This window comes from Sylvia atricapilla, chromosome 3 (assembly GCF_009819655.1).
Source record: "Sylvia atricapilla isolate bSylAtr1 chromosome 3, bSylAtr1.pri, whole genome shotgun sequence".
NCBI classification, from domain to species: domain Eukaryota; kingdom Metazoa; phylum Chordata; class Aves; order Passeriformes; family Sylviidae; genus Sylvia; species Sylvia atricapilla.
Window position 1 is genome coordinate 1,173,801 of NC_089142.1, and position 140,861 is coordinate 1,314,661.

A 140,861-nucleotide genomic window follows, 5' to 3' on the forward strand; every position below is an offset into this window, starting at 1 on the left:
AAAACAAACTATACAAAAATTACTCTTAATATTAACAGAATACTAAAATATAACTTAACTCAGACCTAAATATATTAAATTACTCCAGTTAACAATCCACTTCTATTTTGTGACAGTAGGTCTTTTTCCCGTAGCGTAATAGGTTTCTGCACAACGAAAGAATAAATGATTGCTGCTTTTCTTTCGGGTCATTTGCTTGTGATCATGCACCTGCTTTGCAGACGTCCAGTGGTTTCCACACCTCCGCTTCTGAGTCCAGGAAACCTGTAACTTTGATTGATTTGTTGTCATAAATCCAACTGTGAGTCAGCTGTTGCTGAACATTTCAAGTATTAGAGAGTGCAGTAACAGAGGCGGCTGGTCCGGCACAGTTCGTGTTGTGCCGCAACACAACTCGAGGGGCTCGTGGGAGGGGGCTGCACTGCCCATCTCACCCTCTCTGCTTTGTTCATCGTTATAAATGCATATTATAAAGCTGGCTTTTTGCAAGATTTGTGCTATATGATTAATAACTTTGTGGTAAGGATGGAAGTTTTTATTTCTGCTGTTAGTGAAGAAAATTAGGGATAGTGGTAGTAGTGATAGAGTATGCTTCAACTGTCTGTTTGGCTGGGATAACCTCCAGTGAAAATGTAAAGAAGACTCTGCTATTGATACACCAACTATCAGCATCTCCCATCTGAAGAAAGCGCGGACCAAGGCCCAAGCTGGAGGTGACAATGAAGACACAGCCAAGAAACACGCAGCTCTAAAAAGGTGGACCCAAGGAGGGGCCATGCAAAAGAGTTCCTGGAATATGGAAACTAGTTTATGGAAAAATATGAATATTCAACAAATTGTAACAATAAAAAGGATATTTAAAGAAAATATCTGAAATAGCAGGTGTGGACTTGGCTAAATGCCAAGTCACCCAACCAACCGTACTTTGCTTCTTTTCTATCTCCTAATTGTCTTATCTTCTATTAAACCTATTTCTTAAAATTTACATAGAAAGTGAACCTTGTTTTTCACATTCATGCAGCACGAGTCCAGTACTGTTCCCCTCACTGTTCTCCAGAATTTCGTGGGGTCCTCTGTCTACGGGCAAAGCCTCCAAAAGTTTAGGGGATCCTTTAGCATCTGAGGTTGTCCCCACCTCTGGCTGGGTATCCATCAGTGATCGTTTAAGTGGCAGTGACTCTGCGGACACTGGTGGGACGGAGGGAGCCTTACCCCTTCCCCCTCTCTCTGTCGTGGGGGCTCAGTGTAACTGGGGTGGTTCTGTGCTTCACTTCTGTTGGTAATCGATTCATAGACTACTCTGCATACTGGGAGAACTTTTGCAGCCTTGCTGCTCATGAGAGTGGCTTTATTATAAAGCCTTAGGCTGTTGGAATCCCACAGAAATGGATTGAAATGCACTTCTGCATCTGCCTTTGGAAATTTTTCCTGTACCCAGCCTAGGGGAACTCTCAATTGGTCTTTTGAGACGCAGACCAGGTGATTTTTAATCATGGACCTTAGCTTGTCCATTGCTTCTTTCTGTGTCTTGGACATCACACTTCCCATATTTACACTCTGGATTAACCCTGAAGGAGTAGTTTAAAAAGTTCCTACCTGACTTTACTGCCAGTTTCTTTCCCGTGGTCTCTGGTGTTCCCCTAGCTGACCTGCAGACATGGGTTCCTGGATCCGAGCTGTTTCTTCTCCCCAAGGATCATTTTCACCTTTTTTTCCAGCTTTTCTGCTGCCAGCTTTTCCCTGACTTGGCACTAGCAGGTGTTTTTCCTCACACGAGAGGAAACAGTTGTTACAGTTCCGCCTGCTTTATCTTGGCCAAGGTCAAGATGAGAGACACAGGAAATGTAGAGTTGAGTTCAGTGTTGGTTGTTTATTTTATCTTATCTACTTACAGTATTTACAGTGTGAGCTCCAACTTGCCAGCTAGAGAAACAAGACAAAATGGAGAGTTTCTAACTCTTACCAAGGTTATTTAAGAGATAATTACCCAATACCAAAGTGATACCTATATTATTTATGTTTTTGACCCAATAGCGACCATCTAAGGTTTGCAATGCAGACATTTTTCACCCAATTAGAGAAAGCCACCCAGATTCATGAAGAAGATGGAAGAAGGTGAAGAACAACTTGGACAACACCCCAAATCTTCCATCGTGGCTTACACACATTACTATATACCAAAAACCCCAAACCCAAGTTTCCACTCTGTGCGATCACACACCATCACTGTAACTACACACCCACAACCCCTCTGCTATCACACAATCTCGGAAGCCTGTTCCAAGGCTTCAAGTCAAATGTGGTGTCAGCGTGAGGGTCAGCACCCCTCAGCTCAGAAAGCCTGAAATTTTCAGCTTCCAGGGTTCCAACACCTTGGGGTGATTTGCCTGGTGGCCAAGCCTGAGCCCAAGGGCCAGGGCCAAGGCAGCACTCCAAGCACCCCTTGGATCAGCTGCTGTGGGACAAGAAGGGACAGTGCTCCAAAGGCAGTTTTCCTGCAGCAAGGAGGTGTCCTGCTTGGAGAAAGGGCAGTGGGACCTGAGGCCAGCTCCATGCTGGCTGCAAGCTGGGCTGCTTGGCTTTTGGGCACCATCCTTCCTTCTCTCCCTGACTGCAGCCTCCTGGATCAACTGAGGCCGTTCTCCCAGCAGGAGCTGTTGTGCCCCTGGGCTCAGGAAAGCAGTGACAGGACTGTCCTGGGGCTCAGGCAGTGCTTTCACTCCCTGTCTGGGAGATGCTGTGTCTGTGTCCAGGGCAGCCACTCCTGCTCAGGTGCCTGGGGCTGCTGCCCTTCCCTCCAGCCCTCAGCCCCGGCAGGAGCTGCTCCTGTCTTTGGCCTCTCTGCTGAGCAAAAGCCTTTGGAATGCCCCACGTGGAGAATCCAGTCTGCTGTGTCTGCTTTGGGTTCAGGGGAGCCACAGCTGGGGGTGACCTGAGCTCTGTGTGCTGCAGACAGGCAGGGGACAGGGGGGTGGCACTGGGACAGGGGCTGTGGCAGCAGAGCTTCTACTCTGTTCAGGGTCTCTGCTCCAGGAGGGGCTTCACTGTTTGCAGGGACAGCAGAGAGGGCAGGGAGCCCCAAACCACAACATCCAGGGAAACCAATGTCAGTGGCAGGTGCTGAGGGAGGCAGCACTGGGAACCAAGGCTGGCCTGTCACACACACAGAGGGCTGAGAAGGTTGATCCCAGCCAGGTTCTGTGCTCTGGAGCTGCTCAGCTGGGGACCTGTGGGACAAATGGGAATGGGCCCAAACTGTGCCCAGCCCAGCCCTGGCCAAGCAGAGCCAGAGGCAGTGACAGGAGCCAGAGCTGGGCCGTGTGAGCTTGTGCTGCAAGGGCTGAGTGCCAGGGACTGGGGGCAGCTGGGCTGGGAGGGGATTTGGGCTGGCTCCTGGAGCCACACTGGGAGTGGAGGTGCCAAGAGTGCCAACTCTTGGGCACAGTGAGATCACTGTGCTGCTACTGGAGTGGAGGAGTCCCAGTTATGTGTTTAGGCTTACCTGAAGTGGTGCACTTCAATAAATCCCAGAGTCCAACTAGTGCTTTCAGGGTCCTGAGTACGTTTGCTAGAATGGCTGATGAAAGAGATGAAGGACAAGTCTTTGTGTGGCACTCAAAGAGCTTTCCATTGAGTCTCAAAGAGATTCCAGAGACAAAGACAACTTCGGGCTGAAGGGACAGGGTGAAATAGTGGGAAGAAGGGGCGGATCTAAAGGTCAAGGGCCAATGAGAACAGGCAAAAGTGGTGCAGAGGCGGGGCAGCCAACCGGGGGAACCAATAGGGTAACAAGGGCTGGAGCACTGCAGCAAACCAGGGCCAATAGGGATCAGGAGAGGGGAGAACATTCTAGAGAGCATGCAAATAAGGTAAATGGGGGTTGATCTGGGGTGAACAGGGGTGACATCAACTACATGGACCAATGGTGTTTCAAACGTGGATGTGTCCCTGCAGGGGCCCGTGGAAGGGAGGCTCCTCTCACCCTAACCTCGCAGTGGTGTCTCTCCTTGCCTGTTCCTGCCTCTCCAGGGCTGAGGCGTTACTGTCCTAGCAGGAGCAGCCCCACGAAGATGGGAGCAGTCCCAGGAGGGTGGAAGCAGCCCTGGGAAGGTGGGAGCAGTCCCGGGAAGGTGGGAGCAGCCCCAAGACACTGGGGGCAGTCCCAGGAAGGTGGGTGCGGCCCTCGCCACCGGCACCCGGTGCGCTGCCAAAACCTATTGTCAGTAGCAATCCCTTAATTCCATTACACCTACCGCTGCAATCCGCTTAGGGGAAGCTGTGGAGAGGCTGAGATAGGAGGAGGCACAGCTTAAATACACCTAGGCTTTATCCCAGCGGGGAAGCACACGGCCCAGGGCACAGCAGAGGCTGCAGGGCTCCTGGGCTCTGCTCAGGGTTTGCCACCAGCCTGCAGCCTCCTGCACTGCTCTTGGGACAGCTTCACCCGCTTACCCTGCCACTGCTGTCACCTGTCCCCCCCAGGCTGCTCTGAGGTTCCCCAGCCCAGCTGCTGCCCCACATCCTGCAGATGTGTTCTGAGGGCTGGAGCCCCTCTGCTTTGGAGCCAGGCTGGGAGAGCTGAGGATGTGCAGCCTGGAGAAGAGAAGGATCTGCAGAGCCCCTTCCAGGGCCTAAAGGGGCTCCAGGAGAGCTGCAGAGGGACTGGGGACAAGGGCTGCAGGGATAGGACACAGGGAACGGCTTCCCAGTGCCAGAGGGCAGGGCTGGATGGGATCTGGGGCAGGAATTGTTCCCTGGCAGGGTGGGCAGGGCTGGCACAGGGTGCCCAGAGCAGCTGTGGCTGCCCCTGGATCCCTGGCAGTGCCCAAGGCCAGGCTGGACAGAGCTTGGAGCAACCTGGGATAGTGGAAGGCATCCCTGCCCATGGAATGAGGTGGTCTTGAGTGTCTCTTTCCGCCCAAATCACCCTGTTACTTGAATCCATCTCTGCCTGCTGCCCTCCAGCCCATTTCCTGCTCCACCTTTCCCTCTTCACCACGTTCAGCAGAAAAAAAAGAGAAACACCAGTAAAAGGTGTGGAAAATTTTATTCTTTACTGAACTTTATTAGTTTTCTGTTTGGCTTAAACACAATAAATATTTCAGCAGTAGCATTGAACAGACTGGAATTCACACCCACTGCAGTACCTCAACCCCCAGACTCTGGATTCTGGGAAAGCCATCGGGGCCCCTGGGATCACAGCACCTCGAGGTGGGTCACTGCCAGCATCAGCGTCCCCTTTAGCCCAAGAGACAGGAGCAGGGCTGTGTCCCTGCTGGCTGGGTGGGATGGGGGCAGATCTCGAGGTCTCCAACCAGCTCTGACCAAACGGGCTCCAATAGCTGCTATGGGATGAGGTGATTGGTGCCTTGGAGGGTGAGCAGGGAATTACCCTGAGAACTTCTGCTCCTGGGGCAGGCACGGCCCAACCACTTTCTTGGAGACCAGCCCGGGGACTTCTCCACCCACACCTGGATGGGCCTGAGGGCCTCTTCCACAAGCAAAGAGGTAAGCATAGCTCCCATTTTCATCATGGAATCACTGGAGTTGGAAAAGCTCTCTGAGCCCATCAAGTCCAACTATTCCATCACAACCAAGGCCAAAATGTTGTCTCATGTCCCCATGTGCCACATCCACAGGGCTTTTAAATCCCTCCAAGGATAGGGACTCCACCCCTGCCCTCAGCAGCTGTGCCAGGGCTGGACAAACCTTTCCATAAAGGAATTGTTCCCAATATCCAACCTAAACCTGCCCTGGCACAGCTTGAGGCCATTTCCACTTGTCCTGTCCTTGTCCCACCAAGAGCAGCCTCCGTGTCACCTCAGCCACTGCTTTGACATAGCTCAGAGGTAGAGGAGAGCAAAACCAGGAGGAGCCAAGGCTGGTTTCCCAAAAGCACCCCTTCCCTGGGGAGTTTCCAGCTCTATCAGAAGGAGGAATGGATGCTCTCGGAGGAGAAGAGTTTAGGGGCCTCACTGGAGCTGAGAGCAAACCAGCTCTGACTCCCAGCTGCAGATCCTTGACGGACCAGGAGGTGACACCAGACGAGCTCTATTTAAGGAGCTTAAAGATGTTCCCTTAAAGATGTTCCCAGAGCCTCGGGAGCTCCCACTTCCAGTACCTTGCTCCCGGCTATGGCAAAGCCTTGGGGCAGATGGATGATGGTTACAAGGAGAAGCAGTTGCCAAACCCCAACATGATCAACCAGGGGCTGCAGGAGAGCTGGAGAGATCCTGGAGAGACAGGACACAGAGAGTGGCTTCCCACTGCCAGGACTGGATGGGATTTTGGAAAGGAATTGTTCCCTGGGAGGGAGGGGAGGCCCTGACCCAGGGTGCCCAGAGAAGCTGTGGCTGCCCTTGGATACCTGGAAATGTCCCAGGCTTGGAGCAACCTGACCTAACGCTATCCCTGGAAGAGACACCACAGATCAGAGGAGCCAGGACTTGCCCTCTCCATCTGCAGGAGCACATTCCATGGGAAGGACAGAGCCCAGCCAGTGACCACCAGCATGGAACATCCCCCTCAGGGGCTGTTACCCTGGAACACTTTAATTCTTAAGACCTAAACCCATGGTGGGCAATAGAAGGGTTGGTTCTCAGCTGCCATACAAGGTTTGGTCTCTGTTTCTATTCCCCACTCAGAATCCAGGAGCAGAAATCACTGGATTTCTTAAGAGCCCAAGGGGAACCCCCCTTCCCAGAATTTGCCAGGGCACTGGGATAGGCTCTGTTCCATCCCTGTCCTCACCACGGACAAGCCAGCTCAAAGCCCAGCACTGATTTAAGGAGATTTTTTCTACCTTCAAGGTGCAATAAATTAAGGCACCAAAGAGCCAGAACTCCCCCAAAATAAAGCCTGTGCAGAGGAAGCAGTTCCAGTTTTGGAGAGGGATATTTTTCCTACACACCAAGACTTAAGCTCAGACAACTCCTCCCAGCCTTAGCAGCATCCCAGTCCTCAGGGGCCAGTGATGCCCATGGGAAGAGACAGGACAAGGCAAGTGCCAGGTTTGGGAGCCCAGAGTTCAGCTGAAAGCCTGAGAGAACAGCTCAATTCTTCCCTGGTTGGGCAAACACAAAACTAGACAGAAAATCATCCAACATCCACATTTTTCAGCGTTGCCAGCCCAGCTCTGCTACCTGAACAAGTCCCACAGGAAGCAGTGTCCCAGCTGAAGATTCCCTCTAATTCCTGTGCGAGCAGGACTTAAATTTATCTCCGTAATTCTATTTCATGAAATAGCAGGAGTCAAAAACTCAGGTGCAGCCCAAGTCATTTGTCCATGGAGGTGGTGGTTTGTTTTTTTTTTTTTTGCTGTACAACATCAGTAAAATGTATTGGAGGAAGCTACTTTATTAAATAAACTCCGAGAACCATCGGCCCCCTCTCCCAGCCCTGCTGCAGGCATATGGACACATGAGCACACGGAGATCTGGGGCCTCCCACGACAGATGGCAGCCCTGGGAAGGGCCCAGGTTGCTCCTCACAGGCTGTATCATGACCAGGGGCTGAACCAAGCAACCCACAAACTCACGAGCACAATCTCAGGGCTTCCAGCTCCTTGTCGGCATGACAGTGATTCCAATTTCCAAAAGGAAAAGCATTAAATAGCAGTTACACATCGAACGTTTCCCAGAGCAGGAAGAGGCTTCCCCTGCAGAAGGAAATTGCTCTGACCAAGCTGTGATGCCCCACGTTGCAAAACAGTGTCTTTGAAGGACTTTGTTCCCATGGTAGTTCCACCTGCACAATCGGCTGTGCTTGTTCGCTTCCGGATGCAGCCTTTCCAGAGCCTGGCTTTAAGCTACACTCTTCATTCAAGCACAGGTCTTCATTGAATCAAGCCAGCAGGAAAGAAAATCAGCATTCAGTCTTCACCACCCCACTCGAACTCAATTATAAAAAAACAAATTAAAAAATAAAATCAACGCAAACACATCTCTGACAAGTGGACAGTAAACAAAGAGATGCCTGGATGAGACACGCGGGTGCTGGGGACAAAGAGAAGGAGATCTGGAAAGGTTCCCACCCCTGGGAGCATCCTGAAGGTGCACACATGACCAACATGGGGCTTCAGGTGCTTCTCCTAGCAGTGGAATTGCAGTTGGGAAGGGCCAGGCTGTTCCTGGCTATGAAGAAGGGGCTCAGGAAGCAGGAAAGGACCCACGGAGCGAACCCACAACAGCAAATCCATGCTGGTAGGAATGGGGAGAATTGGCTCTGTAGTCTCAGCCACCTTCCACAGCCCAGACCCCATTCCCAGACTGGGAACATACATGGACACACAGGAACATGTCAAGATGTGGTCCCAGGTACCACACAATGTGCAGAAGCCACATTCTCATTCTCATAGGAAATTAAGCCCTGATTTTCCAAGCCCCGATTAGGATTGAACTACAAAGTTTTGAGTGTCTTGTCTTTTTTCCACCCTGCAAAAAAAAAAAAAAAAAAAAGACAAAAAAAGACAAAAAAAAAAAAAAAAAAAAGACAACAAAGGTGCTAGCAAGAGTTTGCCCAAAAGCAGGAAGGCAGGACAGAATGTGGGAGAACTGCCACCATCTGCTCCCAAAGTACCAGCCCAGCACAGGGGCTGTCCAGACAGCAGGACTGGGGACAGCCAGGAACTACCCCGACCACCAGGATGTCTCCCTGCCCTTGGAGGAATCAGTTGTGTTGGTTTTGGTGTCAGGCCAAGGTGCTTTGCTCAGGTCAAGCATTTGCATCCCCAAGCAGCTTTCCCTGAGCAAGGGCCGGAGTCAGAGGCTTCTCTGGGAACATTCAGCTGGTCTAAGGTACAGTAACTGCGACCTGAAAGGCTCCTCCTCCTCCAGCTCCACCCAAAACCCGAAGCTTGCAGGGATGGAAGAGCAGCAGGAGCCGCTCCGGCCCAGCCCCGCCCCGGCTGCAGCGGATCCCGCGTGTCCTTGGCCCTGTCCAGAGGATAGTTTGGATCTGTGGTGATGGCTGAAGTATTTACAGGTATTTGCAGCAGGTATTTACAGTCCTTCTGCAGCCCGCAGGCCGATTTTCTCCTCCTCTGCTCCCAGTCAGTCCGGAGTGGGCTTCCGTAGGGAGAAGGGTCGGATGTTGAAGTGCCTGCTCAGCTGGCTCACCTGGGGACAAGGCAGACATGGGATCGGGTTATCCCGGATCCCGGGGGTTATCCCACATCATGGGGGGTTATCCTGGCTCCCAGGCATGAGCAGTACAGCAGGTAGAGCCACAGACCTGCTCCCTGTTCCCACTAAGCCTCTGCTACTCACTATCCCCACCCTGCTCCTGCCCGCAGCCCATCTCCTGCCCAGCCCCATCCCTGTCCCTGTTCCCAGGCACTGGCTCTACTCGGAGCAGCCCTGCTCCATTCACAAACTTCCCAAGTAACAGCCTGGTCTCTCTGGGAGTGGCCTCACCCTCTATTCTTACCCTCCACAGGGGCAGAAGTTGGGAATGCTGAGCCCAGGCCTGCAGGATTTTACCCTCTTCCTTTATTATTTTGTTCAAATTAATTTGATCACCTCAGATATCTATATAAAATACTCCTGAATCCATTCAAAGTGGGAGCTGGATAATTTACTTCCTGCAAAAGGAGGCTGAGCTTGACAAGGTCAGGGCAGAGGCTTTATTCCTAATCATTCTTCCCAAATTCAGAGCAGTTTGGGGATTATGCCCCAATCCCAAAGCCTTTAAAAGCTCTTCAGCTCAAAGTGACTTTCCTCCTGGAAGAGGAGCTGGCACAGATGGGCCCTTGGAAAGTCAGAGGAAGGGAAAGAGGGAGCAGAGAGCAGCAGAGCACTGGGAATCTCCTGGGAGGGGATGGACAGGAGGATTACACCACCTGCTCAGCCCCATCTCCAACTGTGATTCCAAGACCAAGTCTATTTAAGCCTCTTAGTAATTCAAATCCTTCTTGCACAGAAGCCTCATTACACTAATTGGAAAGACAAGGCAACCTGGCTATTACTCTTTGCCTGTAATTACAGTTGGGACTTGACTCCATAGGCTCTGGGGTGGAACTGGGGCTCCCAGGGGGCTTCCCAAGGAGCGTGTCCCCACTTCAGCTGGGACATGTGGCCCCTTGTCCTCCTCCCTCTGCTCCCCGGGCATTCCCAGCAGGACTCTGGGCTTCTCCAAGTTTGTTCTCCCTGTTAATCAAAACTCAGGGAGCCAGGTAGAGCATGAGGAAGAAACCAATCCCTGGATCTCTGCACAGCCCTTGCAGCACGGGAGGCCCTGGAGCTGCTGTGTTCCCACTTTCCCCAGCAGGAAAATCCCAACTCCAGCCTTGGAGACCTCAGTGGGAGATTTAGAGCCCCTTCCAGGGCCTAAAGGGGCTGCAGGAGAGCTGGTGAGGGACTGGGGACAAGGGCTGCAGGGACAGGACACAGGGAATGGCTTCCCAGTGCCCAGGGCAGGGCTGGATGGGATCTGGGGCAGGAATTGTTCCCTGGCAGGGTGGGCAGGGCTGGCACAGGGTGCCCAGAGCAGCTGGGGCTGCCCCTGGATCCCTGGCAGTGCCCAAGGCCAGGCTGGACACTGGGGTTGGAGCCCCTGGGACAGTGGGAGGTGACCCTGCCATGGCAGGGGTGACACTGGATGAGCTTCCAGGTCCCTCCCAACCCAAACTACTGTGCTTGGTTTCCAACTCAGTGAAACACCCCGGGGGAAGGATAGCCCCTGTCACATCCTCTGCAGTTCCTTTCAATCCCGTGCAACCTTCCCAAGCCTCTCAGGAGGAATCCAGCCCCAAATTCCACAGGCTCACAGAACCATTCCCAGCAACATTCCCGGTTTTACACAGAGCATTCCCTGCCCCAACCAGCAGCACTCCCAGTTGTCAGCCCAGCCCAGGAGCTGTCACCTACCACGACCACTCCGTAGTGGATGTGTGCCAGGGTGAGGAAGGCGGTCAGCAGGTACAGCAGGAGCGTTTCACTGCCAGGAGCCAGCCCGGACACCACCAGGAGCAGCACGGCCGCGATGGGGAGCAGCATCCAGTTGAGGGGCTGGCACCGTGTGCTGCTCATCTGGCACACGATCAGCTGGCACTGAGGGGACAGGGACAGAGCCTGAGCCCGGTGTGGGTTCTGGGAGCCACAGCTGTTTGTCCCCAGAGCAGAGGGGATGGTCACTGGTGTGATCTGTGGCACTGTCCCCTGTGCTGGCACTGCTGGGACACCTCCAGTTCTGGGGACAGCTCTGGGCCCCTCCTGACAAGAGATACCTGCAGGGGCTGGGAAGGGACTGGGGCCCCAGGAGAGGCTGAGGAGCTGGGAAAGGGGCTGAGGCTGGAGAAAAGGAGCTCAGGAGGGACCTTGTGGCTCTGCACAACTCCCTGCCAGGAGGGGACAGCCAGGGGGGGTCGGGCTCTGCTCCCAGGGCACAGGGACGGGATAAGGGGAGATGGCCTCAGGATGAGCAAGGGCAGGCTCAGCTTGGACACTGGGGGAATTTCTTCCTGGAAATGGTTGTTAAACATTGGAAAAGGCCCACAGCAGTGGTGGAGTCTCATTCCTGGAGGGATTTAAAAACCCTCTGAATGTGGCACCTGGGGACACGGAGCAGGGATGACCTTGGCAGTGCTGGGGGACAGTTTGACTCAGTGGTCTCAGAGGCCTTTTCCTACCTTAACAATCCCATGGTTCTACCACTGTGCAGCTAAATTAAATTTTGACCAAAACATTTAGTCCTCCCATTTAGAGCTTATCCCCAAAAGGAGGCAGGAACTCCTTTCCCATCAGCACTTTGCTGCTCACAGCACATGTGAAAACTCAGTTTAAACAATTCTCCAGCTCCTCAAGCGTAAAGCAGAAGCTCTTACAGAGATGTTGGCGAAGGCTGTTCCAACCATGAAATAGAAGAGCCTGGGCTGGACCTCCAGGATGTCAGTAGGGGACAGGAAGATCCATGTGGTGCACAGCAGGAACAGCAACACCGGGGACACGAGGGGCAGCAGGATTTCGTACGCAGAGTGGTGCTTCAAGGTGTTATTTTTATAGGCCCTGAAACCAAATAAATGAAGAAACATGGAATTACTGAGAAATCCCTGGTGCTGCCTGCAGTAAGTACCTGAAGGGGCTCCAGGAGAGCTGAAGAGGGACTGGAGTGATAGGACGAGGGAGGATGATTTCCCACTGCCAGAGGGCAGGGATAGATGGCGTACTGGGAAGGAATTCCTGGCTGTGAGGGTGGGCAGGCCCTGGCACAGGGTGCCCAGAGAAGCTGTGGCTGGCCCTGGATTCCTGGAAGAGTCCAAGGCCAAGCTGGACACTGGGGCTTGGAGGAACCTGGGATAGGGAAAGTGTACCTGCCCGTGGTAGGGGGTGGCACAGGAGGAGTTTTCACGTCCCTTCCCACCCAAACCCTCCTGGGATTCTACAAACTCACTTGTAGAAGTTGTACAGGCTCATGGGCAGGGTCACAGTGAGGGCACAGGCTGGAAGAGAAAAGTGCCACATTAATGCCCCAGGGCAGAGGAGACACCCCATGCACCCTGAACAGAGACTTTGGCTGGGCTCTACTTTAATTTCCCTGCACCAAAAATAGCTCCGAGGGTGCCCCAGGAATAGCTCAGCACATTTGGAAGTAGCTACTCCCAAGTCTGGCCCAAGAGCTGTAATTAAAAGTTAAAGTCTGCTGTAAGTTGAAGAGATTTCCATTTGAAAGGGCTGCATTAAGGAGCTCGGTTTTGTGCTTTAAACAGTGACAAAGCTTAATTATAATACAACTCTAGTGAGACAGGAGTGCACACTCCTCAAATGACACGGCTGGGCACAAGAGCTTTCACAAGAAAGGCAACTTGCTGTTTCTCTGGCTGTGTGCAAACATTTCCAGTGGCCCACACTGCCAAAAAGCTGTCATTTAACTGGATAAATAATACAGAGCACTCAAATAACTGAAAACTCCTGACCTCAATCAGAACCATCAATACTATCCGTGATATTCCAGCACAACTCCACCCCTGTTTATCCAGCAGGTGTGTGAACAGAGCTGGAAAGATTCCTGCTTTAATAACCCAGCTCCTCTCCCCCGTGTGGGAATTGGGCTCAATTTCTCATATAGGGAAAAGCACATTCATTATTCATGTTAGGTCACCGAGCTGTCAAAGGAAAGCTGGGAACATCCACCCGATAAAAGTGCAAGAAGTAGATTTAACACACCAATTAACTCAAAATTAAGCAATTACAAAGAACACCTGAAGGGACACAGAAAATAAACTGAGCAGAACTTGTGAATTAGGAAAATGGCACTGAACAACATCAGCTCAGCTCTGCCTTTCTCAGTGCCTTATTTTGACTGACCACAGGAGAGCGAGGCTGAGCCTTTATTTTAATTTGATGATGATGATAATGATGACGATGCAATGTTCAGGTGGGTGGATGGAGGGCAGGATCCCCAAACAGCAGAGCTCCCACCCACCTCCATGGCTGCAAACTCCCTCCCACGCAGTGTTTGGGTTCAGGATGAGCGGGAGCCCCAGAGCACCAGAACAATAGTGTCTTGATCCCCCCAAACCAGCCCAAGGCTGGGGAGGCTCCAGTGAGAGCCAGGTCCCATCACCCCCTGCACATTGGGCTTTATCCCCTGAAAACTCTGGGTTTATCACACTGGTTTTATCCCCAGGCTCTCACTGAAGACAAACTAAGCTTCCCTGGAGCGAAGTCAGCCCAGGCAGAGCAGAGTTAAGTCCTCGGAAACAACTCTGCAGGAGACAACCCTGTTTTGAAATCCTGGGAAAGGTTCTCAGGCAGTGAGAACACCCTCAATTAGTCACTTCAACAACAGCCCGGGGCAGCAAACAGAGCAGTGTTAGCAGGTCATTAGCAGGGGGTTTGGGAAAAAGGTGCAGTTTAAAAGACAGGCTTCAACATGGAGTTTCTTACCAATAATCATTGCAGTGAATAGGTCTCTATATAAGAAATTAAACAGGAAAGGTGCATACCAGGCCTCAACTCCCACAAAGGCTGTCACTATGTAGACAATTGAAATGGTCTGAAAGAAAGCACGGGACAAGAAGGGGTGAGAAATGTGATGGGCAAGTCTGGCAGCACCTGGGCTGGCAGCACCATGCACGTGCCAGGCAGCTCCAGGGAACAGCAGCTCGAAGCTATGACACGTTCTGTCCTACCCACCAGCAGGAAAGAGAAAAAATAAAACAAATCCACAAATATCCCACGTTACCAGGCATAGGAAAGGTGAGCTGCTGAGCAGGGATTGGATTGAGAAGTGCCTGTCCCCTGTGCTGGCACTGCTGGGACACCTCCAGTGCTGGGGACAGCTCTGGGCCCCTCCTGACAAGAGACACCTGCAGGGCCTGGGCAAGGGACTGGAGCCCCAGGAGAGGCTGAGGGAGCTGGAAAGGGGCTGAGCCTGGAGAAAAGGAGCTCAGGAGGGACCTTGTGGCTCTGCACAACTCCCTGCCAGGAGGGGACAGCCAGGGGGGCTCGGGCTCTGCTCCCAGGGCACAGGGACAGGACAAGGGGAGATGGCCTCAGGCTGGGCCAGGGCAGGCTCAGGGTGGACAGCAGCAGGAATTTCCCCATGGAAAGGCTGCTCAGGCCTTGGGAGGGGCTGCCCAGGGAGGTGGTGAAGTCACATCCCTGCAGGAATATAAAAAACACGTGGAAATGGCACTTGGGGACACGGGCCAGTGATGGCCTTGGCAGTGCCAAGTGCCTCTGCGACTTGATGGTCCAACTTCAGTGATTCCATGAGAAGATGACCAGGAGCTGCAGGAGAGATGCCCTGGCCTAGCCTTGAACTCTCGAGCTGACCAAAGCACAGGTTTTACACCATTTGCAGTGACCCTGGAGGGGTCATCCAGGGACTTTTCCTTGTCCATCTGCTGCTGGATTACAGGGGGAAGCTCACCAGGGCTATTTCAGCTTTAATAGTCCCCTGAAGCTGGGTGGAACACTCTGCTCTGCCCTTCTCCAGCAGGCAGCTCAAAGACCTGGGTTAAGCAACATTTTGGGAGAAATTACCAGAATACAGTCGGGGACCAGGTCTAGTCTCCTTTTAGTAGGAGAGGGGACTATTCCAATTAATGCAGCATGAATTGAACTCTCCTCCCAACTCAGCATCTGACAAGCCAGAAGATAAATTAATGGACGTAAGACAGTAAGTTATAAGGAAGAAGGTTTTTCACAATAGGAGTAGTTTCCCAGAGAAGCTGTGGCTCCCCCATCCCTGGAAGTGTCCAAGGCCAGGCTGGACAAAGCTTGGAGCAATCTGGGCTGGAGGAAGGCACTGCCAGCAATCCAGGTGAGCTGCCTCATCCCCAGGGCCCAGTTCTCTTCAGGAAGAGCTTCCTGCAGAGGATTCCTTGAGGAGGGATGGACACACCAACAACTCCAAGAGGTCCATCAGTGTGAACACCCACTGCCCAGGGACTGTGGTCTGGAGGGCCATCTCCCCAGGAATCTTTGCTCCACGAACAACAATTAACAAGCCAATCACCTCTGCTGAATTTTTTGACCCAGATCCTGGTGGTGCCAAAAGGCATCCCAAACTTCCAGGCTTCAATTTACCCACGCTGCAGGGAACCATGTAGGGAACTACGTAAAGCAACAATTCCAGTGGGCAAAACATGCAGGAATTAGGGAGAGGAGAGCCAGTGTCCATCCTTCAAGCCTTGTTTGTCACAGAGAGTCCATCTCCATGGGCTCATTCCATGATTTACAAGGCTTTGGATCCGCAGCAGAACACCCCTCAGCGGGGCAGCAGGTTCTCAGGGCGTGCACTTACCACCTGGCTGACGTCATATCCCCAGGGCAGGAAGAGAATCCCTGTGTTATACTTCTCCCAGTGGGAGAGGATGAAGGAGAACAAGACCACCCAGAGCAGGAGGTAGAGGACGAAGACGCTGACGCCGGTGGAACCCCGGCCAAAGGTGGAGTACACAGTGACCACAAAGTACACGCAGGCCCAGCTGTCCAGGCCGTGGTCAAAGAGCTCTCCCAGGGGTGTGCTGGAGTTGGTCCGGCGGGCCTGCTTCCCATCAACGCCGTCTGGGAAAAGGGAAAGGATCATGGAGCTGTCCTGCACCTTCCACACAAAGCAATGGGTCAGGGGACAGCAGCTTTCCCGACCTCCACCTTCCAGCAAGGAGTGGGCTTCCCACCCCCTGCTCTACGGGAGGCTGAAAAATGTAATAGTCTGATGAGGTTGTATTTATTTCCTTGTATTGCCTTTATATTCCTTAAAGCAGCCTCTTCCTCTGCCTAAAGGAGGTCCAAGGGAGCTGGAGAGGAACTTGGGACAAGGGCCTGGAGAGACAGGACAATAGGGAATGGCTTCAAACTGGAAAAGGGGAAATTTGGGTGGGATATTGGGAAGGAATTCTTGGCTGTGAGGGTGAGGAGGCCCTGGCACAGGCTGGCCAGAGAAGCTGTGGCTACTCCTGGATCCCTGGAAGTGTCCAAGGCCAGGCTGCATGGGGGTTGGAGGAACCTGGGATAGTGGAAGGTGTCCCTGCCTATAGCACGGGGTAGAACTAGAGGATTTTGCAGGTACTTTCCAATAAAACTATTCTGGGATTCTCTGATTATTTAAAGCAGACCCAAGACAGAGTTTCGCAGTTCATCTCAAAGTCAGTTCCAGTATCCTCCTTTCCCATCAGATGCTCTGGGACAACTTCCTTGTCTCCACATTGCAAAGCAGCTCCCAGAAACTGCTCCTGGCAAGAGCAGGGAATCTAACTCTTCCTGTGGGCTCAGAGAGGGGACAACACAACCACAGCATGAGTGGGTGACGCTGAAAACTCTTACCTAACGTGTAGGCCATGAAGTTGAGGAGCCCCACCACGATCCACACGCCATTTGGTACGTGCTGGTGATCAGGAGCTGCAGGGATCAGACAGACCCGAGTCAGGACTGCTCAGGATGTGCTTCCAGAGGATTTATTCTGGCCCAAGAGGCACAGCCACAGGGACTCAAACAGAGAATCCGGGATGTGAGCTTTGTGGGATGTGATGGCAGAGCTGCCCCCACAACAGCTCATAAAACCAGGTCAGTGAGGACTCTGCCTTCCAGCATATATTTGTCCTTTGTTCCCAGCTCTCCAAAACCATGGGATCTGAGACCTGGGGCCAGTTCTGCAGTGCCACTGCAGGCCATGGAATTGCGTGGAGAGGACACTCCTCCCCGTCACTCGTCACTCGCTCACAGAGCATCAAGTGGAGCCCCTTTGATGTGGCAACTCCCTGCCCCCGCAGGAACATGCCAGGATTCCCCGCCCAGTCTCCAGTCCCATCCTGCCAATGGAAACCGAGCTCTTCCCTAATAGCACCTCCACCTCCTCCAGCACGGCTTTGGCAGTGAGCCAGCAGAGCTCAGGGAACCCAAAGAGGCACTGGAGAAAGGGCAGCAAGAGGCATGGATCCTTGGCAGCAGGAGGGCACAAGGAGGTCTCCTGGGGGGAACAGTGATCCAGTGAAACGCCACCTGTTTCCTCAGGGCAGCAGGATCGTGCCTTTCCAGAGCAAAAGGGAGGGAGGGCATCACGTCTGCAAAGCCATCCGAGGGGGAGGGAAGGCACAAAATTCTGGAGGCCTCACCAGCCCCAGGAAAAGTTCTCTTCCCAAGCAGGACATGCAAAACACCTATGTGAAAGGGTACCGAGCAAAGAGCTTCTCCATCCTTCCAAAGCATATTTTTGAGAGGCTGGGAGAGTTGAAGATGTCCAGCCTGGAGAAGAGAAGGCTTCAGGGAGCTCTTAGAGCCCTTTACAGGGCCTAAAGAGGCTCCAGGAGTGCTGAAGAGGGACTGAGGACAAGGGGTAATGGCTTCCCACTGCCAGAATGCAGGGTTAGCTGGGACACTGGGGCTTGGAGCATCCTGGGATAGCACCCAGGAAGGTGTCCCTGCCTCTGGTGGGGGTGGGACTGGATGGGCTTTAAGATCCCTTCAACCCAAACCATACTGGGATTCCATGATTCTGGATGTCTGATGTCCTGGGGGGTTTCACCTTGAGCTGCTGGCAGCTTTTGTTCTCATAGCTCATGGACCATAACAGCCCAAATCCTGGCCAACAGCCACGGTGCCACCCCAGCCCTCAACAGTCTTGTCTACCAATAAGGGCAACCCCAAAAAAAACAGGATTTCTGCCACGTAACTGTGTTTTGATGATGGGTCCAGTTTAGAAGAACTACACAAACTCTCCTGAGCAACCTAAACCAGACCTGGCAGGGTCTAAGGGAGAGAAAAACATTGGGAAGAAGATCCCAAGAATTATCACACTGCATTAATCCTTTCCCTGGGACTCCTCCACGTGCAAAGGGACAGAACTGAACCACTGGATTCACAGACAGATGAACACGGGGACTGTTAAAAAGTTTAAAGCTGTGAATGGTGAAGCTCAGAAAGAGGATTTGTCCTTGTTAGTCTGATGTGGTGGTGGTTTTGCCAAGAGGGGAATGAGCTGGGATGTGAAAAACAAGGCTCTACCTGCTGTTTTCAGGGGAGCAGCACTTCCTAACATTTTCTTACTAGATTTTCAAACAAGGGCACTGGGTTGTTTGCTCTGCAGGCAGAGCCAATTCCAACCCATGATTCTGGCTGTTTCCTCCTCTCTCTCCTGCCTGCTGCCAGCCAGAAGCACCTTTCCCTGGCAGCTGGAGGGAAGGTGTCACACCCAAAGAAGGCCGTGTCAAAAAGCCCAGCAAGTTCAATCCCCTCCTCTGTCCCAGTCACTTTGGGAAGGCCCAGACCCAGGGGCCTCACCAACGAGCACTGGAATTCCCAGCAGAGGAGGTGACAGATTTCCCACCTGACCAGGAACATGCAGCCTTACCAGAAGCATAAAAGTCAGGGTCGAAGTATGCCATGAGGAAGAAGTTGAAGACAAGCAGCAGGAAGCCAGAAAACGTTATCAAATTTGGGGCCAGCCAGGTAGGGAAGATCTATGGGAAAGCAGCAAAAGAACAGATGAACTCATTAAAACATGGACTGAGGAGCTGCTCCAGCCACGGCTGCACCGTCTGGGTGTTAGACAACACTGCCAGGAGCACCCGGAGCATCCCAGGGCAGCAGGAAGCGTTGGGCTGGGATGCAGGCATTCAGGGATTCAGGGCAGGCTGCAGGCAGCCTCTCACTCATTAGTGGCACCACAAACGAAGCAGCTGATGGTGTTACAGAGGTGAGCTGGGCTGTGCTGTCCTGCTCAGGGCGGGATAGGGACTCACCTTCACGACGGCATTCCAGAAGGGATGCATGACATACAGGGACAGGGGGTTGCTGTCCACGGCGCTGTACTGGGAAAGGGAAACAAAACCCAACAGTTAGGGAGGGCTCCAGCAACCCGCAGGAAAAGCCCGAGATCTGGAACCTTCTGAGCCCCATCCTGTGTGGAGCCCCCACAGGACTCCTGATGTAACCCCCATCGATCCTCCATCCTTTGGAAATAGCAATTCCAGCTCTCTGAGTGGACACGGGCAAGGAGCAAGATGCTGATCCTTTCAGCTGCTTCCAACTGCTCTGCCCCACCTGGATGAGGAGAAATGCTGTGGATCCTATCCCACAACAGTGCCATCTGTCACCTGCTCTGCTGTGACCCCTTTGTCCCCTTGCTGGTCCCAATCTCCTTCCCCGCTTCCAGCAGTGGGACTGGGAGCCCTTGAGCAGGATGGGTCTCAGAGGGCCCCTCTCCATAGAGGAGCTGAGATTTCACCAGAGGCAGCTTAGGGAATGGGGAGGGAGAGCTCTTCTTACCCCTCATCCCATCACTTTTACAACATTTCAGGTGCTCAGGGTGTTGTTTGTGGTGGGGGAAATAAAAACAGAAATAGAAATCAAAGATTTAGACAAGGCATGAAACAACTTCCAGCTAGAAAGTTAAAATTTGACATAATTTGGCTCTCAAGAGCAGCACGAGCTGTTATCTGCTCTCACAAACCCTTCTAAACTTAGATTACCCTGGCTAAAGTCCTCTTCTCCCAGGAACACTTTGATAAGGATCCCAAGAACAATGCCATAGGCTACCAAACTCCTGGGCTCACACGCTCGGTGCTGGGCTGGGCAGGAGGTGCTGCTCACCCACCTGCTTGGGACAACACCCCCAGCTCCAGCACAGGCATCTGCCCGAGTCCAATCCCAACCAGAGAATCCCAAAGCAGTTTGGGTGGGAAGGGACCTTACAGAAACTCCAGTGCCACGCCTGGCATGGCAGGGACACCTCCCATTGTCCCAGGCTGCTCCAACCCCAGTGTCCAGCCTGGCCTTGGGCACTGCCAGGGATCCAGGGGCAGCCCCAGCTGCTCAGGGCACCCTGTGCCAGGGCCTCCCTAGCCTCTCAGGGAACAATTCCTTCCCAATACACCACCCAAATTCCCTTTCTTCACTTCGAAGCCATTCCCTGTGTCCTGACCCTCCAGCCCTTGTCCCCAGTCCCTCTGCAGCTCTCCTGGAGCCCCTTTAGGCTCTGCAAGGGACTCTGAGCTCTCCCTGGAGCCTTCTCCTCTCCAGGTGAACACCCCCAGCTCTCCCAGCCTGGCTCCAGAGGGGCTCCAGCCCTGGAGCATCTCTGTGGCCTCCTCTGGACTCATTCCAACAGGTACCAAATTTGGTTTGGTTGGTAAAAGGAAACCCCTCAGCAGGAGCAGCTCTATGTGTCCCCTCCAAGGCCACGGCCTTGAACCAGCCCCTGTAACTGCACCTCTGGATTGCTCCAACCTGTTCCTCTCCTTGTCTGCATACTCCACTTTTCCCTGAAAGCAGACAAGTGGTGGGAAAGAGCAAAGCAACTCCCTCCAAGACAGGCACCAAGACCAAGAAGACACACCAGGTCTTGCTGGGGTCCCATCTTACAGCATTTGTTCCCACCTAGGTGAATCCCATCCTTGGCAAGGAATTCTGTACCCTCTCCCAGCCCTTCCCTGTCCTCTCTGTGCAGGGTCAGTCCATCTCCCTGGGGTCCAGCCCCAGAGGTTGCATCCCCACACCAGCAAAGCCACAGGAGCTGCAGAACAAGAAGCAAGAAACCCCAAAGCCGTATGGAGGCGACTCTAAGCCGCAAGAAATTTCTATCTCAGCTTAATGCAATTTTGGGGGGCAGAATTCCAAATACTTTGCAAGATAATAGGATTTGAAGCAGCAGTTAGGGGAGGAGGAGAGACTGATTTAATCTCATTATCCCCAAAAGAGCCTGGAACAAGAAAACAGATGCAAGGCTTGGAGCAAGGCAGGGGAAGGGCTCCAGAGCCTCCGTGCCCGTGCTTGGAAGGCACCTCAGGGAAGTTTGACCAGGCTCATGGCTTGGGAAGTTTTCCTCTCTCCCTGCAAGGACTGGTGATAATAGTCAATAAACAGCTTTTCTTCATGGCACGTTCCCACCTTGCTTGCAGAACTCAAAGACCTGGGAAGAGCCATTTCTCTGCAGAGGTTTGCTGGTACAACCACGGAATCATGGAATATCCTGGGTTGGAAGGGACCCACATGGATCATGGAGCCCAACTGCTGTCCCTGCACAGACCCCCAACAATCCCACCCTGGCATCCCTGGCAGCACTGTCCAAGTATTCCTGGAGCCCTGGCAGCCTCGGGGCCGTGCCCATTCCCTGGGGAGCCTGGGCAGTGCCCAGCACCCTCTGGGGGAAGAACCTTCCCCAAAACCCAACCTAAACCTCCCTGACACAGCTCCAGTGGTTCCCTTGGGTCCTATCCCTGTCGCAGAGAGCAGAGATCAGAGCTGCCCCTCAGGAGGAAGTTGTTGACATCCATGACTTCTCCTTTCAGCCTCTTCTCCAGCTAAACTAGCCAAGTGCCCTCAGCTGCAACTTGTGTGGCCCCTCCAGACCCTCCCCCATGTCTGTGCCCCTTTGGATGCTCTCCCACAGCTTGAGATCCTTCCTATGCCCCCCAGCTCCTGCCAGGCTGCAGACAGGACACTTCTGTATGTGCTGAGCAAGGCCAGCCATGCTGTGCCCACTCTGGGGACACCCTGGGCCACAAGGACAGAACCAGGGCTGGCTCTTGTGCAGGGTTGGCTGTCACCCTTGGGGACAGTGCTCCTGCCAGCCAGGACACAACTGCCTGCCCAGGACAGCTGCTCCCAGAATACCAATGAGTTGCCAGGCATCTTCAGGGACAGATCCCTCCAGCTGCTTTTCTTTGTCGGGGTCTTCCTTACAAACATTACTGAAGTTGTTCCTTCCACCTCCCCACTTGTGAAGCCACAAACCCAGCAGTGTTTGAGCCTGGCACTGGCTCCATCATTCCCTCACTTCATCCTCTGGAAATCAGTGTCACCTTCTGCACTTTGGATCCCCACACACTGGTCTAGCGACTCACATCCCTCTGTTAGTCGTTCTTCTATCACGACCAAAGATTGCCACCAACCTGGACTTTGGATTTCTGCCCCTTTTTCAGGGAAAGAAGGTTAAAGGGAAAAGGCAAGTGCCCAGAAGGAATTTCATACACCTCAGTGTATCCTTCCCAAAGCAGCCAGGCACTTGTAAAGGGCTCTGCTCTAAAATAGCTCCGCGTTTACAGACACAGCTTCTCACAGCTGCAGGGAGGAGCCAATCCAGCCCAGACAGCTCCCTCCAGATTGGGGTCAGAACTCCTCAGGGGAAAGAGCAAAACCAGCAGCAACAATCTTATCACTGGCACCACACAGGATCCTCCTGTCCACGCCAGGATGGCTCCAGGGAGCCACAGGCACCCCAAGAGCTGGGGATGGGCTTGGTGGCTGTGGTACCATCACAGACAAGCTGGCTGGCATCATTATGAGATTTACAGACACAAATGGCTTGTATGGCTTCAACCCAACATTAATTGTGCAACCAGGACCTCTGGGAGATCCAATTATGTGTCTGAAGAGGAAAAAACATACAGATTTATAGCCCAGATTCTACTAATGCTCTTCCTGTCCTGGAAAAAAACAATTCCGCTTTGAAGTAATCTGGTTACCTGGAACCAGCAGCAGACTAAGCACTGCCACAGAATCCTGGAGTCTCCTGAGCTGAGAGGGACCCACATGGGTCATCAAGTCCAGCTCCTGGCCCTGCAGAGGACGTGCCAAAAATCCCACCATGTGCCTGGTGAGATCCACACCACCACCACTGCCTGGGCCCAGCGGTGTTGGGGTGTGACACCCAGGTTTGCTGTGCTCTGGTGACACCTGTGCTGAGGACAGCAAACAAGATGGATGTGCACATCCCACCTTGTTTTCACAGGTGCTCCAGGCAGGATCAGGGCACTCAGCAGACCAGCTCCAGCAAATCCTCGAGGCTGTTTCCTACAAATCTCCTTAAACATGGAGAGGGTACAAAGCTAAGAACCTGCTCCCCTCAGGCTTAACATAAGTCAGGAGGCAGAAAGCTCAACCAATCCCAGCAAATGGAAGTGAGTAGAGCCGTGCCAGGAAAAACAAGGCACATTTGCCCTATGCCCACCCTTGGCCAGTGCGTGAGGAGTCACCTCGCCCTGCAATGGTACTGATTAACTCGAGTCCTGTTTGTCTTTTCCAAGGTCACTTCTCAGCTGGCACCAGAAGGGAGCATGTTGGCACTGGAGAGCTGCACCCACCACATGAGCCCATGGGTTTGGCTCCCACCAGGAAGCTGCAGGAAGGATGTGGAATGTCCTGGCTGTGTGTCCCAGCTGCAACTTCAGTGTGTCCCTCCTCCTATCTGGGTTAGACATCCAGCAATGAAAGATGCTCCAAAACGCAGCATAAAGTCACAGAATCCCTGAGGTTGGAAAAGCCCTCTCTGAACATCGAGTCCAACTATCCCCTGGCACCACCAAGGCCACCATTGTCCTGTGTTCCCAAGTGACATATCCACAGGGCTTTTAAATTGCTCCAGGGATGGAGACTTCACCACTGCCCTGGGCAGCTGTGCCAGGGATGGACAGTCCTTTCCAGGGAGGAATTGTTCCCAATATCCAACCTGAACCTGGCTCTGGCACAGCTTGAGGACATTCCCTATCCTCCTGTTCCTGTTCCTCTGGAGCAGAGCCAGACCCCCCCTGGCTGTCCCCTCCTGTCAGGGAGTTGTGCAGAGCCACAGGGTCCCCCCTGAGGCTCCTTTTCTCCAGGCTCAGCCCCTTTCCCAGCTCCTCAGCCTCTCCTGGGGCTCCACTCCCTTGTCCAGCTCCATTCCCTGCCCTGGACATGCTCCAGCCCTCTCTTGTTGGGAGAAGCTCAGGACTGAACACTTGCAGGGTCCCAGCAAGGCCAAAGCCATTCCTCAATAAGGAACTGCCACAGTGAGCAGAAGCCTCCCTCCTGCTTCCCCAATCCCCACAGCACATGCTGATTCACTGGGAAAACCATATTCCTGCCCTGCCAACACACTGATATTCACAGCCTTGTTTCTCAGACACCAGCTGGGAGATTCATGGAATTCTAGATTGCTCTGGATTGAATGGACCTTAAAGCCCATTCAGTGCTACTCCCTGCCATGGGCAGGGACACCTCCTGCTATCCCAAGTCCCTCCAAGCCCTGTCCAACCTGGGCTGGAACACCTCCAGGGATGGAACAGCCACAGCTTCTCTGGCCAAGGTGTGCCAGAGCCTCACCACCCTCACAGGGCAGAATCCAGGGCAGTCTCTCTCTCCAGCACAGCAGCTCCAGGTGGGACACTCAGCAGACTGTGGCTCTGTCCTGGCATGGAATCACCCACCCCAGAGTGGGACGGAGCTGGGATTTGGCCCCACCGCCGTGGTGCCAAGTCCTGACCCCATGCCATTGTTGTGTTGGTGCAGAAGAAGTTGTTTCCCCTCAGATACATAATGTGGAGCAACACTTGATGTTGATGGGAGACTTTGGCAAGCAACCTGCCAATTCCAGCTGCATCCAGGAGCTCCCCCTCTTTGGGAGCATCAGATATCCATGAATATGGGTCACCAGAGCTTCTGCTAGAGTGTGAGGTGGTCAGCTGCACAGGGGGGCACAGATGGTGAGCTGGGAATGATGAACCTTCAGGGATGCAGTTAGGAGAGGATCAGTCAGCAATGAACCTCTGGAGTGGTAATTGAGGGATCAGAGGGGTGATCCGGGGGAGTGGGGAGAAAAGGCAGAGTCAAAAATGCAGGAACAGCAAACTTGTTACAATAACACTGAGACAGCTAGAAGAATTTCCTATATTGCCAGAGCTGGTTTGGGTTTCAAAAAATAGGGGCAACACACTTGAGAGGGGGATCAGACCAGCTCTGTGTGCCCAAGGAGAACAGCAGAGACCCGGAGAGCAAGGCAGCGACAACAGAGAAGGCAACAGTCTCTCACCACCCCCAAACTTTCACACCCCTGTGCTCTCCCCAAGGGCATATCCCAAAACCTGCTTCCTGCAGAGTCAGTGAGCTGCTCCAGGTAGGGATGCCCCTCACAGAGGCCACGAGCCTCTGCAGAGATCAAACACTGGCAAAACCTCAGTCCCTCTGGAGAAGTGGATTTGATCCAAACCCACCAACCATGAGAACAGGACAGGGGGAATGGCCTTGAGCTGAAGGAGGGTGGGTTTAGATTAGACCTTAGGAAGGAATTATTCCCTTTGAGGGTGGGGAGGCCCAGAGAAGCTGTGGCTGCCTCTGGATCCCTGGAAGTGTTCCAGGTCAGGCTGGACAGAGCTTGGAGCAACCAGGGATAGTGGATGGTGTCCCTGCCCCTGGCAGGGGGTTGGAATTAAATGATCTTTGAGTCACTTCACATCCAAACCAGTCTAGGATTCTGTGATAATGCACAAGTCAGTGGAAGAAAAGAGAATTTCTTACAATCTCTAGAAAAAGAAAGAAAGTTGAACTTTTCCTTTCAAGGAAGCCACAAAGCCACACACATCAGGAGATGATTCCAGGTAAAGCAAGGCACTGCCAGGAAAGAGGGGCAATGCCACCCCCAAGTTTCAACAGAGCCTTTGTGAAGGGCACAAATAAAATCTTTTCTTCCAAAGCACATTTCTGCCTCTCTCTCAAACCCACACTTAACATCCAGCTTTTTGCAAGACGTGAAGCAGAGTGAGTCAGGTCACTGACACAAACCCTTGTAATGTGGCCACTTTTGGAGCCAGCCACGGGAAGTGATACTTGAATTTCCACAATGCACTCCCAGTCCTCCTCCAAACCCTCTGGACAGCCAAAGACTTGCTGCTCATTAGCAACGGGTAACTTTTCTGATGGAATTCCCAGCAGCCAAGACTCAACAGACACTGATAAACATTGCAGCAAACTTTCAGTGCAATTAAAGAGCCCCAAGATGGGCTGACAAGCAGCCCACGCTCTGTTTAAGTGACGGCTTTGCACACCTTGCAACACTCAAGGCACGAGCTGGGACCCAGCTCTGCTTTGCATGCCAAGGAGAGAGGCTTTTCCAGCACATGAAAAAGCCAGACAGCCAAAGGCACCAGCAGGCTTAGCACTGTCACCACTTCAGCTCCTCCTTCCTCTCCACAGGCCTGTGGCTGCTCATCGTGGCACCTCTGTGCCCACACTGACAGCTGGGATTGGGAATACAGCTTCCTGCTGCTCCACTGTGCTCACATCCATGAGAAAGGCACCTGCTTTCAGCAGATGTTCCCAGCCACCAGCTGGGAACAGCAACCTCCTGCTTCAGGTGGCCTCAAGGATGCAGGATGTGTGCAGCAGGCAGATGGGCACAGCAGGAATTGTCCTTCCCCTGCACCACAAGCGAAGAACCCAGAGGGCTCCTACTGTGGGACAGGACAAGGAATCCAGGAAGATGGACAGGACCTGGCTGTGTGTGCTGACACCTGAAAACCTCCCATCTTGTGCTGATCCCCCAGTGTGGGCAGCAGGAAGGAAGGATTATGCCCCTGTGCTCAGGTGAGACCCCACCTGCAGGGCTGCCCCAGCCCTGGGGACAACAGCACAAGGAGCTGGAGCTGCTGGAGAGAGAACAGAGGAATCCACGGAGCTGCTCCAGGGCTGGAGCCCCTCTGGAGCCAGGCTGGGAGAGTTGGGGGTGCTCACCTGGTGAGGAGAAGGCTCCAGGGAGAGCTCAGAGCCCCTGGCAGGGCCTAAAGGGGCTCCAGGAGAGCTGCAGAGGGACTGGGGACAAGAGATGGAGGGAGAGGCAAGGTGGAATGGTTTTCCATGCCAGAGGGCAGGGCTAGATGGGATACTGGGAAGGAATTGTTCCCTGGGAGGGTGGGGAGGCCCTGGCACAGGGTGCCCAGAGAAGCTGTGGCTGTTCCATCCCTGGAAGCGTCCAGGGAAGGTGTCACAGCCCATACAGCCACAAGCTGCCTGTCCCTGGGTAAGCCACTGCCTCATACAAAGACCCACAGAGGTTTGAAGTTCCTCCTGGAAACCCTGCAGAATCCCCAAGAGACTGAAGTTGCAGTAGATCCTGACCACAAAGAGCTTCATCACCACTACTGTGTGGTTAAAACGAGTGAGTTTGGGAATCCCCGACCAAAACATGGTTCAATACCTTTGACACCCTGTAGAGCAAAGGCCAGTGCTCAGAAACCAGCAGCACTTCAGCAGCAATTTCAGGGTTGCTCTAAATGAAGAGATGTAAACACAAGCCAGAGCAAGTCCCAGGAGTGGCACCAGCTCATCACTCATGAAAACCTTCCAGCACGTCAGAAGTGTCTCTAGAAAGCAGCATAAATCCCTTGCCCTCATCTCTTCACTTAGCTGAGGGGAGAAGCTCAGCCAAGGCTCGTGAGCTGAATCGCTCCCAGTTAATCCGTAAGCATTGCTGCTGTCTCCTCCAGCCATGGCACTTTTCACACCACAAGAGCTGCAAGGGACACACTAAGCTGGGCACTGCTTCAAAGCCCTGAATTTAATCACAGAAAAGGAGAAGAAAGAAGAAAAACACCTCTAACTTGGAAATCGCAGAGTCTAGAAGGTGCTCAGCGAGTGCTAGGCAGCACCTGGGGAAGCTACATGTGTTTAAAGACACACACCCGGCTGTCTCAGAGCAATTAAAAGAGCCCTTGGGGAAGGAGTTAAGTGATTCCAGAGCTGGGCTCAAAGGCTTCTTCTCATTATTCCTGCTAAGGAAAAGCAGAGCTGGCAGGCTGGAGGGAGGCACTGGCCTTCAGTCGCTGTGCCCTTGAGCCTCACAGCCACAGCCCAGCAGCAAAATGCTTCCCTTCCTGCTTCCCTTGCTCCCAGTGGTCTGAGCTGCCACTGGTGTTTCTGAACACCCTGCAGAGATCTCTTCGGGGCTCCTGTTTGCAGAGCAGCCTAGAGAATCCTGCCAGGAGCAGCTTCCAGCCATCTGCTTCCTGTGGCGCAGCATCTGCAGCCCTGCTCCGAGTGGCACTCCAAGTCTGGAGCCAATGGCATTTCTGGTGGAGGGGCAGAGCACCTTCTTCTTCAGGGCACAGATGGGACCAGCAGCAGGGTTCCCACCTGGAAGAAGGGTGCAGAAAAGGGAAGAGAGCATCCAGAAGGAAAACGCTTTCCACAATGAAAGGCAATCCCTGAAGCCTGACCCATGGGTGCATTCAGTGCCCCAGGTCTCCAAGCTCTCCTGTGAACGTCCTTTCCATCTAACTCTGGAAAAGAGCAATAGAGTTGTTTTCCTGTAAGAAAACCCTTGAAGAACTTGAATAATCAAATGTGGGAAGGAGTTTATAAAGATGGGCCCTGCCAATCATATGGATCAGAGGCCCATTTGCTGTTTCCTCACTTGTGATTCCCACCAACCAAATGGGTGTAGTATCCATTCTTATCCCTCCTTAGAGTGTCAGCTCTAATAAACAGCATTTCAAAGGGCACCTGTAGGTCCATTAAGGCCACCACCAGCTCCTGCTCAGACACATGGACACAGAATAGAAGGGTTTGAGGGTTTTTGGAGCAGTGGCTTTGCTATATAAGGTCCTTCTCAAGCCTCATTTGAGTTTCCTCTTGCTCAGCTCACACTGGTTGCAGAAGCTTCTGGGGTGAGCCACCAGCCTGGTTCCACCTTTGGACTCAAACACGACACATGTCATCACCTTCCCTCTCCATTCCTCCTCCTGTGCCTCAGGAAAGGAGTGGCATTCCCACCTCCTCCTTTGCTGGCATTTGCCCCAGACCAAGATCCCTGAGGATAAGATCCCAGGAACGCCTGAGACCCATGTGGCATCATGACAAAGCCTTGTGCTTGCACACAGCTCACACAGGGAGGAAACCAGGGCAGACAGAGCCTCCTGCACAACACTTGTCACACAGGTACATTCCCTGCTCCTACAGGACCTGGATCAAAGAGTTACACACGGATCACAGCCCCAAGAATAGTCATCAGTGGCTCCATCACACCAGAGACACCAGCAGAGGACAGGATCTCTCAAGGTAGAGCTGGACAGCACAGAATCACAAGCAGTTCAAACAAGGGTGGGTGAGAAAAAGGCTGCAGAGAAGGCAAGGCATGTGACTGGAATACAGAGAGACAGGGACAAACCATCAGAGCTGGCTGCAACTGCCAAGGACACATAAAGCTGCAGAGCTGTGTTCTCACTTAGAATCATCAAATCCCAGAATGTCTTGGGTGGGAAGGAACCTTAAAGCCCACCCACTGCCACCCCCTGCCATGGGCAGGGACACCTCCCACTGTCCCAGGTGCTCCAAGCCCCATCCAGCCTGGCCTTGGGCACTGCCAGGGATCCAGGGGCAGCCACAGCTGCTCTGGGCACCCTGTGCCAGCCCTACCCACCCTGCCAGGGAATAATTCCTGCCCAAAATCCCATCCAGCCCTGCCCTGGGCACTGGGAAGCCATTCCCTGTGTCCTATCCCTCCAGACCCATGTCCAAAATCCCTCTCCAGCAGAGGAAGCAAAGCACAACAGACATCTCTGTGAACACTCCCCAGGGCCCCATTTCCCCACTCCCACATTTCCACAAGGAGGTTGCCCAGAAGCTGGCCACAAGGCCATCTGCACAGAGTTGGTAAGAACCTGACCTCCAGACTCCAACTGCACGTTTGCACCCAGAAATAGCAGTGCCTGGCTGCAGCTTTCTTGGCAGGGGACACCCCACACCTGACAGTAACAGAGCACTGGGCTTTGGCAGAGGACATTGAACACCCGACCAGAGCAGGGTGCCTGGATTGCTTTTCCCTTGCCGTGTGGACACACAAATCCTGCTCCACAGCCTCAAAACAAGCACTGGAGGTTGGATATTGAGTCCTGCAGCCTGCCAGGACCAGCCATCCCATGCCCCAGGCTGACAAGTCACAAGTGCTGGAGCAGACACCCCTGGCATTTGTCCGGCCTCAGGGGAAGCCTCAGCAGCTGCCAGGCACGGCTGGCACATGTCACCTGCAGAGCATGGATTTGGTCCCTCCCTTCCCAGCCCAGCTCACCCTGTCTCCAGAGGGACATTTCCTACACCCAAAGAATTCCCTGCAGCAGGAGTGTTACAGGCACAGAAGCCCAGCATCACTGAGGTTGGAAAAGCCCTCCCAGACCATCGAGTCCAACCTGTGACTGATGTCCACCTTGCCACCAGCCCAGAGCACTGAGGGCCACTTCCAGGCCTTCCTGGGAAACCTCCAGGGATGAGACTCCACTACCTCCTTGGGCAGCCCCTCCCAAGGCCTGAGCACCCTTTCCATAGAGAAATTCCTGCTGCTGTCCAAGCTGAGCCTGCCCTGGCCCAGCCTGAGGCCATTTCCCCTTGTCCTGTCCCTGTTCCCTGGGAGCAGAGCCCGACCCCCCCTGGCTGTCCCCTCCTGTCCCACGGGGCTTGGTGCAACCTGGGATAGTAGAAGGTGTCCCTGCCCATGGCAGGGGGTGGCACTGGATGAGCTTTAAGGTCCACTCCAGCCCTATTTGTGAGTCTGACAAGGTAACCCAGCTTTGGGAGCTGCAAAGGGCAGAGAACGTCAAGCCTCAGTGCCTAAATCAAGGCTGGAATACGTGACCCAGTACCGAGATTTGTGCTGGATCAGCCACTTTCCCAGAACTAAAATAGCCAGGAACAAAGCTCCCCAAGGAAACAAGACATGGAGGAAGCAAGGAAGGCAGCAGGGCAGAGACACCAGGAGTAGGGCACAGATGGTCCTCCTGGAGCATGAAGTGAAACCATCCATTCCTGTCGAAGCCTCGATGGACTCAGTAAAAGCACAGGCTCTGGGGCAAAGCTCCTCCTGTCCTGGGGACACAGCTCCATCAGAGCCCTGCTCCCACATCCCAGCCCTGTGGTCCCAAAGCAAGGCCAGGGATCACCCCACCAGTGCCTAAGTGGGGACAGCAAGCAGCTGATGCTTTTTGTGCTGTGTGCGACCTTCCTCCTCACCCCGGGTGCCTTTCAGGGCTCTGCTCCCAGATTTAACTGCAGCAGCATTTCTGTCAGAGGTGTCTTCAGGAAACAACCTGGGAGCAGTTTTGGTTCCTGCCACACAATCCAGAAGAGTGTTTAAGCTGGAGCCTCCCCTTGTCCCTGCATAGGTGCTGAGAGGGACAGCAGCAACCCCACCAATTCCTCCAGCACCACAGGGAACAGGCTGAACATCCAACAGTCTCCCTCTTGGAGCAAAAGAATTCTCTTTGCAGGAGCCAAACCAGTCCTTTTGGGAGGCCTGGCTCACAGCTCAATGTTTTATTACCTTTCTCCAGCCCCCACACAAACCCACGGCCGTTCATGGCCTTTCCAAACACGCAGAGATTTTCTTGATGAATCCCCACACACACAGCCTTCCAGGGAATCTCGTGCACATTCTTCCAAGTCACCTTCCCAAGTCCATTTCTCTCCACATCACCAGGGTGCCAGAGGAGTGTGAGCAAGCCCTGGCCACCCTGACCCCCACAGACGGCTCCAGAAGGAGCTTTGGTCCCTGAAGGCCTCAGACTTGTCCTGATTGTCCCACACTCTTAAATATGACACCCCATGAGCCGTCCTGGAAGGACTACTGGAACATGGGCCCACATGATGGGGCCCACAACAAGAGCAATGCAAAGCAGGTGAGGTGAAGCCTTTTTACTTCACTGACGGTGTGGGAGAAGAAACAAATATGGGAAACATCCTCCTCTCCACATAAACACAGGATTCCAGCATTCCCCCGTGTTAAGGAAGTAGCCGACTTTGGCCCAAAATCAGCCTCTGGGGATTTAAATGCCAGAGCAGAGCCTGTTGGCACTTCCTTCCAAGGTTCCCAGCGCTTTGAACAGGACACAGCTTGGCATGAGGAGATGGGAACAACGTGGGTTGCATGGCTGTGACTGCATGAAGCACTCACAGGGCAGGAGCACAGCGGTCCTGAGCTCCATGGAGGCAGTTCCTGGCATGGCCCTGCTCCTGAGACACTCACAGCACTCTCTGCAGTTCTTTCATGGTGGGGACAGCCCCAGAGCTCGCTGTGTGCAGGGACAGGTCACCACTGCCTCCCTGGACCGCAGCCCAGGAGGAGGAGAAGCTCCCAGTCACACCTTGATCATTCCAGCACGGGGGTCCCATCTCACACACAGTCCCACCTTCACCACACTGGTCCTCGCTGCACCCACAGCCCCTCAAATCCCAGCTCTCACTCACTGCAATTCCTCTGACACAAAACCCTGAGTCTCTCTGCAGCTCTCCAACCCACAAATCCAGGGTCTCACTGTAGGCATCCCCTCAAACCTTGTGTTTCCCTGCAACCACGCCAAACCGGGGTCTTACTGCAGAGCTCCCCCCTACCCTGAAACCCCAATGTCTCACTGAAGACTCACCCCAAACCCCAGGTCTCCCTGCAACACCCCGTCCCCGACCTCCAGGTTCCCCTGCAGCCCTCCGCTCACCATCCCAGGTCTCACTGCAGCACCAAACCCCCGTCCCCAAACCCCTGTGTCAGTGCAAACCCACCAAACCCGGGGGCTCCCTGCACCTCCCACCCCTTCCCAACCCGGGTTTAGGGTCTCACCGCAGTCCCCCAAAACCCGGCACATGGCTGCAAACCTCCCTACCCCAAAGCCCCAGATCCCATAGATCCTCCCAAAACTCGGACTGCCCTACAGTTCCCCTTCGCTCCCTTTAAATCTCGGGGCTCACTGCGGCCCCTCCCTCCGCCACAAAGCCCGGGACTCCCTCCACAGCCCGGCTCTCCCTACAGCCCCTCCGAGGATCCCAGCCCGGCCCCCAGGTCCCCCTGGAGCCTTCCCTCCTCCATGCACCCCAACCTCCCCCGGCCGCCCCTCAGCGCCCCCCTCACGGCGCCAGGCCCCGAGCCCGGCCCCCGTCAGCGCCGCTACCTTGTACTTGCTGAAGCCGGCCAGCTGCTCTGGGCTCACGTACTCCATGGCGGCGCTCCCGCTGTTCCCGCCGTTGGCAGCGCTCCCGGCGCTCCCTGTGCCGGTGCCGCTCCCGCTGTTCCCGGGGCTGTTCCCGGCGCCGCTCCCGCTGCCGCCGCATCGGCCCACCCGGCGTGGCCGTGACGTCACCACGCCCCGCCCCGCCGGCATGGCGCCGCCTGGCGGCCGGGAGGGCCGCGCGCATGAGGGGAGCCGGAAAAGCGGGAAAAAAGAGCCCCAAAAACACAACTGGCCCTGCCCGGGGTCAGCGGGCAGCGATTCTCCGTGTCCTGGCAACACAGAGACTGCTAAGAAGTCTCTCTCCGGCCCTCTTGGATCTCCTTTAGGTACCAGAAAAGGACTCAAGGTATCCCTGTACCGTTCTCATCGCCCTAAATCCTCATGGATTCCGTGTGGGAAGAGACCCTAAAGCCCATCCAGTTCCACCCCTTCCCATGGGCAGGGACACCTTCCACTATCCCAAGTTGTTCCAAGTCCCATCCAACCTGGCCTTGGACACTTCCAGGAATGGGGCAGCAACAGCTTCTCTGTGGAGGGAGAGAGAAGAAGGGGAAGAAGAAGAAGAGCAAAAGGAGGAAGGGAAACTAAGAGCAATACTTGTCTTCTCAGAGCTCCCCATCTACCCTTCCATCCCCATCCCAGCTCCTCCCAGCCAGGCACCCCTGTTATGAGTGCTAGGAGACTAGCTCCCTAGTGATATCAGTTTTATTGGGAACAGTCGGGGAAGGGGCTTGTAGGGTGTGCACACACCAGCGCTGCTCCCAAGACATTGCGGAGAAAGAAGATGTCAGCTCTGTGGGCCGGCAGCTCTGCGTCTTCCTTACCCACAGGAGTGCCCCAGGTGACAGCTGCTGGTTTCAGGGTCAGGGTCCCCATGTCACTCCCGGCTCACTTTTAGGGGGACGAAAGTGAGGGATCCTGACTAGAGCTTTGATGTCGTCTGATGTCCCTTCTGGTTAGAAGCGTGACTTCTGCTCTTTACCTGCACGAGGTGTCATGGCTCATTGTTTTTAGGGGTCTCCACTAGACGAATTGCCTCTCCCCTGAGTCCCATGGGAATCTGACATTTGTGTACTAGGTGATGTCATCCTCCTCCTCATGGTCTCCGGTTGTTCACCATCTTGGAGGAGCGGGGAGCAGTGGGGGCCATACCCGAGGGTAAGGGAATTTACACAACAACTCATTCAAACAACAACTCATTATCCTCATAAACCTATAACATTGGAACTTTGTATCAACTTTCTAACAATTTATTCTCTACATCCCAGCCATGTCCCCCTCCTTTGCCAGCCCCGTCTTCTCCAGTGAGTGCAGCAGACAGACCCCACTGGACAGTTCCTGCTCCACTTTACAGTCACACCCCAACACCAGCAGCTCTCCTCGGGACCCTGCAGGGTGTCAGAGACTGGAAAAGGTTCATCAAATTCCTTCATTTTCTGTCTCTTGCCACCAAAGTTCTGTGTAATTCTGACCAATTGAGAATGTCTGGTGGGTATTTCTCCTGTGTGCCAAGCCAAAGTAAAGGAACTTCACTTTAGCCCCTTACATGTAAATAAATGTTCTGGGTGTTACACAGGGTCACCACACCCTTAATCCCAGCTGATGGAGCCTGGGAGAGCTGCAGCGTCCTGGTGTCACTGGAAGGCACCACATCCAAGAATTGTTGAGGTTGGAAAAGGCCTTTAAGCGGCTTGTGCACCTCCCCACAGCAGGACCTGCAAGGAAGGAGGTGCCAGACGATCCCAATGAGGGGGACTTTGGCCAAGGGGGCCTGGCAGAGACAGGGAAAGGTGCAGGGAACAGTCTGGCTGTACTGCAGAGGGAGCTGGGACAGCTGGCACAGGGGAGGGTGGCAGGAGAGGGACCCTGCACCCTCCTGATACCCCAGCCCAGGCCTGAGGCCATCCACCCTTGCTGCACTGGGTCCTCTCCACTGCACACGGTTGTGGCACTGCGTCCTCCCCACTCATTCCAGTAGCTGCACTGGGACATTCCCCACACAGCCCAGGAGGTGACACCAGGGCCAGGGGCACCTCCACTGCCAGTGTGGCTCCAGGAGCCAGCCCAAATCCCCTCCCAGCCCAGCTGTCCCCAGTCCCTGGCACTCAGCCCTTGCAGCACAAGCTCACACGGCCCAGCTCTGGCTCCTGTCACTGCCTCTGGCTCTGCTTGGCCAGGGCTGGGCTGGGCACAGTTTGGGCCCATTCCCATTTGTCCCACAGGTGCCCAGCTGAGCAGCTCCAGAGCACAGAACCTGGCTGGGATCAACCTTCTCAGCCCTCTGTGTGTGTGACAGGCCAGCCTTGGTTCCCAGTGCTGCCTCCCTCAGCACCTGCCACCGACACTGGTTTCCCTGGATGTTGTGGTTTGGGGCTCCCTGCCCTCTCTGCTGTCCCTGCAGACAGTGAAGCCCCTCCTGGAGCAGAGACCCTGAATGGAGCAGAGCCTCTGCTGCCACATCCCATCTCCCAGACCCTTGCCCAGTGTTTTGCCCCTCAGCAGGGTCAGCACAAAAGAAACAGGCACCACCTTAAGGAATACGTGTCATTTACTATAGTGCCAAACTGCCAAGAATTATAAAAAGATGAGCTCAGCAATGCACATAATCATTACTACAAAGATTGCAGACAGTGATTAAGAAAGATACATCACCAATTGACCATCCTCCAGATCAGCTGTGGAGCCCCTGGCACAGTGAAGGACTGGAGAGCCCCTCTCAGGAACTGGGAATTACAGTAACCGTGTGTCCACCTGCAGGCAACGAGGCTTCTGCCTCCATGGTGAGAGCGTCCTGTTCTTATATTGTTCAGTAAACACGGTGACATCACTTCTAGTGCAGGAATATCTGGTTTCATTCTCCTCTTGGGTTCCTCCCAAAGCCTGGCCAGGGCTCAAGGGGGACCAAGGGACTTGATCTTTGATCCTACACCCCCAAACAAGGCCAGACATTGAATTTCATGGTCTTATCTGATTTCTAAATATGGAGAGGTAAATGCACGTTTTACTAATGAGCACATTCATAGATCATATTGCTAATGATGTTTCATTAATGAGCAGATATATTAATAACATGCATAATATTTCCCTAAGAAGCAGATACATGTAACATTTGATTGAAATCTTCATGTTTGACTGGACAGGAATATTTTAGCTGAGGCCCTAATGTTCAGGCCTCAGGCACGGCCTGTTGTTCAGGCCTTGGTAATTCACCCAGTGCCACCCCCCTGTCCCCTGCCTGTCTGCAGCACACAGAGCTCAGGTCACCCCCAGCTGTGGCTCCCCTGAACACAAAGCAGACACAGCAGACTGGATTCTCCACGTGGGGCATTCCAAAGGCTTTTGCTCAGCAGAGAGGCCAAGGGCAGGAGCAGCTCCTGCCGGGGCTGAGGGCTGGAGGGAAGGGCAGCAGCCCCAGGCACCTGAGCAGGAGTGGCTGCCCTGGACAGAGACACAGCACCTCCCAGACAGGGAGTGAAAGCACTGCCTGAGCCCCAGGGCAGTCCTGTCACTGCTTTCCTGAGCCCAGGGGCACAACAGCTCCTGCTGGGAGAACGGCCTCAGCTGATCCAGGAGGCTGCAATCAGGGAGAGAAGGAAGGATGGTGCCCAAAAGCCAAACAGCCCAGCTTGCAGCCAGCATGGAGCTGGCCTCAGGTTCCGCAGCCCTTTCTCCAAGCAGGACACCTCCTTGCTGCAGGAAAACTGCCTTTGGGGCACTGTCCCTTCTTGTCCCACAGCAGCTGATCCAAGGGGTGCTTGGAGTGCTGCCTTGGCCCTGGCCCTTGGGCTCAGGCTTGACCACGGGGCTGATCACCCCAAGGAGGGGGTTTGGTTTGGCTCCAGGACAAAGCAGAGGGAAATGTTCATGGCAAGAAGGCAAGAGGATTCTGGTTTTCTCATGAAGCGAGGGAGTTGCTGAGCGATGGCCACAGTAATGAGCCTTATTTAAACATATTTGGGAGCAATTGGATACTGTTGTCTTCATTATGCTTGAGAGCATCATCGTTGGAACTGCATTTTGTGGAGAGCCTTGATAAATAGCCTTTAGTTCTTCGAAACTGCAAAGCTGCTGTGGTCCTTCCTCCACAAGAAAGTGGCCTAACGCTTGTCCAGCTCGGACAGTGCTTCCTCCTTGGTGATTCTCTGCCACGCCTCAGGGATTTCTCCTCTTCCCTGAAATTTCTTGTCCCACAAAGCTTCCAGCTGTGTCCTGAAATGAGACACAAACCATTTCCAGTACGCCTGCATGGATGAATCAGGAAGAATGTTCCAAGTGGAATAAGGAGGTCCAGCATCCCGGTATCTCTTGTAGGGGATTGATACTTCGTCAGGAATTATGAAACCGCAGTTACTTGCAACAAGGCTGGAACAAATATCAATGCTCAGGTAGTCTGTCCTATGCAAAAACCAACCATTGATACCTTGTGGGCGATGGAAGATTAGCTGATGGTCTCCATCATGTCCCTGGATGGTGTTTGTGCAGACAGCCCCACAGAAGGGACACTGTTCCCAGCACCCCGAAAAATGCTCTGCCAGGATGGTGTGAGGCTGTGTTGAAAATAAGCTCATGTCAGCTTTAGCAAATTCTTTCTTGAGCCTTTCTCTCAGATCATCCAGACTGTCTGCCATAGTGCTGCTCAGGAACTCAATGTCTGTGACCTCCTGGTGCTCGATGCCCTTAAGGTCACTTTTGGGCAAGCTGATCACCTCTGTCAATTCCTTGCAAAATTCATCCAGCCAAAGAGAGATTTTGTCTTCTCTGTCTTTTCTGTCTTTGACAATTTGGGTTGATAAAGAAACAGCTGACAGGATATTTCCATAGAGAAGATCAAGGGAGGTATCTAAAAACTTCTCCAGCCTTCTGTTCCCATCTAAACAGTGACGCTTCACTCGTCTCTCAATGTACCACTGAAAAAACTCTTTTGGAAACAGAAGGTACACCAGGAAATAATCAAAATTTTCTTGTTCTGCCAGGTATCTCAGGATGCAAACTTCCAGATTGGCTCTGCTGCCTCTGAAATCTGGTGATTTGCCCTGCATGTCCTCAGCAATGTCTTTAGCTGTCCTCTCATAGACTGCCCGGCGAAGAGCTGCTTCAATCTTGTCACAAAGGAAAACAGCAAAAGTTGTGATGGAAGTTGCTCCTTGGCAGGAAATCTGGAAGCATTGGAAGAAATCTTCTCTCTTGCTGTTCAGGTACACGACTGGGTCATTTGCCTTTAGAAATGCTTCGTGCATGGCTTTAAACCTCTCTGCTGCCATTTTGCACAGATACAGAGACAAATCGATGCTGTACTCTTTGTTAAAAGTACATTTTGCATTGCTTGGGACAGAGTTAACACCTTCCTGTACTTCATTGAGTATTTCATGGATAAAACTTCGACAGTAATCGCGTTTCTCCTGTTCCTTCTTATCAATATTTGCCTTCACAGTCGCTATAATCTTTTCTGTGATGTGCTGAAATTTGATCACAATACCACTGGATATGATCCAGGAATCAGGCAAATACTGATAATACTTTTTCTTCATGATGTGTTTCTCTTTGTCAAAAGAAAATCCTCTGCCTTTGGGAAATGACCTGATACGTTCAGGGAAACCTGGCTCCCTGAACTGCTCCAGAAGGACATCTTCAGTGTCTGCATCAATATCCACCCGTTCTGGAGGACGAGTAGCACGGGAGACTTCAGTAATCCACTTATTCCAGAGAAGGGTAAAGTTGTCTCTCAGTTCTTTCTCACTGAGGCTCTTCCCTTTCAGACTCACAGCCAGCTCCCTACTCTTTCCCAGGAGCTCATCTTCATATTCCAACTTCCTTGTATCCAGTTTCCTCTGCTCCTTCTGTAGCTCAATAAGATTCTCACATTTCTTTTTTGTTTCAAGGAGAAGAATCTCTTTTAGGTCTTTCAGCTTCAGCTCTGTGCTTGATTTCCATTGCACCAGTGTCTCAGAGTCTTTGTCTTCCCTGAAATACTTTTCCACATCTTTCTCAATGGCATCACTTGTCTCTTGCACGAGCCCTTCCAGGTGTTCTCTGGTGACATTCTGCAAGTCCCCATTCCGAATTCTGTTGTCCAGTCTCATCTGGATGTCTAAGACGTGACTTCTCAGCCTCCAGGTCCACTGACTAAAGGCACTTTCCAGTTTCCTGTAGGCAGCAATCTCCAGGGAATTCTTGAAGCTGAAAACAAAGTTTTCATTCAGCAAAGCATTCCAGAGGTCACCAATCCGATCTTTTAGGCTCGAGAGCCGCAAAATGCTGCGCTGTGACTCCTTGGCAGCCTGGAGGATTTTGCTCTTGAGTTGCTGGACGTTCTGGCTGTAGGTGGGGTTGGGTGGTGCCATTGGGGGGTTTCCTTCCCACAGGTGAGCAAAGTAGTGAATGTGAGTCTTCACATCAAAGCAAATGACATCGCTGAAGGAAGAGACGTCACAGAATTCCTGCTGAGCAGCTACCACAGTAATTTCATCCAGCTTTTCCTGCAAACGCCTTCGTCCTTCCATGTTCTGCTCCTTGGCAGTTGCTTCTCCCACATTTTGGTGGACAAAGAGGCAGCTTGGGGAAAGATTGACTTTCTTCATCCTCAGGAAAGCCTGCACAGCAATCTGGAGAACATCTTGCATTTCTGATGGATTTTCTCCAAAGATATTGATCACAGTCATGTTGCCAACACCAATGACAAAGGTGGCCAGCTCGTTGTCATGGTTCAGGGACTGTTTATTGGCCATCTCAGTGGCACGAAGTCCCTCTGTGTCAACCACCAGCACAAAATCAAAGCCCAGGTCTTGCTGCAGCTCCTGGCCCACTGGGATCAGCTGCATAAAGGCTCCGCGGGTGCATCTCCCCGCGCTGACGTTGAACTGCAGACCAAACATGGCATTCAGCAGGGTGGACTTGCCCGTGCTCTGGATGCCCAGCACCGAGAGCACAAACACTCGTTTGTCCCCCAGCCTCTCAATTAAGCTGTCAAAGATTGCTCCCACCCAGCGCAAGGGCAGGTAAGAAGCGTCCCCATCCATCAGCTCCACAGGATACCCTGAAACCATCAGCTCTGCTGCAATTTCTGGCAGTTTGGAAAACTTGTCATTCTTTGTCTTCATTAATTGCAGAGCTTCATAAATCTGCCCTGCCTCTCTCAGAAGGTGCTCCAGGCCTATGGATGAATTGCTGATTTCATCAGAGAGGGCATCCAAGCGACTCACCAACTCAGCATTCACACTGCTTTTTTCCTTGCTTTTCTTTCTTTCCAAGATTTCTGTCCATAACTCATGATAGTCTCTCCTCAGTTCTTCAAGGCGACCACAGGACAGCTCGTCCATAAAGACCTTCATCCAGTGCAGGAAGTATTTCTTGGTATCTGCTGGCTGGGTCTGGAGAAAGCCAAGGAACGATTTCATCAGTGGCTTGAGAGGGAAAGCTTGATCAAGTTGCTTCCTTCTTATTGCTTTCTTCTCATTTTCAATTTGGCTGCGATGATGCTCAATGCTCTTGTTCCTCTTCTCCTGCAAGCGAGTGAGTTCTTTGTCCTTTTTGCACCACTGGTACCACAGTTTTCCTTGTAGTGGCAGCAGCTGGGATTTGATCTCAGACAGCTTCTCTTTCTTCAGAAGGTCCGCCAGCTCCTTGGCCTTTGCTATGGCTGTCGCACACGCGGGTTGATCTGCATCCACTATGAATCCATGCTGCCGAGCTTCGTCCACACAGGCATCCAGGCTGAAATATGTATTAGACCATTCCAGAAGATTCCTGATAATTTTGGTCAACTGGTCCATCAGTTCCGCTTCATTTCTGTTCTTGATCCCTATTTTTATATTTTTGTTGGCTTGTCCAGCTGCAACATCCTCTTTTTCTGTGAGAAGACAAACAAAAGGTCTTTGTGACTGCAACAGGCCTTGCAGAAGCTCTTTCCCCCTGTTGTCCATGTGCTCCAAGTCAGACACAAGAGCCACGCTGACAGCAGATATCTCCTGCAGGAACTGCAGCTGTGCTCCGTGATCCCTGGCGTCTCCATGCAGGTTACAGAAAGCCACGCAGCACTCAAAGGTGTCATCGGGGCTCCCGCGGGGGCAGTACCAGGCGATCTCCACCACCCCTTCCATCAGCAAACGCTCTCTGGTGCTGCCCCTGCAGTGGCGGTGGAAGAAAGTGTCGTGTTTGCGTCTGCTGAGCAGAGCGTTCAGGAGCTGAGACTTGGAAGAGGAGGCCGAGCTGCCAATGCGGATGAAGGACACGATGGGTGTCTGGGCCTGAAAGATGAGTTTGTTGTTGTAACTCTTTGTTCCAGACTGATTTGCTGACTTCCCTGCCTCTTTCCAGCTCCTTTGAATTTGGCTGAGGGCATAGAGCGGGAACTCGATGTGTGAAGTGCACGGGTTGGGCACCAGCAGAGGCAGCGCCAGTTGGCAGAAGGCCAGCTTGGTTGCAAGGGTCTGTCTCAGGAAGTCATCAGCACAATGGAAAATGGCCATCTGCAGGTCCATGGGGTGCACATGGCCATCCCTGCTTACAGGTTCAGGGGCTGCTTCCGTCAGATTGTCAAAAAACTGTTCAAAGGAGTCTGATTGCTGGTGCTCTTTTTCTGTGGTTTGTGGCACAGGGGCAAGGCCTGGGTTGTTCTCATCCCAGCAAGTCAGGTACCTCACCTGATAATCCACGGTCAACAGCTTTTGCAAGAAGTATAATGGCAGTTCTGTGTCCTTGCTGGGCTGGCTGTCCTGCAGAGATGTCTTGCAGATGGTGTGGAAATCTCCCATCCCCATTTTTCTTGGATAGTGACTTTCCAGTCCAAGGTGCTTGAGCAACTGGAAAAACTTCTCCTTTGGAGGGGCTTCATTGGGTTTTGATTGGCTGCTGTCTGACTTAGATGACTGACTGGGGGGCTCAGGTGTTGGAAAAGTGTCTTCCAGGTCTCTGACTATGTTCTGCATCCTCTGTTTATCCCATTTCTCATCCAAGCATCCACTGATCAGGGAACGCAAATCCCGTTCCAGCCTCTCCCAGTCTGCATCTGCACTGTGCTTTTGGAGGAGATTCTTTATCCGTGGGGACCACAAGCCTTTCATGTGACTTTCCATGAAAACTAAACGCTCCCTCTTCTGCTCAAGGGACAGCTGTTGACTTTCAATTGTCACAGTCAGACCCGTCAGCAGAAGGGAGGCCTCAGCTCTGTCGGCATCTAGCTCCTTCAGGTTCACGTACTCCTCATGTGCCACTTCCGTTTCCTTGGCCATGTACTGAATTTCTGGGTGTCCAAGGAGGTGCTGGAAACTGCTGCTTTCCACCTGGTACCCTGTGCTGGTGGCAATCAAGAGCACCAACAGTTCCATGTCCTTCTGGGCCCGTTCCTGGAGAGACTGGAGTAAGGAATAAATGGCCAGGCTGCTGGTCTGGGTGGCTTCTATCTTTGCTTCATGAACAGCAGAAGCAGAGCTTCCTGGTGCATAGGTGACAGCATGGATGTGCTCCTTCATTTGCTGCAGTGTTTTGATGAGCTCTCCAAGCTCAGAGACTTTGGGAGACTCGGGAAGTGCATGCTCAGTCTGGAAGACCCACTGCATAATGGAGGAAGCCTCAGGGAAGTCCTTGACAGAGTAGATATGAGGATCCAGGAGGCTTCTCAACATTACCTTGATAGAGCTGGTGTTTTCTGGAGGTGACTCCTGGCAGCTGCGCACAGTGCTCACCAGAAAGTCCTGCAGGGCTTTGTCTGACAGGCACACGTTGATCCACACACTGGGGTTCCTGGTTTTTGCATTCAGATGATCTTTTAGCTCCATCAGCATGAGCAGTTTCCCTTCATCCACCGTCACCTCCCAGTTCTTCAGAGTCCCCATGAAATCTCTGGCCTCTTGCACTGCACTTTCTATTTCCTCTCCAAAAATAGTGCCAACGCTCTGATTGGTCAGCTCTTTGTACGCAGTCATGAGGGCTCTGCTCATCTGACCCACGGACTTAAAATCCCTGCTGTGATTTTTCAGGATGACATCCCACACTGGGATCAGCTCAAAGCCACGGTCGATAACGCACCACGTTGTGTTATCTGACACGAGCCCTGTTCTCCACTGAGGAAGAGAAGCTGTGTCTGGGGGGCCCCCTGTGTTGACCATGGAGAGCTGAATTGCTGTATGGGAACTGTCTCCAGCTCTCCCCATGACAGAAGCATTTGAGCTGGATTTGGAGACATCTGTGGCCCCTGCAGCACTGGCCCCGAAGCCACCCCAGCTGGCTCTGACAAAGCTGTTCAGGGCTTCACACGTTTGTTGCTTCATCTCTTCCCTCTGCTCAGTTTGGAATCCTTCTGTCAATGCCTTCCACCAGAATATCCCCCCAAAGTGGAGAGGACCCTGGTTTACGTGGGACCCAAACCTGCTGAAGAACCTCTCACACCTATCCAGCAGGGGGGCCTTGTCTTCCTGAGTGAAGCTCAAGAGCTGCTCCATGTCTTGCAGCTCCTGCAGAGCCGCATCCGAGAGGAGAAGCTGATGCCTTTGGAAGTAGCAGGAGGCCAGAGGGATGTACTGGTACATGGTGCTGCAAAAGTAGCTCTGCTCAGAGCGGGACTGGTGGGTGTCCTGTGACTGTGAGGAGCTGCTGTGATCTACACCAGATCCCAGATTAATTCCCAGGAACGCAGCATTGGCAGAAACGCTCATGCTGAACCCCAGCTGCTCCATGGACTTGATGAAAGTGGATTCTGCTGCAGAGGAGGAGAACTCCTTCTTCTCAAGCAGCGATCCTTGCTCTGGACCAGTGAGCTGGAATCCCTCAGGAACCTTGAGGAGCTGCTCTCGCTTTGCCAGCACATCTTCAGGTCTGCTGGTTCTGTAGATGCCCTGCAGGGCCAGTCCCCCTGACGCCCGCCTCAGCACCTCCGTGTCAGGGATGTTCTCCCTCCTGACTGCTGACAACTCCTGCTGCTCCAGCTGCTTCTGGATGCTTTCTAGCATATCTGCCAAGGGTTTCTCTGGTGGTGGCCAGAACTCTTTGGGAATCTCCATGGCTTGCCACAGAGTCTCTGCTTTCTCCCTCACAGCATCCTGGCTGTGGCTTTGGCTTTTGAGCATTTCTGTCAGATCCTTCAGGGCTTGTTTGGCCACTTCTTGTCTTTGCTTCATCTTCTCCAAGTTTTGGGTTTGCAACTCCTCCCAGGTTTTCTCATCTGTTATTTTCAGGAGTTTCTGGAGTGCCTTTTTCTCCCAGGGCTGCTTTACCTCACACTCCAGCTTGAGGTAGTCTTTATATTCCAGATGTTGCAGGGCTTCTCTGCACTTGATTCCAAGGATTTGTGACACTTTGGGCAGCCAGTATCCAGCATCCAATCCCTCCTCCTGAAATGCCTCTGCCAGGAGCTGTGCCTTTGCCTCTCCCTCCTGTGTGTCCTCCTGTGAAGCCATGTCTGTGGAGGAAGAAAAGAGACTTTCCCTAAGGTGCTGGCAGAGGCCCCAGCCTCCTGGCAGAGGCTCTGCAGCAGCTGCAGCCCTGGGGATTGCTCCCAGCCGGCTGCTGGAGCCCAGCCTGGGATGGCACAAGAGCCAGGCTCTCCTTCCCAGCACACTGGATTGTGCCTGTGGCTTTCCTGTGTGCAGGATCAACCTTGAAGCTGAATGTGTATCCCAGAGACAGCACAGACACAGAAACTCAAATAGATAGACAGACACACACAGACACAGACACAGACAGATACAGAAACACAGGGTACGGGGGACATTTATGGATATGAAAATTCAGAGTTTTAGAAGTATTTATGTATATGAAAATCCAGAATTTTATGACATGTTTTTTAGCAATTCTTTTAAGGCAGAGAAACTACTTGTACTAAAACACATAGGAATGTAGTTGCTAGGCTTGGTTGTTGGGTAAAAGTCATAAAGGGAAAGATGTATGTTACTGAAACTCAGCCAAGCAGGACCTAGGCATTGTGAAAATGTGAGAAAGCAGGGCTTAATGCATTGAGAAGCCAATAAGAACCAGGCACCTGGTTTTGGCCAGGACAAACTGACCTGGGAACTAGCCAAATCCCTACTGTGCTTGCCCAGAAGGAGACGTCAAACAGTGAACACGGTTTGAGGAAGATGCCTCTAACTTCATCAGAAGAGCCCGGCCCACGACCACCAGAGGGGACTGCCAGCTTCAGAAGGATCATTTAGCTCATTTTAATATGAAGTGAGGCTAGGCAGAGCTAGGTGATGAATACTTATAGATGTATTGTGAAACCTAATGCATATGTAATATTTGAAAAGATAATTAGGCAAGGGAAAAACCACTAAGATGTGCACACCTTTGGAGGAATTCTCCCTTGCGCATCCGACGTTGAATAAAGCATTTCCACTTTACAGCTTTCAGAAGCTGTGGAGTCTTTTGCCACAAATCATTTCTGGCAAGCCAGCCAGGAGGCTTGCTCTGCCCGGCTGCCGAAGCGGCAGGGGGGAAAACTTCCTGAGGGGCGTGCCGGGATTTTCCCAGGAGGAACTCTGCTCCTTGGCTTGCTCACTGCTGTGGTAGACAGCAGCCTGCTGGCCCTGTGGACACACAGCATGTTTTAAATGCAGGGAGCCTATAAGTTGTACACTTGGCCAGGGCTGCGAATAAGGGTTTGCCTTGCACATGGCTACGCTGACCCTGTATAGGTAAAGTCTGAGCTTGCAAGCAGCTGCTGGCCGACAGAGCAGCTGTAGCTGACAGAGCGGCTGCCAGCCAGGGAACAGCTGGGAACGGGGATTTGCTGATCGATGAGCAACCGCTCGCCATTCTGGGGTTGAATTGAGGGAATCCTTTCGTTGCTGCTATTGGCATTGTGTGTTTGTTGAGTCCGGACATTTTGGCTGTGTGAGTGACTGCGACGAGCCCTCGGTATGAAGCAAGTGAGGAGCTCTACCTGTGCTTCCATCCTCAGGCAACTGAGGCAGCTGGGGAAAGGCAGAATGAATGATAAGATGATTGCTGTGTACTGAGATTGTGTTTTGTTTGAGCGTAGTGAAGTGATTTGGCGTGATTGTGATATGGCATGAAGCGCAGCGGTGTGAGTGTGAATGAAGGAGTGATGTGTGTGAGTGCGGGGAACGTGTGTTTTAACCATGACTAGACTGGCTAGATGAATAAAAGGAACTCCTCTTCCCCAGTGGTTTTGGCTTGATCCTTGGGAATTTGTGAATCCGGTGATTCATTAGATAGGAAGAGGAGACAAATGGGTCTATTTAGAGGGAGTATATAGAACTTCCACAGGGAGATTGGTAGCCTTAGATTGGGAACAGCCTGCACCAAAGGATTTAAACATTCAAGAAAGAATAAATGGAATAGGCTGTTTTTGTGGGCATTTTGGAGCCTTCAGTACATCAGGCGGCTGGCATTCTGCATGGGTACTGTTACAGTGTAGAGACTGTGAAAGATGTTGGTATTCTGGTTCTGGTGAATGGCAGGGTATATACTTCCACTGTGAGTTGAAGAGGTGTCCTAACCAAGCTGATTTTGAAGCTAAGGTTTTAAAACTTGTGTGTGGGAAGTCACATTTGGTACTCACAACCGGGGGTGGGGTGTGTGTGGGAAGAGAACTGGGAACAGACTGTAAGATTTTGTGAAGAAAGATTTGGGTGGAAATGAGATAGGATGAGAAGGAGAAGATAATGGGAACTGGACAGAGCAAAGAGATAGTGAAGGCTAGTCTGCTAGGATGTTTTAGCTCATTGGAAAGAGATGGCAGGCACGGGAGGTAAGGAAAGTAAAAAGAACCTTGTTAAATATTACAACTAATGGTGGCCCTTATAGAAGTTAGAAGACGGAGCAAAGTGGTCACCTAGTGGAAATTTAGAGCATAACACCTTGCTACGTTGGATGCTGTTCCTACGATGAGGAAAGTGGAACCAAGTGTCATATGCTGGTATGTTTTGCTCCCTTCATAACCACTCTGAACGGCTGAGAGATTGTGCAATGGGAGCCCCTTCTGATCCCCTAGTGTTAGCCCCCGAGAAAGACCGCAAGGCTAATAAGGGGAAACTTAAACGATGCTGCTCCACCTGCAGCATTGGACAAAGATGGACAAGAGCAGATAAAGTATAGCAGGCAATGACAAGAGAACAAGATCTGCTTAAACCTCCCGCTGGGAGACGGGAGGAGGATGCAGACTCAGAAGAGACATCAACTCTGCCCCACTCTCCCCCAGTACTCTGATTCCATCTCAAACTGGAAGGCAGGTATTACCAGCACCCCTTAGGGATGCAGTGGGGCTGGATGGAAGAACACTGTTAGTTAAGGCACCCTTTTCAACCATTGACCTAGAATCATGGGAAAGGGTTGCCAAAAACTACCGAAACAACCTAATAAATACTGCCAAACGTGTAAGATATATAATAAAGCAGCATAATCAAGATTGGAGTGACATAAAACTATTATATGTACAGAAAAACAATAGGTTTTAAAGACAGAAGGAGATTCCGCAGAAGAATATTATAGAATCTAACATTGTGATGTAAAACAATTTTTCCCCACTTAAAGCTCCAAAGTAGGATCTGAATACAACAGCAGGAAAGGAGATTCTGGGAAGGTATCAAGAGTGGATAGCAAAAGGAGTGGAAAGAGCCATCTCCAAAACCATAAATGGGTCAGCCTTATATGCAATTAAACAAGGTCCTTCTGAGTCTCCATCTGGATTCCTGCATCATATAAGGGATGCAGTTCATCATCACACTTCATTAGATCCTGGGTGTGAGGCAGGAATACAACAACTAGTCAACTTATTTTTGGGTCAGTCCACGGGAGATATGAGATGTAAACTCCAGAAGATTCAGGGGAAAGTTGGGAGGAACTTAGAAGCCCTATTTAAAGAGGCATGGAGAGTTTTTGGCAGTCGGGAAGAAGGATACAAGCAGGGAATGAGAACACTAGTAGCAGTTGTAAATGAAGAAAGGAAGAACAAACCTTGGCAGGGACCACCCAGGCAAGGTCCACCTCAGTTGGGTAGAGATCAAGGTGCAGTCTGTAAGAAATTTGGCCACTGGAAAATAACCCAGTGCCCAGATCAAAGGCAAAATGGAAACAACCAACAGGAAAAAGGGAAGCAGAGAATGGAGGGGGTGATCACTCAGGTGAAAGAAGACTGATGGAGACCAGGGGATTCAACCCCAGGGGATCCACTGGTTATAGAAATGAAGCTGGGGAAAGAAGGGAAAGAGGTGGAATTTTTAGTTGATGTGGGAGCAACATATTCAGTTTTAAACAAAGCTTTAATGTCTGAGGGAAAAGATCATGTTATTATGGTCCAAGGGGCAACTGGCCAGTCTAAAAAAGCCTATTTTTGTAAACCTTTGGAATATAAGTTCGGGAAGCAGTGGAGCATTCCTAAATTTCTATATTTGCTCGGATCTCCACTGCCACTTTTGGGCAGGGATTTACTGGAACAACTGCAAGTGACCATTACTTTTAAAAATGGGGAAATTACTCTGGAGCTAAATGATCAACAGTATGTCGAAGTGTTGAGTTGAATGTGAACAGCTATGGAGGTTAAAGGAAGAAAACAGCAAAGAGATAATAAACCAAGTGTTCTCTGAAGTATGGGCATCTAATGTATCAGGAAGGGCAAAAAATACACCCTCTATACAAATTTAAGAAGAAGAAAAACCATTAGAATGAAACAATACCCCTTGAAAAACGAAAATAGAGAAGGAATTAGCCTGGTAATTGAGAACTTTTGGCAATTAGGGTTGTTTAAAGAATGTCAGTCTGACTTAACACTCTCATTTTCCTTGTTTGAGAGCCTGATGGGTCGTATCAGGTAGTACAAGATTTACGAGCTGTTAACAAGACAACTGAGGACCTTTATCCTGTAGTTGCCCACCCATATACATTGTTAACATGTTTCACACTGGAGCTAACTTGGTTTGCTCTTTTAGATTCGAAAGATGCCTTCTTTTGCCTCCCTCTCCATGAAGCCAGTCAGAAAATTTTTGCATTTGAATGGAAAAACCCAAAAAGTGGGTGCAAAACTCAGCTCACATGGACAGTTCTGCCTCAGGGGTTCAAGAACTCACCCACTTTGTTTGGCAAACAATCTGCAAGAGACTTAAAATCCAGGGAAGCTCCGCCAGAAGAACGAAAGCTGTTGCAGTATGTAGACAACCTCCGAATAGCCACTCGGACATGAGAGGCGTGTGTGGCCTGGACAATAAGCCTCTTAAACTTCCTGGGGTTCCAGGGATACAGAGTCCCTAAGAAAAAGGCCCAGGTGGTAAAAGAGAAAGTGATCTACCTGGGTTATGAGGTTAGTGCAGGGCAACAGACGTTGGGGAAAGATCATAAAGAAACAATCAACCCCCAAAACCTAAGACAGTAAAGGAACTGTGAACCTTTTTGGGGATGACAGGATGGTGTAGATTATGGATTTACAACTCTGGACTGCTCGTGAAACCTTTGCATATGCTCATTACAGATGGAAACAGAGACCTCCAATGAACCAGTGAAGCCATGAGACTCTGACGAGCTAAAAAAGGCTCTCGTGTCAGCTCCTGCTCTGGGACTTCCAGATGTGAGTAAACCATTCTTTCTTGAGAAACAGGGGATTGCCCTGGGAATACTGGAACAACACCTGGGGCCATATTGAAGGGCCAGTGTTGTGCTTATTTTCTAAGCAATTCGATGCAGCCGCCAAGGGATGGCCGGGGTGCCTCAGAACCATCACAGCAGATGTGCTAAATATCCAAGAGGCATGCAACTTCACCTTGGGCCAGAAAAGAACTGTACTAGTGCTTCACACAGTGCCCACAGTGCTGAAAGTGAAAGGTGGACATTAGCATGCCCCACAAAGATTCCTGAAATACCCAGCCATCATGATAGAACAAGATGATGTAGAAATAGTGGTAACTAACATTGTCAACCCAACTTCTTTCCTCAGGAAAAAAAATCAAGGGGAGCTGCTATACCACGACTGCCTAGAGACCATCGAAGCTACCTACTCCAGCTGTCCAGATCATAAGGACACCCCTTTGGATGATGCAGAAACTTGGTTCACTGATGGAAGCAGCTGTGTCATGAGTGGAAAACGACATGCTAGGAATGCAGTTATCACCGCCAAGAGGGCTATAGAATCTGGACCTTTGCCACCAGATGCCTCTGCACAAAAGGCTGAGATAATTGTTTCAACTTGTGCTTTAGAACTAGCAAAAGGAAAGAAAAGAAACATTTACACGGACTCGAGATATGCCTTTGGGGTTATAGATGCACATGGAGCCATTTGGAAAGAAAGGGGAATGTTAAACTCACAAGGAAATAACATCAAACATGCCCAAGAAAAACTGCAGCTGTTGGAAGCAGCCCAGCTGCCCGAGAAGGCAGCAATTATGCACATTAAGGCACAGCAGAAGGTGAGCTCAGAATTGCAGGAAGGAAACGAGCTGGTGGACAGAGAGGCAAAAGAAGCAGCAAAAGGTGAAGTAACAGTAGAGGGAGCCTCGATCCTGGATGGCCACATCTCCCTTGAAGGCAAGCCAGTTGTGTTGGTCTAGCATGGATGGTAAAAACCAGTTAGAGGTTGACTTTGAAATTGACAACCAGATTAGCCAATTAAATATAGGCACACACTTCTGGGTCACACAGGCTTGAAATCAGCAGGAGCCCTGGAAACTTCCTTTTCCCTTCTGGCCTCAGAGGAGGTAAGAAGGCAGTCCTGGCTCCCTCCTTGATGGAGGGGTGGGGGCTGGTATGGCCCAGCCTCTCCAAGCAGGGCCAGGGCTGTGGCTGCCAGCTGGGGAGGGGAAACTCATGGCTATTAAAAACCAGTCGACTTTAAAACTGCCGGGGCCACAGACGCGAGCCCAAGGGCAGATGTTCCCCAGGGAGCAGCTCTGAACTGGGCCCATGTCCCAGGCTTTACAAAGCCCAGACCCTGGCTTTTCCTGAGAAGCTGTTGGGACCAGTGACTCCCGGGCCAGGTGAAAAGCATCCCTACACTCAACTGAGGGCTCTGTCTTCAGAATTTCACAAAATGTCTCCTAGTGCAAAAGGGAAAACTGTTTTGTGTACATGTGAATTTGGACTGCCTGGTGTAGCGAAGAGACAACCAGAAGTTACTGAAGGAGAACCTCCCAGGCAGATTTGGTCTCTTCACCCACCCAGGGAAGAGAAGGGATAGAGCAAGAGCTGTGTGTTTGTGTAACTAAGTCTTACCTCCCTGTAGTGGTTTTTGATCCCTTCACAAAATGACTGAAAACTCTAGTGCAAAAGATAAAGCTGTGTTTTATGCTCTGTCAGCAAAACATAGTGCTAGGCCCTCCCATGGTGGGGAGCAGTGGGCACAGGAGAATTGGTTTAATTTGGAGAGTGTGATTGATAGAATATGTTTTTTACAGCATGAGACAAAATTTAGATTTGACCAACACAAAACCGTAGTTTGTTCTGTCTTTCGGCTGCTACTGACAACCGTTTTAAGCAGTGTAGTGAAGAAAAAACAATTATAGGATTATCTTCAAAATGTAGTGGGAATTTTGCAAAAACAATTAGATGAAGAAAGAAATGAAAATCATTTGCAACAGGCTGCCCTGAGAGATGAATATTCCAAGAATTCAAAGAATACTGACTCCTTAAAGAAGGCAGAGGAAAAAGAAACTTTTCACATAAATGAAACATACCCCCACAAGGAATTGAAATTAGTGAATAATTTTGGGGAAAACTGCTGCCCTCATTTGAGACCCTCGGTTAAACCAGAATATAATTATATTAATGATGAAGATTTTGAACCCCATATTACAAGTAAACAAATACCATATAGTCCTACTGAGTTGGCTAAGTTAAAGAAAGAATACAGCCGGCTCCCACAAGAATTGGAGACAGAATATGTCTTCTGAGTGTCCCTCACTGGTGGAGACCAAATTAAACTAACTGAACAGGAGGCCAGTGGACACTGGGGACATGGAGTTTTCTTAACAACAGGAGACAAACGTGACACCTGGTCCCTGACACAGCGTGCAGCTTTCTGGGCCAAGGGAATTAATCCTTTGGAAAGGGGAGACCCTTTAGCTATAGTTAGTTCCCCCGACCAACTTTTGAAAAGAGCTCACAAAGCCGCCTGCCTATGGGGATGGACTGCTTCTCAGGAAGGAACAATGCAATTACTGGTTTTTGAAGCAACTGCTCACCAAGCCCCTGGCCCTACCCATCCTACAGATCCTTTCCAGGTGGAATGGGGATTTCCCTCCTCAGGGTTGTCAGTACACATTGGGCAGCAGGGGTCCTGAGGGTCCGACATGGACTGTTGAGTTTTATTCCCGTGGTTTCAGAGATGTTGAAAAGAGGTATACGACTTGGGAAAAGGGATTCTTTGTGGTTAGCCTGGCTCTCGTAGAAGTGGAGAAGATCACATGACAACAACCAAATGTCTTGAGAGGCCCTTTCAAGGTCATTAAGATGGTCACTACTGGGACCCCCTCACCTGATGGGGTGGCCCAGAGGGCCTCAGCAAAAAAGTGGTGGCGTGCTCAGCTTGAACATTATTGTAACATCCTCTCAATAACTGAAGGAGCTGTGAAAGGTCTGACAACACAAGAAGCAGAAAACTTGGATAGCATCCAAGACAAACCTGCCTCAGTCATTACCCCTCCTTTTTCCCCCAAACAGAAAATTTTTGGTTTATTGATGCTTCTGCTTTTTGCTCAACAGCTTCTCCAAGCATAATTCCCTCACTACAGGGACCAAGGGATTCCAACAATCCAGCACGTTACCCTGGAAAACTTGTTTTGGTGGGCCTCCCAACTGTAGGGGAAATACCACTCGTGCTAGAAACTCCTCTGAATAAATACACATGGGTACTCTTTGATGCTCTAGGGAAAGAGTATTGAATAAATACACTCTGGATCATTTCCATCATTCTAATTTTCTGCCTCCTGGTGGCAGATTCTGTTGTGCTTACTTTTCACAGGAGAACTCCGAGGGACATGAAGATCACATAAACCGTGACAAGTATTTTAAATTAGAATTTTAAATAGCATTGATTCAGAAGTACTAATGAATCAATTGGTTACCACAACTAGAGATTTGACCAAATTACAACAACTACTGCACTTGTCCTTATTGGCCAGGGGAACCCACCAGTGGCTGTTATCAAACATATTACCAAATCGGAAAAATATAAACGTGCATGATCACAAATTGGTAATTGATGCACTTGGTGCTACACAAAACAATGTTTCTTTGGCTCTCAGCTGTATCCAGGCACAATTGTGGATGCAGTCAGTTGCTGCCTCAATTATAAATGAGTGAAGGTGAAGAAGGCATTTTTCCTACTGAAATTCAGAAAATCGTTTGGGACAGTGCCATTGATTTTGAAAGACAATTCCAGTCCTGGTGGAACTTAGTGAATTTTCCTTACAACCCCAGTACAAACACAACTGCAGGTTTTGTGTTAACCAGACGTAATGGTTCAGTGCACTCAATATTTCCCTATCATTGCATTAGGACTGAATCATGATGGAGCTATTCTCTATCCTTCTGAGCACAGGGAATGGGCCCGTCAAACTGAGGAGAAATGGCAAACTGTTAATTTGAAATCTTGTATTGTCTCAGATGTAACTCATATTGGCTTTTGTAAATTATTTTGACATAGTGCCATTAGTAATTTCTTTTTAACTGCTTTTGGTATAATACAATTTGTCAGCCTTTTATGGTGTATACCCTAATCCCTGTGCAGATTATATATCTTAGTGTGATACATATATATTATAGTTTAAGCTTTTACAAGATTTTAAAATAGAGGATATGTACTGCGCACTGTAACATTAACTTTTGCAGAAGTAATGGTAATTGTGAAATAATACCTAATGCCTTTATTTCTGTAACTGACAATAGTGAAACAGCTAATGACGATTGAAAGTGCTTGTAGAAATGTCCAGGACATCTGTACGGTAACATTGAAAAAAACAGGAAAAAAAACACTGAAAGAGGAAGAAGGAATCCATCCCTGACCCTTCAACTATCAATAACTGTAAAACCACAGACCAGGGGAATGTCTAGATGAAAAAAAACACAGGACTCTCAAAATCACATCTACATTGTGGCACGTACTGTAAGAAGATGAGGGCAAGGGTTGAACCAAGCAAAAGAATTTTTGGAAAATGTAAACTCAAAAAAATGTTTAAACACGTAGAATCTTCACTAATTTGAATTTGACCTGTGCAATGAGAAAGTATAGGAGAAGAGTTGTTATATTTAACTGTGTGCTTTCTGGCAGTTTGCCAGACACCGAAACACTAGATCCTGTACCTTTTATCCTTTATTAAACTTCAAAAAATTTTAAAGTGAGCCTTGTTTCTCGTGCTGTGCAAAGGACTGACCCCCCGCCCAGCCCCTGATGCTTCCGCCATTGCTTTGGGGGTTTTTGCTCCACTTGCATTCTCAACCTAACAGACCTGGAACTTTCACTTGACATCTGCCTTCAAACCTTGGGGGTTTTTTTGACACTGTCACACAATCCTGAAAAGTGTCCCAGTCTCAGTTCACTTGGATACTGGAAAGATTTATTCCTTGCAAAAAATCCTTCCGAGCACCCAGCTTCCATCCCACCAAGGCCACAACACTCTTACCAGCACAGGTATCGATCTCAGGGAATTGGACTCAGGTAGAGATCTGAGGGTTCCTGCACCCTTCCAGAGCCTTCAGGAAAAGCTTTCCCTCGGGAATCCCTGCAGATTTGGGCAATCTGTGCAAGGGCTGTGGGCTCTGATTCCCCTCACCCACCTCACAGCAGATGCTCCTGATACTCCCAGCCTTGGCTCCCCAGCAGACACCAGCAGCAGAGGGCCCCAGCTCAGGGGACACAGCACAGCAGCAGTGGCAGGTCTGGGACACACGGAAGGGTGTGGGAGAAGAAGATGGGAACCACCTCAAGAACTCAGGAGGAAGAGCAGCAGGAAGGAGAGGCCCAAAATCCTAAAGGAGAAGAGCAGACAGTCAGCAGAAGGCAACCCATGAGCAGTGAGGATTCATTCCAGGGAGCACTGGAGGCCAACCTTTCTTCTGCACTGGGGAAAGCAGAAGCAGGAAAAGCCACTAACTCGAGATAAGGGCAGTTCCACAGCAGAGGAAAGCTGGGTGTGCTGGCAGAGCACAGGAGGGACTTCAGACACCAATTGTTTTATTTGGGCACATGTCCAGCTGCTCCCTGGGCAGCAGAGCCTCAGTGCAGGACAGCTGCTTGGGAAGGGAACTGCTGGCTCAGGGTCATGGCTGGAGCTTGTCCACTTGAGCCACTTCTCCCAGCCTTGTCCCCTCCACAATTCTCTCCCAATGGAGCACTGCCAGCGCTGGTTCAGTCTCAGGATCCAGAGGCTGCCCTGCACAGCATTAACTCCAGCCCACCCACACCCTGAACCTGCCCCCAGGCACCCTTGGCAGTCCCCCCACGGCTTCCCATTGCTGCAGGAATAGGGAAAAAGCCCCATGTGACTGTGTCAGTGCCCGCAGAGGGGCACTAAGCCCATTCAGGGCATAACCCGGGATCGAGCTCCTCCTTGGAAGCAAACGAGGTGCTGACGCTTAGAGTGTAAGAGAGGAGAATCCCACCCTCCCTGCACGGCGAGGAAGAGGAAGAACGGAGCCCCTGGGCCTGCGGACAGAGCAGGATGTGCCGTGCCTGCCCCTCAGCAGCACGGAGCTGCCCTGCTCCCGAAGGAGCGGCTCGGGGGCCAGGAACCCCCAGCATCAGTGCCACGGCTCCTGCCTTCAGGGCAGCGCAGCCATCCGGCCCCACCTCTGAGCCCGGCCCCGCTCCCAGCTCAGCCCCGCAGCGCACACGGCTCCCCCGAGCTCCCCCAAAGCGGCTGCCAGCAAAGGCGGCTTCCTGCAGCCCACGGAGGAGCACACAGCGCCCGCCCGCTGCCCTCACATCTCTCTGCTCCTGCCCCGCCGTCTCCCCAGCCCTGGCCAAACACCGGCAACAGGAGGCAGGAGACCGACAAGATCCCGCTGCCTGCTGCTCCCGGCCCCACAGCTCATCCCCAGGGCCCTACCTTCTCCCTCCGTGCCCGCAGCTCCTGGGACGGGAGAAGCACCGCACGGCCCCGCTTTATACAATCCTGACTCATCTGGGTGCGGCTTCCCCTGCAACAGGGGCAGGGGGATAATTCCTGGAAATCAGGCTTTTCACTTTAGCAAAGTTTGAAAGTGAAACCGCTTATTTGAACGAGAACCAAATTTCTTCCCTAGCCGTGGTCTGAGTTGGCTCACAGTCAACTCTCATCTCTGTGCACAGACCTCTGTCCCTGAACTGCTGTGCTAGTACCTTGGAGGGCAGCTGAGGCTCTCAGCCCTTCCTGGGGCTGGTGCTCCATCAGGAAAAGGACAAGGGGGAGCACAGCAGCATTGTTATAAATGTATTTATGCATCAATTCATCTTCCATAAGTTTCTTTACAGTTCCATCATGCAGAAGTTTGTTTCAGCAGTGATAAAACTGTGGTGATTGCGGTGGTGTGTTCCCCCACCTCCCTCCTTCCCAGGCTGCAGTGGGATCTCAGAAAATGCTTGTTGGGCCTTGGCCTTGAGAACAGCACCTGGGCTCAGCTCTTCCTGACCTTAGCAGAAACACTCTCTGCTCCCTGGAGCTGCTAACAAGCGCCTGCTTTTCTTATCACCAGCCTTGGGAAATATTCCTTTGGCCTGAATGGCAAAGCATCCCTGTTCTCACACTTTTAGAGAAAGTGCCAACCCAAACTCTGGCCAGGATGAAACATTGTTATGACTGAAGCCTTCTCTCTTGTGACTCTATCAACAGCAAAATCAGACCGTTTTGAGCTCTCCTGGAACCACAGTGGGCTGTGACCAGCCTGCTCCCGGCCCCACAGCTCATCCCCAGGGCCCTACCTTCTCTCTCCATGCCCCCAGCTCCTGGGATGGAAGAAGTCTGGCTGAGCTCGCCCAGCCCCAGGTCTTTCGGAAGGAGCTGTTTCCCCTTTTATGGGGGCAGTGGGGGAGAAAACCACTGCTTTCGTGTAAGTCATATGTTTTCCGGCAACAGTGCAAAAGTGAAACTGCCGCTGCCTGGTTTGGGGTGAAAAATGTTTTTGGTGAGAGGTGGACTTGAGGATGTTGCAGGTCTTTTCCAACCTTAATGATTCTACTTTCCCATGAAAGGCAGCAGGAGCTGGGCAGAGCCTCGGGCTCCTGGCTGGAAACCACCCACCCTGCTCCCCTTGATCCTGGATCATGGAATCCCAGAACTGGACATCCTGTGCCAAGGCCTGTCCAGCCTTACAGGGAGGAACTCCTTCCCAAGATCCCATCCAGCCCTGCCCTCTGGAAGTGGGAAGCCATTCCCTGGGTCCAGGATCTGGGGTGCCAGGCCATGGGGCCAGGCTGCTCCCAAAATCTCCCTCTGCTTTTGGCACAGAAGAAACACTGATGATCTGGGGGGTCGTTTTCTCCCTCAGCACTGGCACAAGGCTGTGAGACCTCCTGGAGCAGGAAGCCACAGCGCAGGAGGGAAATGCCCTGGGTTTGGGGTGAGGGGGATAAAAGGAACACCAGGAATGGGGTGTTCTTGTTGGAAATTATACAAAATTTTGTGTAACTTCAGTCAGGGGTTTTGTTCACCTCTGCCCTGTGGGATAAGGAGCTGAAATTTCCTTTCAAAGGATAGTTTCAGCACTGGAGGCCTGAGGAGCTTAACATCTCAACAAACTGGGAATAGCACAGAAGATTCACGAAAGATAAGGACCAGCACAGAACATCAACTCCACACATCACCCCTGGCACGGCCAGATACACCTGATCCAGAAAAGACCAATAAGAGAACCAAGGAATGAGGACAAAATTGGCATTAGGGCAAAGAAATCTGTAACCAGTAGAAGACCAAATATCTAAAGGTTTTGACAGTATAAAGTTTGGGGGAAAAAATCTACTAAAGATCATGTGCGATGGAATGATTTTTATATGCGCAAGCCAGGCTGTGTGTGGATGAAAACATTCCTGTTGCAAATCCTGTCCAGAACAGCATCCTAGCCATAATACAGTCATGCCTTTATTCTCTAAAACTAAGAATGTTGTTGGAGAGCTTTTGTTTTTTCCCGCAGTGTCAGTGACATTCCCAGGAGTTGCAGCACTCTGAGCACACAGCCAGCAGTGGGGCAGGGCACAGCCTCCTCCTTGCACACTCACACACACGTGCACATGTGAAAGCACACACAGACACTGAGGTGCACACCACGTGCTCACACACTTGTGCACAAAAACAGGGAAGGCTCTTTCCCCAATGTCCTGTTGTCAGCAAAACTGCAGGAGAGACAAAAACTCTCCAACAAGACCTTTTTAATGTTAGAGAACCAGGACATTATTATTTTATTATGGCCAGAATGCTGCTCTGGCCAGATGTGCAACAGGAATCTTGTCAGCCATGCATTGCCCGGCTTGTGCAGAGAAAATAATTCCATCCTGTGTGACCAAATAAACAGCAAAATGAGACCCTTTCGTGCTCTCCTGGGACCACAGTGGGCTGTGAGCAGCAATCTCCCTCTGGGGGAGGAACACCTCTCAGACCCAGCAAACCCTCAGAATTGCTATTCTTGGAGGATCACCAAAACGCAACGTGTCCTGGGCTGATACCCTCACTCCTCCAGGTCTGATCCTTCACCCATCAAGAGATGCAAAGGCCTCCAAAGTCAGGATTTCACTCACCTCTGGGGGGAATTTTTCACAGGTACCTTGCTTGCATTGACTGTTTCTGCCTGGGTGCATAAAGATGCCCATATGCTGTAACAAATCTGGGAGAAATGTGGCTTTCTTGGATGTTGAATACCTCAGATATCTAAGTTATTTAGGCCTGTAAGTAAGGATAAGTTATATGTGGAATCTTACTTTCAGGCTGCTAAGTGTGGCTCTTTTGCTAAGTTGTTAAAGGTAAGTGTTGCTAAGTGTGCTTTTCTTCAGTTGCGAAAGTTAGCATCAAAGTTACAGTTCCACGTTAGGTTAAATGCTTAGTGTTATTCCTCTTTTAGACTGTTAACTTGAAACTATAAATTGAGTTTTAAGTTACTTGGGTCTAAGTTAAATGTTTCCGTATGTTAAATGACTAAACTTATACTTTAAGTTGAGTTGTTAGGTTCAAATGTGGTTAAGCTTGCAAGAACAATGGAACTGGTCACAGTGGACTGAGCCAAGGCTACTTGCCCAAACTGGTTCACCCGTAACAGAGCATGGCACGTACGGTGTGCAGCTTGTCCCTGAGCACCCAACCTCAACACGGGTGGTTCCCGCTGCGGCTCTGTGCCCTTCATTTTGCCTTAACACAGGTGGCTCCTGCTTTGGCTCTGTGCCACTCGCTTTGGTCCCCGCCTTGACCAACCCATAAAAACTCCGGAGACTCCTACTCCCTTTTGTGATCACCCCACTGGAGAAGATTGTGTCTATAGGCATCTTGGCCTCGAGGGCTCATACCTCCACATTGGTAGCTATAATCCCCTTACCCTCTTTTCTATCTTTCTTACTATTCTCTATTTTCTCTCCCCACTATCGCATTTTGGTGGCACTAAATAAAGGTGCATTTTTTGTTGTATAGACTGAGTTGTCTCCTGCTGTGTCTTTTGTGCTCTGAGATCCTTAAAACAGACCAGCAGTTCTCCCACATGTGTTTGTGGACCCTGAGAGCCTGGTACAAAGTTCTGCTCCCGTCTTAACAGTAACTATGTGTCGCCGACCGCCCAGTTCCCATGCGGGGTCTTCTGGGTGCCACGACCTTCCCAAGTGAGTCGCCCAATGAGAGACGGCCTCGACCCAGGTGGCACAGGCACTCCTCTAGAGTGATCAGCTCAGGTGTGAGATCATCGAAGTGATCAGGCCTGTCAGCTCTCACCAGGCTGTAGCCACTGTAGCGGCTTCCTCCTAGGCAGGGGTTTATCCAGGTGGCGCAGGACAAACCACAGGAGATGGGGGTCTTCTTCAGGAGCCTTCTTTATTCTCGGACGACTCTCCGAGGAAGGACCCCGAAGGACCTGAGAGACAGATTTTTATTCTTAACTCAAGGAGTGGGGTCTGCTGAAGCGACCAATAGGGAAGCGGATTGAAAACTTAGCCAACCGGAGAAGGGATCCAAAAAGAACCAGTCAGGATACAGAACTGAGTACAGAACTGATACTGAGGGGAAGACACAGCAACCAATCAGGGGTAGGGTAATTAACATACCAGGAAGTAACTTTAACTGCTAACTTCAAACAACAAGGGATTAGGTGGCTAAGTTAGAGGAATTCAAGGGCTAGAGACCTCCATGGAAGCGCCAGGAGCGTTGCTCTTTCTGCATCACCTTTAGGAGCCTCCACAACTCCCCCTTCTTCATTCATTATGAAAACCTTTTACAAAAATTTTTCCAGACACTTCAATGCACTTGCTAAAGTAACTAAAACAATCAGGATAATAACCAGAACCCATACAATCCCGTTGAGGAAGGATGTCACCCATCTGTTCAGTCCCCAGTTTTTAAAAGCATTGTCTGACCATTCTGCAGCCCTTTCCACCTTAAGTTCTTTAACAGTACTCTGGATCGCCTTGATCTTGGCCTGGATGCTTTCTCCATGGGATGACAGGTTGAAACAGCACAGTTCTTCAAATGCCTCACATCCATGTCCATGGGCTAGTAGTAAAAAATCGATCGCTGCTCTATTCTGGAGGGTGGCTTTCTGGATCGTCTCCTGGTCTTCAAGGAGGTCACTTAGCACAGCAGATGTCAAATTCGCCTGCTTGCCCATCCAGCACTCCAGGTGTGATAGCTCACCTAATGCTTTTGCTGCTGCTGCCCATGGCAGAAATATCAACATGAGTATCTGTTTTTGTCAGGACCAATTGGGTGATTTGGCTGTCATAATCCTCATGAAAGGTTCCCAAATCTCTTTTTTCCCGGCCTGAATCCTTCTTCCTATTTTGCCAATCATGTAGTAGTGTAATATTTGGGGCCAAAATGGTGAGCTTACCTAGAGTGCAGTGTCCTACTTGAAGACAAGCAGGGATCCCTGCCCACACCCTATCCCCACAGATCAGGAATACTCCTTTTGGCAACACTCTGGGATTTTGAGTGGACATGGAAGGTACATTAGCGGTATAATTGCACCAATCTTTTATAAATTTTGTTATTTGGGGACACATCTTTTCGAAACACCGATCTAGACTATTCCCTTAATGCCCAATCTTTTTATTTTGTCTGTTATAAAAATTTACATAATAGGGGGCTGGGGAAGACCCCAAAAGGTCCAATTCTTGGGGTTCTTCTGGTGCATGCAGTAGGAATCCTGTCCACTCCTCCCTGGTGTCCACGGGGTTGGGTGTTTTTCCCGTAAAGGGGTACTCATATGGCTGTAGTGGGATTCCTACAAGGCAGGTTGACAGTGGATTGTGAGCATTGCCCATGGACAGGCACATACTCTGCTGTTGGAGGGACTTTGCGAGGGTAACCCAAACATTCTCCTGCAGCTGTTTGATTATCCGGGTCTGGCTTAACATGACCAGGAGGAGCATCCAGATTACGAAAAGCATCCATGTAACGACTGTTCGATGATTCATCTTTGTCCTAGAATATTTTTACAAATAGAAATTTAAGGTTAGCATCTGTCCTTTTGAAATAATCTTAACATTAGTAAACCCTTTTGATCTGGGGACAAGGGAGAGGTACAGGGTATCAGGGTCAAGGGCAAGGGAGTCAGGGTACCCTGGAGGAGACATGTTTAGGATACAGATTTCCAAGCCTTGAGTGAGGCTCAATTTCTTCTTTAGGGACTAAAGCACAGTCTTCAAAGAAAAATTTAAGGCGCAGCGTCTCCAGTAGCATCACTCGCTCTACCCTCTTTCTTTGATGTTGTGTGTGACCTGGTAACTGTGTGGTGTATCATCTTTTATGTTTGGGGTCTCCTTTTCCTTCTCTTCCAAGCCGCCGTCTTTTGAAGCTCTGGTGTCCCTGTGGGTGGCTCGATAACATTCGTGTTATTATCAGCACTCTCTTTTTCTGTTGATCCAATGTACGGTTTGATGTTTTTGGCTGGGAGCCACCTTGGACCTGAAGGGGTCAACACACATGCATACCTGTGGGAATACATAAGTCTGAGAGTAAGAGAGACTTAATTAGCATAACTAGTCTGGTGACTAGGATGCTGTGGCAAGGACAAATAGAACTTTGAGCTCATGAGAAGATGGGATTAAAACCTGTTTAAGAGAAAAGATTCAATCAACCTCCTACGATAAAGATGTTGTATAATGCATGAGTTGCTTGTATGATCTTCTAACCTAATTATTGTAGTAGAAATTATTAACCTCACTGAAATGGTATATAAGACTTGGAAAACCTGAGTAAAATCGAATTCTGATCATGAATCAGTCTTCCCGTCTCTCCATCAATCGCCGATACATACCCTCTCCCCCAGGTAATCAGTTGATGAGGCCCAGATATCTGATGAGACTCTGGGCCCTTGATCAACACAGACGGCTTCTCATCGAGCTTTGCTCGGCCGAATTTGAGAAGTGCCTGATTATGGGGGGATTAGGCTCTGCACTAGAACAGTTTAGGAAATTAATTACATACAGAGCTTTACAGAGTCTCTCAATGGGAAATATCTCTGTTCCCCCCTGCTGTTGATGAAGAACTCTTTTGATTGTTTGATGAGTCCTTCCAACAACCGATTGCCCTGTTGGAGAATATGATATGTCCGTGTCATGTTGGATTCCCCATTCCTGAAGGAAAATTTTCAGCTGCTTGGACACATATGCGGGCCCATTATCAGTCTTAATTTTTTGTGGCGCTCCCAGAGTTGCAAATGCTAGTAGAAAATGTCTCTTGACAAAAGAAATGTTTTCTCCAGCATGTGCTGACGCAAAGACTGCCCCTGAGAATGTTTCCACAGACACGTGCACATACTTAAGCCGTCTGAAGGATGGGACGTGGGTAACATCAGTGTGCCATAGTTCATTACTATTCAGTCCTCTTGGATTGACTCCTCTTTCGAGGAATGGGACTTGGTAGGACTGACACTGCGGGCATGACCCCACCACTGCTTTGGCTTGTTCTCGTGACAGGTGGAACATCTTGACCAAAGCCTGTACATTTTGGTGGTAGAATTGATGTGAAAGTTTTGCCTGCTGAAAGGTGTCAGGCAAGTTAGGAGTCTGTGCTGCCATCGCCAAGACATCTGCTCTCCTATTCCCTTCCACGATAGCTCCTGGGAGGTCAGTGTGTGATCTGACATGCATGATATGGTATGGCTGCTTTCTGTGGGAGATGAGAAAGACCAATTTAGAAAGCAAGGAATATAAAATTTTGTTGGACACTTCCTTCAGAAAAGCGTGTTCTGCTCTCATTACTACTCCCACTATGTAGGCCGAATGGGTAACTAGATTAAAAGGTTGGTCTTTGAACTTTTCAAAAGCTCTGACGATGGCTGCAAGTTCCGCAATTTGTGGGGATCCTTCCACCACTCAGACATCAGACTCCCACTTCTGAGTCCTTGGATCTTTCCAGGTCATCACTGACTTATGGGAAGATCCTGAGCTGTCAGTAAAAATTGTCACAGCTTGGAGAGGGAATCTACTTTGAACGAATTTTGGAATGAGATTAAAATTGGTTTTAAACAATTTGTGTCCAGGATAATGGATTGAGATTTTGCCTGAGTAGCTATCGAGACAGAACTGGAGATTGTCATTTCTTTGGAGCAGGAACTCCAGCTCTTCGGTGTTTGCCAATGGGACATACACGCATGTGAAATCACACCCCGTGAGAGAGCAAATGTGTGTCCTACCTTTGCGGATGACCGAAGCTATGGCTTCTTGGGGGGTAGTTACAGTCTTTTGGGGTTGGGAGTGGAGGAAAACCCATTCAAGGATCAACAAAGGATCTTTCAGCTCAGGGTCCCATTGGAACAGCAGTCCATGAAAATGAGGGGTACTACCTAGAACAGCCAAGAAGAATGGTAAACTCGGCTCGTACCTGTGTGCTTCCCAAACAGACAGGGCTTCTTGCACTCGAGTAACAGCATCCTTCCGGTGCCTCCGGTGTCATACTTCTGGGCGAATTGAGTGTGCTGTCTCCTCTCAGCAGCTTAAACAGTGGGGCCAGGTCCTCGGAGGAAATTCCTAGGAAAGGCTTCACCCAGTTGATGGAACCACAAAGTTGCTGCACCTTGCTGAGTGTCCAGGGGTTGGTATTGATGATTACTTGCTGCGGTGTCACTGTCCGCTCACGTACACGTAGGCCCAGGTCGTTCCAGGGGCTGGTGAGCTGGATCTTTTCTGGCTGGATTTCAAACCCCGCCTCCTCAATAGCGTCCACGGTGGCTTTAAGAATACAGTCTAAATCTATCTGATCCTTGGCACATAAAAGCACATCGTCCATATAGTGCAAAATAATACCTGGGAATCTTTCTCTCTCTGGGGATAGTATTGCAGCAACATACTACTGATATATCGATGGACTGTTCTTCATCCACTGGGGGAGAACCAGCCAATGGTAGCGCTTCAAAGGAACTTGCTGGTTTAGGGACGGGACAGAAAATGCAAATCAGAGGGCATCCACTGGATGAAGCGGGATGTTAAAAAAGCAGTCTTTAATGCCATTGACTGCAAGTGGCCAGTTTCTGGGCAACATCATAGAGGAAGGCATCCCTGGCTGTAAGGGCCCAAAGTCTTCGATCACCTCATTAACACTCCTAAGGTCTTGTAACAATCTCCACTTGTCTTTCCCAGGTTTTTTAATTACAAAAATGGGGGTATTCCAGGGGCTGTTTGAGGGAACAATATGCCCTTTGGACAGCTGTTCTTCCACCAAAATCTCCAGTGCACGCAATTTTCCTTCAGGTAAGGGCCACTGATCAACCCAAACTGGATGGTCTTGCTTCCAATTGAGCTGGGGGATATCTAAGGCGCGCTCTTCAGTGGCCCCTACTAAAAATCCCTGGAATTAATACTAAGGGTAACCCCCCATTGAGATAAGACATCTCTCCCCCATAAGGTAATCGGGGCTCTAACCACAAAACGCCTTACAGTTGTCACTTTACCTTCCGGGCCACTGGTGTCTACATTCTTCTTAGCCCTCCCCGATGTTGCCACCCCTCTGATACCAGAAATGGACCCTGAAACTGGTTCCAGTTCCCAGTCAGAAGGCCATTCAGATTTTGCTGAGGGTAACATAGGCCCCAGTGTCCATCATCTCCAACCGTCTGACCTTTTCTCCTCTGGAGAATAAAGTGCATTTGACTATAGGCTTTCTTGTTCCCATTAATTGAACCCATAAAACAGTTGGGTTCTGTGGCACAGTATCTGACAAATCTTCTGGCAGTAGGAATGCTTGAGTGAGAGGGACTCCCACTGGCAAGAAATAAGGATAGTTCAAACACATAACAGAAATAAAAATCTCTTCCTCCCGCTCTACAGTCTGCACCTCTGGGATTACTGCCAACTCGGCTGGCTTATGAATAGGCTCTCCTATAATTAAGATGTCAACTGGTCCTCTCAGAGGTGCCCGTCTGCCTGTAGCAATCCTAAATACAGAGTCACACTCAAACTGAATTGATAAGGCGCTTACCAGCACGCGCCGGGTTCCCACCTGTATCTTGCTGTAAATCGATTGCTCCTCATCCGGGCAGGAACTTCCGGTGCTGGCGTCTTCTTCCCATGCAGAAACTGATCCTTGCCGTCCTCTTCCGTTAGGCGAGGGTTGTGACCCAGTGGAGCCGGCTGAGAATTTGGTGTCGTCGCCCAGCGCCGATCCGTGCTCGACTTGGCATTTCCCGACTTCCACCACTTGTTGGGATTGCTTTCTAGCCAATGATGATCACGTTGGTGGTCTTCTACGACTTCCTTCTCGGGACAGTCCGCAATAAAGTGTCCAAATTGTCCACAATTGAAGCATCTTTGGTTATCTTTAGATGCTATAACAGCAAAAGCCCCTGACGTGCCCTGTGCAATGCCCTGTGCGACTGCCTGTGCAACAGTATTTTCAGTGGAATTATGCTTCACACATGCTTCAATCATTTGATCTATAGTTGGTTCAAGAGGGTCAAGAGGTAGGGCTCGGAGGATGGGGTTTGTGACTGAATTAGCATTCAACAGAGCCATTTTTACTAACATCTCTTTCCTATCATCAGCACTTTTGAGCTGTTTTTCCAAAGCTGCCTTTAATCTGTCCACGAATTTGGTAAATGATTCATCTACTCCTTGCTTAATGATGGTGACCAGGCACCAAGAGGAGAGATGCCTTTGCTGCACTTGAAATTTCCCTCAAGGCTGAGTCTGGAATATTGAATTGTTCAGTAGGTTTTAAATAATTTCCTTCCCCAGCAATTTGTTCTAATATCAAAATTGGTTTATCGAGGTAATTTTGATACGCTGTCACCAGTGTGGCCAATTGCTTTTTCCAGTTTCTTTCCCGTAATAAGTATTCTGCTGGTGTTAATAAACATCCAATTATATTCCGGATGTTATGTGGCAACAGCGTATGCGCAGCCAAAGTGGCTTCTAGCAGGTGCCTGAAGTAGTGAGAACCGCGACCATGTTCCTTTGCATCTTTGTTAAGTTCTTTCAACCCATTAAAGGGCATCGCTTGCCAGGTTACTTTTCGGGCTTGTCTTTTGCCCTGCCTAACCATTATCGGGAAAGCTGTTATTAGCAATGTCCCAGTCTTTGTCTCTTACTGCCTTTTCCCTAGTTTTAGCCCAGTGGTCCTCGTATTCAATGTCCGACAGTGAAGACTCGCTGCTTTCATCCTCTCAGGAGGAGGGAGGGGGTTTGATGTATCGATGGCATTGCCTTTTTACAGTGTGTGAAGGGGAAGTCTTGCCATGGGTAGTAGCTGAAGTCAAGATGGCTTCCTTCCAGCTATTACTACCTTCACTTCTGGTTTTCTGCTGAGAGGATGTGGGGGTGTGTCTCTGTCCAATAGGCGTGGCCTGTGATGTGGGCGTGTCAAGGGGCAGGGACTTTTCAGGGGCGTGGGACTGTAGAGTTGAAACCACTGAGGAGATGTGGTGGGAGGCGGGATCTGTGAGGGAGGTGTACTTAGGGGTGGGATCTACAATCAACGCATTAGGTAAGGGATTAGGAACAAGAGATTATGTCACAGGTGGGTGGCCATTTTGGGGGTTTAGGGCGGGAAAACTTGCGAATGGAGGAGGTAAAATGGCGGGGCTGGCCACATCACCAGCACCATCTCAAACCTTGGTAGGACCTGAGAATTGTGAACTTGGAATTTTTGGAGAGGGTAAAACTGGGTAGGGAGGCATAGGAAGAAGGTTGCAGGGAGGGCCCAAGGCAGTGTGGCCAACTGAGGAGGGTAGAGGGGGGGTTGGGGAGAGCCCGAGAGGCGGTGGCTTCTCAGTGCAGTACTGCAGGATATGCTCACCCACCCACCCTCTGATAGGGAAGAGGAATTAGGGACACGGGGTGAGGGAAGAGGGGTAAGGGTTTTCAACTGGGGTTCCCAAACATTCCCTAAATTTCCTCCCAAACTGATTCCCTCTAATGCTTTCATTGTTAATTTAAACAAAGGAAAAAACTTTGCTACCGAAAGGTCCCCTTCCAGCTGAACAACAGTCAACTTGGTTCACACTGCATCCTAAAACTGATTAGACCTAAACGAGGTAAACCCAACATCAGGAAAAGATTGAAAAATCCACCGAACAAAACCCTTCAAAACCCCCTTTGGAAACTTAAAACCTGCCCCAACAAGGGTAACGTTAACTTGGTTATAAAACTCCCACTCCAATGAGGTGAGCAATGGATGGCTCAGCTCATTTCCCATCTTGTCTCCACTCCCTCCCCTATGGTAAAAGGAGAAACAAAAGCAAAAGGCCCAACAAACTAACACCTTTTCTTCACCTGATGGCGTGGGCCAACAGAAAACCGAAGCGGGGTGGCCGCCTGGCTCGATTGGCTGCTATCCCATTTTCTTGGCAGGTCCTGATCGATGCCTCCCCGGAACCTTCTGCTAAAACGCAGGAGGATCCCTCGGAGGAAAACTGAGGAAAACCCAAGGCCGTTTCTTTCTCTCACAAGTGGGAACAGCTCACTAGGGGAACCCAAAGGGGGCCCCACATTGGGCACCAGTTGTCGCTGACCGCCCAGTTCCCTGGCGGGGCTCTTCTGGGTGCCACGACCTTCCCAAGTGAGTCGCCCAATGAGAGACGGCCTCGACCCAGGTGGCACAGGCACTCCTCTAGAGTGACCAGCTCAGATGTGAGATCGCCAAAGTGATCAGGCCTGTCAGCTCTCACCAGACTGTAGCCCCCGGAGTGGCTTCCTCCTAGGCAGGGGTTTATCCAGGTGGCACAGGAGAAACCACAGGAGATGGGGGTCTTCTTCAGGAGCCTTCTTTATTCTCTGAAGACTCTCTGAGGAAGGACCCGAAGGTCCCGAGAGACAGATTTTTATTCTTAACTCAAGGAGTGGGGTTTGCTGACGCGACCAATAGGGAAGCGGATTGAAAACTTAGCCGACCGGAGAAGGGATACAAAAAAAACCAGTCAGGATACAGAACTGAGTACAGAACTGATACTGAGGGGAAGACACAGCAACCAATCATGGGTAGGGTAATTAGCATACCAGGAAGTAACTTTAACTGCTAACTTCAAACAATAAGAGATTAGGTGACTAAGTTAGAGGAATTCAAGGGCTCGACACCTCCATGGAAGCACCAGGAGTGTTGCTTTTTCTGCATCGCCTTTCGGAGCCTCCACAACTATAAATGTGTATCCCCATGTATTTGTGAAAAAATTCCTCTGGATGCATAAGGCAACATCTGAAATACTCAGAATTTTCTTGTTCTGCCAGGTATCTCAGAATGCAAACTTCCAGATTGGCTCTGCTGCCCCTGAAATCTGGGAATTTTCCCTGCATGTCCTCAGCAATGACTTTAGCCATCCTCTCATAGACTGCCCTGGGAAGAGCCACTTCAATCTTGTCACAAAGGAAAACAGCAACGATTGTGATCAAAGTAGCTCATTGGCAAGAAATCTGGAAACATTGGAAGAAATGTTCTCTCTTGCTGTTCAGGTACACGACTGGGTCATTTGCCTTTAGGAATGCTTTGTGCATGGCTTTAAACCTCTCTGCTGCCATTTTGCACAGATACAGAGACAAATCGATGCAGTATTCTCTGGTAAAAGTACATCTTGCTTCACTGGGAGCAGAGTTCACACCTTCCTGTACTTCATTGAGTATTTCATGGATAAAACTTCGACAGTAATCGCGTTTCTCCTGTTCCTTCTTATCAATATTTGCCTTCACAGTCGCTATGATGTTTTCAGTGATGTGCTGAAACTTGGCCACATCAGCAATGAAAAGGATCCGATCATGTAAGAGAAAGTAAAAAGTATTTTTCTTCCTGATGTGTTTCTCTTTGTCAAAAGAAAATCGTCTGCCTTTCGGATATGACCTGATCCGTTCATGGAAACCTGGCTCCTTGAAATGCTCTAGAAGGACATCTTCAATGTCTGCATCAATATCCACCTGTTCTGGAGGACGAGTAGCACGGAAGACTTCGTCAATCCACTTGCTCCAGAGAAGAGTAAAGTTGTCCTTCAGTTCTCTCTCACTGAGGCTCTTCCCTTTCAGAGCCGCAGCCAGCTCCCTCATTCTTCTCAGGAGATCAGCTTCATATTTCAAGTTCCTTGCACCCAGTTTCCTCTGCTCCTTCTGTATCGCAATAAGATTCTCACATTTCTTTTTGGTTTCAAGAAGAAGAGTCTCTTTTAGGTCTTTCAGCTTCAGCTCTGTGCTTGATTTCTGCTGCAGCAGTGTATCACAGTCTGTGCCTTCCCTGAAATACTCTTCCACTTCTTTCTCAATGGCATCACTTGTCTCTTGCACCAGCCTTTCGAGGAGTTCTCTGGTGACATTCTGCAAGTCCCCATTCCGAATTTTGTTGTCCAGTCTCATCTGCAAATCCAAGATGTGACTCCTCAGCTTCCAGGTCCACTGACTAAAGGCACTTTCCAGTTCCCTGTAGGCAGCAATCTCCAGGGAATTCTTGAAGCTGAAAACAAAGTTTTCACTCAGCAAAGCATTCCAGAGGTCACCAATCCGATCTTTCAGGCTTGAGAGCCTCAAAATGCTGCGCTGCGACTGCTTCTGGGCAGCCTGGAGGATTTTGCTCTTGAGTTGCTGGACGTTCTGGCTGTAGGTGGGGTTGGGTGGTGCCATTGGGGGGTTTCCTTCCCACAGGTGAGCAAAGTAGTGAGTGTGCATGTTCACATCAAAGCCAATGACATCGCTGAAGGAAGAGACGTCACAGAATTCCTGCTGAGCAGCTACCGCAGTCATTTCATCCAGTTTTTCCTGCAAACGCCTTCGTCCTTCCATGTTCTGCTCATTGGCAGTTGCTTCTCCCACGTTTTGTTGGACAAAGAGGCAGCTTGGAGAAAGATTGACTTGCTTCATCCTCAGGAAAGCCTGCACAGCAATCTGGAGAACATCTTGCATTTCTGATGGATTTTCTCCAAAGATATTGATCACGGTCAAGTTGCCAACACCAATGACAAAGGTGGCCAGCTCGTTGTCATGGTTCAGGGACTGTTTATTGGCCATCTCAGTGGCACGAAGGCCCTCTGTGTCAACCACCAGCACAAAATCAAAGCCCAGGTCTTGCTGCAGCTCCTGGCCCACTGGGATCAGCTGCATAAAGGCTCCGCGGGTGCATCTCCCCGCGCTGACGTTGAACTGCAGACCAAACATGGCATTCAGCAGGGTGGACTTGCCCGTGCTCTGGATGCCCAGCACCGAGAGCACAAACACTCGTTTGTCCCCCAGCCTCTCAATTAAGCTGTCAAAGATTGCTCCCACCCAGCGCAAGGGCAGGTAAGAAGCGTCCCCATCCATTAGCTCCATGGGATACCCTGAAACCATCAGGTCTGCTGCAATTTCTGGGAGTTTGGCAAAACTCTCATTCTTGGACTTCATTTGATCCAGAACATTATAAATCTGCCCTGCCTCTCTCAGAAGGTGCTCCAGGCCTATGGATGAATTGCTGATTTCAACTGAGAGGTCTTCCAACTGCCTCAACATATTACTGTTCACATTGGGGTTTTCCTTAATTTTCTTTCCTGTCCAGATTTCAGACCATAACTTATGATAGTCTCTCCTCAGTTCTTCAAGGCGACCACAGGACAGCTCACTCATAAAGACCTTCATCCACTGCAGGAAGTATTTCTTGGTATCTGCTGGCTGGGTCTGGAGAAAGCCAAGGAATGATTTCATCAGTGGGTTGAGAGGGAAAGCTTGTTCAAATTGCTTCCTTCTTATTGCTTTCTTCTCATTTTCAATTTGGCTGCGATGATACTCAATGCTCTTGTTCCTCTTCTCCTGCAAGCGAGTGAGTTCTTTGTCCTTTTTGCACCACTGGTACCACAGTTTTCCTTGAAGTGGCATCAGCTGGGATTTGATCTCAGACAGCTTCTCTTTCTTCAGAATGTCCACCAGCTCCTTGGCCTTTGCTATGGCTCTCACACATGCAGGTTGATCTGCATCCACTACAAATGCGTGCTGGTGAGCTTTGTCCACGCAGGCGTCCAAGCTAAAACACAGATTAGACAATTCTAGGAGATTCCTGAGAGTTTTGGTCAGCTGGTCAATCAGCTCTGCTTCATTTCTGTTCTTGATCCCTATTTTTATATTTTTTCTGGATCGTCCAACTGCAACATTCTCTTTTTCTGTAAAAAGACAAACCAAAGGCCTTTGTGACTGCAGCAGGCCCTGCAGAAGCTCTTTCCCCCTGCTGTCCATGTGCTCCAAGTCAGACACAAGAGCCACGCTGACAGCAGATATCTCCTGCAGGAACTGCAGCTGTGCTCCGTGATCCCTGGCGTCTCCATGCAGGTTACAGAAAGCCACGCAGCACTCAAAGGTGTCATCGGGGCTCCCGCGGGGGCAGTACCAGGCAATCTCCACCACCCCTTCCATCAGCAAACGCTCTCTGGTGCTGCCCCTGCAGTGGCGGTGGAAGAAAGTGTCGTGTTTGCGTCGGCTCAGCAGAGCGTTCAGGAGCTGAGACTTGGAAGAGGAGGCCGAGCTGCCAATGCGGATGAAGGACACGATGGGTGTCTGGGCCTGAAAGATGAGTTTGTTGATGTAACTCTTTGTTCCAGACTGATTTCCTGATTTCCCTGATTCTTTCCAGCTCCTTTGGATTTGGCTGAGGGCGTAGAGCGGGAACTCGATGTGTGAAGTGCACGGGTTGGGCACCAGCAGAGGCAGCGCCAGTTGGCAGAAGGCCAGCTTGGTTGCAAGGGTCTGTCTCAGGAAGTCATCAGCACAATGGAAAATGGCCATCTGCAGGTCCATGGGGTGCACATGGCTGTCCCTGCTTCCATGTTCAGGGCCTGTTTCCGTCAGATTATCCAGGAAGTTTTCAAAGGACTCTGATGACTCATCCTCTTGCTCAGTAGTTTCTGAATCGGGTGCAAGGCCTGGGTTGCTGTCATCCCAGCAAGTCAGGTACCTCACCTGGTAATCCACGGTTAAGAGCTTTTGCAAGAAGTATAATGGCAATTCCTTGTCCTTGCTGGGCTGGCTGTCCTGCAGAGATGTCTTGAAGATGGTGTGGAAATCTCCCATCCCCATTTTTCTTGGATAGTGACTTTCCAGTCCAAGACGCTTCAGCAACTGGAGGAACTGAGGGTTTGCACGGGCTTCACTGGGTTTGGATTGGCTGCTGTCTGTTTTGGACTGGGATGGACTGGGAGGCTCAGGTGTTGGAAAAGTGTCTTCCAGGTCTGTGAGTATGTTCTGCATCCTCTGTTCATCCCATTTCTCATCCAAGCACCCACTGATCAAGGAACGCAAGTCCCGTTCCAGCCTCTCCCAGTCTCCGTCTCCACTGTGCTTTTGGAGAAGATTCCTTATCTGTGGCGACCACAAGCCTTTCATGTGACCTTCCATGAAATCTAAACGCTCCCTCTTCTGCTCAGGTGACAGCTCTCGACTTTCAGGTGTCACAGTCAGACCCGTCAGCAGCACGAAGGCCTCAGCTCTGTCGGCATCTTGCTCCTTCAGGTTCACGTACTCCTCATGTGCCGCTTCCATTTCCTTGGCCATGTACTGAATTTCTGGGTGTCCAAGGAGGTGCTGGAAAGTGCTGCTTTCCACCTGGTACCCTGTGCTGGTGGCAATCAAGAGCACCAACAGTTCCAGGTCCCTCTGGGCCCGTTCCTGGAGAGACTGGAGTAAGGAATAAATGGCCAGGCTGCTGGTCTGGGTGGCTTCTGTCTTTGCTTGATGAACAGCAGAAGCAGAGCTTCCTGGTGCATAGGTGACAGCATGGATGTGCTCCTTCATTTGCTGCAGTGTTTTGATGAGCTCTCCAAGCTCAGAGACTTTGGGAGACTCGGGAAGTGCATGCTCAGTCTGGGAGATCCACTGCATAATGGAGGAAGCCTCAGGGAAGTCCTTGACAGAGTAGATATGAGGATCCAGGAGGCTTCTCAACATTACCTTGATAGAGCTGGTGTTTTCTGGAGGTGACTCCTGGCAGCTGCGCACAGTGTTCACCAGGAAGTCCTGCAGGGCTTTGTCTGACAGGCACACGTTGATCCACACACTGGGGTTCCTGGTTTTTGCATTCAGATGGTCTTTTAGCCCTATCAGCATGAGCAGCTTCTCTTCATCCACCGTCACCTCCCAGGTCTTCACAATCCCTAATAAATATCTGGCCTCTTGCACTGCAATTTCTATTTCCTTCCCAAAAATAGTGCCAATGCTCTGATTGGTCAGCTCTTTGTACGCAGCCATGAGGGCTGTGCTCATCTGACCCACGGACTTAAAATCCCCACGGTGATTGCACAGGATGATGTCCCACACTGGGATCAGCTCAAATCCACGGTCGATAACGCACCACGTTTTGTTATCAGACATGAGCCCTGTTCTCCACAGAGGAAGGGAAACTGTGTCTGGTGGGCACCCTCTGTACACGACGGAGAGCTGAACTGCTGTATGGGAACTGTCTCTGGCTCGCCCCAGGGCAGAAGCCTTTGCGCTGAATATGGAATCATCCAGGCCCCATGCAGCACTTGCCAGGAAGCCACCATAGCTCTTCCTGACAAGGCTGTTCAGTGCTTCAGACATTTGTTGCTTCATCTCCTCCCTCTGCTGGGCTTGGAATCCTTCTGTGGATGCCTTCCACCAGAATATCCCCCCAAAGTGGAGGGGACCCTGGTTTACGTGGGACCCAAACCTGCTGAAGAACCTCTCACACCTATCCAGCAGGGGGGCCTTGTCTTCCTGAGTGAAGCTCAAGAGCTGCTCCATGTCTTGCAGCTCCTGCAGAGCCGCATCCGAGAGGAGAAGCTGATGCCTTTGGAAGAAGCAGGAGGCCAGAGGGATGTACTGGTACATGGTGCTGCAAAAGTAGCTCTGCTCAGAGTGGGACTGGTGGGTGTCCTGTGACTGTGAGGAGCTGCTGTGATCTACACCAGATCCCAGATTAATTCCCAGGAACGCAGCATTGGCAGAAACGCTCATGCTGAACCCCAGCTGCTCCATGGACTTGGTGAAAGTGGATTCTGCTGCAGAGGACGAGAACTCCTTCCTCTCAAGCAGCAATCCTTGCTCTGGACCAGTGAGCTGGAATCCCTCAGGAACCTTGAGGAGCTGCTCTCGCTTTGCCAGCACATCTTCAGGTCTGCTGGTTCTGTAGATGCCCTGCAGGGCCAGTCCCCCTGACGCCCGCCTCAGCACCTCCGTGTCAGGGATGTTCTCCCTCCTGACTGCTGACAACTCCTGCCTGCTCCAGCTGCTTCTGGATGCTCTCCAGCATATCTGCCAAGGGTTTCTCTGGTGGTGGCCAGAACTCTTTGGGAATCTCCATGGCTTGCCACAGAGTCTCTGCTTTCTCCCTCACAGCATCCTGGCTGTGGCTTTGGCTTTTGAGCATTTCTGTCAGATCCTTCAGGGCTTGTTTGGCCACTTCTTGTCTTTGCCTTATCTTTTCCAAGTGCTCCTTTTGCAGCTCTTTAGAGGTTGTTCTGTCAACTAGTAGTTTCAGGACTTTCTGGAGTGCCTTTTTCTCCCAGGGGTGCCGTACCACACACTCCAACCTGAGGTAGTCTTCATATTCCAGATGTTGCAGTGCTTCTCTGCACTTGATTCCCAGGATTTGTGACACTTTGGGCAGCCAGTATCCAGCATCCAATCCTTCCTTTTCTAATTCCTCTGCCAGAAGCTGTGCCTTTTCCTCCCTCTCCTGGGAAGCCATGTCTGTGGAGGAAGAAAAGAGACTTTCCCTAAGGTGCTGGCAGAGGCCCCAGCCTCCTGGCAGAGGCTCTGCAGCAGCTGCAGCCCTGGGGATTGCTCCCAGCCGGCTGCTGGAGCCCAGCCTGGGATGGCACAAGAGCCAGGCTCTCCTTCCCAGCACACTGGATGTGCCTGTTGCTTTCCTGTGTGCAGGATCAACCCTGAAGCTGAGTGTGTATCCCAGGGACAGAACAAACACAGAGACACACACAGAGTTACACACGGACACAGACTCAGCCACACAGCCCTGGACAAGGTGCTGCCTTCACCACTGCTCACATCCTCCCAACAGAACTCCCCAGTTCACAAGTGCAGACAGCCAGGGGCATTCCTGGCTCCCTGGAGCACTGTGCCCACTCTCCCTGTGCCCATCCAACAGCCCTGCCTGCATCCTGCACCCTCTGCCCAGCCCCACGCCTGCCCTGCTTGCTGCCTGGCCCAGCCTGCTGCTCCCAGCACCCGCAGGCAGCGCTCACACGCTCCCCCCAGGGGCACCCCACACTCCCCAGACACACTCCCCCCACGCCCGGCACGGCCACAAGGCTCTGAGCTCTGCTCCTGCTCCAGCTGCCACAGCAGCCCCTCCCTCGCCCCACTCACGCCTCTTGCCAGGAGCTGCTTCCTGGCACACTCAGAGGGCCCAGCCCAGTGCAGGGGCAAAATCCACCTCGTCCCTGCCCACAGCTGCTCCTGGGGCATCCTGGTGGCCCATCAGGAGACACTGGAGACTTTGGGAGCCCACCTGGAGAGGTGTCCTCTGTGATCTGCTGCTCATTAGCACAGAGGATCTCATCAGCCAAGTGCCCATTGGTGACCACACAGCCTCCACAGAGCCACGGAGCTTAAAATGTCTGGTGACAAGAGGAAAAGTGCCAGCAAAGCTTCAACCCTGGCTGGAGGGGAGCAGAGTTCAGGCTGCTCAGGGGTGACTTACACAGGGCCCCTGGGAAATGGCTCTGGAAGGTGCTGGGGTCCTGTCTTGGGGATGGTTCTTATCCCAGAGCCAGGTTGGATTTGGTATTGATTTGTGTCTGGAGTTGTCACTGTTCCCCCCAAGACTCAGGAACATCATGATGGATGAAGGGTGTCCCAGGATTCTGTGTGGGGCTGAGGGCCAGGGGCTGCTCTTCCTTCCAGCAGGGGTGACCAACACAGGGGCCATGTCACACACTGGGTCTGACCTGAGATCCTGCTGCCCTAGGGGTTTTTCCTTTCTTTCTCCTCCAGGGCTTGCCAGCTTGCTTCCCTGCTCCTCTGCTGCTTGGGAGCCCAGAGCCAGTGCGTGCTGTGCTGAGACCTGGGAGCAGCCCCGGCCCCACCAGGCCTGACCTCAGGCCCAGCAATCGCCAATGAGCTGTTGTTATAAATAACTATGTAGTGATAGGCTTTCACAATTATTTACCTGTCTTAATTACTTTGGTTGAGTACAGTTTATAATATCTTTTTAACTGGTTTTGACATAGTATCAAAGTTGTCAGCCTGTTATGGTAATAGCACAATCCCTGTGTAGATTGTATATCTTAGTGTCATAAATACATCTTCTAATTTCAACGTCTGTAATATAATAAAATAGAGGATATGTACTGTGAATTGTAACATTAACTTATGCATAAGTAGTATCAGTTGTGAAATAATAACGGATGACTTTATTTCTCTAACTGACAGTAGTGAAACAGCTAATGTTGATTGAAAGTGCTTGTAAAATGTCTACGATATCTGTATGATAAGATAACATTGAAAAAAAAAACAGGCAACACCAAAATAGCAAGAAGTAATCCACCACTGACCCCTCAGCTATCAGTAACTGTCAAACCACAGAACAGGGGGCCTCTAGAGGAAATAAAATACAAGACCCAAAATCACATCATTGGCAGGTACTGTAAGAAGATGAGGTCAAGGGTTGAACTAAGATAAAGAATCCCTGGAAAATGTAAACACAAAGGAATCCTTGAATACAAATAATCTTAATGAATATGCATTTGACCAATGCAATGAGAAAAGATACAGGAAGAGCTGTTAGAGTTAACTGTGTGCTTTCTGGCAGTTTGCCAGACACCCCAGGGCTGGATACTTTGCCTGTTATCCCTTATAAAACTTTTATTTAAAAAGTGAGCCTTTTTTCTCACACTGTGGAAAGGACCAATCCCCAGCTCAGCCCCCTCTGTTTCTGCCACTGCTTTGGGGTTTTTTCCTACACGTGGATTCCCCGCCCCGGCTCTGCAGAGGCGCTGGGAGCGGCTGCTCCCCGTGGGCTGTGCAGGGAAGACAACTCTCCTCTCCCTGTCCCCGAGCCGCCATTGCCGGCACAGAGGCGGCCGAGCTCGCGCCACAGCGCCCCCTGCAGCCCTGGAGGAATCATCGCACCCGCCCTGCCCGGCCGGGAGCCACCAGCGCCCCTGCTGGCTGTGCCCGGAACTGCACCGAAGGGGCGGTGCCTGACAGGTGAGACAAGGCTGCCACTGGGTTTCTGGCCGTGTCTGTTGCTGCTGCTGCTGGTGTTTGTTTCTTCTGGTGTATATATATGTATAATCTATTAAATACCTGTTATTCCTTTTCCTGTGTCTTTGACTGAAAGCCCCATAATTTCAAAGCTATAATAATATGGAGAGAAGAGAATCATGATCTCTATTCCAGGAAAATTCACGTCTTTCATGTCAGACACCTGTCTTTTAAACCAGTACTGGTCCATCACTGCTGGTCACTTTTTATTGTAAAGCCCATGGAGGAAAAGGCAGTCATGGGCCACAGCCACTACAGACTCATGAAGAAAAGTCCTGCTCATCATCCTAAATTTCCTTCCACAATATATTAACCCATGGCGTTGATGAAGGACAGCCAGTTAATCTGAGCTTTTTGGATTTCAGGAAAGCTTTTGATCCTGCCTCTTCCAGGCTCCGGCTGTGTCCCTTCAAACTCAGGCCATTCCATCATTCTATTATCCTCAACCTAACAGACCTGGAACTTTCACTTAACATCTGCCTTCAAACCTTGGGGGCTTTTGACACTGTCACACAATCCTGAAAACTGTCCCAGTCTCAGTTCACTTGGATACTGGAAAGATTTATTCCTTGCAAAAAATCCTTCTGAGCATTCAGCTACGGTCGCACCAAGGCCACAATACCCTTACCAGAACAGGTATTGATCCCAGGGAATTGGACTAAGGTAGAGATCTGAGGACTCCTGCACCCATCCAGAGCCTTCTGACCAGCTTTCTCTTGGGAATCCCTGCAGATTTGGGCAATCTGTGCAAGGGCTGTGGGCTCTGATTCCCCTCGGCCACCTCACAGCAGATGCTCCCGTTGCTCCCAGCCTTGGCTTCCCAGCAGACACCAGCAGCAGAGGGCCCCAGCTCAGGAGACACAGCACAGCAGCAGTGGCAGGTCTGGGGCACACGGCAGGGTGTGGAGAAGAAGATGGGAATCACCTCAAGACCTCAGGAGGAAGAGCATCAGGAAGGAAAGGCCCAAAATCCTAAAGGAGAAGAGCAGACAGTCAGGAGAAGGCAACCCATGAGCAGTGAGGATTCATTCCAGGGAGCACTGGAGGCCAGCCCTTCTTCTCCACTGGGGAAAGCAGAAGCAGGAAAAGCCACTGGCTCAAGATAAGGGCGGTTCAGCAACAGAGGAAAGCTGAGTGTGCTGGCAGAGCACAGGAGGGACTTCAGACACCAATTGTTTTCTTTAGGCACATGTCCAGCTGCTCCCTGGGCAGCAGAGCCTCAGTGCAGGACAACTGCTTGGGAAAGGAACTGCTGGCTCAGGGCCACTGCTGGAGCTTGTCCACTCGAGCCACTTGTCCCAGCCCTGTCCCCTCCCAAATTCTCTCCCAATGGAGCACTGCCAGCGCTGGTTCAGTCTCAGGATCCAGAGGCTGCCCTGCACAACATTAACTCCAGCCCAGACACACCCTGAACCTGCCCCCAGGGGAACCCTTGGCAGTCCCCCCACAGCTTCCCATTGCTGCAGGAATCGGGAAAAAGCCCCATGTGACGGTGTCAGTGCCCGCAGAGGCACTAAGCCCATTCAGGGCATAACTCAGGATCGAGCTCCTCCTTGGAAGCAAACGAGGGAAGCAGCAAGGCCGGCAGCAGAACCTGGGAATGCCTGCACCCCGTTTCATGGGAACAGCCCCCAGAGAGTGTTTTCCCCAGCCCTGCCCCAGGGAAAGGGGCTCTGGGAACACTGCTCCCTTTGTGGGGCTGTCGCAGGGATCAGAGCGCTCTGGGTGCTGATGCTCAGACTGTAAGAGAGGAGAATCCCACCCTCCCTGCACGGGCAGGAAGAGGAAGAACGGAGCCCCTGGGCCTGCGGACAGAGCAGGATGTGCCGTGCCTGCCCCTCAGCAGCACGGAGCTGCCCTGCTCCCGAAGGAGCGGCTCGGGGGCCAGGAACCCCCAGCATCAGTGCCACGGCTCCTGCCTTCAGGGCAGCGCAGCCATCCGGCCCCACCTCTGAGCCCGGCCCCGCTCCCAGCTCAGCCCCGCAGCGCACACGGCTCCCCCGAGCTCCCCCAAAGCGGCTGCCAGCAAAGGCGGCTTCCTGCAGCCCACGGAGGAGCACACAGCGCCCGCCCGCTGCCCTCACACCCCTCTGCTCCTGCCCCGCCGTCTCCCCAGCCCTGGCCAAACACCGGCAACAGGAGGCAGGAGACCGACAAGATCCCGCTGCCTGCTGCTCCCGGCCCCACAGCTCATCCCCAGGGCCCTACCTTCTCCCTCCGTGCCCGCAGCTCCTGGGACGGGAGAAGCCCAGCACAGCCCCTCTTTATGTAGCCCTGGCTCTTTACTGGGTGCGGCTTCCCCTGGTACAGGGGCAGGGGGATAATTCCAAGAAATCAGGCTTTTTACTTTAGCCAAGTATGAAAGTGAAACCACTCTTTTTGAATTCACTTATTTGAATGTGAGCCAAATTTCCTCCCCAGCCGTGGTCTGAGTTGGCTCACAGTCAACTCTCATCTCTGTGCACAGACCTTTGTCTTTTAACTGCTGTGCTGTTACCTGGAGGGCAGCTGAGGCTCTCAGCCCTTCCTGGGGCTGGTGCTCCATCAGGAAAAGGACAAGGGGGAGAACAGCAGCATTATTATAGATGTATTTATGCATAAATTCATCTTCCATGAGTTTCTTTACAGTTACATCATGCCGAAGTTTGCTTCATCAGTGATAAAATTGTGGTGATTGTGTGGTGCATTCACACATCTCCTTTCTCCTGTAAGTCACATGTTTTCCTGCAGCTGTGCAGAAGTGAAACTGCTGCTGCCTGGTTTGGGGTGAGAAATGTTTTTGGTGAGAGGTGGACTTGAGGATGTTGCAGGTCTTTTCCAACTCTAATGATTCTACTTTTCCATGAAAGGCAGCAGGAGCTGGGCAGAGCCTGGGGCTCCTGGCTGGAAACCACCCACCCTTCTCCCCTTTATCCTGGATCATGGAATCCCAGAATTTGACATCCTGTGCCAAGGCCTGTCCACCCTTACAGGGAGGAACTCCTTCCCAAATCGCATCCAGCCCTGCCCTCCCTGTGTCCTGGCTTTCCATGCCTTATCCAAACTTCCTCCTGTCTTGGTTTGGGAAGACAGGTATCTGCTAGGGAAAGCTGGAGCTTTCCTTGGAATGGAGAATGTAAACCACCATCACCACCACTCCTCTTTTTCTAATTATAATTTTTTCAGTTAAAAGCTTTTAGGCAAAAGATTTTAGAAATAGGAATAGCAATTCTTTACTAGTACGCATAACAAAGCAAAAAGAAAAAAAAAACAACCCACACCAACAAAAAAACCCCTCACAACTACAGCATTGATAACAAAAACAGTACCAAGAACTTCAAGGACTTTGCTTCACAAAAACCCACGGCAGTTTGGTCTTGGTGCCTTTGTAGGATCCTCAGAGCACCAAGCTGGGAACAGTGGAAAAGTCCCGGGCTGGTAGCTGGGATGGCAGGATGTCCTGGCAGGGCAGGGGCAGGGTGTCCCAGCAGGGTAGGAGAGCGCAAGGTCACTGTAGCAGACGAGCAGCACTGATGGAACCACGACGGGGCAGGGCTGGTCCAGCTCTCACAGAGCGGCAGAGGAACTCAGAATTCCAGGACGAGCAGATGATGGTAGATTTCTCAGGACTGGACTCCTCCAGAGACAGTGAAATCTTCCAGCAGGAGCATCAATCCTGCCATGCTTTCTCCCCGAACACCAGAGTGCCAGGCTGCCCCAAGCTCTGTGCTTTACCTGCCCAAAAATTCGCGTTATCCCCCCTCTGAGCTTCAACCACCCTTTTGTTTTGTGAAATAGTCTAAAGTACAACACTTAGTCTCCTTGGTAACTTGTGGGAAAAAAATTCTTTAGAGTAAAAAGGAACAAAACCTAACCCCCAACAATCCTATAGCCTATGTATCTTTCTAAATTCTCCTAAAATAGTAAGAGAAATCTTCTGGAATAGCAAAAATTCATTGTCTTTGTACCCTGGGAACAGACTGGGCAGAGGATCTGCCCACCAGAAGCCTTCAATATGATAAGGCTCTAACATCGGAATATTTATTAAGTCAACAACTTAAGAATAGCCCATAAATACCTTAATAGAAAAGAAAGAAGGGGTAAAAAGAGTTTCGTTTTTTTTTTTCACTCTGTAGTTAACATTATTTTTGTTATTGAGTAAATTTTTCTCCTTAAGTTTCCTTTTAATCTGTCCCTCAATCCTGGTTGCAGTTAAAAAGGTGGAGACTTCAAAACAAAAACAAAAAAAAATTAAATTATATCAGAGGTGGTTCCCTGGACGGAAAAATGGCACTCTAATTTCAGTAAAATGATCATGCAGGAGAATCACAGTACACTGAATAGCTAAATTGAAGGTGCAGTTATTTTAGTTTTACTCAAAGTACAGTCTGGCCAGCACGAGTAATTGTCAGTTCTAAAAGGGCTTTGCAGCTGGCCTTTGGGATTAAGGGACTTTACTGCCTTTTAGTGATGCATGTATACGTATATTCTAATAAATGGGGATTACTAGTGTCTGTTAAATGGGAGATGCTTGAGTAACATGAAACAACTTCAATTAAAAGGTATCAGAAATTATTTGCTTGAAATTGAGCAAACAAAGTGTGACAAATAATAGAAGAGCAACTCCAATCAAAATCACTGTATTTCACCACCAAGAAGAATCATACACTGGCTGTGGGATGCACCCCCACAGGCCTAGTCAAGTAGAGATATAAGTCAAGGAACTGGAACTCTATTTCTGTCACTCACTCTTTTATCTTTCAAAGATCTTGGCAGAATCATGACACAAATGCTACCAAAGACTGTAAACTGAAGGTTTTTTTTCTAATACCCACATCAACATTCACTATTATAACCCATCCAAATTACATTCTTACATATGTGTAGAATTGGGACCGATACTGGAATTTTTAGAAATTAAGCATGTATTTGGCTAATCATTGGTGTAGTCCAAAATAAGCAAATATTGGCAATGTCAACAGATCCTAAAAAAACTGCATCTAAATAGATAATAAGGAAGCCCCATTTTTGATCTGTGGAAAAATAAGCAAATAATGAAGGCTAGAAAACAAGGAGAACGGCACAAGCCAAATGTTAAAATTTCTTAAATTTCTTAAAATTTACATAAGAAGTGAACGTTGTTTTTCACAGTCCTGTTTCTTCTGGTGTGGAGTGAACCTCAGCTCCTGGGAGCAGCCACTGAACTGGGACCTTGTTAGCACTTGCCTCACTAAAAGAGGGACCTGTTGCTGTGTTGGGAGCAGGGTTGCTGTTGTCCTGCCCAACTGCTGCTACTTGGGCACTGCTCTGGGTTTTTTGTGCTGCTCCGTAGCCCGCAGCCGCTGCCTGCCGAGACCTCCTGTGTCTTCAGCCTCAGCTCCGGAGTTTCTGATCCAGCCCTTCCATCTTTTCCCATCTCGGACAAAGCCACAATCACCACACACTCCCTGAGCGCCGCCCCACAGCGCCCCCTGCTGCCACGGAGGAATCATCACACCTGCCCCGCCCACCGGGTCTAGGAGGGGCATACCTCACCCGAGATTTTGGTGGTTTAAAGTCCTTGGCCCTCTAAAAGCCCCAAGTCGTGTTGGTATAATAAAGCAGAGTCTTCAAGGTTTGTTTTCAGGTTTCTCGTGTTTATTATTTGGTATCTCAAAATTTTCTCTGCTCCCAGCCGAGGTCTGGGCAGCAGCTGGGACACGAGGTGACTGCCCACGATGGGATGTCCCCTAGCATTTATACAGATAACTAGGTGTTGGTTATTTACTATTTTGTACCAATGCCCTGTGCCCACACTAAAAGTGTCATTTCTACTTTGCTCCAATCCACTCTAACTACTTTGTGCCATCACCACCCCAAAACATGAAGGATGAGGAAGAGGAAGTACATGAGGTACCACCCAAATTCCACCATCTTGTCCCCATTTACCTCTATTCTATAAACTCTAAAACTACTGAATTCTGTATCGTCTGCTGTACTAAACGACTGTTTTCACATCCCGGTGGTTTGTAATTCCTTTCTCAGTGTCGGAAGCCTCTCCCATGGATTAAAATCAAACCCGGTGTTTTCCTGGGCTGTGTGCCAAGGTTTCCGAGCCCCTTGGACTGGCTCCACACTCCCCTGTCCAGGGCTCAAATTCCCTTCCTCGGGTCCCAGGCCATCCAAGGGGATGTCCTGGACTCCAACAACCGGGAGCCACCAGCGCCCCTGCTGGCTGTGCCTGGAACTGCAGCAAAGGGGAAAGTGCCTGTGGCCCGGAAGCTGTTCCTGGGTTCCTGGTTCTGTTTATTATTAATGCTGTGGTTCTTGTTGTTTTGTCACCTTGCTATACATACTAGTAAAGAACTGTTATTCCTGTCCTCATATCTTTGTCTGAAAGCTCCCTTAATTTTTAAAATTATAATAATTCAGAGGGAGGGAGGTTGAATTCTCCATTCCAAGGGAGGCCCTGCCCTCCCTAGCAGACACCCATCTGTCAAACTAAGACACTGATGAGAGACCCAAAGAGAGAGAGAGAGGGGCCTTGCTTCCAAACTACAGCAGCCAATCCTTGAAAGACTACACCCGGTGGACCAGTGACCCACACCATAGCAGTTCTGGGAAAACTGTTTTGCCCGTGGGAAGGATCCCATGGAATAGCAGAGAAAAGTCTCCTCTCCCTGAGGCAACTGAATAGGGTCTCAAGTAACAAACTGACCAAAACCTCCCACTCTCTGTCTCCCTGCATTGTCAGTAGGAAAGTGAAGAGAGAGATAAGACGGAACTGGGCTACAGGCTGTGGGACACGCCTGCAGAACACCACGGCAGCACAGAGAATCTTGTCTCTGCCTGACCTTGGGGAGAAGACATGTGGTGTGGCAGATGTCCTATGGGTGATGCCTTGAGTGTAAAAAAAGTATAAACTAGAGCAAATTGAGGAGAGCAAACTGGGAGGATGTGACTTCATCACCTGAAGCTGTCACTGGACAATTAACCCCAATATGGAAATGGATCAAAACTTACGAAAGTGTGAAAACACATGACCTGGCATCCATCTTTGGTAAAGCCTTGGCTAGGGTCTTGTACTGCCCAAAGTGTATCCTTTGAAGGCCTTTTATAAATACCTACTTTATTCCTTTAACTCTTTCTGGCCTTCGTTCTATGCAGCCTCTCCCGGCATCACAGAGAGGAGCCTGCTGGAGCCTGCCAGCACATGATCTCCTGTGTGTAAGGACATTAAAGTGTGTTGCTGATGTGGCAAGTGAAGAAATACCTTATAAGGAAATTCTGTGTCTTGAAGAAGTGTATAAAACCAGTTTGTTTCTCACTATAAACATCTCAGTATCCACACTGATCTGAGTACGAGCACTAGTTGTTCACAGAAAAGAGAAAAGAAGAAAGGGCTGAGGGGAAAAAAGAGTGTTTTACAGTCTTCTTATATTTCTCATTATCCTCTGACTCTGTTAATAATAAATTTACTTCATACCCTTAAATTTGAACCTGTTCTGCCCTTAGAGTGTTTTTCTCCCAATCCTCATCTCAGCTCATCAACCCTTTGCTAATATTTTTTCAGGAGGAACAGCTTTTGTAGGTGCCTGGCATTTGGCCAGTGTCAAACCACAACACTCACTACCACGAGAACCCAGACGTGAAAACTGGTTTTTATTGACTGATTGGAATAGTAATATCTGCATTAAAACACCTCTGAGATGTCCTCAGTTCTTCAGTGGGGGTCTTGCCACTGGGAGCTGAGAAAGGCGGCTCTGCAGCAGCTGGATATCACAGAGAGCCGAGGAAAGAGCCCTTCCCGAGGACACACGGCCAGAAGGACTCCAGCCACAAGAATTACCAAGCCAAACAAAATACACGGAGAATCCGGAAGGACACCAGGAGCTCACATTGTGCCAGAGGATTTGTGAGCCCTGGGGATGTCCAGCCACAGCCACCTCTGGGTGGATGATCTTGGGAAGACCTTTGAGCTGTAGGACACATCCCAGTCCCTGCTGGAGCTGTGAGAGGAAAGGGCAGGGTCTGTCCCTGGCCCACCCCAGGGCTCTCAGCAGGGCCTGCTGGGGCACCATGTCCAGCCTTCCTGAGGGGGACAGTTCCCTGTGCCAGGGAATGTGACCTCCAGGGCTCCGAGTGGAGCAGAGATGGTGGTGGCAGCAGGGACAGGACCTGGGGATGCTCTGTGCCCTGACTATGGTGGGGCTGGCACATCCCCAGCTGCTCCATCCCAGCTCCCTGCTCCATTCTGGATTCTGAACATCCCTCTGAGGAGCCTTCCTGGTGGACTCCCACAGCTCCAGTGATGCAGCCCCAGCTCCCCTCTCCTTCCCCTGATTTCCAGGAAGGCACCAGCCCTGACCCCAATGGGCAGAGGCCTCGGAGACTCCCACGGAAGCCAGGTGGGCACCTCTCCCAGCCCTGGGGCAGGATGCAGAGTGTGGGGATCTGTGCCGTGCTCCCACCCCATTTCCCTGGGACTGAAGCCTGGATGGGACCCAAAGAGAAGAAAAGAGGAGACCCAGCAGCAGCAGCAGGGAGGAGATGCCCCCAGGGCTGCCCAGACGTCACAGGGAGAAGGACATGGAGCTGGGAAGGTTGTGCAGAGAACTGGGGACACAGGAGAGACTCCCGTCTTTCATGCCCCCAGCAGCTTCTTGACCATGTATCCCGGCATGCTGTAGAGGAACAGGGCCACCATGATGAGGAGCAGCAGGGCCAGCACAATTTTGATGATGAGCCACTTGTAGCGGGTGCAGATGAGGTATTTGATGGACTTGAGTGGGTTCAGGAACCAGATGAACGACGTGTCCGGGCGGCTGCAGGGGAACCAAACACCCAGCATTAATCCATCACCGTGGAAAAGAGATTCATGGACCTTAAAGCTCATCCCATTCCACCCCTCCCATGGCAGGGACACCTCCCATGGTCCCAGGGGCTCCAACCCCAGTGTCCAGCCTGGCCTTGGGCACTGCCAGGGATCCAGGGGCAGCCCCAGCTGCTCTGGGCACCCTGTGCCAGCCCTGCCCACCCTGCCAGGGAACAATTCCTGCCCCAGATCCCGTCCAGCCCTGCCCTGGGCACTGGGAAGCCATTCCCTGGGTCCTGACCCTCCAGCCCTTGTCCCAAGTCCCTCTCCAGCTCTCCTGGAGCCCCTTTAGGCCCTGCCAGGGGCTCTGAGCTCTCCCTGGAGCTTTCTCCTCTCCAGGTGAGCACCCCCAGCTCTCCCAGCCTGGCTCCAGAGCAGGGGGGCTCCAGACTCAGAACATGTCTGTGGCCTCTTCTGGCCCCTTTCCAACAGGTCGATGTCCTGTTTTGGGGAAATGCAGTTTCCCCAAAATGCAGTTACTCCAGGTGCAGTTACTCCAGGTGGGAGTTACTCCAGGTGGAGCAGATGCAGTTACTTGAGGTGGGAGTAGAAGCCAATAATCCTAGGTCCCTGCTGCAGAAAGGCTTCTCCTACTCACTTGGGTTTCTCCAGGGGATCCGGCTCATTTCGAGCCAGCCCAGCGGGGGATTTCTCGGCCTCCTCTGCTGTCAGAAGATGCAGCTCGGCCTCGACTTTGCCCTGCAGGGAGGAGAGAGCTGTGCTGAGGCCTGGGAGCTGCTCCCACCTCCACACTCCTGGCCAGAAGGGTCCCAAGGGAACAAAAACATGTGGAGGGATGCAGGATGTCCACAAAGAGGGCAGTCCCCAGGAGGATAACCCTCCCTTTTCCCCATCCTTACAGTGATCTCCAGCTCATCATTCTCGTCTCTGGCCACAAATGGCCACCAGCCCTTGACCCGCTTCTGCTTGAAGATGGAGATCATGGGCAGCTCAGCCTCGTTGGTCACCATCTCCAGGCTGCACTGCTTGGATGTCTTGGCTCCCCGGGGGAAGCGGTTCAGATCCAGCTCGATGGCCCCTGGCAGGACAAAGGGCAGAACAGATGTTGGCATGCCAAAAAGGCCAAGTCCTTGGCTGGAAATGGGCTGGACCAACATCTCCTGCCCTGGGGAGCAGCTTTGAGCCAGCTCTGGGGAGGAGAAATGGGGTGTCTTTGCTACAGAAGTGGAGAAAAGGGATGTCAGATCATGGAAACATGAATGTTGGAAAAGATCTCTGAGACCACTGAGTCCAACCTGTGACTGATCCCCACCTTGCCACCAGCCCAGAGCACTGAGTGCCACATCCAGGCCTTCCTTGGACACCTCCAGGGATGAGACTCCACCACCTCCTTGGGCAGCCCCTCCCAAGGCCTGAGCACCCTTTCCATGGGGAAATTCCTGCTGCTGTCCAAGCTGAGCCTGCTCTGGCCTAGTCTGAGGCCATTTCCCCTTGTCCTGTCCCTGTGCCCTGGGAGCAGAGTCCGAGCTCCCTGGCTGTCCCCTCCTGTCAGGGAGTTGTGCAGAGCCACAAGGTCCCTCCTGAGCTCCTTTTCTCCAGGCTCAGCCCCTTTCCCAGCTCCTCAGCCTCTCCTGGGGCTCCAGTCCCTTGCCCAGCTCCGTTCCCTGCCCTGGACACACTCCAGCCCCTGCAGGTGTCTCTTGTCAGGAGGGGCCCAGAGCTGCCCCCAGCACTGGAGGTGCCCCAGCAGTGCCAGCACAGGGGACAGGCACTGCCCTGGCCCTACTGCCACCCCAGAGCTGGCACAGCCCAGGGAACAGTGGCCTTTTCCCCACCTGGGCAGACCTGGGCTCATGTCCAGGCACTGGCACAGCTCCCCCAGGGTCTTTCCCAGCTCCTTTGACCCTGCCTGGAGTGCTTTGTGGGGTTGGTGTGACCCCAGTTCAGGACCTGACACTTGTCCCTGGCCCATGGATCCAGCCTGTTCCAATCCCTCTGCAGACCCTTCCTGCCCTCTCATCCCACCTACTCCATCCATCAGCACCTCAAGGGGGTTTTGGGGTGCTCTGGACCCGCCACATACCCAGGAAATCATCGGCTGAGAAGTGGTCAGCATCCCAGACCTGCAGGGTGAGGCGGGCCGGGATCTTGTACTCAGTCTCATCCCAGGAGAACATGGACTCCTTCTTGGAGATGACGATCCTCTCCTCGGCCATCAGGTAGTCGAAGGGGAAGATGTAGCGCCAGTTGAAGTTGCCTTCACCAGTGAGGGAGTGGTAATGGACATCTGTGTCCTGCTTGTCCTCCTGCTGCCCCTTCAGCCACCTGCAGGGCGCGGGGGGTGAGAAGGAGGCACAAGTTTATGTGGGGCAGGAGAGGACCACCTGGAAGGACCTAAAAGTTATGAACAAGGGGCTGGGGCTTCTTGTCTAGGTTACGATGCAAGATATAACCAAAAGTATGTATTCTATTGTTGAAACTGGCTGGGGAGATGTTTTCTTTATCTCTTCCAGGACCCATCCTCCCTCCAGGGGGATATCTTCAGTTAATGGGTGTCCTGGGTTGTAGTTTAGGATGTATTCTATCACCATCTTCAGTTAATGGCCCATCCATGCCCTGTGCATGACTCATAGATAACTCCCTCCGGGTGTTATCTCTCTTTAATGGGCCATCAAGGACCTCCTGGATGAGTCATCATCCCATTTTGCGATGCTCCGCCCACAGGGAGGAACCAAGCATTCTCACCTGGATATAAGCTGGGATTTGGGACAGTAGAAGCAGCCTTCACCCACTGGATTCCCAGAGGACCGGAGCTACCAGACCTTTCTATGAGATCACTGCTTCAAGAAGACCACCTCGTCTGAACTGCTTCCATCACCCTGCTCAGGTTGTATTCTGACTCTGTCAGTGTTTTTTCTTTTTGTATTGTTGCATTTATTTTATCTTATTTTTTTCCTTTTCTTCTCATTAAATTGTATTTTCTGACTTAGAGCCTCTCACTTGGTTTGTTTTCAAACCACAACATCCCTCAGAGTGTGGGTGAAACCCATGAGAAGCCCCAGCCATGGGCGTGTGGCTGTGAAATCCTAGCTATCCCTTTCCCCCAGCATGCTCCAGCCAACTCTTCCAAGACCCCTTGGGGAAGAGGAAGGGGTCCAGCCATGGGAGAAATCCTGGCTCCAGTTCTAGCACGGCCTGAATTTACGACCTTTGGCCAGTTCCTGGGAAAGCAACCATCACGCCCTCTGCAAACTCTTCCCTTGAGCAGATAAAACTTGTGTTAGCGATGTTGGAATGTCAGAAATGTAGATTTGAGATTTTAGTTTATGGCAATATGTGTGCGTCAAGATGGAGGATTTTGGGTATTTTCTAAGTCCTTCTTCTTCACCTTCTTTTTCCTTCTTCTTCATGGGTTTAGGTGGTTTTCTGTAATTGGGTGAAAAAGGTCTGCATTGCGGGCCTTGGGTGGTCATTATTAGGTAAAAAAGCATAAATAATATAGGTGTCACTTCATTATTAGGTAATTATCGCTTAAATAACCTTGGAAAGAGTTAGAAGCACTCCATTTTACCTCGTTTCTCTACCTTGCTAGTTTGAGCTCATGGCTCATGAGTCTGTAAAGATTGTAAATAGATAAAATATAATAAACAACCAAGTCGGAACTCCATCCTTCGTTTCCCGTGTCTTTCATCTTGACCTTGGTGATGGAAAAAAGAAGCCAAAAACTGTTACAGCAAAGTGGTAACCTTTCTCTGAGTGAGAGAAAAAGCCAGAGTGGGACATGTAAAGAGACAACATGAAGATCTCTGAGTCAGTGAAGAAAGAGTTACATCTTAGATGGAAGAGATGAGAAGATGCCTTAGTTTTAGGCTGAAAGTCTTTTTGTGAGCCACGTTAACACACTGTAATATACTAGAATATTCCTTTAAATCGTGGGAAAATTTGCACTGGGGAGATGATGAGAGTATTCGGATTGTGGATTTGAGCAAAGGTATTTGTGATGGACTAAATATTGAAGTAGCTGTGATCTTATGAGAACCCTGAACAGAGAGAGAGAGACGAGATAAGACTGAGATAAGATGAAATGAGATGATGAAGATCTGTCCCTAGAGAGAGAAAAATGATCTTTCTTCCTAGACATGAAGAAACTTTTTCATTTGGAACTTTTGTTCACCTTTAAAATGATACCCTACGAACTTGATATGCAGCCACAAGAAAGGCTGGTGATACGGGAGGGACTTCACAACACAGATTCCTGGGTGGCTGTTTTCGTGAGAGTTAAAAGCCACAAGCGGACTGTTTTTATTCCTTGTGGAAAGTTCCATGGTAAAACTAAAAGACCATGCAATTCTCTCTGTAAATGAACTGATGAAAGAGTATTTTATAAGTGGTAAAACTGACTTGGAGTTCCGAGTTTTGTCTTTATACGTTGTCTGTGAGGAAGAAAAGAAACTGTTAGGGGAAAGGGAAGTGTTTTGAAAGTTTTATTCTGATTCTTATTAATTTTATCTCTCTTGTAGTTTTGTTAATAAACCTGTCTTTGTTCCCTTTTAAGTTTTGAGCCTGCTTTGCTTCTCTCCTAATCCTATCTCACAACAGAAGGGGAGTAAATGATTATGGTGGTAGACACTCAGACCACTGCACTAATTCTGGGAAAGAGAAATTGGTGAACATTGAGACAGAGATTTGAAAATTCTAGTTGATCCTTTACAGTAAATTTAAGAACATGCACTGCATGTCAAAATGTATTTCAAATAGTGCTTCAGGACATGTATTATGTGACATTTTAGAAGGCATTTAGTGAATACAGAATGCTGTCTGTTACCCTTTTAAAAACTTTTAAAGCACTACAAGCATCTGGAGACCTTTGGTGATAATGAGAAGGATTAACCTAAACACCATGGGATAACAGGATTAAGAATGCAGATAAAGAGAATAAAACAGACTCCTGGATGGCTGAAACTGAGTTTTCCCTTGAAAAAGTGCCAAGAGGGCCAAAGCACACCCGAGAGAGATAAAAGTGAAGAGTTCACTGAGGAAGACTCCGTGTCCTTCATCCTTCGGAGACCACCACAACAAACTGAGCATGCCCAGAAGGGCGTGGAGTTAATTACCATACAAAGCGAGGATGGGCGGGGTCAGGGAATGAATATGTATGAAGGGGGACTGTGGAATGCCATGCATATGTAAACCCTCAGGGAATAATAAGGGGGGCAAGCTCTCTGGTGTTCCTGCATGTCCTTGGTGAAATTATTCCCGACGCATCTCAATGTCGATAAATACACACCGCTCTAACAACTGTTATTAGTTGTGGAGTTCTTTTTGCCCCCGTTTCAAAGGTGAAACTACTACGTGCTGCCCAAGGTGTATGCCTGAAGGCACTTCAATTAATATCTAATTTATTACCAGCTCTGTTCAGTCTCTGTTCCAGGTCAGCCTTCCCAGGCATCAGTGCAGTGGAAGCCGTGGGAGAGATAAACTCAAGGCAGGAACAGAAATGAAGACATCACATCTGGTCACTTCGACCAGAGAAGACGTAACAAAGACCTTGCTGGCGTAAGAGGATGTAACAGGCACTTGATAAATGAAAAGATTTTGTTGCTGAGGGAACAGGGGAAAAGGGGTCAGAGTGGAAAATTTTGCGCGGAAGTTACGGAATTGTAAATACTGGTGATCAGCATAATAAACTGGCTTTGTTTGCACACAGCACGGTCCATCTCTTTCAACCACTGCAATGTCAGGCTTGTCCTCTCCCACCAGGAAAGTGCTGCATTCCAAAACATCTTGGGTTGCAATGCAAGATGTAACCAAAAATAGGTATTCTATTGCCAGCTGCTGAAACTGGCCGGGAAGGTGGGTTTTTTTAATCATCCACACTCCAGGAGATATCTGATGTTGATGGGCCACCGAGGCTCACTGCAGGGCTGAGACAATTCCATCATCCCACTGGGAGATGCTCCACCCAGGGGGAGGAGCCCAGCATTCCCACCTGGATCAGCCCTGGCATTCAGAAGCCCAGCACAGCCTGTTTGCACTGGATTCCCAGAGGGAGACCAGCCCCAGCTCAGCACCACTGCACCTTCTCTGGGATCATCTCTGCTCCACCAGAACCACAGCTGGCACTGCAGGACTCAGCTGAATTGCTCCCAACACCCTGACCAAGAGGGTGTCAGGGTTTATTCCATTTTCTTTCTTTTTTGTTTGCTTTTTTGTACTACCACATTTTTTACTTTTGATATTCCTTGCTAAAGAACTGTTATTCCTATTCCCATATCTTTGCCTGAAATCCCCTTAATTTCAAAATTATAATAATTCAGAGAGAGGGGGTTTACATTCTCCATTCCAAGGGAGGCTCCAGCTTTCCCTAGCAGACACCTGGCTTCCCAAACCAAGACACAAAACCACCTCAGTGGCGTTCCAGGCAAGCACCCACAGCTCCGAGAAGTGCCCAGTGGATGTGCAGCCAAGGAGAGTGGGAGAGACATGAGACACCAGCAGCGTTGGGTCCCTCCCCAGCACCACCCGTGTCCTGCCCCTCTTCCTGCTCCTCTCCAGGACTGGCACTCACCCTAGGAGAGGCACCAATGGAATTCCAGGCTGTACCTACCCCCTGACAAAAATGTCACTGGACTTCTCGCCGGTGAAGTAGTCGTCGTCCTCCAGGATGACCTCGTCGGTGTTCCACACGATCACCCTGAGCTCGTACCTGCCCGAGGGAGGGAGAGGGAGGTGAGGCACGGGAACAGGGAGTGGGATGGGAGAGGATGGGGTGATGCTGCCAGAAAGCAGAGCCAGCTGCCAGGAACAGGGAACTGCTCACACGGTTTGGTCCCAGAGATCTGGAGGGCAAGAACAGGAGGGGATCTCCACCATGGTGATGATCACAGGGATGGGACTTTACCTATAGGGATAAGCTGGGAGAGCTGGGAATGTTCATGTGGAGAAGGGGAAGATCCAGGGAGAGCTCAGAGCCCCTTCTGGGGCCTAAAGGGGCTCCAGGAGAGCTGGAGAGGGGACTGGGGACAAGGCCTGGAGGGACAGGACACAGGGAATGGCTTCCCAGTGCCAGAGGGCAGGGATGGATGGGATCTTGGGAAGGAATTCCTGGCTGGGAGGGTGGGGAGGGGCTGGGCTGGAATTCCCAGAGAAGCTGTGGCTGCCCCTGGATCCCTGGCAGTGCCTAAGGCCGAGGTTGGACATTGGGGCTTGGAGCACCCTGGGATAGAGGAAGGTGTCCCTGCACCTGGCAGGGGGTGGAACAAGATGAGCTTTAAGGTCACTTCCAACCCAAAACATTCCACAATTCCATAATCTCCACATGAGCTCGGATCAGCCTCACCAGGGTGAGTCAAGCACCAAGGGGAGCTTTCCCTCCTCTGCTCCCAACCTCTGCAAGGAACTTGCCAAAGGCTCAACGGGGCAGGCCAGGCTTTAAATGTGGGACATTTCTGACCAAAATTGGGTCTGCCCAGGAGAGGCTCAGGGCTGGGTGCATTGCTCTGCCCTGGCCCCGCACCAAGGCCTGGGAATGATGAAATTTCCCAGTTCAGGCAAGAAATATCAGGAGCTGCAGAGGATGGAGGATGTGGGATATCACCCTCAGGAGCAGCTCTGGAACTGCCTCCCATGTCAGGATCTCCAGGGATGATGAGGAACCCAAGCAGAGGGCTGGGCTGGCCATGGAGAAGCAGCAGGAGATGGGAGAAGTCAGGCTCCATCCCCAGCCTCCCATTTTCCCTGGGATTGGTTGGCTGGGCTGTCCCTTACTTCTTTGGTTTCCTTGGAGAAATATCGATGGCAGGGCCGGGTGCTGGCATATCCATGGGGAACATGTCCACCCACATCTCCAGGCGGCCCTGCAGGGTGGGAGAGGCAGAGTCAGCTCCCCTTGTCCCTCCTGTCCCCTCTCCACCAGTGTCCACCTTTTCCTACAGCCATCACTCCAGCCATGCCAGGCGTGGGGTGGGACAAGCTTCTCCCATGCCACAAATCCTTCTCCACCCCTGCAGAAGTGTCTGGTGGAGGGGGTGAAGCTGGATGAGTTTTAAGGTCCCTTCCAGCCCAAATCATTCCATGATTCCATGGTCTCCACATGAGCTCGGATCAGCCTCACCAGGGTGTGCCAAGCACCAAGGGGAGCTTTCGCTCCTCTGCTCCCAACCTCTGCAAGGAGCTTGCCAAAGGCTCAGTGGGGCAGCCCAGCCTTGGATTGTGGTGGATTTCTCACCAAAATTGGGTCTGCAAAAAAACCAGAGGCAATTTTTCCTGCTCTTCCCCCTTTATTCAACAGGGCTGTGACGTCCCCCCCAAAATGGGCTCAGACTCCTCCTCAGGACTCCGGGAGCTTTTGGGTCTCCAGGGAATTCCCAGCACTGCCTTTTGTGACCACCAGCCCAGGGTTTCCCAGTGCCTTCTGCTTGGGAATCTGTTGGGAATTTTGCCCCCAGACGCCCAGATGTGGGGAAGCAGGAGGGACTGAGATGTGAAATGGATGAGGATGGATTGGGAGACACCGGAGATTTTTCTCTGCTGGCCTCCTGGCGTGACCTGCCCACCCCAGGGTGGGTTAGAGCTGCTTTGGGGCCCCCATGGGCTGCCCCTATTCCCGCTGGAAAGTGAGACCTGCTCGATGCCCGGCTTGTCGGGGTTGAGCAGTGGCCGTGTCTCCACATGCTCGGGGACGAGGCGGCATCCAGCCCGTGGGATGTCCTCCCAGTGCCGCAGCACTGCCAGTGCCAGGTGCTCATCCGTCGGCTTCTTCTGGCCTGGAGGACAAAGGAAAGCTTGGACAACTGGGACAGGGACAGCAAAAGCACCCATGGTCTCAACCCGTGCTCCAAGGTGCAGAGCTGCCTCATCCTCTCCATCCCTTGGGAATGCTTTGTCCCTCAGCTGGCACTTCTTGGCTCCTCCTGCTTCTCTCCAACCCCTGTAGGAGGTTCAGCCCCATGTTCGGTTTTCCCTGAACCATCCTCATGTCTGCTGACTGTGTTTGGCTTCTCTCCTTCACCCCTCCTGGCCTGCCTCCCTCTTCCTTGGGCACACCATCCTCATCTCCCACTGCTTGGGAATGCATTCCCGTGGACAACAATTTCCTAAATGCTGGAAAAGCTGTGAGGTGTCTCCGTGGCTCTTTGGACGTGCCCTGCTATGGAGGGCATTTCCAGAGGCGGCTTTGGGTGTCCGTGGATGTCCTTGAGTGATTCCAAGAGGAATCCATTTCAAGCCACTCCATGATTCAAACTGCTCTGAAATTCCAACCCTGGATGATGAGACCCACCCCCAGACCCCGCTCTCCTCCAGAGCCTCCATCCCATGGGATGATCCTTACCGTTTTCATCCTCGATCTCTGTGGGGCCGGTGAAGACCCTGTTGGCAACTTTCACTCTCCCTCCTGGCCCGAAGTGTGGCCCATCCACTTTTCCCTCTTTGCACAGCTTGGACAGGATTTGGGAGGGCTTCATGGGGTCGCGCCAAGTGTTGTACCCGTGGCTGGGAACAGGAGGGCAAGATCAGCCAAAAAGGGTTGGGAGGAGAAAGAAACTTTTGTCCCCTTTTGCCAGAAAAAAAAAAAAAAATTGCACCATGGAGCACACAGAATTCCCAGGGAATTTGAGGCAGAAAAGGTGAAACTTCGGAGCAGACTTGGTCCCTCTGCGTCCCTTTTGCAAACACCTTCCACCCAGCTTTGGCTCAGACCTGGAATTCCCAGTGCATCCCAGTTGATTCCTCATGCTCGGCATCGCCCCGTTTGCTCTGCTCCTATTTCAGCCCTGACCTCACCCCTCTTCCCAGTCCCACCAGTCCCACCAGTCCCTCCCTCCTGCCCTGGGCTCCTGATGACCCATCCCACTGCTCCCTAAAGCTAGTCACAAAATCAGGGAATAGCCCAGACTCCTCCATTTATCCATGCCCATGGCAGGATTGGATGGCATGATGTTTTCCCTGAAACAAATCATTCCAGGGTCAGCTGACAGTGAAGGGGAGAGATTCCCGTGGGAGCTCTGGGTGGGAGGTGACACAGAGGAGGGTCTAGATGGGGAGATGGGTCAGGGAAGGCTTTTCACACACATGGAGTAGGTCTGGGACACCCCGCAGGTGGCCCGGTGCTTGCTGTAGAAGCGATTCTCCAGGTCGATCTTGGTCTCCCCGATGAGGTCGTCAGTGCCCACCAAATCCCAGTCGTACACAGCCACGGTCAGCATGGACTCCATGGGGAAGGTGGCCTCGATGTCGAAGGATCTGGGATTGAGGGAAGCAGAGTGTGAAAAACGAGGTTCATTTTCCTGGTAAAATTTAAAAAGTTGAATAAAAAACGACAACAGGAGACAGAGATAAAGCAAAGGGTTAAACAACAGGGTGCTTGGCATTCAGCCAAGAGCACGCCTCTTATCTTTGGACACATTTCTTAGATACCTTTTTCATTACATCAGCCTGTTGCATATTCATAGACTAATATGCATAGTCATACTTTTCTATGAACTAATTTTCATATTCTAGGGACTGTCTAGTCCTTGGGTCTGCCTTTTTAGAGTATCTGTGTTTCCTGGCTGTGGTTTCAGTTTGTTCTTCTTGTTACTTCCAGTTTGGACCTCGGTCCATACTTTTTTCAGACAGTAGATGCTGATAATTGACGTATTAGTAGGAAAGTCTTTATCATATGTTTATTGGATATTATTCCAGCTAAACAGATGATTTATGAATAACTGTATCAGCTACTACGATGTGGGAATACACAAGGCAGAGATTAAGCAGAGTTAATTAGTGTGGCTGGTTTGATAACCATGGCAGGAACAAACAGAGCTCTGAAGATTACAGAAGATGGGATTAAACCTGCTTATGGGAAGAGGAGGGATTCAATCAACTCGCTGCAAGCAAGATGTTGTAAATGCCTGAGTTGTTTGTATGATCTTTTAACCTAATTAATGTAATGGAGATTATTAACCTCACTGAAATGGTATATAAGCGTTTGGAAAACCTGAGTAAAATTGAATTCTGATCACTGAATCAGTTTTCCTGTCTCTCCATGAATCATCAATACTACCATGCCCAAGTTTTGTTAATAGCAGAAATAAAAGCAAAGTTATTTTAACATTATAACATTATACATATAACATTCATCTTAATATTTGCAAAAAGCCAACATTATAATATATATTTATAACAAGAGGAAAGCTGCTGCAGGGTCAGGCTGCGACTCAGGACAGACCCGTGGTGCATGTGTGTGCTCTGATCCATGGACAGTGTTGAATTTGCATCCATCACTGCAGGACATCTAAGGTGGGGTTTAACTCAACCACCAACCCTCGACAGCAGGGAAAACCCTTGACTCTGATGGCACAACAACCCCGAAACTGAGTTTTTGTCTTATTCTCACTCAAATTTAATGATTCTTTAGCGAGCATTTCACTTTAGTCAGATAAATTTCAGGTTCATCTCCTAAACACCCGGTGCTACACTGACCACACGCTGGCAAAGAAGGACATCCTGGAGGGACATTTGCATTATGGGGATGTGCTGGTTTGGCACGGAAGTGATTTTTCCGAGGAAGTTATAGCAAAACTAATCAGTGACTGGGTTTGAACAGTGACATCTGGTGAAACCACTAGAAAGGTGGCCCGCCTCTGTGAAAACACAGGTTAAAAAATGGGGGAAATTCCAGGAATTTGTTCTTGTGGGTGACCAGGTGGAGAGGGCTCACAGTCTGGCTGTACTCAGGAACGTGCTTTCTCCAAAAACCTATGGCGCCTAGGAAAGCTTGCGTTTCCTTCTTGTTGGTTGGTGGAGACATTGCTGTGATCTTGTTGATGACACTGGTGGGAATCTGAATCCTCCCCACCCCAGCACAGCTCTCCTGATCAAGGGTTCCAAGCTTTTTCTCTATACATTGTCCATGAGAAGGGAAAAAAAAGTTGTGAGGGAGGAGAACTGTTTTGAAGGTTTCATTCTGATTCTTATTAATTTTTTTTCCCTCTTGTAGTTTTGTTAATAAACCTGTCTTTATATCCTTTCAAGTTTTGAGCCTGCTTTGCTTTTCTCCTAATCCTATCTCACAGCAGAGAAAGAGGAAATAATTCAAGTGAGCACTCAAACCATGACAGGGATAAATCCCATCATTCCACCTCATGGAGCAGCCATGGGACACCTCAGTTGCAGGTCTGAGGGCTGGCAAGCATGGACTCAGTTTGGCAGTTCTAGGCACAGACTCACTTCCCAAAGACGGGGTTCAGCTGCTTGGAGATGTAGTTCTCCTTGTCCTTGATGTCCGTCTTGCCCAGCTTGATGGCGATGTAGGGATCGGCTTTCCCGTTGATGTCAGCCGGGTGGAGATCCGTGGCCTGGAGGGAGAAGATGGGATGGGTGTCAGAGTCTGTCCAAGGATGTGATATGCCTCCCGACCGTCTCCAATGACTGAGGACTGAGACCCCAGACTCTGAAAGGAGCCCTGTCCTGGCTGAGGTGGAATGTTTGCCAAGTCTCGGAGGACTGGTCTGCATCTCCATGAGAATGGAGTGCAAGAACAATGGAACTGGTCACAGTGGACTAAGCCAAGGCTACTTGCCCAAACTGGTCCACCCGTACCAGAGCACGGCACACACGGTGTGCAGCTTGTCCCCGAGGACCCAACCTCAATGCAGGTGGCTCCGGCTTTGGCTCTGTGATTCTCCTTTGTCCAACCTTGAGGCAGGTGGCTCCGGTTTTGTCCCACCCTTGATGCAGGTGGCTCCTGCATTGGCTCTGGGCCCCTTGCCTTTCCTCAACACAGGTGGCTCCTGCTTTGGCTTTGTGCCACTCGCTTTGGTCCCCACCTTGACCAACCTATAAAACCCTGGAGACCCCTGCTCCCCTTCGTGATCACCCCACTGGAGAAGAACCGCGTCTAGAGGCATCTCGGCCTCGAGGACTCGTCCCTCCACGTTGGTAGCTATAATCCCCTTACCCTCTTTTCTATCTTTCTTACTATTCTCTATTTTCTCTCCCACTATCGCATTTTGGTGGCACTAAATAAAGGTGCATTTTTTGTCGTATAAACTGAGTTGTCCCCCGCTGTGTCTTTTGCGCTCTGAGATCCTAAAATGAACCATCAGGTTCCCCGCATATGTTTGCGGACCCTGACAGATGGGTCAGTGCAGTCCACAGCAGCCAAGGATTCAGGGATGGGCTCGTTCTCCATCCCTGAGAACACCCGGCCACTTCAGTCCCTAAACAGGGTGTCTTGGATTAAACTGGGGGTATTCTTGCCTTGTCTAAATCCCTGTCCCAGCAGGGTGTCTTGGATTAACTTGGGGTATTCCTGTCTCATCTAAATCCCTGCCCCTGTTAAGTTTTGTAAAATCTAAGGGATATTAGGTTTATGTTCTGTTAATTTAAAGTTTTATTCCATTTAAGTTTTATTAAGTTGATGTAGTTTAGGGAGCGATTGGAGCTGGCTTTGTCCTGAGATGTCACCACAGTGACCTCTGGAATCTCATCAGAGGCAAGAAAGAGACTCTAATGAAAAGCCTCCAGGAAGAACCTGGCCAAGATGCTGAGACATCCATCCCTTTCCCCTTGTGTCCTCTCCGTGCTGGATCCTCCACAGAGAGGGGCTGAGGACCCCCAAAGTCTCCAGTCCCACCTCCAATCATGGCACAGCAGCAGATGCCCACGTGAGGACTCATCCACCCAATCCTTGCTGGTTTTGGGGTTGTCCAAACCTGGCATCTACTATTCCAGCCCAGTGATGGGTGGGAGACTTCACATCCCAGTGGGAAGCAGCTCTGGCTGGAGAACCAGGCTGGTGGGAAACAGAGCCAAAAGTGGGTTCCATTTGTAATACACTGGGACAAGGTGGCGCCAAAGGGCAGCCCAGGTGCTTCCAGCAGGATGGAGATCCCTCTCAAGCGCCCGGCTGCACAACCCCACACCTGGGGACAGGAGCATGACCAGTTCAAGGGTCAGGAAGCGACATTTTCCAGAGCACATTCCATATATAAAGGGTAAAGCGTGCATTGGCTGGATCACATCAATGATCACGGAACACGTGTTCAGGGAGGTGTCGTGTCCGGATTGATCTCCTCAATCCTGAAAAATCCCATTACACTCTTTTCCTCCCATTCCCTCCCATCCTGGACCATCACCGGGGTGGTGGCATGGCTGGGGAACAAACCAACATCTCACAGAACAGGCTGATCCAAACTGTCCATGGGAATCGAGCACCGGGACACACCAGTCCTGCTGGAGAGAGGTGTCTGGATCTGACAGCAGCTTGGATCTGTCCTGTTTCCAGTTTTGGGAGCACACAGCCCTGGAGACACCGTTCTGGATATCCTGGGATATCCTGGGAGCAGTGGAAGGTGTCCCTACCCACAGCAGGGGGTGGAGTGGAATGGACTTCAAAGTCCCTTCCAACCCAAACCATTCCATAACCAAGGAGCTGCTTCAGTCCTCAAGCTGCATCCTTGTCTTGGGTTGCAATGCAAGATGCAACCAAAAGTACAAATTCTGTTGTCAGCTGCTGAAACTGGTTGGGAAGATCTTTTCTTTATCTCTTCCAGGACCCATCCTCCCTGCAGGGATATCTGCTGTTCATGGGCCATCCAGGCTCACTGCAGGGCTGAGATAATTCCATCATCCCACTGGGAGGAGCCCAGCATTCCCCCCTGGATCAGCCCTGGCATTCAGAAGCCCAGCACAGCCTGTTTGCTCTGGATTCCCAGAGGGAGAGCAGCCCCAGCTCAGCACCACTGCACCTTCTCCAGGATCATCTCTGCTCCCGCAGAACCACATCTGTCACTGCAGAAGGATTGATCTGGGCTGACACCAACAGCCTGACCAATGGGGTGTCAGGTTGTGTTCTGACTATCTCAAGTGTTTTCTTTTTTTGTTTGTTTGCTTTTTTTTTTTTTTTTTTGGTCCTACTACATTTTTAGTTTTCATTTTCCTAGTAAAGGACTGTTATTCCTATCCCCATATCTTTGCCTGAAAGCCCCTTAATTCCAAAATTCTCTCATTCTCTATTCCTAGGGAAGCTCTGGCTCTCCCTGGCAGACTCCTGTCTTCCCAAACCAAGACAATCCTGGGTCCTGATGCGCCAGACCTGAATTCCACCATCGCTCCGGCAGCAGGACCAGGTCCAGGTGGAACGCAGTGCCAGACCCTGCCTGCCACACCCCAAATTCCCACTCACCCGCACGATGTAGACTCGGACCAGCACATTGATGGGGTCGTTGCTGGGGATCCCCTGGAACATCCCGAAGGTGGGGTCATATCCCGCCTCCTTGGTGACATCATCGGGGAGTGGCACTTTGTAGACGCACATGGAGCCCTGGTGCAAGGGAGGGCACAGCATGACTGAGTCCTGCTGCCCAGGGCCTCCAGGGAAGCAAATCCATCCCAAAACACCCTCCCCAAAGTCCCAGCCAGCATTCCTAAGCACTCACTTTGAACCTCCCCACTATCCGCTCCTCCTCCGTGGCGTTGTCGTCGTTGTCCCCAATCTTCCCCCGGAGCAGGTTGAAGGTGTGCAGCCAATCCTCAAAGTTGTCAAACTCTGCTTCCAGCTCTTTGTTGAAGACCTGAGATGACAGGGAAGTTAAAAGGAGGGAATTTGGGATAAAAACAAAGGAGAGCGAAAGATGTCATTGAGTACTCAATCAGCTCAGAAGGAACGAGGGACAAGAGGAAACGGCCTCAGGCTGGGCCAGGCCAGGGTCAGGTTGGATATTTGGAATAATTTCTCCATGGAAAGGGTGATCAGGCCTTGGAAGAGACTGCCCAGGGAGGTTTGGAGTCCCCATCCTTGGAAGTGTCCAAGGAAGGCCTAGGTGTGGCACTCAGTGCTCTGGGCTGGTGGCAGGGTGGGGTTTGGGGCACAGCTTGGACTTGATGGTCTGGGAGGGCTTTTCCAGCCTCAGTGATCCTGGGATTCTGTGAACGTGGACGCCTCAGCTCCCAGTGCCTAATATTTCTAGGGAGGTGAAGGATCTCTCCAGCATTACTGGGTTGGGAAAAGGAAATCATGGAACTATGGGTGGGGCCACTGTTCCCCCTCTGCGCACGATCTGGGTCTAAACCCCATCCAAACCCTGGAACCACAGGTTACATGAATCCTAAGAAATCCTTGGGATTGCTGAACTAGAGCCCACCCCTATCCTGAATCCTGTCTGGGCCAGCTGTATTCAGGCAGGAAAACTCTCCCTTCGAGCTGCGACAGCTCCAGGCTGCCCCAGGGATGAGCTTTATCCCAGGACAACCCCTTTTCTCGTGGCCTCGGGTGTTGTGGTGCCCCACCACAACTGAGTAAATGTTTCCATATTAGGAAAAGAGTTTCAGTTACACCCCAGGACTTTTAAGGGAGAAGAACCAGGAACTTCTGGGCTTTGCCCATCATAATTGGCCCACTGCCAGCACAAAAGCACCTGTTGGATCTTTGGAATGTACCTCAAGGCCTGTAGCTGTTTCTATTTGGGCAACTTGCAAAAAAAAAAAAAAAAACCCTTCTTGATAGTTGTGTACTTAAGAACGAGCAGAAAGCCTCTCCGGGCTTTTTGGGGTGTCTCAGCAGGTGCAAGGAACTTCCCCACACTGTGCACAGCTTTTGTTCTTTTGCTTTGTATCGTTTGTTATTTCCTCTTTAATTAAAACCTTTTGCATTTTCAAAACACACCAAATCAGCCGCCTCGTTAATTATTTTTAAGCCATTTCTGGGAGGTCGCTGGTCAACCCTCAGTGTGATGATCCCTCATGGGGTTTATAACACGCTGGCCTCATGCAGGATTTCATCACTCAGGCTCCTTCCAGCTTTGGAGAGAGGCTGGGAAACTTTGTCCCAAGATCTCCTGGCCTACAGACCTGACTTCCTTCAGCGAAAAACACATTTAGGACATCATATTATAAAATTATAATAAGTGAAAAATAACGTATGATATATAAAATCATATAAATTGGTAGATTGGGTGAGAGAACTTGTCCTAAATTGTTGCCCTGATTTTTTTCATCCTTCTGATGTTTACATTTTTGTACTGGAATTTCTCAGGTGCTTTTAGGTAAACAGAGAGTGATGTTTTGAGAACTGTGCATTCCTCTTTGGAAGAGGGACAATTGATCTCTAGTTTGAACAGTGGGGTCAGAAAGGTGGCAACCTCATCCTCCAACCCCTGATCAAACATCAAAAACTGTACGAGTCAAAATCCCAAATATACTTCTGTCCTGGGTTGTAGTTTAGGATGTATTCTCTCACCATCTTCAGTTAATGGCCCATCCATGCCCTGTGCATGACTCATAGATAACTCCCTCCGGGTGTTATCTCTCTTTAATGGGCCATCAAGAACCTCCTGGATGACTCATCATCCCATTGTGAGATGCTCCGCCCACGGGGAGGAGCCAAACATTCTCACCTGGATATAAGCTGGGATTTGGGACAGTAGAAGCAGCCCTCACCCACTGGATTCCCAGAGGACTGGAGCTACCAGACTTTTCTATGAGATCACTGCTTCAGGAAGACCACCTCACCTGGACTGCTTCCATCGCCCTGATCAGGTTGTATTCTGACTCTGTCAGTGGGGGTTTTTTTGTTTGTTTTGTTTTTGTATTATTGCATTTGTTTTATTTTATTTTTCCTTTTCTTCTCATTAAAATGTATTTCTGACTTAGAGCCTCTCACTTGGTTTGTTTTCAAACCACAACTTCCCTCTTTGTGTTCTGACACCCTGATGGTGTGAGTGTGGCTCTTTTTGTGTCTTGTAACGACACTAAATTGTCATTTGTCTTCACATCAGGACATCATCCCTAGGAGAGATGTCCCAAGGCACATCATGTCTACAATTTGTTACTCCCATGGAAGCACCCCCCGGTACCTTGAGCTCGTCGATCTTCTGCTTGTTCTTCTTCTCAGGGAGCTCAGGGACAGGCTGCTGCTTCTTTTTCTTGTCATCCTTGGGCGCCTTGGACTTGTCCTTGTCCTTGTCCTTGTTCTTCACCACAGCCTTGGAGCCTTTCATGGGAGAGTCACCAAGTTTGGCACCACTCTGAGTCCGGGGGGAGCAGCACAGAGAGGGGAGATGGAAAGGAGGAAGGGAGGGAGGGAATGGAAATGAGGGTGAGGAGAGGTGGGGGAGATGTGGCCAGGCTTGGACAAGGTCCTTCAAAGAAGAGGAGCATGAAAGCTGCCAGCTGCCACTGCCTTCAAGTGCCATCCCAGCCCTGTCCTGTCTTTCCTTGGCTCTGGATCACAGAGTCTCCAGGAGCCTGGAGATCTCCCTGCAGGGAATTCCAGTGCTGACCTGAGCAGGAATCACTTGGAGGACTACAAAACATGGACAGAGGTCTTTGGCAGTGGTGAGGAAACCTGGTCCTCAGCAGCTCCTTTTCTTTCTCCTACCAGAGACTTCTCCTGCTTTATGGAGCCTGGGGAGTGGAATCCCAGCCTGGGAATATGGAGGGAACAGTGCCTTATGCTGCTGCCCTCAGATTGTCCAGGACCAGCTGCAGCCACAAGTCACCGGAGTCTCATTTGGAGCAACCACCAACCATGGAGAGCTGGGAAAATGTCAGACAAACCCTTTTCCTGACCCAGAGGTGGTGTTCCTGAGAGGCATTTTAAAAGATTTTATTCCATTTTTAGTCTCATGACAAGGGTGACACAATACAGGTGTTACAATTCACGCCATCACAATCGGAAGCCATTAATTCCTAATTACAATCCAAGTGTTAAGCGTTTTTTTGGCCTATCAGCTTTTGCCACACAATGCTGCTAATGCTTCCAAGCCAATCATCTATTAAAATACCCCCTGTGGGTCCTACTACAATACACCTTTCATAGTTCTATTTCTCAAAAATATCTGCTCTGTGTGCAGGGTCGTAATTTGAAACTTGTTCCCAGTTCCATTTCTCTCTCAACAACTTCTGTCCTATTCCATGGCATTTCTAAGTCAGCCTGTTTTATCTCACAGTTTGCACACAGGTGCACAAGGCTGTGCGAGCCTTCTGCAAGGCTTTGGGAATTCCCTACAAATCCATTTCCCACAGGAAGAGGCTGCTGGAAAAGTTGGATTCAAAGGGAACTGGGCAATCCCTGTCCCTTGGTGCCTCTGCCAGCTGTCATGATGCTATCCAGGGATGAGGGCAGACAGATGGAAAAACTTCACGTGGACGAGGAGAGAGGGAAGGAGCGGGAGAGCCAAGGGAAATGGATCATTCTAATGAGACAGGAAGAAAACCATGGAGGACACCAGTAAAAGCCCAGGAGAATGTGCTCAGAGTTGTCTCCAAGTTCAGCAAGACAAGACCTCATTTTTCCCCGGGATGCAAAGATGGATCTTCCAAAAGAAACCAGGCTCAGAATTGTGCTCAGCTGAAGGATTTTGCATCCTCTGGGCACAACAAAAACCCCCTGCCGTGGGGACAAGGAGCATACGGAGAGCCAGGCTGGAATTCCTCAGGGATACCTCTCCCAGCCCTGCTGGTGGCATGGACAAAGTCACCTTTGACTAACCAGTCCCAAGATTTTTGGCCAGCATAAGTTTTGGGACAAAATTAGTCTCCCCCAAATTTTGGCAAGGTCAGAAGCCTGCCTGACCTAAACACTCGACTTCCTTCAGAGAAAAACACATTTAGGGCATCGTTTTATAAAATGGTAATAAGTGAAAAATAATATATAAAATCATATAAATTGATAAATTAGGTGAGAGATCTTGCCCTAAATTGTGTATTGTATAATTGTGCCCAGGTTAGGACAGCAGACACGGAGCTCAACATGCATGGAAAAAACACCCACAAAAATTGACTTTTTTTGGGAAAAGACGTTGGGAGTGTCTGGTTTGGCAGGAGAGCTGCAGAAGATTCCCAAAGGGAAAACACCAAAAGGAATCCTGGTCCCATCTTTCTATGCCTTTCCCTCACTCCCAGCCTTACCCTCTCCGATCTCCATCTCTTCCTTCTCCTCTGCTTCTGCCGCGGCTGCTTCCTGCTGCCGGAGTTGCTGGGGGAGGAAGGAAGCCACTGGATGTTAGGAACAACGTTTTCCTGGAAAAACTGTCCAGGGGCAGTGGTGAATTCCCCATCCCTGGAGGGATTTGAAGCCATGTGGACGTGGCACTTGGGGACATGATCAGTGGTGGCCTTGGCAGTGACAGGGAATGGTTGGACGCCATGGGCAGCCACGGGGGTTTTCCACCCTGAACAAATTTGGGATTCCATAAGAGTCACAGGACAAAACGCAGCCCCAAGGCTTTGGAAGGAGCTGGAATTCGGGGAGACCTGGCAGGAAGGGAATAATCTCCCCAGGATACCCCTCACCACTGCTCCTCACCCACCTCCTTCATCGTCTCGATGGAGGCGAAGTACTTGGACCACCAGTCCAACATGCTCTCGTCCGGCTCCTCCTCCTCCACTTCCTCCCCACCTCCTCCTCCTCCTCCTCCTTTCTTCTTCTTCTTCTTCTTCTCCTTCTCTTCCTCGGTCTGAAGGGAAGCGCAGGCAGGGAAGGGGAGGGATCAGGTGAAAGGGAATAATTTCTGGAGGTGCAAAGTGGGTGAGGAGGGAGAACCCCCCAGGCTCGTGAACTTTCTCCCTTTTACAGCCACAAGGGACACTGAGGCACAAACAGCCAAGGGTGACCAAGGCTGTGGAGACAGTGGCAGAATCGTGGAATGGTTTGGGTGGGAAGGGACCTTAAAGCTCATCTGTCGCCCTGATCTTTCCAGCCTTCTGATGTTTACACTCTTGGACTGGAGCTCTCATGCATTGTAACATGAACAAAGTGAATTTTTTTGGCATTCCTCTCTGATAGACTTTGACCAGTCAGAGAGGTGTCAACCTCATGGGCCAATCACTGATCAAACTCCAAAACCTATTCAAACCCTAATCCCAAAATAAGTTTCCTTCTTTTTCACCCTGACACTGACTGTGTGAGTGTCCTTGTTTTCATCTCCATCTGGCGACACTCCTCCGGCTCCAGTCCTGATTGGAATTCCTCCAGCTCCAATCCTGACACCTTCCACTCATCCGGGTTGTTCCAAGCCCATCTAACCTGCCCTTGGAGACCTACAGAGATGGGGCAGTCCCACAACACCCCCAGACTTCCATCATCCTGTTTATCCGTGCATTTCCCAGGTATGGATAATCCATGCATTTCCATCTCGGGAATCTTCCATGGCAAGGGTCAAACTGTGCCCCAGCAAATCCCCCTGGGTCCACGGGGTGGAGCTGGGGAACCTTTCCCAGCTGGGTGTGGTGGGAATGCCTCACACATCCCTCCCACAGGACACTGCCTGCCCAGCTCCTCCTGGGACAGCTGGGATGAGAAGTCCTGGCCCAAAAGAGCTTCCCAAACTGCAGGAACGAGGCCACTGCCACATCCCCTGAGGGGACAGCGCTCTGTCATGGGACAGGGGAGTGATGTCCCTGCCTGGGCTGGGCTGGGGAGGGTGCCTGGCTGGTTGGAAGTGACATGGAAGGGCTGGGAGAGGGAGCAGAGAGTTGGGAGCAGGGGTGCAGAGAAGATCCGTCACTTACCACGTCCACCTTCACCACTGCATCGGAATTCTGACGCCCGGGATGGAAGGGAACAGGGAGAGGGAGAGCAGGTTAGGGACACACCCTTGGCTGAGTGCAAATCATCATTCCCAGGATGGTTTTGGGGGGGGAAGGACTTTAAAACTCATCTGATTTCACCCTCTGCCATGGCAGGGACACCTCCCACTGTCCCAGGCTGCTCCAAGCCCAGCGTCCAGCCTGGCCTTGGGCACTGCCAGGGATCCAGGGGCAGCCACAGCTGCTCTGGGAATTCCAGCCCAGCCCTTTCCTACCCTCCCAGCCAGGAATTCCTTGCCAAAATCCGATCTATCCCTGCCCTCTGGAAGTGGGAAGCCATTCTCTGTGTCCTGTCCCTCCATTCCTTGTCCCCAGTCCCTCTCCAGCTCTCCTGGAGGCCCTTTAGGCCCTGCCAGGGGCTCTGAGCTCTCCCTGGAGCCTTCTCCTCTCCAGGTGAGCACCCCCAGCTCTCCCAGCCTGGCTCCAGAGGGGCTCCAGCCCTGGAAGGACCTTGTCAGGAATTTTGTGGAGGAAGCTCTGGAGCAGAAGGGTAGGAAAAGGAGTCGAAATTCCCATTCTGTGCACAAACAGTGGGCACAGGCACACTTGTAGTGTCACAGCCTGATGCCCCTGGGACACGCTGCCCACCAGTTTGGGCTGAAATCCCTCAGAAATCAGCAATTCCATGAGGAAAGAGGTATCCACATGGATACTCACAGCTTCCAGCTTCACCATCGTCTCCATCTTCTTGATGGGAACCTCGGGTTCCATGTTGACAATGATTTCCCCTGTGGGGCGAGAGCGATGGGCCCTGCTGGTCATGGCCAGGTACCCATTGAGGTGTTTGGCTGGACAGAGGACAGAAAAGGAGAAAGAACAAGAGAGAGGGACAGTGGAGAGGAGAAACTGGGAGTTCAGGTGAGATCCTGCAGGATTCAGGCCAGAAACTGAGAATTCAGGTGAGGTCCTAAAGGATTCAGGCCAGAAACTGAGAATTCAGGTGAGGTCCTAAAGGATTCAGGCCAGAATCTGAGAGTTCAGGTGAGATCCTAAAGGATTCAGGCCAGAAACTGGGAATTCAGGTGAGATCCTGCAGGATTTACTCCAGAGAGCCATGAGATCACCTTGTCTGGGTCAGTGGAAATGAGCACAGAGCTTTCAGCAGGACCAAAATCCCACCTGAAGCAAAGGAAGGCAGAGGAAAAGCAGGAAATGTCCAGAGGAGAAGAGAAGATTATCCTGAAAGCCTCCATTGGCTTGGACACAACGCCTGGTCCAGAGGGATGGAACCAGACCTTGGGAATCTCGCCCAGCCTCCAGCCCCAGAGCTGGGAGGAGAGGAGTAATTCCCACATCTGCCAAGCCCTTGGCTATGGAGATTGGTGGAAAATGGGTCTGGGATGGGTTTTGCTGCGGGCACTGATGGATTGGGGTGGTTGGGGTCGAGAGGGGCCTGGACCTCTGCTCTTTGCAGCCACCACGGGGACTGAGTGCCTCCAAATCCTGCCCCAGTCCTGAGGAACGTTTGGGAACTCAAGTCCTGAAGCTGCAGAAATGTTGGAGCTGAACCTTCCTTGTCTTAGAGGAACTGGGGGAGCTGGGCAAGACTCAGAGATCAAATAATCAACAGGAAATCGTGGGTTGCACCCAGTGGCTCCTCATCCCTGTGAGGAAACCACAGCAAAGGGCTCAGAGCCACGGTTCAGGCTCCAGGAATTCTGGGTTCCAGAGGGAAGAGGAGATTCACCACTCGGAACCACCAAAGTGCTGGAGTCGGGGATTCTCTGGGAGTTCTGGGTAAGACTGGACCCAAACCCAAAAGTTCTGTGGGTTAATCAACCATCTCATGGTCCTCACAGCCCATCCCACCTCCTTCTTTGTTGGATCCCTGGTCACTGAGAATTCCAGACTTCCTGTGCTCACCTCCAAGCAAACACTACATTGACCTGAGGCTGTGGAAAAGGCTCCAAAATTCAGTGACAGCACTGGGATTGTGGGTGTGGAGTTGGAAAAAAGTGTGGGATATCACAGGGTGGGAAATTTAGAGTTTAAGGTTTTAGAATATAGTAATATATAAAAAGCAAGATGGAGGATTTAGGGCATAGGCTGAGTTCTTTTTCACTTTATTCTTAATGGGTTTGGGCAGTGTTTTGTAATTGGGTAGAGAAATCCCCGTTGCAGGCTTGGGGAGGTTGCTTATTGGGTTAAAAATAAAAATAATTCAGGTGTCATTTCTCAATTGTTTAAGGTTTCAGAATATAGTAATATATTAAAAGCAAGATGGAGGGTTTAGGGCATAGGCCGAGTTCTTTTTCACTTTATTCTTAATGGGTTTGGGCAGTGTTTTGTAATTGGGTAGAAAAATCCCCATCGCGGGCCACGGGTGGTCGCTTATTGGGTTAAAAATAAAAATAATTGAGGCGTCATTTCTCAATTGGACAATTTATCCTTAAAAAGCCTTGTAGAGAAAGAGAGATGAGGGCCATTTTTTACTTCATTAGCTAAGAGTCACATCTTGTGAGACTGTGAGAAATAAACTAATAAACATTTGAGTCTGAACAAGAAACACTGTCCGGCGTGTTTCACCCTGACCCTGTGTTCTGGGTTGACACTGTCCCCTATCCCATATCTTGGACTACACTGTTGTGTCCAACAACTGTCCCCTCCCTCTTTGGTGGGGCCTGCCGCTTTTGCTGCTCGCTCTTGGGCTTGGCTGCTGCTTGCTGCTGCTGCGTCTCTCTCTCTCTGCCTGTTGCCGCTTCTGCCACTGGCTTTCGCCGCTTTTTTTTTTTTTTTTTTTTTCCTACCTTTCTCCCCCTCTCCCGAAGATTTTGGACCAGCTCCAGACCTGACCTGACCTGAAAAGTCAGAGAATCTCCGGGGCCCGCAGAAGAAGCGCTGCACCCTCCCCACTCACAGTAACTTGCCTTTCTTTCCTTGGTGTTGGGGAGTGGTTTTTCATTTGTTAATAAACAGGTTTTTTCCACTTTTCCTCCAAGGCATTTTCCTTCCCGGACCCAGGGCTGGGGTGGGGGGAAGGGGTGGTGGAGGTTCGTTTTTAGGGGACTCCTTTTAGAGGTTCTCCCCTAATTTATTCCAAACCAGGACACCCTGCCGAAAAGAAGATAAAAACGCAACACCCCTTCTCCCTACAGATATCCCGGAGCGTGTCCCCATTCCCAATCCTGGTACCTGCCATGTTCCAGTTCTGGGCTTTCCTGTCGGGCGGGCGGTAGATGAATTTTCGCAGGGAGCTGACGGTGTGGGAGCCCACCAGGGTGTAGCGGCCGAAGGCGCGGCAATCCACCACGCGGATGTTCAGCGGAGGGTGCAGCAGCTCGTTCTCTGGGAGGTCCTGGGAGGAAGAGGAGGGATGGGTATCCAGGATTGGGAGTGTCTGGTTTGGGAGGTTGGGAAGGGCGGGAGGGGGTTAGGGAATGGGATTGTGGTGGGAAGGGCAGTAGGGATCAGGAGTGGGATCGTACTGGGAAGGGAAGTAGGGGTTAGCAGTGGGATTGTACTGGGAAGGGCAGTAGGGATTAGGAGTGGGATCATGATGGGAAAAACATTCAGGATTAGGAATGAGATCATACTGGGAAGACCAGTATGGATTAGCAGTGGGATTGTACTGGGAAGGGCAGTAGGGATTGGGAATGGGATCATGCTGGGAAGGCAAATAGGGATTAGGAGTGGGATCATCATGGGAAAAACATTAGGGATAAGGAGTGGGATCATGTTGGGAAGGGCAGTCAGGACTAGGAATGGGATCATGCTGGGAAGGGCAGTAGGGACCAGAATTAGGATCATGCTGGGAAGGACATTAGGGATTATATATGGGATCATGCTGGAAAGGCCAGTAGGGATTAAGAATGGGATCATGCTGGGAAGTAGAGATTAGGAATGGATCGTACTGGGAAAATCAGTAGGGATTAGGAATGAGATCGTAATGGGACAGCCAGCAGGGATTAGGAATGGGATTATCTTGGGAAGACCAGTAGGGATTAGAAATGGGATAATGATGGGAAGGGCAGTAGGGATCAGAATTTGAATCATGCTGAGAAGGGCAGTTAGGGATTAGGAATGGGATCATCCTGGGAAGGGCAGTAGGATTAGGAGTGGGATCGTACTGGAATAGGCAGTAGGGATGAGAAATGGGATCATATCAGGAAAAACATTAGGAATTTGGAATGGGATCATGCTGGGAAGGCCGGTAGGGACCAGAACTGGGATCATGCTGGAGGAAGAAATCCAGAGCTATTCCAGCTAAATGTGGCTTGGGGGCCCTCAGGTAAAGGAATGGTGTCCATGTGCTCCATTGCTTTGGGAAAACTGGAGCAAAGGGCTCGGAGCCATGGTGGGCTCCTGAAACTCTGGGTTCCAGCTGAGGGATCAGAGGGAAGGGCCACACTCACCACCTCGAACCACTTGACCAAAGTGCTGAAGTTGGGGTTTTTCTTGTAGTTCTGGATCAGGGCAGACTGGACACCCTTCCCGGCACACTCGATGTCCACACGGGGCCGGTCCACCTGGGCCAGGTTCACTCTCTTCAGGTCCCTGAGCCCCCAGAACAGGATCTAGGGCAGGAAGAGGAGGAAGATGGAGTGTGTGAATGGGAGAGGGATGATCCCTGGGAGCTGGCTTTCCATGCATAGATCCCACTGCTGGTGTCATCTCAAGGAAGTGGTGAATCCCTGAGGTGTCTCCTCCTGACAAGCTGCAGCCCAACATCTCCAGCCTGCTGCCCTTCACATACATTTTCCTGCCTTTCTCCCTTCCTGGCCTTTTCCTGCCCTGGGAATCTATCAGGATTATCCAGAGAGACGGGAACACTGAGATTTGTGTTAAATCATGATTTATTGCTGTTATCTTCTACAGTCTCATTGAAGGGTGAAAACATTCATAGCATTCGCCAGAGGTCAGTGGTCACAAGATCTCTAATTACAAACCTTTTTAAAGATTTATTAGCCAATAAACTACTGCCACAAAGGTTGTTTTTGCCTTTAAAAAATAAAATAAAAATAAAATAACTAGTTATTTTGTTTTATACGTTTTTGCTGCAGTGTGGACCTTCCTGACCAATCATGCAATGACACACAAACTTACACTACTGCACTTTAAAACTTCTTACTACTTTTGTAACTACTGCTGTAGCTAACCTTTAAACTCTAGAACTTGCCACTACCTAGCCTAACAGGATTCTGCTTAAACTATAAATCCACATTCTGGTTTCTGGTCTCTAAATTTGGAAGCCTTTTCTACGGTCTCAGGTCAAACCCTGTGCTCGTTTCTGTTTGGGCCCACACGCATAAGGTTTTGAGAATTTTCTGTGCCTTGATTTCCCACAAGAACCCACAGGGCAGCTCTGTCCATCCTGTGGTGGCTCTGGAGCCAGCTCTGCTGTGGCTTTGTCCCAAAGGAATGAGTGTCACTGGGGAAACGTCGCTGTCCCTTCCCGGGATAACAGACTGCCACCATCCAAAATTCCCCAAAACACAGATATTTTCTTTTCCCACCTCCTCATTCCCATGGTATTAAAACTGTGAGGAACACAACTCATTTATCATGATGCAAATGTTTGGAAAACCAGGAGCCAAGATTCCTTTGGAGACCTGGCCAGTGACACCTCACCTGAGCAAAGACACCTTCACTTGGGGCAGAGATGTGTCCTGAAGGTCCCTGTGGGCATGGCCTGGGTCATGGATGTCCACCAGGACTTCCAGGGGCAGGGGTTCTCATGGGACACATCACAGAACCATGGAATCATGTGGAAAACCCTCCAGGATCATCAAATCCAACCTGTGACTGATCCCTACCTTGCCACCAGCCCAGAGCACTGAGTGCCACATCCAGGCCTTCCTGGGACACCTCCAGGGATGAGACTCCACCACCTCCTTGGGCAGCCCCTCCCAAGGCCTGAGCACCCTTTCCCTGGGGAAATTCCTGCTGCTGTCCACCCTGAGCCTGCCCTGGCCCAGCCTGAGGCCATCTCCCCTTGTCCTGTCCCTGTGCCCTGGGAGCAGAGCCCGACCCCCCCTGGCTGTCCCCTCCTCGCAGGGAGTTGTGCAGAGCCACAAGGTCCCTCCTGAGCTCCTTTTCTCCAGGCTCAGCCCCTTTCCCAGCTCCCTCAGCCTCTCCTGGGGCTCCAGTCCCTTGCCCAGCTCCGTTCCCTGCCCTGGACACGCTCCAGCCCCTGCAGGTGTCTCTTGTCAGGAGGGGCCCAGAGCTGCCCCCAGCACTGGAGGTGTCCCAGCAGTGCCAGCACAGGGGACAGGCACCGCCCTGGGTTGTGCCCACACTATTTTGGATACAAAATCCCCCTTCAGGTATCCATGGATACATGAAAGGCCTGAGGTTGGTGGGCTACAGAACATCTGAGCTATGGAATTGCTTTGGGAGCAGATGATCCGGCTCCGTGTCCATCTCTAACATTCCCTGAGCTGCATCTCAGCCCAGGTTCTGCTCATTCACTGTCCTGTCCAGGTTTGACAGCAAGGAGTGATCCAATTCCCTGGTCTTTTAGGGATGCTGCAGCCTGGTTCCCAGTCTGGCCACCACAGACAGATCCTTGACTCCCAGCTCCCTCCTGCCCTTCCAACACCCTTGGAGATGCTCTCCTGCCCCAGGCAATGCTCTCCGCTGGACACTGGTTACCTCCACTCTGTATCTGCTCAGCACCGGCCGAATTCCCAGAGGCACTGGCAGGATGGGGCCTCGGTCCATGTCCGTGGGGCCGTCGATTGGGGGCAGGTCTGATTTACCCCCAGGGCCGATCTGGAAGAGACGGATCATGGATTAGGATCTGCTCCTCTCAGTTTTTGCTCCTTCTCGCAGAATTGTGGAACCGCTGATTGGTTTGGGTTGGAAGGGACCTCAAAGATCAGCTCATTCCGACCCCTGCCATGGGCAGGGACAAATTCCAGAGGGAGCTGGGCAGTGTCTCAGCTGGAACTGGTCCCAGTTGTTGGATCTGAGGTGTCTCAGAGCTCTCGGAGCCCAGGGCAGGTTCTTTGGGGAGAGGAGAACACAGGAGCGGAAGGTGCTGGGAATTGCTGCCCTTCCACACAGAACAGTCCTCAGAGCAATCCAAACTCCTCATCCCACCAATGCAGCCCATCCCAGGGCTGTTCCATCCTGGAATTGCACCTGCTGGGCTGGGTGGGAGGAAATGGAGATGCGGTCCCAGAGCTCAGCCCAGGAGCAGGTTTAAGGCCTCGTTTCCAGCCCAGGGCTTGGGAAACATCAAATATACCATGTGAGCCATTCCCCCAGTCCAAGGAAAATTGGGAGAAAAAGAGATTGGATGAGCACCTGCCCTGGCAGAAAAAGGAGGTGAGAAAAGCCTTTCAGTGGAGGGAACACGAGGCACAAAAGTGGAAAAAATTTAACTCCAGTATTGCCCCAGACTATGAATTATGGAATGGTTTGGCCTGGGAGGTGTTGGAATTCTGGAAGCTGAGAATTCCAGGCTTTCTGTTGTGGGTGTGTAGTTTGAACAGAACTGCGCGATATCAGAGGGTGAAAAATCAGAGTTTAAGATTTTAGTTTATAGTAATATATATAGGGCAAGATGGAGACTTTAGGGTGGAGTTTAGTTGTTCTTTTTTTCACCTTCTTCCTTCTCCTTCATGGGTCTGAGTGGTTTTCTGTAATTGCTTAATAAAGCCTGCATTGGGGACTTCAAGTAGTTAGTTATTGGGTTTAAAGTGAAAATAATTTAGGTGGCATTTTACAACTGGACGGATTGCCCTTGGAAAGACATTGTAGAGATAGAGAGGTGCTCCATTTTGCACCTCGTTAACTAGAAGCACTGCAGATCTCAGTGAGACTTGTTATCTCAGACTCTTATCTATGTTACAGCTTGTGAGACTGTAATATAGATAAGAATTAATAAACGTCTAAGTCTGAAAATAAACTTTGTCTCTCGTGCTATTAATCCTGAAAAAAGAGCCAGGACTGTCACAGGGAGGGATTTTAAAGCCCATCGCCATGAGCAGGGAAACCTTCCACCTTTCCAGGCTGCTCCAAGCCCTCCATCCAACCTGGCCTTGGACGCTTCCAGGTGTCTCCGATGAACAACAAGTGGTTGATCCATCCAGGAGAAAACTACAAGGGTTCAGCACACCAACGACCAGGTGAAGGGGCAGTTATTCCCGGTCATTCCCAGTCACCCAATCCTCCATAAATCAATCCCCTCTCCCTTCCAACCCTGTATCCATTCTTCCCATCCCTTGGTCCGGCGGGCACCTGGAGCAGCTCGAAGGCGGCCAGCAGGTCCCCGGCCGTGGCGTTGCCGCGGTAGATCTGGTAATATTCCAGCTGTGGTGGGAAACGTGGAGGGCAGTACTGCTCGTCCGACATCTTCACCACAGGCTTGGCGAATGTCCGGCCCATGAAGTCGGCTTTTCCCTGTGGAAAGAGCACTTGGAGTTGGGGATCTGAGGTGGGAATTCCTAAATTAGCCCTTAGTTCTGCCCTGTAGTTCTTGGGGGTGGAAATCCAACATGGAAATTCCAAGATTCGCCCCATGGTTCTGCCCTGGAGCACTTGGGGTTGGGGATCCAACATGGAAATTCCAAGATTTGCCCCATGGTTCTGCCCTGGAGCACTTGGGGTTGGGGATCCAACATGGAAATTCCAAGATTTGCCCCATGGTTCTGCCCTGGAGCACTTGGGGTTGGGGATCCAACATGGAAATTCCAAGATTAGCCCTGTCATTCTCCCCAGGAGCACTTGGGGCTGGGGATCCAACATCAGAATTCCAAGATAAGCCCCGTGGTTCTCCCCGGAAGCACATGGGGTTGGGGATCCAAGACAAGAATTCCAAGATTAGCCCTGTGGTTCTCCCCAGGAGCACGTGCAATTTGGGATCCCACATGGGAATTTCTGAATTAGCCCCTTGGCTCTCCCTGGAAGCACGTGGGGTTGGGGATCCAACATGAGAATTCCAAAATTGGCCCCATGGCTCTCCCCAGGAGCACTTTGGGTTAGGAATCCAACATGGGAATTCCTGAATTAGCCCCATGGTTCTCCACAGGAGCACTTGGGGTTGGGGTTCTGACACAGGAATTCCAAAATTGGCCTCATGGTTCTCCCGAGGAACACTTGGGGTTGGAGATGCAACATGAGAATTCCAAAACTGGCCCTGTGGATCTGCCCTGGAGCACTTGGGGTTGAGGATCCAACACAGGAATTCCAAGATTAGCTCCATGGTTCTCCCCATCATGGTCAGAACAGGAGTGGGATCAGTGCTCTGGTCTTCCCCAAAGCTCAGGGAAAACTTTCACTGTTGGCTCCTTGAAGGAGGTTTGGGACAGCTGAAGGTGGGAACAGCCAGGAGGACAGTTTTCCCAAATGGAAAGGCTCCTTGGCTACGGCCTCTTTCTTCCCTCTCCAAAAATACAGTATATCAAGTCACATCTGGGATTTCTGAGTGGCAGAGGCTCCGTGGGAGACGTGGAGGGAAAAAGGATGAGGGAAAAAAGCTCCCCAAACCCTCTGCCTCCAAAATCTGGAGAGACCCCGGCATCCAACCCCACACGGAATTCTGTGGGATTTTCCTACCACAGTGTCCTGGTCGTAGATCTCGATGACGATGATGGGAGGGTCGTCCCGCATCTCGTGAGCTTCCCCGTACAGCTCCACGTTGTCGAACACCAGGAGCTGGTCCCAGGTCGGGCAAAGGGTCTCGTTGAGAACCTGGGAAAATGGGAGACATTCCAGGAGCAGGTTCTTGGAAAAGGATGGCAGCTGGGGCTGCTCCGTGTTTTTTGGACCAGGGAGGCACTGGGAATCGCCCAGGGAATCTTCCGAGGAAAACAATCCAATAGCAGATGAGCAGAGATGGATTATTCCCAGAGTCCAGGCTTCCTAAAGCTTGGAAACCCTCGGACTGGGAAGGGAAGACTGAAAAACGTGAGTCAGTTCTGCCTAAACCGGCAGGAAATCACAGGGGATCATGGGGAATTACAGGGGATCACGGGGAATCATGGGGAATTACAGGGGATCACGGGAAATCACAAGGAATCACAGGGAATCACAGAGGATCACAGGGTATCATGGGGAATCACAGAGGATCACAAGGAATCATGGGGAATCACAGAGGGTCACAGGGAATCAATCACAAGGAATCATGGGGAAGCACAACGAATCACAGGGAATCACAGGGAATCAAGGGGAATCGCAGCCACCAGGACATGGGACATAAATTGGGAATGGGCTCCTGGGGAGAGATCTCCCGGAAAAAGCCAGTGCCCAATTCCAGAGCTGCTCTCCCACCGCAGGAGCCCAGGATCAGCCTAATCCTTGTTCATGGGATCTGTGACACGGGAGCAGCGTGGAACCTGCAGAGTCAGCCATTCCCACATCCCCATATCCCGGGAATGTTCCCTGTGGGGTCAGCCATTCCCACATCCTCACATCCCGGGAATGTTCACTGTGGGGTCAGCCATCCCTCCATCCATCCCTGTATCCTAGGAATGTTCACTGTGGGGTCAGCCATTCCAACATCCCGGGAATGTTGACTGTGGGGTCAGCCATTCCTCCATCCCCATATCCCAGGAATGTTCGGTGTGGGGTCAGCCATTCCCACATTCCCACACCCCAGGAATGTTCCCTGTGGGGTCAGACATTCCCACATCCCAGGAATGTTCAGTGTGGAGTCAGCCATCCCTCCATCCATCCCCGTATCCCGGGAATGCTCAGTGTGGGGTCAGACATTCCCACATCCCAGGAATGTTCAGTGTGGGGTCAGCCATCCCTCCATCCATCCCCGTATCCCAGGAATGCTCAATGTGGGGTCAGCCATTCCCACATCCCCACATCCCAGGAATGTTCCCTGTGGGGTCAGCCATCCCTCCATCCATCCCCGTATCCCAGGAATGCTCAGTGTGGGGTCAGACATTCCCACATCCCAGGAATGTTCAGTGTGGAGTCAGCCATCCCTCTATCCATCCCCGTGTCCCGGGAATGTTCACTGTGGTGTCAGCCATCCCTCCATCCATCCCCGTATCCCAGGAATGTTCACTGTGGGGTCAGCCATCCCCACATCCCGGGAATATTCCCTGTGGGGTCAGCCATCCCTCCATCCATCCCTGTGTCCCGGGAATGTTCCCTGTGGAGTCAGCCATCCCTCCATCCATCCCCGTGTCCCGGGAATGCTCACCTCGGTGCACTGGCTCTGGGAGATGAAGAAGACCCGTGCGAAGGGATCCGAGAGGCCGCTGCTGTCGGCTGCGAACAGACTCCTGGCCTGGTACATGTGGGCTCGCAGCTGGAACACCTGTTTCTCTGGGAGAGAGAGGGAATGGGATGGGATGGCGTGGGATGACCTCTGGGAGCCCATCCAAGGGATGTCCCAGGAGCTTGGTTTTGTTCACGGGTGGATGATCTCAGTCCAAAGCGTGAATCCCGAATGGATACGGGTTTCCTTGGCACCCTTATTGACAAAATCCCAATAGGATATGGATGAGGGGACACAATTCCCACCCCCCAACTCTCCTGGGACAGCTGGAACCATTTCCCCTTTAGCTCCTGGAAGTCCTTGGATGGGGGATGTCCATCCAGGGGATGTCCAGCCAGGCTCCCTCCCACACTCTCCATGCCCCATCCCATGGTGTTGCCTTAAGTAGGGAAATAATGAGATTCCCACTCCAGAAAAGCTTCTCAGAGCTCAGCCCATCAGGAGAGAAACTGGGATTTACGTCACTTAAAGTATAAATGATGCCTTGGGGTTGGGAATCTGAAATGAGAATTCCAAAATTAGCCCTGTGATTCTCCCCGGGAGCACTTGGGGCTGGGGAATCCAACACGAGAATCCCGAGATTAGCCCCATGGCTGAAGTTGGTGCATTAAATTTTAGCTTTGATGTATTTCATGTTCTGTGCTGCGCAGGGCTGCAGCTCTGAGCTCACAGTCAGTGTCTCTCAGCTCTGCACAGAGCAGGGACACAAAACAAATCCTTCTCCTGCTGCACACCAAGGACAACTTTCAGCCCCAAAGCACAGACAAAGGTGGCTGAGGAGAGAAAAGAAGGATGGGACCTCACAACCTGGAGCTGTAATCGGACAATTAAACCCCAATATGCAAATGGACCAAAACTTATAAAAGTGTGAGACCTGGTGACCGTTTGTCCATTTTGTGACCATTTTGGGTCCATTTTGTGACCGTTTTGGGTCCACCTTGGTGCAGCCCTGGCCAGGCTCTTGTCCTGCCCAAGGTGTACCTTAAAAGCCTTTTAATAAATTTATCTACTTTATTTTAAATAAATTTTTAATAAATTTATCTACTTTATTCTCTATCCCTGCCCGGTCTCTGTTCCAGCCCAGCCTTCCCAAGGCATCCATGGGAACTCCTTACTGGTGTAGAGGAGGCTGATGGGAGGGAAGGAGGGCAGGTTTTGGCCTCGGGGCACTTTCTTCTCCTCGAAGCCACAGGGGAGGCCGCTCAGGAAGTCCTTGCGCTGCTTGTTGAGGCCCAGCCACAGGTAGATCTCCATCTTGGCCTGGACTGTCCAGCCAGCAGGGCCGAAGCCTCTCTTCCCGGGAAGCTGGGCACAGGGAATGGAAGAGTTCACATGGATATCGGGAATATGGACAGCTCCCTCTTGGAGAACCCGACCTCTTTGGGGGCATTGTGCTGCTGTTCCTCAAACCCAAGGATCCTTTGGGATCATGAGGCCTCATGCATTGTCCTCTTCCCACCGTGGTGTTCCTTTTCCCACGGCAGAAATTCCCTGGATTTCCAGGTGGATCAAACATGTCCCTCTTTCCAAACATTTCCCGCTTACCAGGCTGGGTAAGGTCGGTGTTTCCCCCTCCCTAGGAGCAGAATTCCACCCCTACCAGCAGAGTATGGATCATATTTTCCCAACACCCAAACCCCAGGAAAAAAAACGGATACAAAACTCTCATCCTCGTCTCCCAAATCCCCTCTTTTTTCCTCCTCTTGGCTGCAGCTCCCCGGGGGCAGAGGAGACCCTCACCTTGAGGAAAACCGTCTTCACCTTGGCGCAGTCCTTGCCCATCTCCTCATCCACGATGGAGTACAGGATGTCCTTGGAGGGGACGCGGGCGTAGGCGATGCGCTTGTTGTTGCTCATCATCCAGATGAAAACGTCGGGAATGGTGTGCTGGGGCTGGGAATGCCACAGGAGAGCCCTGTCAGTGCCCCAGCTCCTGCAGCTGAGACACTGAGGTGGGGCTGGAGATCTGATGGAGGCAAATCCGACAGATCCCGTGGAGGGTGGATGTGCCCCTCGGAGCGGCATTGGAATTTTTCTGAGATTCCCACCCCAAAAAAGCTGCTCGGAGTTAAGCCTGTCAGGAGAGAAACTGGGATTTATATCGGTTAAAGTTTTTAAAAAATATAAATTTGGGCATAGAAAACTGAAGGTTGAAGTTTTAAAAGGTATAAATTTGGACATAGAAGATTGAAGGTTGAAGTTTTAAAAGATATAAATTTGGGCATAGAAGATTGAAGGTTGAAGTTTTTAAAAAATACAAATTTGGTCATAGAAGATTGAAGGTTGACGTTTTTAAAAAATATAAATTTGGGCATAGAAGATTGAAGGTTTTCCTCCTCTTCTCCTTCAGTGGCCTTGGGGAGGGCAGCAGCCATTCCTTCATCCTTTTCTAGGGAAGAGGTTCCCGGTCTGGACAGAGCCCATCCCTCCTCAGGTCTGGGTGGGGTCAGGGCCAGGGAAGGGCTGGCTGTGACCAGGGATGGAGCTGGGAGCCTTCCTGGGAAATGGAAGCAGGAGGTGGGACAGCCGCAGCTCCAGGGAGAGCCAAGAACCCCCTCTGAGCCAGTCCTGAATTGGAAAAATGTCATGGAATAATTCCAGAGCCTAAAGGGGCTCCAGGAGAGCTGGAGAGGGACCGGGGACAAGAGATGGAGGGACAGGACACAGGGAATGGCTTCCCAGTGCCAGAGGGCAGGGCTGGATGGGATCTTGGGAAGGAATTTCTGGCTGGGAGGGTGGGGAGGGGCTGGGATGGATTTCCCAGAGCAGCTGTGGCTGCCCCTGGATCCCCGGCAGTTCCCAAGGCCAGGCTGGACATTGGGGCTTGGAACAGCCTGGGAGAGTTGAAGGTGCTGGGGTTGGAACTGGATGGGATTTCAAATCCTTTTCCCCCCCAAACCAGTCCAGGATTTGATGTGTCACCTTCCAATTCCTGAATTCCCAGGGATCCACAGGATCCCTCCATGGCTGGGACTGGCTGAAACATCTCCAGCTCTGCTGCAGGAGGACCCAGCTCTGTCCCTGCCTGGGAAACTCTTGAATTTCATTTTCATCAGCTCATTCCCAGCCAGGAGTGCACAGGGATCATGGGGCAGCTCCTGGGCTTGGGAATGGCTTCTTGAAGATGGACCTCTCCTGCCTTTGGAGGTCTCCACACATCCATCCATCCCTCCATCCATCCCTCCAAATCCTATCCCTTCCCATCCCATCCCAGGTTTCTCTCTCCACGAGCTGCCCCAGTCAGACCCTCCTCTGCCCGTGATGGCCCCACCTCGTCCGCCAGGAACCGCAGCTTCTGCAGGAAGTTCTGCACCAGCTTCAGCTTCTCCTTCATGGTGTTCCTCTTGACCTGGGAGCGCAGGGCCGTGGCCTGCTGGGCCATGTTCTCCTGTGGGGACAGACGGGACATCGGGACACAGCCCGGACCGAGGAAAGGTGCCTCAATCCCACTGTGTCACCTCTGGACACACTTCTGGTGGCCCTGGCATGGGAGAGCCCCTGAGAGGGCAGAGACAGCCCAGGAGAAGGTGACACCACAAAGGCGTCACCTGAGCTCGGAGAATTTTGGGGTGGCTTAAACAATAAACTATTCCTGAAATCACCCCAAACCTCTGTCCCTGGGGCAGCTGTGCTCTGTGGGGTTCCCAAAATCACCCCAAACCTCAATCACCTCGAACCTCTGTCCTTGGAGCATCTCTGGTCTCTGAGGTTCCCAAAATCACCCCAAACCTCAATCACCCCCAAACCTCTGTTCCTGGGGCAGTTCTGCTCTCTGAGGTTCCTAAAATCACCTCAAACCTTTGTCCCTGGGGCAGCTCTGCTCTGTGGGGTTCCCAAAATCACCCCAAACCTCAATCACCCCCAAACCTCTGTCCCTGGGGCAGTTCTGCTTTGTGAGTTCCTAAAATCACCCCAAACCTCAATCACCCCCAAACCTCTGTCTCTGGGTCAGTTCTGCTCTCTGAGGTTCCCAAAATCACCCCAAACCTCTGTCCCCGGGGCAGCTCTGCTCTGTGGGGTTCCCAAAATCACCCCAAACCTCAATCACCCCAAACCTCTGTCTCTGGGGCAGTTCTGCTTTGTGAGTTCCTAAAATCACCCCAAACCTCTGTCCCTGGGGCACTCTGCTCTGTAGGGTTCCTAAAATCTCAGAAATAAACCCCAAACCCTCGACCCACCGTGACTGGAAATCCAGGGATCAAATTCCATCCCCTGCTCAGGAATCCTCCTCCACTCCTCCCAAAGCTTCCCAGAACAACCCGTGGCCACCCTCCCAGCCAGGAATTCCTTCCCAAAATCCCATCCAGCCCTGCCCTCCTGCATTGGGAAGCCATTCCCTGTGTCCTGCCCCTCCAAGGGCTCATCCAAACTCCCTCTCCAGCTCTCCTGGAGCTGTTTTGGATCCCGGATCCCGCTCACCAGCTCCCTCATGCAGGATTTGAGCCTCTCCCGGTCCAGCCTGGTGCGGGACGAGTGGTGCTGGTCCTTGTCAGCCAGGGTCAGGAAACGCCTGCGGGAAAAGGTGTCCTGGGGTGACTCTGTCACCTTTGTACCCCCAGTTTTCTCTTCTGTTTGGGGACATTGAGTTCTACGCCTTTAGGGCTGCTGGACATGGAGTTCTACACCTTTAGGGCCGCTGGACATCGAGTTCTACGCCTTTAGGGCTGCTGGACATGGAGTTCTACACCTTTAGGGCTGCTGGACATTGGGTTCTACAGCTTTAGAGCTGCTGGACATTGAGTTCTATGCCTTTAGGGCCGCTGGACATTGAGTTCTATGCCTTTAGGGCTGCTGGACATTGAGTTCTACGCCTTTAGGGCTGCTGGACATCGAGTTCTACGCCTTTAGGGCTGCTGGACATTGGGTTCTACAGCTTTAGGGCTGCTGGACATTGAGTTCTATGCCTTTAGGGCCGCTGGACATTGAGTTCTACGCCTTTAGGGCCGCTGGACATTGGATTCTATGCCTTTCGGTCTGCTGGACATTGAGTTCTACGCCTTTAGGGCCGCTGGACATTGAGTTCTATGCCTTTAGGGCCGCTGGACATCGAGTTCTACACCTTTAGGGCCGCTGGACATTGGGTTCTACGCCTTTAGGGCTGCCGGACATTGGGTTCTACGCCTTTAGGGCTGCTGGACATTGAGTTCTACGCCTTTAGGGCTGCTGGACATTAAGTTCTACGCCTTTAGGGCAATTGGACATTGGGTTCTACAGCTTTAGGGCCGCTGGACATTGAGTTCTACGCCTTTAGGGCCGCTGGACATCGAGTTCTACACCTTTAGGTCTGCCGGACATTGGGTTCTACGCCTTTAGGGCTATTGGACATTGGGTTCTACACCTTTAGGGCTGCTTCTGAGAGCAAAGGGGAAGAAAGAATTGTGCAGTTTGTTTTCAAAAAGTGCTGACTCCTCCACATCCTGCTCCTGGACTGCGCTGTCTGCAGCACGGACAGACAGCAGGACAGACTGCAGGACAGACTGCAGGACAGACTGCAGGACAGACTGCAGGACACATCTCTGTGCTTTTAGTCAGTTTTCAGAAGTTGCCTGGACTGGGGTTTTGGGTTTTTTTCTCTTTTTCTTGGGATTGTTTAAACCTGTTTTGGACTGAAAAAAACAGAAAAACAACCGTAGCTCACACCTGGCCTGCCGCCCACTGCGGCATTTCCCAGCACCGAGGGACTGATAAGAGACTGATAAGAGACTGGTAAGAGACTAATTAAAGACTGATAAGAGACTGGTAAGAGACTGATAAAAGGCTGGTAAAAAGACTGATAAGAGATTGATAAGAGGCTGGTAAGAGGCTGGTAAGAGACTAATAAAAGACTGATAAGAGATTGATAAGAGGCTGATAAGACACTGATAAGAGGCTGATCAGAGGCTGAGTGAGTCAAGCTACACCCACAGCAAGGACTTTCTCAAATTTTGCCGTCTCTTTTCAGAAAGACAGGAAGTTTCATTGTTTGGTATTGTTCATTCCTTGTGCTTGTGAGCACTTTGTTAAATAAATTGGTTTTTTCCACTTTTCTCTAAGGATTTTTTTTCCTGACCAATCGGGGAAGGGGCGGTTTGGGTTTGCTTCACAGAGGGACCTTTTGTGTTGAATATTTTAATTTACACTTTTAATTTAAACTCAGAGGAGTCTCTGGGATCCGGCATCTGTGGCCCACCGGGGCCTGGACTTTGGCAATTTCCAGCACCAGAAAGACTAAAACTAACTTCTGGCAAGAACCTCCTAAGTTTTGCCATCCCTCTTTGGAGCAGCGAGAAGTTTTGTTGCTTAATTTTTTCCATTCCTCATACCCGTGGGCATTTTGTTTGTTAAATAAATAGGTTTTTTTCACTTTTCTCTAAAAAAATTCCTTTTTTTCCTGGACCTGCTGGGGGTTGGGGGGCCGTTTGAGTTTGCTCCTCAAAAAAACCCCATTCAAAGGTTTCCTCCCAAATTTGACCTAAACCAGGGCACCCTCATACCTTGGCGAGGCCACACCCTCGAGTCCCTTCGTGAACCTTTTTGTTTGCTGCCACCCGACTCTTCTCCAGCTAATCACCATCTTCCTGCCTGCCACGCTTACACCTCAAAGCTTTCATTTCTATTTCGCTCACAGCTCTCGTATTGTTTTGTATTGTTTTGTATTGTTTTGTATTTTTTTGCATTTTTTGTATTTTTTGTACTTTTTCTTGCCAAGCAATCATGTCTGCAAGCTTTTCCCGTCTCTCCTTTCCCACTAGTGCCACCGTGTCCCCGCGTGTCACTCACAGGCATCCACCACTCAGCTCCTCCAGGACCCCTCGGAGCCGCCGCTCCGGGTGCGGCTTCTCCGTCTTGATCATCTCCTGCACATCGTTGAGACCCTCCTCCTGCGGCACCAGCGGGGACACGGTGAGGGGCAGGGGGCTGTGGGGACCCCCGATCCCACCCCACATGCAGGGAATCCCAATCTGCTTCCCTGGAATGTGTTTGGGGGGCTCTGGGTGATGGGAAGGGCTCCGGGTGACCTCAAGGAATGAGGTAGGCAGGACCTAAACCTTCTCGGAGGGAGATGCCAGGGGGATTTTTCCCAGTTTCTGGTCTGAGCCTGCCCATGTGGTGCTCTCCCAAAAGCTCCTTGGGAATGTATTGGGACTTGGTCATAAAATCGTGGAATGGTTTGTGTGGGAATCACTGGTCATAAAATCATGGAATGGTTTGGTTGGGAATCACTGGTCATAAAATCGTGGAATGGTTTGGTTGGGAATCACTGGTCATAAAATCGTGGAATGGTTTGGGTGGGAATCACTGGTCATAAATCGTGGAATGGTTTGGGTGGGAATCACTGGTCATAAAATTGTAGAATGGTTTGGGTGGGAATCACTGGATTCCAGCTCCACTGTCACGGGCAGGGACACCTCCCACTATCCCAACCCTTGGAGCCTGTGCAGGGCCTCCCCATCCTCACAGGGAAGAATTCCATCCCGATATCCTGCCCAAATCTCCCCTTTTCCAGTTTTTGCCCATTTCCCTTTCCCCTGTCCCTCCAGGCTTGTCCCAAGCCCCTCTCCAGCTCTCCTGGAGCTCCTTTATGCTCTGGAAAGGGCTCTGAGGTCTCCCTGGAGCCTTCTCTTCCCTGCCTCTGCCACATGAGCGCTTCACCCCTCCAGCACTGTTCCCTTTTTTGGGAACCTCTGGACCTGACCCACAGAATCCTCGAGGAGCTGCTGGAATTTGGCAATTCCTCACGGGGAATTTTCCCCGTTTTTGGGCACTGCCTGTCCCAAGGAGCCTGGGTGTGGCTGTGCGAGCCCTGTGTCCCAGCCGTGTCCCTCCCGTCCCTCCCCATCCACCCCTGCCCACCCCTGACCAGTTTATCCGCGATCTTGTCCATGATGTTGGCGTTGTAGAGCCGGCGCCGCTGGTCCTGCCACCAGCTCCGGATGTAGATGCAGGGCTTCTTCTCCAGGTAGGGCAGGTGGAAGTAATTCCTGCAGGAGAGAAATCCCGTGGGGGTGACAGTCCTGGGCCTCATCCCGCCCCTCTCCCCGTGCCGTGGTGGAAATGAGGATTTGGGAGCTCGGGCTGGAGGGAGGCGGTGTGGGGATGCATTTGTAGGGAATTCCCAAATCCTGGCAGAAAGCTCACAATCTTGTGCATCTGCGTGCAAACTGTGAGATAAAATAGGCTTAGAAAGGCCATGGGATAAGGACAGACACCATTGAGAGAGAAATGGAACTAAAAACAAGTTTCAAGTTATGACCTTGCAAACAAATGAGATATTTTGGAGAAACAGAACTATAAAAGATGCATTGTAGCAAGACCCATAATATAATCCTTCTCCTGACCTTGAGGCGGGGCTCCTGAGAGGCGTTTTAAAAGGTTTTATTCCATTTTCAGTCTCATGAGAAGGGTGAGACAACACAGATGCTATAATTCACGCCATCAAAAGCAAAAGCCAAACTATTTCCTAATTACAGTCCATTAAAAGCGTTTTTTGGCCTGTCAGCTTTTGCCACACAATGCTGTCGATGGCTTAAAGCCAATCATCTAAAAAACACCTCGTGTGGGTCCTGCTACAATAGACCTTTCATGGTTCTGTTTCTCCAAAATTTCTGGTTGTATAAGGCCGTAATTTAAAACTTGTTCCCAGCTCCATTTCTCTCTCCCAGCAATGTCTGTCCTATCCCAGAGCATTTCTAAATCTGCATTTCTTATCCCGAATTTTGCACACAGATCCATACTGTGCGAGCTTTCTGCCAGGGCTTTGGGAATTCCCTACAAATCCATTCCCCGCGTTTTCCCGCAGGGCGGCTCCAGCTGCATCCCAGAGAGCAGAGGCTCCGTTTCTCCCGAGGCCATTCCCAACGCCAGGCCCAGGAGGGATGGATGGATGCAGTGCCCAGGGGCTGCCCCATTCCCGGGAATATCCAAGGAAGGGCGCTTGGAGCACGCTGGGGCAGTGGAATGTGTCAGGGTTGGAAGTGGGTGGTCTTTAGGATCCCTTCCCACCCAAACCATCCTGGGATTCTGAAACCATCCTGGGATTCTGAAACCATCCTGGGATTCTGAAAGCTCCCGGCTGCTCCAGCCCCTGCCCGAGCTGTCCTTGGAATAGGTAAAATGGAAAGGTGATCCACACTTTGGGAGCACCGGCCATGACCACCTGGAAAAGGGAATCCTGCTGCGCCTGGAATCACCGGGAGTCGAATCCAGCTCCACCTCGTCCCGGGTATTCCCACCAGGAGATGTCAGCAGAGCCCCATGGTGGAGCAGGAGGCTCCCAGCTCCCGGAGGCAGGGGATTTTTTGGAAAAACGGGGTGGGAGAGGCCCCAAAACATCGGAGTGTGTCATCTCCCCTTGGGATTCACCTGGACAAGGAGCTCAGGAATAGAGGAGGGAATTCCAGAGGGACTTAACTGTGCTGGATGTTCATGGAAACAAGGGAGGGGATTCCAGGGAACCACTTAATCTTCAGTGGATATCCTTTCCCCAAATGATTTAATTAGTGAATTCAATTAACACTAATCTACTGCTAAAACCTGATAAAAATCCTCTTTAGGCGAATCTCATAATCTTATCTTATTAAAGATAATTAAACCTTAATTATCTTTCTTATCCCAGTCCTTGGAATGCAAATCCAGACCTCCCCGGGCACACCTCACCAGGCAGAGGACTGGAGCCTTTTTATCCCAAACTCCTGCCTGATGCATTTGCAGATTTTTCAAGCGTTTTTTTCCAGCTGGAATCTCAAGGCTGCCGAGGCCGCACCTGACCCGTGTCCCCAAGTGCCACACAAAAGGTGGACACACTGACCACATGAATTCAACTGGACACACTGACCAGTGCCCAGAGGGATATACTGACCACACAAATCCAACTGGACACACTGACCCAGTGCCCAGGAGGATGCACTGACCAGTCCATGACCATGGACTGGTGGACACACTGACCTGTCTGTGCTCAAGTGGACACACTGACCACATAAATCCAAGGGGACACAATGACCTGTCCATGCCCAGGTGGACACAATGACCAGTGCCCAGGTGGACACACTGACCAGTCTATGCCCAGGTGGACACACTGAAATGTCCATGACCACATGGACACACTGACCAGTGTCCAGGTAGAGACACTGACCTGTCCATGACCACATGGACACACTGACCACACGAATCCAGCTGGACACACTGACCAGTGCCCAGGTGGACACACTGACCTGTCCATGACCACATGGACACACTGACCCAGCGCCCAGGTGGACACACTGACCACATGAATTCAACTGGACACACTGACCAGTGCCCAGGTGGACACACTGACCTGTCCGTGACCAGTGGCTTCATGGGCTGGGATGAAGAAACCGAAACCATCTCTCCATCGTCACCACCTTCATCCTCACTGGAATTCTGGAGCAGCTCCGACTCCTCCTCGTCCCCATCCCCTCCCTCTTTCTTCCTCCGCAAGAGGGGTTTGCTGCAGCCGTCCACCTGGTTGCCATAGTTACCTCAAGGAAAAAAAAAATACAAAAAAAAGGATAGAATCGATTCACAGGGTTTTAACTCCCAGCTCTCGAGTTGGCAGAAGTTTTCTCCGCTGGAAAATCACAGGGAACGTTGGAGTTTTGACTTCCTGGAACCACGTCCAGGGGCTGGAAATTAGGGAGAGGTGTCTGCGCCCTGCTGCTGTCCCCTCTCAATCCCTGGGAATACATTCCCTCCTGGAGCTGGCATCTCCAGGATGGGAGAGGGATCAGCTCCAGTGGCCACAGCTCAGCCTGCACAAAATACCTGGGATCCCACATCCCTCATGCCCACGGGAGGAACCATTCCCTGTTTCCCAAACCTGCTCTAGAAGGGATTGGGATGGAAAATCAGGAATAAACCCCGCTCCCAGCTTTGGATTCTGATTTCCACAACCATGGCGCTCCCCCCTAAAAAATCAACCAACCTATGGTGACCTCGAAGTTGATGGGTTTGTCCCCAATCTTCCTGTCGATCATGGTGGCCTCCAGGAAGGCTCCGAAGAGGAAGAATTCCTCCATCTTCCCGCTGCAGTTCTGCAGGAGAAAGAGATCCCAGGGCTGAGGGTCGGGGCCAGAGGGAGAGACAGGTCCATCCCTCGGGATGCCACTTCCAAAGGGACCCGGAGGGCTTTGTGTCCCATCTCCTGGCTCATCAGAGAGAGCATTTAATTACACATTTTAATACATTTTAATTAAAGATAACCTTGAACTGTGTTGGGATAAATCACCCCTTTGCCCAGGAGGGGCTCTGAAGGACATTCAGGAATTCAGCCTGAGTGCACTGCCACTGGATTGATCAAACCACACTGACCACATGAATTCTACTGGACACACTGACCAGTGCCCAGAGGGATATACTGACAGAGGTGCCTGGAATTTGGAATCCAGGCATTGGAATGGTTCTGTTTCCAGGTGCTTTCATTTCCCCTGGCTGGGAAACAAATGAGATCCTCGGCTCCTGACTGAAACCCATCAAAACAAGAGTGGGAGCTAGGGGGTGAGTCACTGTCCTTGTGTATATCCCACACGGAGAAACATCCCTAAATTCAGGAGATTATGGAAATCCTGGAATGGTTTGTGTGGGAAGGGACTTTTAAGATCCACTAGTTTCATGGGCCAGGATCATCTCCCTCTATCCCAGGATAGAGATATCCTTGGACACTTCCAGGGATGGATCAGCCACAGCTTCTCTGGGAAAGCTGTGCCAGTGAGAGACAAAATATCTCGCTCAGACATTCCCAGCCCTCCTGCAGGAACAGAGCGCCAGGATGACCCTAAAACCCGGAATCCTGCAGGATTTGCCTCCCTGAAAACATCTGGGACAACACTTGGAAACCCTCAGTTTACGACACCAAAGGTGACAATCCCGTATTCCCGAGATCCCAAACAGTGGGATGACAGGCACTTACGTCAGCCACCGCCGTGGCCTGCTCCACCTGCACCTCGGTGGAGCTGTTGATCTCAGGGTTGGTGGTGTCCAGGATCTCCACGGCCAGGCCCAGCAGGAGCCGGGCGCGGAAGGAGACGCCCTCTCCCAGGCCCTCGTTGAGCTCCTGGTGCTCGTCCATGAGAGTGTAATTCCGGGTGGAGCCGTACATGTTCACCCAGGCGGGGCCGAAGGTGGGCAGGAAACCTGAGGGGGTGGAATGGGGCAGGTGGGAAAAGGGGTGGAAAGGGAAAAGGGGAAGTCTCAGCACTCGCGGTTGGCACTGCTTTTCCCGGGATATGTTCCTGTGTGCCCATGGAAGTGCTGCCACCCATGGAGGCAGTTTTCAGGGATTTGCAGGATCATTCGGGTTGGAAAATCCCTCCCAGACCATCCAGTCCAAGCTGTGCCTGACCCCCACCTTGTCCCCACCACAGGAATTCCTTGGACACCTCCAGGGATGGGGACTCCAAACCTCCCTGGGAAGCTCTTTCCGAAGCCTGACCACCCTTTCCAGGGAGAAATTCTTCCTGATGTCCAACCTGAACCTCTTCTGGCACAACCAGGGTGAGTGAGAGGATTTACGTCTTTTACCTGAATCTCCTGCCTAATGCTTTTGCAGGAGATTTTTCCAGCAGTTTTCCCATCGGATCCCGGCACTGCCGAGGCCGCCACTAACCCACGTCCCCAAGAGCCACATCCAAATGGCTTTTAAATCCCTCTAGGGATGGAAATTCCACCCTGTGCCAGGGATGAGCAGCCATTTCCAGGAAGGAATTGTTCCCGATATCCAGCCTGAGCCTGCCCTGGCCCAGCCTGAGGCTGTTCCCTCTCCTCCTGTCGCTGTTCCCTGGGAGCAGAGCCCAGGTGCTCCAGGCTGTCCCCTCTTTTCAGGAAGTTGTGCAGAGCCCAAAGGTCCCCCCTGAGCCTCCTGAGGTTTTCTTGGAGAAATTTGCAGGGAAGGCGGTGATGGGAACTGGGCAGGTCTTCAGCAATTCCCAATTTTGAGGGTCAGGGAAGCAGAACCACCCTCATTAGTCCCTTTCCAGTCCCACATCTGGTTTCCCTTCAATTCCCACGTGTGGGAATAGAGAACCTCGCAGATGCTCATCCATCCATCCATCCATGGAATTTTTGGAAGAGAAAACTGTTCTGGGGTGTCTTTGCTTCCAGGTATTGGTGACAGGTTTGTGATGGGTCTTGATTTTCAGGGTGCTGGTGCAGGAGCTTCTCACCTTTCAAGGTCTCTCCAGGGCATCACCAAGGAATTCCAGGGGTGAGAAGGAGCCTGGAAAACTTCAGGAACCCTGCCAAGGGAACTCTCCCACGCCTTACCTTTGTCCCCTTCGTTGGAGATCTTCCTGAGGTCGATGAAATGGGTCCCGATGGCCACGTCATTGACCTTGTCCGAGTCCCGGATCTGGATCTTGATCCGTTTGCACAGCGGGGGGAACATCTCCGTGAAGATGATCTGCTCGTTCCACAGGGGCTCGTAGCTGCTCTTTTGGATGGACGTCTTTCCCTGGGAATCGAGAAGAGACGGACGTCAGGGAGGGGTTGAGGAAGAGGGTTCCTTACTGTCCTGGTTTAGCGTAAATTTAGGAGGAAATCTCCGAATGGGTCCCTCTGGAAAGCAAATTCAAGTGGTCTGGGGAAAAAATTCTCCTTAGAAAAAAGGGGAGACCCTCAGAAAACCAACCCTGAGCTGCTCCCTTCCACCCACTCCTGAGTAAGTGTCCCGGGGTGACTTTGTTGTGTTCGTGTCCCCAGTTTTCTGTTTGTCCTGGGTATTAGCAGAAAAGTCCTAGACCTTTCAGACTGGTTGTGAGGGCGAAGGGGGGAAAGAAAAAGCATTCAGTTTGTTTTCAGAAACTGCTCTCACCCCTCATTCTGCTCCTGGACTGTGTTCATCTCCAGAACAGACAGACAGCAGGACAGAGATCTCTGTGCTTTTTAATTATTTTTTCAGCTAGCTGAGGCAGCAAAGCTCCCTGGACTGGATTTTTTTGTGTTTTTTTTTTTTTTTTTTTTTTCTTTTTCTTGGGACTGTTTAAAGCTGTTCTGGACTGAAAAAGCCAGAAAAACACCCAGAGCTCACACCTGGGGCCCAGGATGGCATTTTCCAGCGCCACAGGGATTGATAACAGTCTAATAAAAGACTGATAAGAGTGAAAGTGAGCCGAGCTACACCCCACAGCAAGGACTTTTTCAGTTTTGCCATCTCTCTTCAGAACAGCGAGAGGGCTTATTGTTCAATATTGTTCGTATTTTTTTTTTTGTGCTCGTGGGCACTTTGTTAAATAAATAGCTTTTTTCTACTTTTCTCTAAGGAGATTTTTCCCCAGACCACTTGAATTTGCTTTCCAGAGGGACCCATTCAGAGATTTCCTCCTAAATTTACACTAAACCAGCACAGTAAGGAGCCCTCTTCCTCAACTAGAGAGGTCTCAAACCCACCCTGGACAGCGAAAACAAGGTGACACCACAGAAATGGGGCGGAAAATAATTATATTACTAATAATAGTCGTTAGAGTGGTATTTTAATTGAGGTTGAAATGTGTGGGGGATAACTTTACTAAAGACACGCACGAACATTAGAGAGCTTGCCTCTCTTATTAATTATTGAGGTCTTATGTGTGCGTGGTATTCCACAATCTGATTTATACATATTTATTTTCTGGCTCTTCCTGTCTTTGCCTCATATGGTAATTAACTCCACCTAAGGTAATTAATTGCCTTCTGAGCATGATCAGTTCATCGTGGTGGTTTCTGAGGGTCTCCAGAAGATGAAGAAAACGGCATCTTCCTCAGTGCACTCTTCACTTTAATCTCTCTCACGTGTGCTTTGGCCCTTTTGACACTTTTTAAAGGTAAGAAATCAGTTTCTGCTGTCTAAGAGTCTGAGTTATCTACATTTTAACCTTCTTATCCTGTTGTGTTTAGGTTAGCCCTTCTTCCTATTACTGAGGGGCTCCAGATGCTTTTACTGTCTTAAAATACGTAAAGGATAACAGAAAACAGAGCTCGTTATTCACTAAATGGTTTTTAAAATGCAGTTTTAAATACTTTCTAAAGCACCATTTAAAATACATTCTAGAATGTATTTCAAATTTAAATTTAAAAATTTAAAATTTAAAATACATTCTAGAATGTATTTTAAATTCTATTTCAAATACATGTATTTAAATGTATTTTAAAATACGTTCTAGAATGTATTTTAAATTCTATTTTTCTATTTCTATTTCCATTACATGTATGAATATATTTCTATTCTAGAATACAGCGTCCGCTTGTCGCTCTGATCTTTTTCAACCTTCTGATCTTTGCAATTTTGTACCAGAGTCTTTTACAGATTGCAACATAAACAAAGCAATTTTTTTTTTTTTTTGTATTTCTCTCTAGAGGAGAGACAGTTGATGAATTTTTAGTTTGACCAGTGGGGTCAGAGAGGTGCCAACCTCATTTCCCAATCTCTGGTCAAACTCCAAGAACTATACAAACCCAAGGGAAAAACAAACCGTCTCTCTTTTTGCTCTAACAAACCGAGTGTGTGAGTGTCCCTCATTTCCTGTTCTCTAGTGACATATGCTCTGAAGTTTACCACAAAGACCAGCCGGAGTTTTCCAACCCTTTGTCTCACCACACCCATATCCTGATGTGCAAGAGTGACCGAGACCATCCACGGCCACCTCCTGGTCCTGCCAATGTCACCTCCCGCGGTCACCACAGGGTGTTGTAAGGACAGTCTGAAGGTCCTTCATCTGCCTCACGACCATCATCAAGGACCGAGACTGAAACCCCCAAAAGGACTCTAAAACACAGGAGTGCTGGCCTGGCTGAGGTGGGATGTTTGCCAACTGTTGCCCGCAGGTGTGTTCCATGGAAAAAAACTGGCACAGATTTAATTGGAAAATCAAACCTGAGCAGAAACAATGGGCAAGTCACGGTGAATGGATTGTGCTTGTTGCTGGTCTGTTTCTGTACCTGTTCTTGTTCTCTTAAAACCAACACAGCATAGTGATCTCCCCACCTTTTGGCCAACTGCCAACTGGAAAGGGCTACAAAGACCCCTGAGCTAACCAAAGACTTTGAGATCTCTCCACGGAAGAAGATGGATCTATTGGCCGGACCACGAGGATTTCGTCCCTCCGTTGGTAGCTATTATCCACCCCCACTTTCTCTTTTCTCTCTATTTGCTATTTTCTCTCTTTATTTCCTTTCAAATCCTTCTATCCCATTTGCAGTTGGCACTAATAAAAGTGCTGTCCTGGGTTGTAGTTTAGGACGTATTCTCTCACCATCTTCAGTTAATGGCCCATCAATGCCTTGTGCATGACTCATAGATAACTCCCTCCGGGTGTTATCTCTCTTTAATGGGCCATCAAGGACCTCCTGGATGACTCATCATCCCATTGTGCGATGCTCCGCCCACGGGGAGGAGCCAAGCATTCTCACCTGGATATAAGCTGGGATTTGGGACAGTAGAAGCAGCCCTCACTCACTGGATTCCCAGAGGACTGGAGCTACCAGACCTTTCTACGAGATCACTGCTTCAGGAAGACCAACTCGTCTGGACTGCTTCCATCGCCCTGATCAGGTTGTATTCTGACTCTGTCAGTGGTTTTTATTCTTTTTGTATTGTTGCATTTTTTTTTCCTCTTCTTCTCATTAAATTGTATTTTCTGACTTAGAGCCTCTCACTTGGTTTGTTTTCAAACCACAACAAGTGCATTTGTTTTGATGAATACCGAAATCCCCTCTGTGTTGTTTTTTTGCACTCTGAGATCAGTTAATGAACCATCACAATTCCCGCTTGCATTAGCGGATTGTGACAGGTGTCCCTGCTCACCTTCTGCCCCGCGAAGGCCACCTGCACGTAGGGGTCCACCAGGTCCTTGTTCTCCCCGATGAGGGCCTTCTTGACATTGGCCATGATGCTGGTGTTCATCCGCGGCAGCCCCTCGGCACGGTAGATCTTGATGTAGAACCGGGCCCACTGCCGCTCTGGGGGCACCCCGTCCGGGAGCAGGAGGTTCCTGGTGTGAAAAAACGACCTTTCACTCTCTTAGGAAAAAAAATTATAAGTTTAATTAAAAAAAAAGAAAATAGACGATTTAGGAGACAAAAAAAAAAGTGAAAGTTTCTCAGCCAAGGGTGTGTGGCATAAAGCCAGCCAGCAGCACATTCGTTCTCTCAAAATCCGTGTTTTTAAGGATTAGCCTTTTACATGTGAGTTTTTCAAACGTTCTTTAAGTCCAGATGTTCCCTTGATTTTTTGGGCCCTCTCCCTCCCTTCGAAACTTGCCCCATTGCGCCAAATTAAGATTTTATTAGATAAAGTCCTTGTTGGTGCCTTTCTGATACCAGGAGATCAATGAATCCCTTCTTGTAGCTTTTTTCGGCTTTTTCAGCTTTTTTCACTGCTGCCTCGATCTAATCAACTCAGGAACGTGGAAGATTTTCTCTCTCTGTATCTTCTGGTTTGGTCAGTTTAGATTTTACAAAGAGAAAAAAAAAAACCCTAGTCTTTTTTACTATGTCACAGTCAGAAAATACATTCATCACCTTTCTAAACTCTACTAATAAAACGCAATACAGCACAATTACACCTATAGCATTCATTTTAATATTTGTGAAAAGCCAACTTTATAACGCTGAGATATCAGGGGGTGGAGTTGGGAATGGCTGCTGGGGTGGTCTGGGAGTGTGAAGGTTGGGTGGGATGATCTTCACACGGGGCACCATTTTAGGAAAAAACATCGTAAATTGTGATTTATGGCCTCGGTATTGAGTGGGAATGTCTTCACCACACGCGCCAGGAGTCAGTGGCCAGTGGTCATCAGTGGTCCCAAGACCACAGGTTACAAGGGGGTTTAAAGGTTAATTAGCCAATAATTTGCTGCCACACATGTTAAGAGAGGGTTAATAATTTCTGTTGCCACAAAGCTGGGAATAGAACCTCAACTTCACTGCAACCAGGATGTTGCTTCCATTGTTCCAACCAAATCAAGTATAACTTTCCCTGGGTAATCGATGTGGGGGGAGAAGGAAAAGGTTGGGACGATTTGTACTTGGAAATAAAGTTATCCTTTACTAGGTCGGGTGAAACTCTACCTAATCATCATAAGATAGATGATAGAATTGTAACAATTGTTGGCAGTTGAACGTAATTATTATCTCAAACTAGAATTATGAGAATCACAAGGGAAGATATTTACCAAAATTCATGCTTGGGCATAAACAATAGAACAATGTAGGTTTAATGATTAACATAGAATTATGTAATGAAATGGTATAATACGGGGACCCTTTTGGACCCTCGTCAGAGTTGGATTTGGGTCTGTACCCCGGCTCCCAGAGCTCTCAATAAAGCACCTCACAATCATTCCGTGATTATGCATTTTCCTCGCTAACACACAGATTGTTTTGACTTTTACACCAACAGTTAATTAACTGTGTCACGCGTCCTGCCGCAACGCGGGCTTCTTTTTATCCAATCAAATAACGACACACAAACTACTTGCTACAGCTTAAACTTAAAAAGTTAAGGACTTAAAAACTTAAGAACTTCAGAACTTATCAGCTTAAAACTCTAAGAACTTAAAAACTTAAGAACTTAAAAACTTAAAAGCTTAAAAGCTTAAAAACTTAAAAGCGTAATAACTTAAGAACCTAAGAACTTTAGAACTTAAAGGTTAAACTTAAGAACCTAAGAACTTAAGAACTTAAAGGCTTAAAAACTTAAGAACTTAAAAACTTAAAAGCATAAAAAATTAAAAGCTTAAAAAATTAAGAACGTAAGAACTTTAGAACTTAAAGGTTAAAATCTTAAGAACCTAAGAACTTAAGAACTTAAAAGCTTAAAAACTTAAGATCTTAAAAACTTAAGAACTTAAAAACTTTAAAACTTTAAAACTTAAAAACCTAAACACCTAAAGCCCTAAAAACTTAAAATTTCTTATTACCTTTATAGCTACTTCTATATCTTAACTTTACAACCATAAAACTCTCCACTGCCTCACTTAATATATCTCTGCCTAAACTACAAACCCACGTTCTTGCTTATGGTCTCTAAACTTGGAAGCCTTTTCCAAGGCCTTGGGCTGAGCCCTGTGTTCTCTTCTGTATCTGGGCCTGCATGCATGAGGTTTGGAGAATTTTCCGTGCCTCGGTTTCCCACAAGAGGTCTTTTCTGACCTTTGTGATTCCGTAAAAGGCCAAAGAAAAGCTGCTCCATTTTCCGAGCACTGGCTCCTTCCACTTCCGCTCCATTGCGGGGAAAAGGAATTAATGGCGTTTTGCAAAAGTCGTTTTTCACTTATCAAGGAGAGCTCGGAGGATTATTTTGGGAATAAAATAATCTCTATCCATTTTTTTTTTTGGATATGTGGCTTTCCTCCACTGCAGGAATAGATGAGCCCGTGGGAATGAGCTGTGGACAAAAATATTTCTAGGGGAATTTTAGGAATTGCTGGAGTTGTCCATGCCTGGTGGAAGGTGTCCCTGCCGGTGGCAGGAGGGTTGGAACGAGGTGATCTTGAAGATCCCTTCCGAAACAAACCATTCCCGGACTTTAGGAATAACTGGTCGTTATTCCTAATTTAGGAATAACCACTAGAGCATGTGAAGCCCAAAGTTCTGGAGGTGGTGCCTCAAACCCCAGCAAGTGAGGAGAGCTGTGATGGTGGCTTCCAGCTGTTAATGGCTGGACTCAATCCCAAAGGTCTTTTCCAACCTAAACCATTCCACAGTTTCATGTGGGGAGAGCCTGAGAGGCAGGTTTAGAATATATTATAATACATTTGAAATATATATATATATAAATGGATGTATTTATTTAGCTGGAAAAGTTCTGAGGCTGGAATCAAGCCTTAAAGCTCCTGATTTTTGCCCCATGACCTTTGAGATGTTCTGGGCAGTCCAGGAACCCAGTCCAGCCACGCACAGAGCCTGGGAAACCTCACCCAACCAGGGTTGGTCCCTCTGCTTTCATGGCTCGGCCACCAGCCCCAGGTTTGGATCCTGCTGTCCCATCCGAGGCAAAGAGAGGTGGGAAGCCGTTCCCGAGGGAGTCAGGAGGAAGCAGATCCCTACCCTTCGATGTCGTCCTCGTCCGTCTCGTTGGCCTTGTGCGGCGTCTTGATGTTGTCCCCTTTGCCCACCACGGCGATGTCACACTTGAGGTAGCCCTTGAGGCCGGCCGTCAGGTCCTCGGGGTCGGAGAGGATGGCCCATTTGTGGTAGAACTGGTGCTCTGCAAGCCAGGGGGGACAAGAGGGACCTTTGTCACAGCCAGACACGGCCAACGCCACCAGGACACGGCATTTCACGGAGCGGGGCCTGCCCTGTGTGTGTGGAGAATCCCAAAAAATCCCCCGGAAAATTCGTTGGGAAGGGGTGGCTGGTGTTGAAGTTGGAGAAACAATGGGATAAGAATGTGGGGAATGGGTTGTAGGGAATTCCCAAAGCCTGACAGAAGGCTCGCATGGCGTTGTACATCTGTGTGCAAACTTTGAGATAAGAAATTCTGACTGAGAAATGCCCTGGGATAGGACAGACGTTGTTGGGAGAGAAATGGAATTGGGAACAAGTTTTGAAGGATGGCCTTGCAAATAAGACTGGATAATTTGGAGAAAGAACTATGAAAGATGCACTGTAGCAGGACCCAGGAGAAATTTTAGATGATTTGCTTTAAAGCATTAACAGCATTGTGTGGCAAAAGCTGATAGGCAAAAAAATGTTTATAATGTGTTGTAATTAGGAAATAGTTTGGCTTCTGATTGTGATGGTGTGAATTGTAACATCTGTATTGTCTCACCCTTCTCATGAGACTGAAAATTAAATAATATCTTTTAAAATACCTCTCAGTTGCCCCATCTCTGGGTCAGAAAAGGGCATAATCTGACATAAACTACAGGGGAGTGGAGTCTCAAGTCCCCATCCCTTTTTAAAGAGATTTAAAGGGATTTAAAGGATGTGGCACTTGGGGACATGGGACCGTGGTGGTGGCCTTGGCAGAGCTAGGGGTGGTTGGCCTTGAGGATCAGCAGCTCCACTTCTAACTCAACCTCTAATTCAACCTCTCAACCTCTAACTCAACCTCTCTCTCCCTTTTCCAGGCACCTTCCTGCCTTGGATGAAATGCAGGGCAGGATCCAGTCTTGCACCTTCCTGTCTGGAATGCTGATGTCCTGTCTGGGAATGTCACCCAGGGCTTTGTCCTTGGCAGGGCAGGGGATGGACACCAGCACAGCCAGGAGGGACCTCGGTGACACCCGGGAGAGCTGGGGAAGAGCTGGATCCAGGGAGACCCCAGAGCCCCTTCCTGGGCCCTAAAGGGGCTCCAGGAGAGCTGGAAAAGGACTTGGAACAAGGCCTGGAGGGACGGGACACAGGGAATGGAATTCGCACTAGGAAAGGGGAGATTGGGATGGGATCTTGGGAAGTCTGGGAGGGAGGGGACGTGCTGAGCCGAAATTCCCAGAGAATCCCTGAGAGTGTCCAAGGC

At 50.6% G+C, this 140,861-nt stretch overlaps 3 protein-coding genes and 1 pseudogene across 5 annotated transcripts in view; all 4 read right to left on the reverse strand.

Annotated features, from left to right (window-relative positions):
* Nucleotides 1–9,050: 9,050 nt before the first annotated feature.
* SELENOI (selenoprotein I) lies at nt 9,051–33,328 on the reverse strand. The gene is made up of 10 exons (XM_066314577.1): nt 33,119–33,328; nt 19,184–19,252; nt 18,793–18,901; nt 16,770–16,844; nt 15,748–16,010; nt 13,884–13,992; nt 12,388–12,436; nt 11,822–12,002; nt 10,866–11,048; nt 9,051–9,116 (listed from the first exon to the last, which is right to left on the reverse strand). The coding sequence occupies exons 1-10, from the start codon at nt 33,326–33,328 to the stop codon at nt 9,051–9,053; spliced, it is 1,314 nt and encodes a 437-aa protein (XP_066170674.1).
* A 3,803-nt stretch (nt 33,329–37,131) lies between these two features.
* On the reverse strand, nt 37,132–79,214 carry LOC136358660 (interferon-induced very large GTPase 1-like). 2 transcript variants are annotated; one of them, XM_066314578.1, is made up of 2 exons: nt 78,667–79,201; nt 37,132–44,570 (listed from the first exon to the last, which is right to left on the reverse strand). In XM_066314578.1, exon 2 carries the CDS (start codon nt 44,566–44,568, stop codon nt 37,276–37,278), a length of 7,293 nt encoding a protein of 2,430 aa, XP_066170675.1. In that variant the 5' UTR covers nt 44,569–44,570; nt 78,667–79,201; the 3' UTR covers nt 37,132–37,275. The 2 variants fall into 2 exon arrangements, 1 of the variants encoding a protein (XP_066170675.1); XR_010743148.1 differs by lacking the exon at nt 37,132–44,570 and adding an exon at nt 76,610–76,683 and having other exon boundaries at nt 78,667–79,214.
* On the reverse strand, nt 68,541–75,348 carry LOC136359810 (interferon-induced very large GTPase 1-like; annotated as a pseudogene).
* A 6,952-nt stretch (nt 79,215–86,166) lies between the features above and the next one.
* OTOF (otoferlin) overlaps nt 86,167–140,861 on the reverse strand; it is a 57,066-nt gene continuing 2,371 nt past the window's right edge. Inside the window, exons 3-37 of one of the 2 annotated variants that reach the window (XM_066314584.1) lie at nt 139,448–139,607; nt 136,203–136,389; nt 132,689–132,875; nt 131,337–131,560; nt 130,353–130,461; nt 129,726–129,909; nt 127,272–127,392; nt 126,191–126,291; nt 123,851–123,941; nt 122,703–122,819; nt 121,172–121,324; nt 120,547–120,736; nt 119,354–119,478; nt 117,754–117,888; nt 116,437–116,598; nt 114,844–114,963; nt 112,605–112,766; nt 111,385–111,547; nt 108,910–108,980; nt 108,175–108,204; nt 106,974–107,120; nt 106,573–106,639; nt 104,517–104,653; nt 102,102–102,236; nt 101,849–101,986; nt 98,890–99,017; nt 96,751–96,921; nt 96,011–96,171; nt 95,302–95,444; nt 94,447–94,535; nt 93,287–93,385; nt 88,763–89,004; nt 87,579–87,757; nt 87,317–87,417; nt 86,167–86,668 (exon numbers count right to left, since the gene is read on the reverse strand). In XM_066314584.1, the coding sequence (XP_066170681.1) occupies nt 86,488–86,668; nt 87,317–87,417; nt 87,579–87,757; nt 88,763–89,004; nt 93,287–93,385; nt 94,447–94,535; nt 95,302–95,444; nt 96,011–96,171; nt 96,751–96,921; nt 98,890–99,017; nt 101,849–101,986; nt 102,102–102,236; nt 104,517–104,653; nt 106,573–106,639; nt 106,974–107,120; nt 108,175–108,204; nt 108,910–108,980; nt 111,385–111,547; nt 112,605–112,766; nt 114,844–114,963; nt 116,437–116,598; nt 117,754–117,888; nt 119,354–119,478; nt 120,547–120,736; nt 121,172–121,324; nt 122,703–122,819; nt 123,851–123,941; nt 126,191–126,291; nt 127,272–127,392; nt 129,726–129,909; nt 130,353–130,461; nt 131,337–131,560; nt 132,689–132,875; nt 136,203–136,389; nt 139,448–139,607 (4,910 nt within the window). In that variant the 3' untranslated portion in view covers nt 86,167–86,487. Of the gene's footprint in view, nt 86,669–87,316; nt 87,418–87,578; nt 87,758–88,762; nt 89,005–93,286; nt 93,386–94,446; nt 94,536–95,301; nt 95,445–96,010; nt 96,172–96,750; nt 96,922–98,889; nt 99,018–101,848; nt 101,987–102,101; nt 102,237–104,516; nt 104,654–106,572; nt 106,640–106,973; nt 107,121–108,174; nt 108,205–108,909; nt 109,041–111,384; nt 111,548–112,604; nt 112,767–114,843; nt 114,964–116,436; nt 116,599–117,753; nt 117,889–119,353; nt 119,479–120,546; nt 120,737–121,171; nt 121,325–122,702; nt 122,820–123,850; nt 123,942–126,190; nt 126,292–127,271; nt 127,393–129,725; nt 129,910–130,352; nt 130,462–131,336; nt 131,561–132,688; nt 132,876–136,202; nt 136,390–139,447; nt 139,608–140,861 lie in introns of both variants that reach the window. The other variant, XM_066314583.1, reaches the window with a different exon arrangement.

Excerpts from the sequence above, each read along its gene's own strand:
- SELENOI (XM_066314577.1), bottom strand. The coding sequence starts at position 33,328 with ATGCCGGCGGGGCGGGGCGTGGTGACGTCACGGCCACGCCGGGTGGGC. Across the intron at positions 16,011-16,769 it reads CTTCATGGCCTACACGTTAG|ACGGCGTTGATGGGAAGCAG; the intron begins GTAAGAGTTTTC and ends CCCTTTTCCCAG. Across the intron at positions 12,437-13,883 it reads ATTCACTGCAATGATTATTG|CCTGTGCCCTCACTGTGACC; the intron begins GTAAGAAACTCC and ends TTTCTCTTCCAG.
- LOC136358660 (XM_066314578.1), bottom strand. The coding sequence starts at position 44,568 with ATGGCTTCACAGGAGGACACACAGGAGGGAGAGGCAAAGGCACAGCTC.